This window comes from Pteropus medius, unplaced genomic scaffold (genome assembly GCF_902729225.1).
Source record: "Pteropus medius unplaced genomic scaffold, Ma_sr-lr_union100, whole genome shotgun sequence".
Lineage (NCBI taxonomy): Eukaryota > Metazoa > Chordata > Mammalia > Chiroptera > Pteropodidae > Pteropus > Pteropus medius.
The window spans coordinates 195,906-315,200 of NW_024345916.1; the positions used below are offsets into that span (position 1 = coordinate 195,906).

Here is a 119,295-nt window from a genome sequence, read left to right on the forward strand (position 1 = left end):
AAATGTAAAATAGAAATAATAATAATTTCATAAAATTCTTTCAGAAAATTAAAGAGGAGGAGATGCTTCTTAATTTATTGTATGAGACAACATGAACCTGGTACCAAAACTAGACAAAAATTATAAAAGAAAATAAAACTAAAGAGGGTGGAAGTAGGACAAAATGGGTAAAAGAGGTCAACTGTACGATGATGGTTGGAAACTAGACTTTTGGTAGTGAGGATAATGTCGTGTATACAGATTCAAATTATAATGTTGCATACTTGACTTAGAAAATGTTATAAACCAATAATACCTCAATAAAAATAAATAAAAATTAAGTTTAAAAAATAAAGTTGCATACTTGACTTAGAAAATGTTATAAACCAATAATACCTCAATAAAAATAAATAAAAATTAAATTTAAAAAATAAATAAAATTAAATTTAAAAAATAAAACATGCCAATATTCCTCTTGAACATAAAGGCGAAACTTCTTAAAATTTTAGAAAAATAAATCCAATAATGTATACAAACATTATTGGATTTATTTTTCCAATAATGATACATTGTGACTAAAGTAGTTTATCCCAGGAATGCAATATAATTTACCAAATTCACACTCATACACACACACACACACAAATTCATCTCAATACATGCAGGGAAAACATTTGAGAATTCTTATATTTATCCCAATGAAAACTTTCAGCAAAATATAAATGGAGAAGCATTTCCTCAATCTGACAAAGACCATATATAAAAATGTACAGCTAAACTCATAAGTGATCATAAAAGATTAAATGCTTCTCACCTAGATTCCAAACAAGGCAAAAAATGTCCATGTTCATCTCTTTCATTCAATATTGTATTAAGGCTATAAAAAGAAACAAAAAACATAGATCATAGAAGAAAGAAAACTCTTGATTGTAGACATCATAATCATCTATGTAGAAAATCCTTAAGAAGCTGTAATAAAAGCTACTATAAGTAGGAAGTGAATTATCCTTATCGAAGAATACAAGGTTAACATAGAGAAAGTATGAAAATACTAGCCACAAAAAAGAATCAAAATTTAGAAATCTATATCTGTTTTACTAGCATTGAAAATATGAAATACTTAGGAATAAATTTGAAAAAAGATGTTAAAACCTATACACTGATAAAGACAATACATTGCTGAGAGAAATTAAGGAAGATCTAAATAATCAAAGATATAGCATATTCATGGTTCATAAGATTCAATATTGTTAAGATGTCAATTTCCCCCCAAAGATTCGATACAATCTCAATTAAAAAAAAAAACAATAAATTTTTTTTAGAAATTGAAAAGCTGATTATAAAATGTATATGAAAATGAAAAGAATCTAAAACAGTCAAAACAAGTTTGAAAAGAATAAAGTTGGAACACTTATACTATTTGATTTCAAGATTTATAAAGCTACAGTAATTAAAGCAGTATGGTATTGGTATAAAGATAGATAATCAAAGAGAGAATTTGGAATTAGAACTATACATATATGGTCAATTAATTACTCATAACTAGAGAAATAGTGCAAATCAATAGGGAAAGGACAATCTTCAACAAATGATGCTGAAACAATTGGATAGAGCTGCAGGTGACAAAATAAACCACACTATACATTTCCCATATACCCTTACCTCACACTGTATACAAAAATTAACTCAAAATGGATCATAGACTTAAATCTAAGAGCTAACACTTTACAATTTCTAGAAGAAAATGGAAGAAAATCTTTATGACCTTGGGTTTGGCAAAGATTCCTTAAATAAGACACGAAAAGCATGAAAGAAAAAAATCTATTGTATTTATTATCTACTGTTTTGTAAGAAATTACTTCAAATCTTTGTGGCTTAACATTATAGCCATTATAACCTTTGTGGGTCAGGAATCTGGACATGACTTAGCTGGACCCTCTGCTTTAGAGTGTCTCACAAGGCTACAATCAAGTTGTTACTGAGGCTGTGGTCTCATCTAAAGTCTCTGCTGGGATCTACTTTCAAGCTCACTCATGTGACTGTTGGCAGGATTCAGTTTCTCAAGTGTTGTTGAGAGGGCCTTAGTTCCTTGCTGACTACGGGCCAGAAGCCATCCTTGGTTTTGCCATGTGGGCCTTACAATAGGGCAGCTCACAATGGGGCTTGCTTCATTAGAAGAAGTATGAAAGAAGAGTCAGAGAGAGGGTATAAGAAGGAAGTCACAGACTTTTGCAGTGTAATCTTAGAAGTGACATTACATCACTTTTGCCACAAATGTTTCATTAGATATCAAATCACTAGGTCCGGTTCACACTCAAGGGGAGGAGTTTATGCAAAGATGCAAAGGCCAGAAGGTGGGCATCATTGAACGGCATTTCAGAAGCTGCTTACCACAAATAACAAATTGGACTTCATAAAAATTAAAAACTTTTGCTCTTCAAAAGATTGTGTTACTATTGGCTTTCCTGGGTCTCCAGCTTGCCGATGGCAGATTGTGGGACTTGTTGGCCTCTGTAATCATACAAGGAAAACAAATCAGATGGATAAAACTCAAGAAATATTAAGGATAGATAGTCAATGCATCGCTAACCTATGAGACATATTAAACAAAGATAAAATAAATGAACATTTGGTTTGGAGTGCATGGCTGAGTGAGAGACGTCCCCAGATCCCTCCCCTTGAAACAACAATAAACTGAACATCTAAAACTCAACAAAAACACCCAAACTGCACACCAGCATGTCTGAGTGTGGGATCTGCGCATAAGAGATACCACAAGTCAGAACCCCAGGTGTCGGATGGTAGACTGGGAGAAACAAAGAAGCTACCTCTCCTGCCAGAGCTCCCTGTGGGAGGAGGGGGTGGGGAGAAGGTGCAGTGAGTTCCCTGAACACCCCTGCCTGGGGTAGCTGTGAGCTCCATGTGGTCTGCGGCAGGGCCCAAATAATAGGCAGCAGCAGAGAAAGGGGGGGGGGCAGAGAAGTGAGGACAGAGAAACAACGGTTGATTTCTACCAGCCATAGGTGTAAAACCGAGGCTGAGCCGCAGCTCCCAAACCCCAACCCAGATAGCCCCTTCCCCCATATCTTCTGAGACCGAACATCACAGAGCCCCAGGGGAATCTGTGCGAATGCTACCGAAACTGTCACTGACACTGACAGGGATTGAGACTGAGGGTACTGAGCGTGATTAAACATCTATAAGAAAAAAAAGGCATTATTAAGGCTTTATATAAAGCAGGGATCCAAGAGGCTTAGACACCACCTACTGGAAACCAAAAGAAAAGTGCCTTCTTCGTGACAGGATAAAGAGAGATCTTTATATAATAAATCTGGGGAAAAAAACAATGCACTTCCATTCATGCCCAGACAGAGAAACAGTCCATTAAACACCATGAACAACCAAGGTGATAAGGCATCTCAGAAAGAAAGAGAAAAATCTCCAGAAATAAGCTTACAGACATAGAAATATGTGACTTAAATGACGGAGAATTCAAAATGGTACTTCTGAAAAAACTCAATGAGTTCCGAAACGAATCATATCAACAAAATTTCAGGAACTGAAAACACAACTAGATGAGCGGAGCAAGGAGACGGAAACTCTCAAGAAGAACAGAAGAGATCTTATGGAGATGAAAAAACACACTGCAAGAGTTGAAAAATGAAATAGCAAGCTTGGGAAATACCAAATGGAGGAAAGGATCAGTGATATCAGAGACAGAAATCTAGAAATAAATGAGAAGGAAGAAGAGAGAAACTGAAGAATGAAAAATAATGAAAGAGAAATACAACAACTAGCTGATACTATCAGGAAAGGAAACATGAGAATAATGGGCATTATTGAAGGTGAGGAAAAGGAGCAGGGACTAGAAAGCATTTTCAGGCAAATAGTTGACGAGAATTTCCCAAATCTAAGGAATGAGCTGGAGCTTGGAATTCAAGAAGTCAACAGAATATCCAATTATCTCAATCCCAAAAGCCCTTCACCAAGACACATTGTATTAAAATTACCAACAATCAATGACAAAAATAGAATTATTAGGGCAGCCAGGGAGAAGAAAACAGTAACTTATAAGGGAAAACCCATTAGATAATCATCAGACTTCTCAGCACAGACCTTACAAGCCAGAAAGAAATGGAATCAAATATTTAAACTATTAAGTGAAAGGAACTACCAGCCTAGAATAATGTATCCAGCTAAACTCTCCTTTAGATATGAAGCAGAAATTAAGACCTTTTCAGACATACAAAAATTGAGGGAATTCTCCACTACAAGGCCTGCACTACAGGAAATACTGAAAGGGGTCAGTTCACCTAAAACAAATTGACAAAAATAAAATACATAATTAGGAGTAAAGTGACTATCAGGCAAATAGAAGCAGAGGAGTGCAACCCTTACTAACAACAGGGCATTATAAGCTTAAATAATAAGAAGAGAATTGCTATAGCAAGATAGTAATGAACATTCAGCATACACAGAGACAAATTGAAATAACAATGACTGAAAAGGGGAGGATTCAAAGATCCAAATTCACAAAGGGGAATGGAGATAAGGCACGCGCAGAAGAAAAATATAACTACCCTTCACATATTACATACTCAACACACCAAAGATTCAGAACTGAAATATATAACGTAAAACAAGAAGAAACAGAGGCAAAACACACAAAAGCCAACCAAAACAAAGAAAACAGAAACACATGGACAAGGAAGCAATTGAAACACCAAGCTACCAGAAAGCAAAAAATAAAATGGCTATAAGAAGACCTCATGTTTCAATAATCATCCTAAATGTAAATGGACTGAACTCATCAATAAAAAGGCACAGAGTTGCAGAATGGATCAAAAAACAAAACCCAACCATATGCTGCCTCCAGGAGACACATCTCAGCTCCAAAGACAAATATAGACTCAAAGTGAAAGAGTGGAAAATGACATTTCAAGCAAATGGCATTCAGAGAAAAGCGGGAGTAACAGTACTAATAGGGGACAAAATAGACTTCAAAATTAAAAAGATAAAGAAAGACACTGAGGGACACTTCATAATAATAAAGAGACTCATGTACCAAGAAGACATAATACTTATTAATATCTATGTTCCCAATCAGGGAGCCCCGAAATATATAAAGCAATTACTAACAGAACTAAAGGGAGAAACAGACCAAAACACCATTGTAGTAGGGGACCTAAATACCCCACTGTCGGATATGGACAAATCATCCAAACAGAAAATCAATAAGGAAATAACGTCCTTAAAAGATACATTAGACCAAGTGGACATAATTGACTTATACAGAGCCTTCCATCCCAAAACAGCTGCTTATACATTCTTTTCTAGTGCACATGAAACATTCTCAAGAATCAACCACATACTGGGACACAGAGATAGCTTCAAAAAATATAAAAGATGGTGTTATGGACTGGATAAAATATTTGCAAAACATATATCCAGGAGGGACTGGTATCTAAAATACATAAAGAAGTTACACAGCTCAAAAATAAGAAGACAATTCAGTTTTCTAAATCGATAAAAGATTTAAATGGTCACTTCACCAAAGAAGATATATAGGAATGGCAATAAATACATGACCTGATGCTGAACATCATTATTCATTAGAGAAATGCAAATTCAAACCCTGATGAGATACTACCATATAGTCAATAGAATGTTAAAAATAAAAAGACTGATAATACTAAGTATGGTGAGCATGTGAAGCAACTGGAACTCTCATTCATTACTAGTGGAAATGTAAAATGGTGCATTTTCTTTTGAAAATAATGTGAAGAATCTTAAAAAGCTGAACAGAAACTTACTATATAACCTACTCATTACATTCTATTACATAATTTCTATTGCTGCTGTAACAAATTATCACAAACCTATGACTTAAAACAACATAAATTTATTATCTTGTAGTTTTGGAGGTCAAAAGTCCAAAAAGAAATCTCACCAGGTGTTGGCAGGGCTGGTTTCTTTTGGAGGCTCCAGGTGAGAATTAATTTCTTTGCCCCTAGCTTCTTGAGGCTGCCTACATTCCTTGCCTATGTGGTCCCGTCCTCCATCTTCAAAGCCAGTAGCATAACATCTTCCAGTCTCTCTGCTCCATCATCACTTCATTTTCTGTCTAACTTTACTGCCTCCATCTTATAAGAATGCTTGTGATACAATAGGCCCACTTGGATAATTAGGATAATCTACCACATCTGCAAAGTACATTCATATAAGGTAACATATTCACAGGTTCTGGGCATCTTCGGTGGGTCATTATTCAGTCTGGCAAACACTTTTAAATAATCATTCCCCCAAATGAAAGCATAGATTCACACAAATACTTTTACACATATGTTCATGGTAGCTTTATTTGTAATATTTACAAGTAGTTTATTTGTAAAACAAAAATAACCTAAATGTCCATCAACAAGTAAATAAACAAATTGTGCTATATCCACGCAATGGAACACTACTCAAGAATAAAAAGGAATTAACTATTTATACAGCAACAACAAAGATGATTTCAAATAATTGCACTGAGTAAAAAGAGCCAGACAATAAAGAGTACATACATCATGATTCCATTTATATAAAATTCAAGAACACAGATTTATCTAGAATAAACAAAAGCAAATCAATAACTGCCTAGGGACAAAGCAGGATAGGGAGAGGAAGGTTTGAGTTGCAAAGGGTCACATGACCACCTTTTGGGGTGACATATATTCATAATCTTGATTGTCGTGATGGTTTAATAAGTATATATATATATATATATATATATATATATATATACTGGTACATACGTACAGTTTATTATGTCAATTATGCCTCAATAAAGCTATTAATAAAACAAAACGATTCGTTCTGTTTGGATTAAATGTAAAGGGTTGGGGCATTTTGCTGGAGGATGAAACCATATTCATCTTGACTACTTGATAATCAAACTGGTTGTAATAAGAAGTAGAATGTCAGAAGAAATATAACCAAAACTTCCTCTTTTCCAATTTTCTCTCTCTCTCTCTTTTTTATTTTCCATAGAAATTGTTGAAACCCACCAAAAATGTTGCTAGTTATCTTAAAAAATTCTTTTAGAGGTTCTGCCCAGGAAATTGTTCTTCACTTTCAAAAATATCTAGTTAATACCTGAGGCTCAAAAGTGCTTATTCTCATTTACAATTCTCACCTTGGATTTCTCTACCTTTCTCTTTTAATTGTAGATTTTATCGCAGTACATGTTCCTTCTAGGTTAGACTATAGTACCATGCCACATAGACCCTACTCTTAAAATCCCACTAAAAATCTGCAGTTCAAGTAGACTGCTTTAAGCAGGACATTAATCTAATGCTTTGTACTAAGCACTGTTTATACTGTATTCAAGGCATTGAATTACACATACTAAGTCTATCTCTCATTTTAGATTTTCATGGTAACAAGAATTGTGTTGTTGTCTGATATTTGCTGTACTAAGTGGGCTATAATCTGTAAGGATTGTAAAGTCTGGTCAAGAGAAAGGATAAAAATTCTAATTGGGTCATGAACTTCTTTCACAAAGAAATGGAAAATTCTGTTTCAGATTTAATAATCCTAAATGAATATCATAATATTTGCATCATATCCTAATGTTTTCATGTCCTAACATTACACTTAATACTTACATCACATTCAAATATTTACCTAATATTTGCAGATGATAAATTCTACCGAAAAGCAGTCCTGCAAATTGTAGCCAAAGTCAATGAATGTTCTTTTGCTCACTGCAGGAACAGGTTGTTTGCTTCTGTAAATGTAGCATTCTTGCCATTAGATGGCAGTCAAAACTAATGCAATGATTAAACTCCCTTCCTTTATGTTTAATAATGGTTTGCATAGATGCAACTTGTTATTCAGTAGACATGTTTCTGAAAAGTTCTGTGCATATCGAAACACATTGTAAATAATCCAACATTCCTTTTGGAAACCAGAGTTATTTTACAAGATAAATAAGAACCCTGAAGAGATGTTTTTTAAATAAACTTTCTAAAAATTTAATTATAACATATATACAAAATGGACAAATCTACAACCAGTTTGAAGTATCATTAAAAAGTGAAAACACCTGTTTCAGCCTCATCCAGATAAAATGAAAGAACATTACCAGTATCTCAGAAGACCCCTCTTGTGCTCCATCCCAATCATTACCCACTCCTTTCTCCTAAGAATTAAACATTATCCTCACTTCTAACATTATAATTTAGGTTTTTATGTTTTGAGAAATTTTATAAATGTAATTATGTATTTTTGTGTCTGACTTCTTTTGTTGAATATTTTTTGTTCTTTTGCCTGTAGACATATTTTATTCTTTTTCTTTATGGTAACTTATTATATGAATGTACCCTTATTTATTCTTTCTACTGCTGAAGGAAATTTGGGTTGTTTCCAGTATTTAGCTATTACAAATAATTGTTGCTACAAATATCCTTTTAGATGCCTTTTGGTGTACATATGAATGTATTGCTTTTGAGTATATATCTAGGAGTAGAATTCTTGGGTCATATAGTGTGTGATATTGCCAAATAGTTCAAAGTTGTAGTAACTGACACTTCCACTAGCAACATGTGAGAATTTCCATTGTTCCATATTTTCACAAACACTTGGTATTGTCAGTCTTGTAAATTTTAGCCATTGTTAGAGACATATAGCAATATTTCACTGAGGGCTTTAATGTGCATTTCTCTGATATCTAATAAGGTTAAGTATTTTTCAATATATTTGTAAACTATATAAATGTTATGTGAAGTGCTGGTTCTTGTATTTTGCCAATTTTCTATCACGTGATCTATCTTATTGTTTTATAGGAGTTCTTTACATATACTAGATATGAGTCCTTTGTTGGGTGTATGTATTGCTATATATTCTCCCATTCTGACTCTGTCTTTACAGTCTCGTAAAAGTATTTTTCGATAAACTTTAATGTCCTCTAATTTGTCATTTTTCTTTTATGGTTAGTGCTTATTGTATCTTGTTTAAAAAATTTCTGCCTCCAGCAAGTAATGAAGATAATCTCATACAGTTTGTTCTAGAAACTTCACTATATTAATTTTCACAGTTAGATCTAAAATCTACCTGGAATTGAATTTTAGGGGTCGATTCATTTTTTTCCATGTGGGTATCTAGTTGATTCAGCATTATTTGTTAAAGAGGCTACAGCTTTATTACTCTGCGATACTAACATGGGTGTTTTATGTTCAGATATTAAATAGCTGTATAAGGTTCATGTAAATTAGAGTGTAAATTAGAGCACATCCATAATTAGCAAAGTTCATCATTTGGTAGAACTTTTCTGGGGAAAAAATGCCATTAAAAACTCCCATTAAAATCCTTTAATATGTAGATAGTTGCATAGTCTTGACAAAACCCGAACACATTTGATTATAATAGGGGATAGTTTCATCATTACCCAAAATGTATTGCATTTTCTGGGGAGTTTCAAACTCTCCTTTCTTGGGAGAATTTAAGGTAAGGATAAACAAACAATTTGCTTGAAGCGAAGCAAATTAATGGATTTAGACATGATCCTGCTGACGTTTTAAAATCAATTAATCGACTTCGAAGCTTGTATTAATCTGCCTTGTGACTGACCTAATCTAAACCTTTGAAGATGTTACCATCAAGCTAGGGAAACACGAACACATTCAACCTTTAGAAAACAATAATATAAAATTAAGTGTTCTCATTCCCACCTCTGTATAGTTTGCTTGGTAAAAGGTGAAAAAAAACCCACAAAAAATATGCATCTTTGTCCTCATATATTTAAAAAACAAGATTTGTGATTATAAACATCTAATTATGTGGTTTTAAACAAGAAGTGTTGTATTCTAAAATTATTTCTGTACTTTATAACTCCTATGCTTGAATGTAGATTAACTTGTTTACTATTTCTTGAAGTTTATGATTATATATTTTCACATACGGCCTTATCTGGCTATCTTTCTATGTAAGCCTTGCCAAATTATCTCTTATACTTAAATACATTTAAATGTATTATTTTGATTAATTATATATTTGCAAGTATAATTCCTTAGGAAAGCAATAGCAAAAGATAACATGTTTAGATTAGAAGTTTTGGAGTCAGAGTTGAATTGACTTTCTCCATACTTTAAAAAAATCAGCCTTAAGCGTGCTTCTTTTTGGGGGATTATTCACTATTTAATAAGCACTTGACTCATCTCTGAAGATCTTTTGCCAAGTATAGAGAAGTCATGCTTGCTTTGGTCTTCCTGATTTCTTTTATTAATTTTTAAAGAGTTTCTTTTAGCCTAGATTTCTGAACAATTTAAAAAATGGTAACTGAGGTCATTTTATTTTTAACCGATGCCATTTTTATGTACAATTTCAAAAAATTAAGTTTGAGAGGATTTATTTTAAAAAATCTACAAAAATTTCTGTGCATTTTACACAGCTAAAATAATTAGCTCTTACCAATGCTTTTCCTGTATAAAAAAGAGTACAGTTAAGAACATTATTTCATAAATAATTTTCATTTTAAGATTTTTTGACTCATATTTAAATCTTGTTTATTGGTAATTTGAAAGCAAATAAATAAGAATGGGAAAGTAGGTGTTTGAGGTAAAAGAATCTGAAAATCAATCCCAGAAATATGACTTACTTATATCTATAGTTAAACACTTTAATGTTATGTAGAATGTAAATTTTGATTTATTATTTGGAGAACTTTCGATATTCACTTATTAAATATTAATCAAGTACCTATTCGGTGCTAGGAATAGTCCTGTCCTCAAAAGAGACACACAAGTTAAAAGACTATTTGAATTGTTATCTGCTCAGGGCTGGGTACCAAGAATAATACTAAGAACATACAAAGGAGCACCAAGTTCAAATTCAGGAGAGGAAAGAAGAAGGAAAAGAAGATTCATGGACGATGTCTCAGACTCATCACATGTGAGCTGAGTCTTTGAGAATGGGTAAGAGTTAACCGGATGGAGAAGAACACATGCACAGAGATGTGACAGAGTACTCAGGCAGTCATGGAACTAAGTGCAGTTGTGTACGGCTGGAGCATAGGAACAATGGCAGGGAGTGGTAGGAGGTATGTGGAGAGTTTAGAAGCCATATTGTGAAGGTTCTTGAATATCAATATTCTAGAGAAAATACAAAATTCTCAGTTCTGTATTATTTCTTTTTTCTAAACATACCAACTTAAGGATTTTAGGGTGACTATCCTGTATCCTTTTAACCAAGAAAATATTTAGCATTATCAAGGGAAATTTTAGACTACTGTCTTCCAAAGAATAAGTGAACTACCCATGATAACTGCAGAAATTACCCAATTTGGAGGCTGAGGAAGGATCTCTAAGAAAACCCTTAGGACTACTATCAATAAAAGAATACCAGACACTACTTTTAGGGCACAGGTTCATAATAACATTCAGAGGTTTTTGTGAGTGAAATCAAATGAATTGCATAAGTTGGGGTGCAGTCATGTAACTTGTGGTATTCCTTTTCTTTGGACAAAATGGACCAGAAATAGAACCCTAAGAAAAGGGAATAAAATTTTATTTTTTTTCTCAGCTATAAGTTGTCTATGAAGAAATTCTTTCCTGCCAATTTTGCTGAAATGAACGGAAGTATAGATAAAGAAGAGACACTTTTTTCAGGCCGACTTCAGGAGAATGATGCAGGTAGTGCTTTAGCACACCCAGCTGGATGCATGTTTCCTCTTTGCAGGTTTAATCCTGAAGAATTGCAGTCATTCCTTGAACACTGAATGACATATGCTGGGCAGTGGGTAGGATAGGTAAATTGTTAACAAGTAGGGCTGTCTCTTTGAACCAGGCTGGGCAAATTTCTATGATGTCGGGACATAAGAAGAGTTGCTAGGAATGGCAGGCCCTTACTAACCCTGGCCCCACCCATGAGAAATGCAGAAAAGGCAGGTTAATTAATAGAGGGAATAAGCAACTATGTACTCAGTTAGTCCATAATGTAATCTAGTGACTAAAAACATAATTAGAAGTTCGCTCTCCTGAGCCTTCAACTTAAAACATTGAGCAGTTTCTTGTTTCACTACCTCTGAATGTGGAATGGTATGACTCACCCCCTGTCAGCTCTACGCGGAACTTTTCCAGTTGTGCTGAAGTGAGTCATTCATTTTCTGGGTCTTCCCTAGGAAATACAGAGAACGGTATGTGCGTGAGTATGGAGTGTATGTATTTGTTTTGTTGTTTTTGTGGCAAATGCCACAGAACAGCGAGTGAGTGATTTCAATGTATAATCAAAATACTCTGTGGAGTTAAAAACAAAAACAAAAACAAAAAAGCTCAGAAACGTACACAAATATTATGGCCCAACCACTAAAATTTTAGAAATTCTGACTTAAGAAGCCTAGAGAGAGGCATAGGCACTGTTGTTTTTGTATTTCCAAATAGATAAGATGTGGACAATGTGATAAAATTAAATGGTACAAAAGAGTAATCGTGAAAAGTAAGACTTCTTCTTACCCCAGTCTTCTCGTTCTCTTCTCCAGAGGTAACCACTACTTCCAGTTCCTTGTGTATCTTTCTAGAAGCATTCCGTGCATATAAATGCATAGTAAAAAGTTCCTCCCTCTATTAAACAAAAGTGATAGCATCACCTACCCACTGTCCTCAACTTTGTCAGGCACAAATTTTTTTACAAGCTCTCTGAGAGATTTTAAAGCAAACTCTTCATTAAGAACCACTGATAAAAGCTATGTTTTTGTTCCCCAGAAAAAGCTACAGACTAATTAAAAATATTTTACATCCAATTTCAGGTGTTCACCAACTCCATCAAACCTATGGTCTAAATTCATCTGGTTAAGTAAGAGTCCTTGACCTCAGGTGTTTAAGATCACACTGAGTACTTAGTGTTGCCAGATAAAAACAAGATGCCCTTTTGAATTTGAATTTCAGATAGACAACAAAACATTTTTAGTATAAGTACATCTCATGTAATATTTTCAATATCTGAAATTCAAATGTAACTGGGAGTCCCCTATTTTTATTTGCTAAATATGGCAACCGCACAGAAAATTTTGATCCATCGGAAGCTATTTAAACTAATTCTCTTTAGAATGTCCTATTTTGAGATGATCTAAATTATAGTTACAGGACCAGGCTCTTCAGGTTCAAGCCAAATAATCAGAGTTTAACCAGAAACTGGATATCTGTTGGCTTATTTCAAAATAAGTGGCTTTAACTTACTTTATCTAATGGGCTATTTCATCTAATGTTACCATGAAGTGGTCACCGAAATAAAAAAATAGCTCGAATTTATATGTAGTAAATTATCTTACTTTCAAAAAACTTAAAATATCTAAAGTCTGAGGTATTTGGTCTTTAAAATGAGCATTAAAATCTTAGTTAACTGAGTTTGGATAAGGATAAGAGAACTAGCATAGAGGGAAGTTTTCATTTTGATTATTTAAATCATCTGTATTATTAAGAAAAATAGTGTTATGCATTGACTCTTAGGTAGTGTAAAGTCCATACATGGAGGATGCAAAATTGTGATATATGACTGTTTAAGTAAATCAGTAAGGTATTATAATAAATATCCAGTGACAAAGACTTACAAACATTGGAATCTAATGTTGACAGTAGAAACAAGAATTACCATAATGGGTAATTCTGTTACATAGGAAATGAAGAAAAAATTATGATCCTATTAGACCTTGAATATCCCAAATACATCTGAATGAATGCAATAAAATTAATTTTTATCATTTCATTTTGGAATTGTTCTTACTTAGCAGCTAAAGGTTTATTTTCATTTCCTTCACTGTTAATCTGCATAGGATTTAGACAGTGCTGGTGTTTAACAATTAGTTGTCCAAGGGAAAAAACAACCCTGATCTGTAGCATTTATCAGGTTCCATGGTAAAAAATACTCTCACCATGACTGATATAAAGCTAACATTTTTAGCAACTTGTTTGCAAAATTCTTGAAAATGTAACAATTGTGAGCCTGTGGAAGCTGGTTTTATTTCTATAAGTGCATATGAAATCTGATTGAATTTCATAGAAAGAAAAGAAAGAACTAGGTGTTCTTTCTGTTAATTGATGTGCATATCCTGAAATTTTTCAGCAGAGGCCAAAACCCCACAAAACAATCAAACAAACGAAAGGAACACTTAATTTAATTAGAGGAAATTCGAATGGGTTTGGGAAAGTGTAATAAACACCTGTAGAAATCTGTAACTTTTGTTTTACCAGATTTCCTGGCTCTAAAGAGAATTTAACCTAAATAAATACCTAAATGCTTTTAAAGTTGCAGGGTTCTATAATAACCAGTGGGAGGGAACTTATCATCATAGAAAAGTGAAAATGAGTTACCTCTTTAAACAGATCTATTATATTCATACAGAATTTTCTTTTACTTTTTGCCAAGTTTCATTAGAACAATTATTTAAAAATGCTTTAACTGGATTTAGTAACAGAGAGAAGAATTCCTCAAAACAAAATGGTAGGTTGTTTCCTTCCTTCCTTCCTTCCTTCCTTCCTTCCTTCCTTCCTTCCTTCCTTCCTTCCTTCTTCCTTCCTTCCTTCCTTCCTTCCTTCCTTCCTTTTTTTCTCTTTTCTTTCTTCCTTTTTCTTCAGTGAGCCACCTTCGACTATGCTCCTGAAATCTTGGATTTCTTCCAATTCTCGGTAGGAAAACTGCCGGCAATACAGAAAGTAGCGATGACTGTTAACTAGCCGGTGTCATTCTTCATTTGGCTAGCATGGATTAAGATTCTACTATCATCCTGTTTTAGGTGTGGTGCTCCATTCGAAGCATTAAAATGAAGGTGACAAGTGCATTGTTTTAATATTCTTAAAATTGTTTTAACTTGATCTGGCCTACCTATGTAGATAGTAATTCTATTTGTGGACACTGCTGTTATAGTTTTAATTTTAATAGTCCTAAGATAAATGAATGATAAGAAAGAAATTGCTATTGTTTAGAGATTGTTTCCTTTCAATAGTGGAAATTCTACATGATCGGTAACCATTTATGGATGAGATATTGATACATATATGCTAAGAAAATCTTTCTATACTCCAAATATCAAATTGATATAAAGCTTTATTTTTCTTTGAAAACACCTTTTAAAAAAGTGCTTAAGACATAGGGAATAAAATTTAACTTTACATAGGGAATAAAATTTTGCAAAAATTTAATTTTAAGAGATTGATTTATGGTTAGAGGTTGATGAATTGGACTACTAAATTATTCTACATTCCAGAATGTAGCAGCAAACAACTATGTTTCACAATATGACTTAAAGGGAATTCACACAGGGAAAAATTGAAACTGGAAAGGGCATTAGCTAAATGTTTCTAACATAAAAAAATTTATAAAAGGAACTTATGTTTGAATTAATATATGATAAAAGATAACACTGCAATGGCTTATCATAGAGCAGAGTTCAAACATGTGCTTAAAGAGAAAATGCATTCAGTAAAAGTTTATTTTCCATAATTAATAAAAAGATAATTTAATAATTTTAAAAATTGCTAATGAACCTGTATGCTTTGAGCTCTTTTAAGTTTACTCAGTAGAGTGCCTCCATTGTCAAAATATTTGGAGAAAGCTAGAATAACATTATTTCCTCAATTCCTTCTTATCGTTGATTACCCTATAAAATATGTAATATGAAATAGAAACTATGTGGTAATAAATTGCCAAAATAGGTCAAATAGCAAAAAGGTGTAAGATAATTGGCTGACAGAATTTTGTATCATTTAATGATGCAAAATGTGATGGGGAGGTGGCATCTGGAATACATTAATAATAGATTAATGTTGTACTAAAGAAATTTTACTTTCAAGATGCTAACTTATGTTTTACCTTTTTTTAGGAATAAAAATCATGTGTTTAAATAGCTCACAAAATGCCTTGTCAGGGTCCATATAGAATACGTCTTACATATAAAAATAATTTAATACCCAACAGATTCTGATCATGTAAAAAATCAACAGCTTTATAAACTGCCATACTGATCATATATATTTGTGTATGAGACTATATACGTGTGTGTAAAACATTTCTGGATGTTTGTTAACCAAAATGCCCATATATTATTTTAGAGAATTTTTATAAGAAGGAATACTTTGAACTCTAATTAATCTTTATTATTTTTGTGACAAAGTATAACACAAAACAATTTATTCTTTTGTCGTAATAGTTTTCACTTTTTAATCATTTTGCTTAAAGACTTTGTTGAAGTAAATAGTGAATTTTAAAATCATGAAAGAATTTTGTAAGTTACAAATAATTATGTCAAAGAGATGATCAATTTAAATCGGTCATATGTATTATATTTAAATGTTATAATTATGTAGGATAACAAATTTTATCTGAATTTGATGCCCCCAAACCTAACTTTTTGAAGAGAAATTAATTGTTCCATGTGTGGAGTTCTGTTTGGAAATTTTGGAAGAAAAATGTTCATCCCAGGAGATAATCTTTAATGTGAATCATAGATTATTTTACTTTTTTAAGGGAAAGTATGTAAATTATGCTCTATATGGCTTAAATTTTATGACAATACTTAGATAAAAATAAATCTTAGTGACAAGAAAAAAAATATCTGAGATGTCCTAAAATTAAACTACAGCAGGCCAGAGGGTGGGAGGAAGAGTCAGGAAAGTTAATGAGTTAGCAGCCTGCAGGCCAAAACTAACAAAAAACTGCTCATATTACTGAATGTATGTTGAAACTTTGAATCAACTTTCAGGCAGTTATTTCAGCACTTCTTTAGAAAGCATAGTGGACCACCAGCTGTCAAGCCATGGTGCTTGACATGAATTTTCCAGACTGTTGCCCACAACCAGTCCAGAAGCAACAAATGCTTCTTCCTTTTGGACTAGTCACCTATCCTAGAACTTTCCTGGCTTTACCGTTTCCCTTCTCCTTTTATCTCTAGCCACTGTACATTATTTCAAAACAACTTAACATCATTCTTTTCCAAACTTATTGTATGAAAAGACCCTGTCAATCTCAGAACTTTGGACATGTTTGTCTTCTCCATCTAGTCCAGCTGCCGATGGTTTAGACTGCATGCTTCAGGGCCTGGTCCTTTCTCTGGCTAGCCATATGGCTCAATAAACCCTCTTTCAGGAAAACTCGTGGTCTCCAAAGTTTTTGTTTCACATTAGTATTGGAATGGTTCTAAATAATGAGACCTTCGTTTAATAAATTTATTTTCCATTACTAGTAAATATTACTTGTAATTAAATTGCTAAATATATTTATGATGTCTAGGCAGTGAGAGGAAGGGAGAAGAGAGGTGGAAAGCAGTATTAGGTGATATAAATCACCTTAAAGAAATTTTAGTTGAAATAGAAACCGCGTATAAAAATATTGAAAAGAGAAAGTGTTCTATCAGTGCTTCGCAGCCTTTTCACTCCACAGCATACTTAAGCATTTATAATTTGGCCATTTAGAAGAGGGTGTTTGTCCAGCTCAAGCTGGACTCAGAGAAGGGCAGCAAAGAATTTAGCAAGAGTTATGGCTGGACTGTCAAGAGGCCTCAGGCTATTTGCCTCAACCCCCAAGAGGGAGCACAGCTATGCAGGGATAAGGATTGAAGCAAAAGAAATTGGGGCACCTGAGCAGGCCCTATAGGGGAAGAGTTTCAGATGCATTGGTAGGGAGAACTTCTTTTTATTTTTATTATTTATTTTAATATTTTACTTTTGAAAATTAAATTTATTGAGGTGACTGGTTAATAACATTATATTAAGTTTCAACTGTACAATTCTATAATACATCATCTGTATATTGCATTGTGCGTTCACCACCCAAAGTCTAGTCTCCCTCTGTCACCATATATTTGACTCCTTTACCCTCTTCATCCTACCCTCACCCCCCTTTGCCTCTGGTAATCTTCCTACTGTTGTCTGTGTATATAAGTTCGTTGATTTTGTTTATTGCTTTCTGTTTTATATCCAACATCTGAGTGAAATCATATTCTTGTCCTTTTCTGTCTTATTTCCCTTAGCACGACAGTCTCAGGATCCATCCATGTTGTCTCAAATGGCACTATTTCAACCTTCTTATGGCTGAGTAGTATTCCATTGTATATATGTGCCACATTTTCTTTAACTAATCATCCATCAAAGGACACTTGGCTACAGTGACTAATGCTGCAGTGAGGAATACATATAACTTTCTGAATAAATGTTTTTAAAAGTTTCGGGTAGCTACCTATAAGAAAGTTTGCTGGGTCATATGGTAGCTCAATTCTTAATTTTTTGAGAGGAACCTCCATACTGTTTTCCGCAGTGGCTCTACCAGTTTACATTCCCACTAGCAGTGTATGAGAGAGAGAGTTCCTTTTTTAGGGAGAATTTTTAAGACACTCAACTGTCATGACACACTGAGGAGTACTCTACTAGTGATTAGAGTGAGTGTGTGTGTGTGTGTGTGTGTGTGTGTGTGTGTTTAGAAGGCGAGCAATTAATGCTAAAGCATATGTCAGGGAGTCGTTAAGTGTACTTTATATCTAATAGCTGCAGCCAAACTTGCTGACTGCAGTTAATGATTGCTCAGAAAGGCTAGGCAGTAATTCCACAGAGGAAAAAGGAAATGGTGGACCTGCCTCCAAGATTCCGACATACTGAATGAGAGATATTTGCAGTTCCGAATGAGTTCTTTGCACTATCGAGGAGGAATCTGGCTACCGGTGCAGCCCCATACACAAAGTGCACATTACAGATAAAGGGCAAACTCCCTTCTCATTTCCTGCAGGTGATGAGACATATTTGTCCATGTCCTCCATCTCGTGTCATGGCAACATCCCCAAACGAATGCTGAAAGATCTGACTCTTTATATAATTTCCTGACAAAACTTATAAAATTAAAATGTTTTATTAAAAATAGAATCAGGGGCAAGTTGCATTCACATTTGACATTCAACCTCTACACATTTCAGTGATTGCCAAGATCACCTTAACCATCAAGGCTTTTTTCTTATAAATAAAACACAACTCTCCACAATCTAAAAGCAAGGATTTGAATGAGGTTTCCTTGTAAGGGTTTCTCTCAAGTGGAGGAGGCGAGGAGAAAGGGAGGGTGACTGGAATTGCCTCATCGAAGGGGGCTAAAGGCAGAGAAGGGCGGTGGGCGTCTCTTCCTTCTCCCTTTCTATCTTGGAAACAGAGATCCGAGCGTGGGCGGCAGTGGGACTGTCCCAGACTCGAGAGGCGGGTGGGAGGGAAGAGACACGGCGGTGAGCCGGGTGGGGTGGGAGACTTTCCTGCGAGGGTATCCTGCTCGCAGGGGCTGGGAAGCCGCGAGTCCGCCCCGATCCCAGGGTGCACCGCGCCCCGCCCCCTCCCCTCCCCAGGTCCCGCCTCCCCTCGCCCTGGCCCCCTCCCTGCTGGCTCTGGGAGGCGGGGACGCGGCGGCGGCGGCGGCGGCTTGTCCAGTCGACTCTTTCTCGCTCACTGGGGAGTCCTGAGGTGGCGGCACCTTCGGAGGCTGAGGAGCAGAGCCGCGAGCCCGCCGGCTAGCCAGTGGGAGGTCGGGCAGACTGACGGCAGAGCCGACGGACGGACAGCGGGGCAGCTAGACGGCCCGAGTCGCTTCGAGTTCCGCCATGAGCTGGGGCACGGAGCTGTGGGTGAGTCCGGGAGAGGGGCGCTCCGCGCGGACCCCGGCCCCTGAGGGACGTGGGCTGGGCCGGCGCCGCTGACCGTCGGCCGCAGGAGCGCGTCGGGCCGTCCTCGCCCCGGGCGGAGGTTGGGGGTCCCGCTCCTCTTTGTGTGGAGACCCTCTCGGCCGCGGGTTGAAAGGCTGCTGGTCTGCGTTCCCGCCTCTGCCGCCGCTGTGGGGCCGAGGGCAGCGCCCGGACGCCGGGGGCACGGCCCGCGGGCTCCCGCGCCCGCCGCCATCCTCTCCCGTGCCTTCTCCCTCCTCCGCCTTTACTTTCCCGACGCCTGGCTCCGTGCCGGGCCGCGCTTCTCTGCCTTTGTATCTCCCCGCCTGGAGGCGGGGGAGGGAGCCCCATTGTCCCGAAGGGGCGCTGTTCGCGGGCGTGGGGGTGCCGTGGGACCCCGCCCGGGCGAGGGTCCCCGGGGCGAGGGCGTCGCCGGGTCGGGGCTGCTCTGGGATCCGCGAGGCGCCGCCCGCCGTTCTAGCTCCAGGTAGGGGGAGCCGGCGGCTTTGTTCGAGCCCGGCCTCCGGCCAGTCAGGCCCAGCCCACACGCCCATTTTCTCCCTGTCTCCGTGGTTCCGACCCGCGTAACTTCGGGAGCTCCCGCTTGGCCACCCCGGCTGCTACCTTGGGCCGTGGGGGTTGCCTTTTGGGATGAGTTAAATTGAGTGATGGATGGAAGCCAATTTTCCCAAAAGAAGCGTACGGCTTTCCAATTGCTTTACTTCCCCTTTCGTTCTTTATTCTCACTCGTTTTCCATCTTTTTCTTTCTTCCTCGCCTTTCTTGGGCGCTGGAGGCTCCAGACAATGCCCAGTGTCTGGCCAAGGTGCTTGCTCGCGACGCCTCCACGGAAGGGTGGAGGTGTGGAGAGCAGAGATTTCTCAGGTGCCGCGGAGGGACAGTGACATGGGGGCGCTGTCCCGAGAGCGGCCTGGCCTCAGCCACTCCCCTTATTATCCCACCTGTGCATATTTTACGTACCTTTTGTTAACGAGGATCTCGTGAAATCACTGCAGAGAAAGGGGAGGAAGAACTTTTTGGTCTCCATACTGGCAGTTAGAACGGGAATGAAAGGAGATCGGTTAATTGAAGGGCAAAATGTTTTCTTATTTTTTCCACATTTTACTCACAGATTGGGAATTTTAGAATTGAAGAGACTTTAGAGTTCATCTGGTTGAACATCTATGTAGCCAGTCCAGGAATCTCCTGTTACATTCCAGATAAGTGTTTCCTTAGTCTGTAAACACCACCCAAGGAAAAAAAACCTCAGGAGCCTCTCCGGGAGATTTCGTTTCTTAGATAACATTAATTGTTCTTATATTGGGTAGGATTATGTAGTAAATGAATTATGTAAAATTAACCTTTTACTTAGGTTAGATTCTCAGGCATTAATTGTCTTTTCCCTTTGGTTTTGTACATTCTATAGTTGATTATATTATTTGGTTTTGTAATTCTAGAGTTGCTTGTAGCGTGTCATCAATTAAAGGAGATGAGTATAGTCTTATTTTCCGTTTTTATTTTTACATGCTTAAATGACCCACGTTTCAGAGGAAGCAAAAAATGTAAGCAATACTTTTTAAGAGTATACATTAGAAAACCGTGGAGGAATATTATTTAGATTTAACTTTTAACTTAGATTAAAAAACACTTTGTTCACACTTTAGAAAAACAATTTTAAAGAGAAACGATATACTATTAGTGAAGACTAAAATGCAATTTTTAAAGTTAAAAAATTTTTAATTTTAGGATATACTATATTCAGAAGCGATGACCAGTCCCCCACTGTATCCTGTAATTTGGTTATTTACTTTCAGCATTTGAATAGTTTCTCAGCAATTTGGAAAGGTAAACTGTAGAAAAGATGAGAGTTTCCATTTTAACTAAAAATTGTTTTGTGTCTTTTAGAAAAATTTGAAAATGATTTTGAATTATTTTTCTTTTAAAATTTAATCTTCATGTTTTAAATTTTTTTAGTGGTTTGAGAGCTTGAGTGAAAAATTTTTAGGAACTAAATAATGTAGACATAACTAATATCAACTGGATATTTAAACCTTAGATTCTCATATTTTTTTCATGTTTAGGATCACATTATTGTCCCAAAGTTTTAATTATTGAGACCATGTTGTTACAAAAAATGATAATATGCAGTTATGCACTCAGGTTTATTTCTCATAATATTCATTGGAGTTGCTGTCTTAACGCTTCTTAAGTCTCATGTTAAATTTGAGAACAAAGTAATAAATTAGAGAACCACTTTAATACTGATTCTGGGGGAGAGAACTAATAGTGATAGGCCAGTTGGGTTTTGTCTGATGTGTAGTTTCACGTGATGGGATAGGAGGTAACTGGTAATAAATTTGAGCTATTTTAAGGGATTTCTAGTGTTCCAAATGAGAATTTATGTAAGGTAGTGCCAGAGACTTGATTTTTTTGTTCTGGATAATATCCAAGAGTGGACAGTGTCTTCATTTCTTCAAGGTGCAATGTAATTCTAAGGTAGCATCTTAGGCATTGTTCATTGTGTTGATTTTTTTATTATTACAGAAAGAGTGGCTGAATCAAAAATAGTTCAAGTATGAATTGATTTCACAAAGCACAGATTTTGTTATTAGCTCTTTTTCAAGTGAGGAAATTGGACCTTGTAGAAGTCCTGTGTTTAGTTAATAAGCTTTATTTATTAAGAGATAGCTTTTTAGTTTTTTGAGGATCCAATTAAAATTTAGCAGAAAAAAATATTGTGTATGGGTTGTGAGTGTGTGTATAGATATGGAAAAAATATGGCTGAGTACGTTGCATTCATATCATGATTTATTCAAAAATTGGCTCCTCACGGAAAATGAGACTAGTCTGGAAGTTAGAAGGTAGGTTTAAATATCTGACTTAATTTATAGGGGATTATAAACCTATTTTATGCCATAGTTTCCTGGTTTGTGTGATTTTTAGCCTTTAGTTTTAAGAGTGTGATATTTGTTATTTTTGTCATATTATTAGCTAAGTGCATTTGACAAAGCTTTTATCTTTTTGGAAGAAATTGAAAAAATGTATATTGGATGATAGATTCAGTGGATTCTTTATGTAACACCTCCAGTCTTAACCCTTTAATTCTTCCTTATCTTTGTCCTCATAGCACTTTATGTAGCTATTTTAACACTTCTGTTTTAAGTGTACTAGATTTTTGAGTCCTTGAGTATAGGGACTGAGTTAATTTTTTCATTGTTTTCATTGACTAAAACAATACCTGTAGGTGATCATGCATGTTTTGCCTGATTAATATAAATAGTTCATTAAATTACACAGAATGTTGGTTATTGATTAATAAGTACATTCTGGAGGACATTTTTATGGTTCTGAGGGCCTTTGTAGGTGATGGTAGATTAGGTGGTCTGGATAACAGTTCAAGGAGGTCTAAACAAGCTGAAACCAAAATGATAAAGTTAAAATTTAGTACTCGGGTTAAAAATTTTATACAGATTGTGGTTCTTTTGAACTTATCTGACTGATAACTTGGTGACTGGACTGCTAAAATAGTTGGTGAAATATCAGGCCACATTAATGTATTTGTCTAGAACAAAGGAATTTGGTCCCATTGTAGTCTATAATGGTTAGACTATGTCTGTACTATTGACTTCAGTATTATTTCAAAATTTTTAGAAGGCATTCTCTAGATGAGGTTGACAAAGAAAACTTTATCAATATGAAATGAACTATATTGCTTTTTCAAAGGCCATGAAACTGCTGTAGGAATTTAGTTTAAAAAATAAAATAATTATTGTGGCTGTTATAGGGAAGCAGGCACTGTGCAATGTATGGTGAGATTTATGAAAACTTATAACAACCCTTTCTAAGGAAACCTAGAGTCATTTTGAGGTAATATTACCGTCTTAACTCTAAATTCTGTGCTACATTGATATCATTGTCTAGCCTGCCTTTTGTTGACTAGTTCCTATCAATCTCCTCCCTCCATACTACACATGCTAGATACTATCTTTCTTGTGGGACTACTACCTTATAGTTAGTTATTCCTTGTACATTCAAATCTTTGGAAAATAGTCATGTTATAATATTTATAGCTTACGTTCCCTTTTGTTGGTAGAAATTGTTATATTATTATTCGTTTAGGAAGGGAAGAGTTAATCAAGACACTTGTTCGTGCCATCATTTTGTCATGACTATAATAAGATGGGAGCTGGAAAGCTGCCTCTAACCAGTATCTCCTCTGCATTGCCACTTCCTTAAATCACTTGCTTCCATTTCCCTTCCCTGTCTTTATCTTAAAACATTCACTCTTTCTCCTTCCCCAATCTATGTGGGTTTGACTGGAAACTGAAAAACCTATTTTACCTACTTTTTCCTATAAATCAACCCATGTTTGCAGGCAGAAAATAGGACAAGAGAATAGTAGTGGCTTATAATTATGGAGCACCTTCTATGTATACCTACAAGTGGCATCTTATTTAATAATCTAGAGTCTTTAAACATTTTCAGCTTGATAGCAAAAAAGGAAAAATTCACTTCTGGGGAGCATATTCATACCTGCAGGAAGAAAAGATTATATAAAAGCTTTGTTTTATAGGAACTAAACACTGTTTCATATATTAGTTCAGGCTATGTACATTATATCAGACATACCGAAAAGATAATTGGAATAAGGAGAGGTTTGCATATGGGGGGTTCCTGAGAAGTTCCTAGAGGGCAGAGACCATGTCTTATTCATTGCTTGTTCATGGTGTGATTCATTGCTATATCTTCAGATCAGTACACTGCCTGGCATGGAGCCTGACACTACCATGATCTTTAGTAAATGTTTGCTGGACTGACCTGGGGGTAGTGGTTAGATTTGGCTTGAATTTGAGTATAGGATGCCTGAAAATACTGATGAACGGTAGGCCAGGCTAAGAGGTCCATCTGGCTGAAAGAATGCTTGATTCAGATTCATAAATGGAGGAGAAGGTGGGTGGGGTGGGAAAAGGAAAATCGATAATGTGCAGTAGGTATGTGTGTGTGTGTGTGTGTGAGAAAAGAGAAAAGAGAGCCTTATACATGAGAGAAAGCCTTAGCGAAGAGAGACAGCAGCTTGAAATGCGCGTGCGTGCCCGAACGCGCAGTTATGCATTAGCATATAACTCAATTTTTAGAGCATTTAAAATCCACAGATAGAAATCTTAGTTTGTGTCAGTGGAAGGGATTATCTCTTTCTTCTGAATCTTTTGGTGGTTCTAAGAGGAACCCCTCTGGGTTTTAGAAGATGAAAGTTGTATTGATTTTATCACTTCTGCAAGAATATTTGAAGGATGTTGGTTCCTTTAATAATATGTTCTTGGTTCTGAAATCAGCTGTATTTTTTTAAACATGTTATTCCTGTAATTTGTTTATACTGTTTTTCCCTCTCTTATTATCTATGACAATATTTTTACTTTTATATGGGTTTATTTCTAGTGTTTTTTCTGAGTGTGAGAGAGGTGTTCATTGGAAAAATGCAGTACGTTTTTATCTCCCCAGTTTTGCTTTAATTACTAGCTTCATGAGTTGATTTATGGATTAAGTTTCTCATAACAAAAATAGGTTAGACTATTTAGAGATATTCTTAATTAATGATAGAATGATAGATGCTTTAAAATGCCAAATTGTGCTTAAATAATATGGTTAATTTTAATATTGCCATATGTGCTTTTCAGCATTTCTTTTTTTCCTACAATAAGTAATGTTAATTCTTTGCTTACTTATACAGAATTTTCATTGACTAGTTCATTGAAACCACTTCGTAAAATATCTGACTGCTTTTTGTAATGTGAGATTCAGCATTTCGAATTTGTATGGAGCCCAAGAGAAAGAAGTCTAGAATAATAAGAATAAAGGTTTTTGTAAAATGTCCCTATTGAATCTAAATTAGTCATTAATAATTGAGACTTAGGAGCAATTTTTTCTTAAGTTCGCGATAGAGAACTAATAATCATCAGACTTTAACGATACCTCATGAAATATGTGAAATAGTACTATTATATATTTATAGTTTGAAAAAGCATAAATGTATAGAGTCATTTTCCTATTTTTGGCATATCATTATTTTTCTGGAGAGTGAAAGCCATCTGTTCCTGCTGTATCCCTAATTTGTAGAGCAGGAATAGGAATATAATAAGCACTGAAATATTGGTTGAATGAGGGCATCAATGTATTGCTGTCACTATCATCAAATTATGTTTTGAACACTAAAAATTTTTCCCTTCTGGTGTATATTTCTCATATCTTTGTTTTAATTTGAGGATCCTTTCTGTTAACTGAAAATAAAACTAGTTGCGTCTGTTCATATGAAATTTATTTCAATTTATTCAGGTCTTGAATTCTCGTTTCCTTGATTATTTTAGTACAAATGATTGGTGATATGGCTTTGAATTCTAAAATGAGAATAGTGAATGTTCTGTTATATGCTTTGAGTATTAATGGATGGTCATATGTAAGAATAATGTAAATTGTCTGAGACTTAATGAATTGGGAAAATATAAAAGATTGATTTCAGAGAGTACGAGTGTCAAGGTGATTCTGAGAGATTTTTGACAAATATTAATGGTGGTTAATTGAGATTTTTTTCAACATAAATTATAAAACTCAAGATAATTGAAACCATTATGGTAAATAGCTTTTAAATAAAAACAGAAACATTATTTTTGAATCAACCTTCTGGATTTAAGACTGTTTGCCAAGGCTGATTATAAGTCATATTTGTTAACTTTTTAATCTGAAAATTTCCTATTTTACCTTCATTTAAAAAAAGTTGCATTAAGATACAACATTCATATGTTAAAGTGTTCAAATCTTACATATACAACTTTAAGAGGTTTTTTTTTTTAATGAATACATTCATGTAATCCCACCATGATCAAGATACAGGATCTCTTATGTTGTCCCCAGTAAACAACTCCTCCCCCAAAGTAATCACTGTTCTGACTTACATTAACATTGTTTATGCAGGTTTTTTTTTAACTTCACATCAATTGATACCACATCATATGTCCTCTTTTGCCTCTGACTTCCTTCATTTAACAAGATGTCTGTGAGAATTATCCTTTATGGTTAGTTTGTAGTATTCCATTGTATATATAGGATTTGTATTTTCTTTTGCTATGTAACTGGGGTCACTCCTAGTCTGGGACCACGTTAAACCCAGTTCAAGACTTGAAATTCCATTGTGTGCTTGTTGGATTTTGATTTCTGTCTCCATAACACCTGCTGTGTTATTAAAACAAAGATCCCATTTTTAGGATTGGCAAACATCTCAGGGAAAAAGTAGCTTGTGTGCCCTTTTTCCTTTCTGGTTTCTAATTTTTACTTCATTTGTAACTTTTTAATTTCTAAGCTGTTTTTGTTTTCCGAATGTGCTTTTATTTATTTTTTATTTCTTAACCTTTTTCACCCAGCCCTCCAACCCCACTCCCATGAATGTACTTTTAAAATAGCATTTTTCTACTTGCATCTTGGAGCAATATCTTTCTAAAATTTTTATGTATATCAAAGATAGGTTTTTGTTTTGTAGTGTTTAAAGTTTTCTTATCCTTGCATACTATTTGTTGCCTCCAAATTGCTTCTTTTCTTTTTGTGAGACCTTCCTTAAATATTTTGTGATCCCCGGACTCTGAGAAGATGTCTATGAAGATTAGGGCCCATTGAGCTCTGATATGCCCTAAGTTTAGGGTTTGGGTGTTTGAAATTTTTGATCCCCTTAAGGGATTTTGCTTGATAGTTTGACCTGGAATTGTTCAGATCCTCTACCTCATTTCCAAGCCTACTGTGAAAGCCTAGGAGGTGTACATTTCTTTCTGTTCTTTCTGAGGTGTATTATAGTCTGTCTTTTGAAGTTATATTTATCATGGCTGTTAATGGTGTTGGGAGCCATGCTTGATTTTTTTTTGAAACAGATACTTAAACATAGTTTATTTGTTTTATATAATAAGAAATTTGGAGGTAGGCGTTCACTGGCTTGAGTTCATGAATTCAACACTATCAGGGTCAGCATCTGAGCAGCTGTTTTAGACTTTCCCTCAGGGTTTCAAGGTGGTGGTTGCAACTCCAATCATTATGTCTGTATTTAAGGCAAAAACATAAAAACAAACAAAAAAAATGAGAGGGACGTGGTTCCATAGTGTTAGCAGTTAGCACGTCTGCTTTACATGCAGAAGATCCTGGGTTCGTGTCCAATAGAGCCACGGTTCATGGTCTACGGCCATGCCACCCTGAACAAGCCCAGTGTCTGATCTCAGAAGCTAAACAGAGTCGGGCCTGGTTAGTACTTGGATGGGAGACCACCTAGGAAAACCAGGTGCTGTAGGCATAAATAATAAAAACTAAACAAAATAAAACAAAAAAACCGAGAGGACTACATCAGCTATATCTGCTGGTTTATCAGGAAGGCAAAAGCTTTCTTAGATGTCCCCACAATGGACTTCCCTTTAGGTCTCACTGTCCAAAGTTGGGCACATTGCCACTTGAACAAAATTAGGGTTCCATTAGAAAGGAAGAAAAGGGATAGATATAAGCATCCTAAAACATAGCATTTATGGTCTCTGTCCCCAGTGAGTTAATGTTGGCCTTGTACAGTGTGTGTATGTGTGTGAGTGAATAATAGCGCAGGAAGTAAGAAAAAGCAATAATATAAATATGACAGAACAAATATTTTAGAGATGAGGTCTTTAGGGGTCTAACACAGACCATAACCGTTTTAAGAGGCCTGGTGGTGAAAGGCTTATGTGTCTTAGCTGGAATCTATGGGTTGCTTCTTGCTTGCCAAACCGTGCCATTGTAATATCACCTGCCAGAATAGGTGGGTGTTTTGAGCAAGTGTCTAGAATTGATAGGTTGTGGCATAGTTGACCTGACCCCAGACTGAGTGAAGGCACTGCAGGGACTGAGGAAATAAGGCCAGAAGTTTATTCTGTGAGTAGAAAGTTTTCCTGAATGTTGGAAACAATAAAAATATCCTGTAATTACCCAGGTCTCTTAGTCACCTAAATGTAATACCAAGATATAAAATTGTCTCCAGAGAGTAAGGGGCCATCAGCTTAGGGTTACTGGCATTTGCTCTTTTTTTTTTTTTCTTTAAATTGCTACATTAGATGGTACATTTGTTAAAATTAATGAGCCAATATTGATACATTATTACTAACTAAAGTCCATAGTTTATTCAAGTTTCTTTAGTCTTTAATGTCTTTCTGTTCCACATCGCATTTAGTTTTCATGTTTCCTTAGGCACTTATTGTCTGTGCCATTTTCTCGGACTTTCCTTGCGTTTGATGACCTTGAGAGTTTAGAGGACTACTGGTCAGATATATGATGCTTCTATAATGGAATTTGTCTGTTTTTGTGATCAGACTGGGATTATGGATTTTTGGGAGAAAGAACATTCGTCATTTTCATCACATTTCAATACAATTTATCACTGTTATTAATCTTGGTTATCTGGCTGAAATAGTGGTTTGTCAGGTTATTCCACTGTAAAGTTATTTTTTCCTCTTTTTCCATACTGTCTTTGGAAGGAAGTCACTGTGTGCAACTCACACTTAGAGAGGTTATGTTTTTTTCTTTTAGGATGGAGTATCTACATAATTTATTTGGAATTCTTCTGCATGGGCTATTTGTCTCCCTATCCCATTTATTTATTCAGTATTTATTTATATCAGTATGGACGCAAAGATATTTATAGTTTAGGTTATAATCCAATACTATTTCACTTATTTTGCTCGGATTCTTCCAGTGTTGGCCATTGGATGCTCTTTCAGTTGGCTACTGGGCTTCTGTAACTCATCTCCACCAAATATGACTTTTTAAGTACTTCCTTATTTTCTGGGACAAGAGGATTTAGACTCACCTTGCATATTTCCTGCCCCAGTCCTAGAATCAGGAATTTTCCCCAAGAGCCCAGGTTTATTTTATTGGGGAATGATATTAGAAACCAAAATATGGGTGCTAAATGTGCTTGTTGTGACTGGGATTTCATCTGTTTTAGTCTTTCTCAGATGATAAAACAAAGAAATATATGTGTATATACTAACCTGAGTATATACACACATCTATAAGTATTTCTATGTGTAGCCATCTATATTAAATGTGAGTTCTTACTGATGTCTCCAACTCAAATCCATTACTATGTGTATCCTTCTAGTCTCTTCCACTTGCCTATCTGTAAATTCCCATTTTAACAACTCCCTTCACCTGCCATCCTTTGCTTAATTGTTCTTTTCAGTAAATAAATATAGAAATATCAGAGTTGTTAACCTACAACCCTCTGGGGAACAACATTACCAACTAGGGTATGGTACTTATGTATAGTTCCTTTTCCCTTAAGTCTTACATATTCTTCATTTTCAAATTTACTTAGGTCAGCACCATTCTCCCCATCCTCTTAAATTAGGTGGTTTTCATACATTTGTAATACAGTTATATTTCGTTTTCACAGTTTGCATTCTTTCCTGGGACTCTTCTGACTTTCTCAGTGATTTTTTTTTAAAAATTGCGTAAAGATTTATTCTTAGTGCTGTGAAGTTCTGTAGGTTTTGACAAGTGTATAATGTCATGTATCCACTATTCCAAGTTTATGTAGAGTAGCTTCATCTCTTAAAAATCCTCTGTGGCCTATCTCACACCCATTAGAATGTTACTATCAAAACAATGGAAAATAAATGTTAATAAGGATATGAAGAAATTAGAACCTTTGGGCACTGTTGGTGGGAATGTAAAATCGTGCAATGAAAAACAGTATGGCAGTTCCTCAAAAATTAACTATAGAATTACCTTATGATTCAACAATTCCATTTCTGAGTATACCCAGAAGAATTGAAAGCAGGGTCTTGAAGAAATATTTATACATTAGTGCTCATAACATTCACAGTAGCCAGAAGCTAGAAGGAACCCAAGTATTCATCAGTAGATACATACATAAGCAAAATTGTGTATAGATACAAAGGAATATTATTAAGCCTTGAAAATCAAGGAAGGAAATACTGGCATATGCTACAGAACATAGATGAACTGTGAGGACATTATGTTAAATGAAATTAAACCAGTCACAAAAAGACAAATACTCTATGATTACACTTATAGGAGGTACTTAGAGTAGTCAAATGTGTAGACACAAAGTAAAGTGTTAATTGCTGAGGAAGGGGAAATGAGTTACTCTTTAATGGGTATAGAATTTCACTTTTGAAGATGAAAAGAATTCTGGTGATGGATGGGGGTGATGGTTGCACAACAATATGATTGTGCTTAATATCACTGAATTGTGCACTTAAAATAGTTAAGATAGTAAATTTTGTGTTATGATTTTACTGCAATAAAAAAATTACTCCTCGCCAAAAAAACCACCCTCCCCCCCAAAAACCAAAAAACGCTGTGCTGGAGCTGTTCACCACCCCAGCCACTGATTTTTTTGCCAAACTGAGCAGAAGGTAGAGATTTCCCATATACATCCTGTGCCCACATATGCATAGTCCCACCTTCCATTATTGACATTCTCCACCAGAGTGGTTCATTTATAACAATTGATGAACCTACATTGACACATCATAATCACCCAAAGTCCAGAGTTTACATTAGGGTTCACTCTTGGTGTTGAACGTTCTGTTGGTTTAGACAAATGTATGACACGTAGCCACCATTGTATCTTGCAGAGTAGCTTATCACTGCCATAAAAATCTTCTGTGCTCTACCTATTCATCCTTCCCTCCTCCCTAACCTTTCTGACCATTGATCTTTTTTCTATGAATTTTTATTGCTCTAAAAAGAAAGCTAGTACCTATTAGAAGTCACTCTCTATTTCTCCCTCTCCCCCAGCCCTAGCTTTAGAAAACCACTATTTTTTCTCTAAAGTTTGCTTATTCTGGACATTTCATATAAATGTAGTATGTGGTAATTTATGGCAGGCATTTTTCAATAAGCATAATGTTTTCAAGGTTTGTCCATGTTATGGCGTATCAGTAATTCATTCTTTTTTATTACTGAATACAATTTCATTGTATGCATATACTGCATTTTATTAACCCATTCATCAGTCAGTGGATAATGTAGATTGCTTTTGGCTGTTGTGAATAATGCTGCTGTGAACATTTATGGATAAGTTTTTGTGTGGGCATAAGTTTTTATTTCTCTTGGTCATATACTTAAGAGTTGAATTGCTGGGTCATATGGTAACTATATTTAACTGTTTGAGGAACTCCTAAAGTGTTTTCCATTTTATATTCCCACTAGAAATATATGAGGGTTCTGATTTCTTCACATCCTTGCCAGACTTGGTATCATCTGACTTTTTAGTTATAGCCATTATAGTGGGTGTAAGGTGGTATTTCATTGTGATTTTGAGTTACATTTACCTATGACAGATGATCTTGAGTATCTTGTTTTGTGTTTTTTGTGTATTTGTATATCTTTGGAGAAATGTCTGTTCACTTCAGTTAACTTTTAAATGTAAATAGGCACCTTACTTTGCCTTGGTAGTATGTATTAGTAAAATATAAATAAAAACCAATATTGATGGCAGTGGTACTGTATTGAGAAAAGGGGAAATTTAATTGTGATGCTAAGAGATACTGTATTTATAGTTGATATTTCTCCTTGAACGTGTCAGCCACTCTTTTAAACTAAGAGGAGTTTGGTTTTGGCATTTAATTTGAGAAACTTAAAATTCAAGTGTAAATATTAGACTATGCTATCTTTTACTTTTGTTAAGAAGCTTTACAGCCAGCTGGCCTCCCATGGCTTGCTTCCCTTATCTCTGATTATGATGGCAGCGCTCTTCATTGGCTAGGTAGAAAGCTTTCTTATGTTATTAGAGCTCAGTAGTTTCAGCTATGAAAGGCCAGGAAAGTTAGAGTTTAGGAGATATTTTAAAATAATGAAAGTCTTCTGCATGATTCATACATGGCCTTTTGAATCTGAATTTTATTACATAATTCAGTTAGTGTTCATAACTAAGATATTTTGGTTCTTTAGTTCTAAGAGTAATGACTAGTCTTTTCAGTTCTTTTTTTCAAAAAATTTTATTATTATTAGTTTCAAGTATACAGTACATTGGTTAGACATTTATATAGTTTATAAAACAATCCCCCTAATTGCTCTTACAATATTTTTAGTGATGCAAGATTACAAATGCCACAGTGGTAATTAATTACTTATTTATAGTGTAGATAGAAGATTAGTTGTTAATCGACGCCACATTCTTGTTTTCTCTTAATATTTTGACTGTATTATCTAGATCAAGAACCTAGTTCTTTTTTATCTATCCCAGTTGTTTCTTGGTTAAGTAAAATGCCGATCGTTCCCATATTCAGCTTCTGTAGTCCAGATGTTACTGATTTATTTTGTAGATTTTTATGCCTTTAAATTGAATAGCAATAACAACTCCTCCTCTCTTATTTCAGTCAACTTTTGGTCAATTGGCCAGTTTGACCTGGAGATTCTGATTTATTAAGTTCTGGGGCTGTTGGATGGTTGGCCATCTGGAGTTTTATAAGACTCCTTTGGTGATTGTAGTTCTTACCCCTGGCTGAGAAACACTGCTGTTAATTAGCAGTTTTTAAATTTGGATGATCACTAGAATCATCTCAGAAATTGAAAGACAGTAACAAGACAAACTCCCAAGCCCTACTCTAACCTCCTGAATCAGAATCTCTGGGAATGAGGCTCAGGAATTTGTATTTTTGAAAAATGCCCCCAGATGATTTTGATAATACCAAGGTTTGAGTACTACTGCTTTCTATGCTCTAAAATCTATACTTATGTTAAGTCAGGACATTAGAAACTCTTTGTACTTGGAGTGCATCATATTCTTTCCACTCCCATTGAATTGCTTTTAGTAATACCACTAGGAGTAATCTAATGATTATTGAATACTTACTGTATTTGAGGCAGTGTATCTTATTTTTGAAGGCTCAGAGAGGTTGTTAAGAGTCTTGTCCAAAACTACTTCGTGGAAAGTGGTAGAACTAGGATATAAATTCAGGTCTTTCTGTATTCAGAGCCTTCATTCTTTACCATGAATGTTATACTACTTCATTGAATTGCTTTTGTTGAGAAGCCAGCCATTAGTATGTGTGCAGAGAGGTTATTTTTTGAAGGTTCTAACAATTGGTCAGTTTACTGTAAGGACTTTGTTTAGAATATCGTCCACTGCATTATAGTGTAATCTTTGTGTGGCTCATGGGAGAAATTTTTCTTAAGTTTTTTTATTGTGTAGAAACTGTTTGCTGTGACTTTGTATTTCCCATTTTGAACTTGCTGCTAGAGAACTTAGTCAGATTTCTGGTTCACTATTAGCAGATGTTTAGGATTTTTTGTCTGCATTTTGTTTGCATATTCGTTCTTGTTATCATTTTATTTCCATTTCTTTTTTCATTTTTCTAATCTCTTTAAAAATTTATTTTATCTTGCTGTGTAATGAGTCATTTTAAAGAAAAGCGTTAATTAGCAAGTAATTTTGAGCCATTTTATATAATTCTGGCCAGTGTCTTTGAAAGAATAGAATTTGGGAAAGGGAGGAATTTGGAATTTGTAATGTATCTGTGTGCCAGGCACTCTGGTAGATGTTATTTTATTTTCATGGCAACTCAGTAAAATAAGTGGTGATAGTTTCATTTTATAGAAGACGAAACTAATAAGACAGGTTAACTTTTGCCGCGCAGAGCTAAACTTGAACCAAGGTTTTTTTTGTGCCAAACTTTTTTTTTTTTTTTTTTAAGTGCCTCTAATGCAGGGATCCTCTGGGCTATGGACCAGTACTAGTCTGTGGCCTGTTAGGAACTGGGCCACACAGCAGATGGTGAGAGGCAGGCAAGGGAAACTTTATTTGCAGCCACTCCCAAGCACTAGCATCACCGCCTTAGCTCTACCTCAGGCATTAGATTCTCATAGGAGCACCATCCCTAGTGCCAAAAAGATTGGGGACCGCTGCTCTAATGGATCTAATTCACTCAACAATTTCTAAACTCTTCATTGGAGGTCATTCATATCCAACAAACATTTATGGATGACTTGCTTTGTAGGCGGGACTATGTCTAGTATTGCCTTGTAGAAGTTGCTACACTGATAAGAAGGTCTTATCTTCAGCTTAGCATGTCTTTGAATAGACATTGGATTAATCAGAGTTCTGGTAGGAAATAGCACACTCAGGTTAACTGAGGAGAGTTTAATAAAGATATAATTTATAAAGGTGAAGTCTACAGAGAAGTATAGATACAAGGTGGAGAATGATTCTGGAGGGAGAAACAGTAAGAAAAATGGGTGTAGTCTCTGCTCTGAAGAATACCATCCTGCTGCGAAGATAGATATTGAGCAAATTATTATGTTATGAGTGCTAAGTACAGTGTGCTGTAGAAACGTATAATAGATGTACCTAGTCAAGAATCTGAGAAGGCTTCTTTGTGGAAGGTTCTTCATACACCCTAGTTCTTTTAAAGCACAGCAAAGCAAAATAGATTTTTGGTCCCCTGCTCCAGAGATTCTGATTTACTAGGTCTGGAGTGAGGTTAGGGGATATGTTTAAAAAAAAAAAAAAAATCTTACCCAAGTGATTCCATCAATAATTTCTTAGACACCAGTATGCCTTGGGCTTAGAGGTTATGGGGTCATGGTGGTGGTGTGCAATGAAGCTATACAGAGCCTTGTAGGCCATTCTTAAAGTTTTTGAACCTTATTCTAAAGTAGTAGGTAGACACTGGCTATTCCCTTCCACCCCAAGTTACCTTGCTAATGCAGAAATTCCAATTGGTAGTTGTAAATATTAAAGTAACTGCTTTCTCCATATTAATTCTGCACCTTGCTAGCCTAATGAATTCTAATTTTTTTTAGTAGCTTTTTCAGTCATTTTCTTGAGTTTTTCAGGTACTGTGGGTATCAGATCTGCAAGTACTGATATTCTGCCTTCTTTTTGCAATGTTTATACGTCTAAATTCTTTCTTGTTTAATTTTATTAGTCTATTAGTGCATTAAAACATCACATGACATATTAGACCAACCACCAGCATTGCAATGCTAATGCACAAATAGTATGTAACTTACTCTATGTTCACTTAAAGCATTTATTCAGATCTTAGCAAACTATAAATTCTTAATGCAGGATTTACTTTTAAATGCTTTGTATTTCCCACCTAGCCCAGTGTCATTTACTAGCTCCTAAACCTTGAGCCTTACTTTTCACATTTGTAAAATAGGAGTAATTACACCTACTATCAGATGAGATTAAATGAGATGACATTAAATGAGATGACATATCAAGCATTTAGCACAGTGCCTGGCACAACTGACAGTTATTATTCATTCATTTAATTCAGTAAATGAGTGTTAAGCTAAGCACTAAGCAAAAACAAGCATAGTATAAAGGAGAGCAAAAAACCACAAATAAGTGCTATGAAGGAAAGGAACAAAATTCTTTAAGATGATATCAACATAAAAACCAAGCCCACCACTAGGTTCAGGGAGGCTCTCCCTGTGGAAAGGATGTTAACAGAAATCTGAATATTGATTAGGCAGGCAGTAATAGGCAAAAGGTGTGTGTGAGAGGGCAGAAGGGTGAGTTCAAATAGAGGATATATCATGTGCAAAGGCCCTCAAATGTTAGTGTGTGTGGCTCTTTCTCAAATGAGAAAGACAAAATAGAGCAAAAAACTCACCAGTATGAGTGGAACGATACACATACAGAAAAAAGATGATAAAGATGTGTTGATTGAGGTTGATGAGGCAGACTGCCAATCACAGAGCACTTCGTTAGATTATTTAATTTTTAAAACCACTCAACAGACACCTATTGGCACATCCATTTTACAGATGATGAAACTGAGGTTGAGAGGTTAAGTGGCTTTTCCAAGGTGACACAGCTAATAAATGGCAGTCTGGATTTGAATACAGGAAGTCTGGCTCCAGAATGAATGTTCTTAATAATTGTACTGTATTTCCTGACATCACTTTTGCATTTTGAAAAATTCACTGTAGCTACAATGAAAAATGGATTAGAGGATGACTAGAAAGGAACAGACCAGTTAAGAAGCTACTACAGTGGTCCAAGAAAGGTTATTATAGCTTGGAGTGGTGACGGGGGAGATACAGAGAAGTAGTTTGGTTTCTGTTATATAGGATGAGTCTGTCTTGGGTGAATAAATGAAAATGAGTCTGAAACAGATGTATGGGTATGGTAATATGCTGTCTCATTGTACAGTATTTGTAAGCCAACTGATGAATTATCTGTTGGAGAAAGCTGAGGTATATATAAACTCATTTAGATTTATTTATGTTTCGACCAACCATGATTTTTATCTTAAATACATGATAGAAAAAGATATTAACATAAAAAATAATAGGTTGTATATGTTCATTCTACAGACTTCTTGCTGCACTTGATGCTATAAAGCTCTTCCAATTTTTAGACCTTTAAATACTCTTTAACAAAAATAAATTACAGTACAAAGCTTCTCAGATATGGGAGTAAAGCAAAAGAGAAATGCTTTTTAAATATAAGTGAATTTAAAGGAAGTGATCATGCACTGCAAAACTGAGAATCATAGCCTTTCTGAGCAATAAAGGCAGATGGACAGAGAAATACTTGGGTTTAATTAGAAAAATCCATATTTCTATTTCAGATGTCTTACTGTAACTATATCCTACATTGATGCATTTGTGGTTAAAACATTTTTATTCTAGAAAGCCAAAAGATGTAATAAGGCATTAACATCTATTTTTAATATTCTACCTTTTGTTTCTTTAATCAGTTCTAATCCTTCTTATAATTCTAACTACCATTGATAGACACAGACTGCCTAATTATTTAATTGTGAGAAACTTAATTTTTAAAAAAAGTCTAGAACACAAACAAATTCACTTTGGTTCTAAAATAAGCAAACTATATGAATTAAGAATCCTTCCAGTTAAGAAATGGAAGTTGGGGGTTATAAAACAATCTAAAGTAAATGGCAGGATCTTTTCTTTCTCCCTTTTTAAACAATTTAGATGAGGCTAAGCAAGGTTGGTTTCATCACAGGGTTGGAATCTGTGATGGTCTGGAGCAGAGTATCAGAACCTGAGTCTTAAGGAGGGCTTGTGTGCGGGAGGGTGACCTGTAATGTTAAGTCAAAGCCTAAGTGGGGTGAGGACAGTCTCCACATGACGGGATGGCATGCTCAGTGTATGGGGTGTCAGAGCATGAGTAGGAATAGGAAGATGGCTATGTGGAAGGGCAAGAAGAGTGGCAGCTATAACTCATTGCAGTGTATTGATGCTCAAGTGAATTGATGAGGCAGGCATGCTGGAGGGCAGTAAGGTTCCAGGTGGAGTGAAGGGAAATCCATGCGGATGGTTGAGCAGTGTCATCAGCCCAATGCAAGAGTATCAGGGAGGGGGGCAGTGACAGCAGTCTAAGTGATGTGAAAGCTGAGTGCAGCCAGGAAGGTACCTAGGTGGGGAGTAGCAATGGGAGATTGGTTGCATTTTGAGGATTGTTTGGATGAATAAATAAATATATTAAAGCTAAAGGAAGCCAGGTTTTTACTTTGGAAAAAGGAATTAGAAATATCAAAAGGATTTTGGTGGTGTTAGATTAAAATTAGATACATTGGTGTGAACTCTTCTGGTTTTCAATATATACAGATATAAAATAAAGGTAAATGAATAAGTCTGTCTATCTGTATGTCATGTGTGTGTGCGTGTGTGTGTGTATGTGTGTGTGTGTATACACATATACTCTGTTCTTTAAGAGGGCCAGTAGTAGCGATACACCAATAGCAGCGATCATACCTAGTATCCAAATCTAGGGTTCTGAATCTCTTTCTCCGCTAAAAGGAACCAGAGTTCCTCAAAAATCACTAATTTTAGGGCTGTGGCAATGAAATACAAGGTGAGCTTGAAATATCTTGTGCCATAAAGTAAGGAAGTGCTCACAGAATGATGAGAACATGTCAAAAACACCAGTGTAAAGGGGCTCCCACTAGCCAAATGTGAGATAATTTGAACATAAAAATAAGTAATGATAGTTATGAATGATAATCCATGGAATAAAATAGGAACCCATGAGTCCATACTGATAGAAATAAGTAAATGAATAAGTGGAAAGTTTGATGAGGAAAGAAATATTTCATAATCATTACAAAGGGAAAAAGAATAACTTTACAGTTATCTTAAGTGATCAGTTAGCATCATCAGTAATGGGACTAATTGAAGTCATGTGCCACCTGATTGGATGTAATGAGGACAATGTGTCATTTCCTGCCAGAGATGCTAGAAATCATGCATCTGAGTCATGAGGAAAGGATAAGACAAACTCAAATTGATCATGAATCTGAATCGGGGAAAGATTAGACAAACTCAAATTGATGGTCATTCTATAAAACAACTGGCTTGAAGCCTTCAAACGTGTCAAAGTCATGAAAGACAAGGAAAGACTGAGGAACTGTTGTAGATTGAAGGAGACTAAAGAAACTTGACAATAATTGTAACATATTATACACCTGGTCTTGTAAAGGTTATTTTTGGATCAATTGACCAAACTTGAATGAGGTCTGAGAATTAGATGGTAGTGTTGTATCATGTTAATTTCTCGATTTGGTGGTAGTTATGTAGGAGAATGTCTTTGTAGAAAATAGACCCTAGAGCATTTGGAGGTGAGAAAAAGAGTAAATGGGAAGTATGAGAAGTAGAAACAGCTAGTACACAGACAGAACTCTGGAGGAATTTGCTAAGAAAGGAAGCAGAGAAAAGGGCTAGATGGGGGCATGGAGTAAGGGACTTCTTTGGTTTTGTCTTTTAACATTGATGATAGTACAGTATGTATGTTTATGAATAAAAAAGATCTAGAGGAAAGGGAAAACAACAGTGCAAGAGAGGGTACAATTTTAGAAGCAATATACTTAAGAGACAGCATAGGATCAGTGCACATATGAAGAAATTGATCTTAGGAACACGGACCAGTGGAACAGAGAAATCAGAGTACAGGTTGATGGTTTAGTAAAGTAAAGATGTAATTATCTATAGATTGCTTCAGTTTTCCCAGTGAATTAGAACCTAAATGAACAACTGAGAATGAGGAAAGATGGTATTGGAGGTTTCATAAGAAAGAGGAAGTGGCAAATAGTCATGAAGAGTAGAAGAGTGAACAGACTAGAAAAATGTAATAGGATTGAGGTGCAACTCTGAAAGGCCTCATGAGATTTGTGGTCAAAATTTAAAAGTGAGATCAAGCAGTATGAATGGCTGTTTTTCTCCAGCACCTTCAGCTGACTAAATTATGGGCATATAAAGGAAGGAGGTATAGACAACTGGATATAACCAGGGTTGGGATTTATTAGATGAACAGCAAACCAAGAGAAGGGCAAACGATTTGAGGATGCTTCTAAGGGAATGATTATTATAGACTAAATGAGACTACTCAACACTGACCTTCTCACTCTTGATGTATCAGAAATGGAGACTAATTTCTCATTGCTTATTTTTATTTCTAAGACTCATGAAAAGAAGTAACTAGTTTGGCTCTTCCTAAGCAGTAACTAATCAGACTTCCTACAGAATACAAACTGTATTAAGATTACTTTTATTCAGTACATTAAAGAATGCCTAGGAAGCCAGAGAATTCTTTTTCTTGTTAAAAAAAGAAATTAAATAAATTTTAAAGACTTTATTGGCTTCATTCAATGAATCTTGAATTGGGCAGCATCCAGTGTAGCAGAGAGAAAGGAGCTCCAAGACAAAATGCGATGTTTATAGGCAGAAGGGAGTAGGAACGAATAAGTTATACTAAGCAAAAAAGCGGATTGGTTATTGCAAGGCTACTGTCTTTTAGGGGACGGCTGGCATCTTTCAGGCAGATTATTTAACTAGTGCTGATCAGGCAATTTCTGATTGACTGGTTTAAGATTTCATTTCTGGGAGAGCCGAAAGTCTCAGTTTGGTGACCTGGGGTTTAGCGTAGGTGACTCCATTTTGGGCCTGTTGTCTTGTTTTTAACACCCCTCTTCCCCCATAGCTTTTATCCTGAGGCAGAAACATTAAACATTATCTGGACATATTACAATTTTGAAATTGTTAAATTCTCATATTTTGTTTCCTTGTACCAAAAATAATGTTCATCATGGAGGTCAAGAGTCTCTCTCAGTAATGGTTCTCAACATTCAATGCTTATTTTCAATTTGAAGTTTTGGCTTCTGCCATCCCTTTAGCATGTTACCCAGAATGTCATCACTCTCAGTTTTCCATCCCTTATAGTTTAACTTAAAACGCTTTTGGCTTCATCTTGACTATGTGTCTTTTAAACCTGTGAGGGCTCTTAGAGGACACTCTGCTTCTTTCACCTAAGTGCTCCCCACCCCTCCCCCCACCCCAATCAGTTCTTCAGAGCATTCCTGTCTAAGTGATTTTCAAATAATTTCTGGGCTTCCAGTTTTGGGATTACCAGTGTGTCTTCTAGAGGAAGCATAGACCAGGGTTTCTTAAGCCTTAGCTCTTCTGACATTTGGGCTAGTTCTTTGTTGAGGCAGAGGGAGAGCTGACCTGTGCATTGTAAAAGGTTTAGCAGCATCCCTGGCCTCTATCCACTAAATATCAGCAGTAGTCCCCACTCCCTCCCTAACTGTTGTGACATCCAAAAATGTCTCCAGACATTGCCAAATGTTTCTTGGGTGGGGAGGGGTCAGAATCAACCCTGGTGGAGAACTATCTTGTAGACCAATTGTTTTTTAACTAGTGAGGATTGTATATCTGTTTTCAAGTCTGCCATATATCTACATGTATTTAAACAGATTTTTCTTTAAATCTTCATGAAAGTTGGGTACAAGCTTAATTTTTGTAAACTTAAAAGCGTTTTAAGTGATCTGAATACCTCTAAGATATAGCAGCAGGCCTTTGATAGATTTTTACTGAGTTAAAATGAAGACAGCTTATTCTCAAGGAAATCTGCTAGTGAGTTCCTTAAAGCAATTAACTCATCTATTTAGTTTTAGTAATTTTTAAAAATCTGAATTTTTTCAAAGAAAATTGCATGGAAGTACATATATAATGACTGAGCAACAGTATTTCTTAACTATCTGGAATGCATTTTTCTATGTTCAAGTAAGCCAAAGATTGTTCAGCATCCAGTATTAACTCATAATTGATATTAGGAGATACAGTTTCTGTGTAGTCTGTATTTAATTTTTATAGCTTCTGTATTCTTCCTTGACATTATTAGCAAGAACAAAAGTAAGAAAATAGAACTCAATTTGCTTTTAATTAAAAAATTTGACTATATTCAAATACTAGTCTGCAAAGAGAAACTTCTATTTTTACAGGAACATTAAATTTAAAAAATCTGATATTTGTATAGCCACAAAAATTAAAATCACTGAAAGATCTAATCTATAATCTGCATCTGTAATCTCAAGGAAGGACAGTCATTCCTCCTTAAAAATTTGTATCATGCTGGCAACACAAAGCTCCTTTGAAAAGTTAAAAAGTCATTAGGTTCTCAGGTAAAGGAAGAGCAGTCGAGGCTTTGCATTTTTGGCATATCCAATAAGAACATGTGCAGATGTTTTAGGGCTGTGGCAGCTTGCTTTTCCCACTATTAATCTCATCTGGTAGCATGTTTAAATTGATTTAAAAGTTAGGGCACATGCCACCTTTGAAAAAAAACTTTCAGAGTTTGTTTAAAATAAGATCAAGATTTTTGATATATTGAATGTTTGCTATAACTTGTTATATCATTGTATATGTGATGTCTTCATGAGAATTAGAAAAATATTCAGTTAAAAAAACTAAAAGGTTCTGTAAAACTACAGTCAGTACTTAGTTGTTCCAAATTAATAAAAGTAATATATTAAACACTTACCACGTATGCTTTATACATATTCATTTACTTTTAATAAAAACCCTACGAGGTAGTAGTATTATTTCCTACTTTATAGATGAGGAAAGTGGGACACAGATTAAGAAGTTTGGGCAAGGCCTAAGAGCCAGTGGGAGGTGGGATTGGGATTCAAACCCATATAGTTCGGTTTCAAGATCTGACTCTAGACTGCTGTTCTGTCTCCTGTAGACACTGCTAGTGGCAAATGTTCAGTCTTTGATTACTCTTCATCTGCCAGCCAGTTCTCTCAAAATGAACAGATATAAAACGAAAAAATGCACATTAATATCGATACCAGCTGAAGGAAAACATTTGGAAAGTAAATCTATGAAAACAATGTCACCTGTGTTCTAGAGTCAAATTTAGGGACTTAAATCATACACAATACTGTTCTCTTCTATAACTTGATAACTGAGAAAGAGCTGTATATTATCTACGTTGTTTTGAGTATTTCAACAAGGAAAAGGTTCCTTTGTTGAAATCACGAGTGTGATATTTTAAACCTCTTAACCCTATCCTGTGTTCAGTTGTGTACATTTCTTAGAACCTCAAAACCTGTTCCAAGACTGGAAGAATAGTTTTAAAAAATGTTTTAAAGTAAAAATTGACGTTATTCACACATTCACTGAGCATTTACTATGCACAAACACCGTGCTAAGCAGTTTCTTAGCTTATTCTTATAGAACTTTAAAAATCACAGGGCTTAAAATACATCACATTCTCCAGACTTGTGCTATGATAGTAACTCTAAGTAATAATACCTTATATACTATGGTGATCCCTGGTAAAAACTTAAGTTTTAGCCTTAGTTTCTTATTGGTTATCTCGCCTCTGTTAAATCCGATATTTGTATAGCCACAGTTTCCCCCTGGAAAACTGTGGCTTTAAGACTGCTTCCTAGTTCCGGCCAACACTACAGATCCTGGCATACTACTTTTCTTAGTACATTTCACCTATTGAGGTGAGATGTACCATTCTTAGCACATCTGCAAAATAGATAATCTGAATCCCGAGCACATATCGTGCATATTTTCTGAATATTCCTGATTTGAATCTTAGAGACTCTTCTGATCGATGTGCAATACTTCTCTATCTGCCATATAAAAATTTACTTTAATACTAACATTATAGTTTTTAATTCTAAATATTAAGACTTTCCAGTACCACTCTGAAAATAAACCATGAAATTTATCTGTACCACTTCTGCTTCTTCCAAAATGTGACAGAGCATCTACAGATATAGTTAAATTATCTCAGTATTTAAAACATAAATAAATGCTAAAAGTAGTATGAGGTCACTCTTGGGAATTATTCTCATGAATATACCAACAACTAAGTATCTCTTCAGATTAGATTACAGCCAGGAACCCCATTTGCTCTCTTTAATAATACAGTCTGAGAGCATTTACTTAACTAAGTGAACTGATTTGAAGGCGCAAAACAGGAAAAACCAATTAAGACATCTGGATCCTTGCTTCAGCTCTGTTACTCAGCTCTGTTACCTTGGGCAAATAGTTTAATCTCTAGGCTTCAGTTTCCTCATCTGTAAATAGGCTGATCTTTGAAGTCTCTTCTAGCCATTAAGGCCTATGATTAGATTTCATACTTAAACTTGTACTTATGGAGTAGATTGAGTCTAAAACAGGGGAAAAGGAAAGAGACTAGAGTATTTGGAAAAATGAGCTCAGCAGAAAAAAGCCAATAAATCAGACTACGTAAAGGGATGCTTTGCACTGTTTTAGATAATTTTCATGTTAAAATATGAATGCATATACATAAAAATTGGCTCTGTTCTTCACTCTCCTTTTTGCTAATCATGTTCTCTGGTCTCAGGACAAAGAATAAAATGTCAACTCCACAAATATGTATTGTGTTGTTGCTGTGAGGACAGAGGAACAGTGGTAGAATAGTAGGTAGCAAGGACAATGATGAGAGCAGAATGACCAGGGGATCCAAACCAGGGCAAAAGAGTATAATATAAAGAAAATTAGATTTAGGGTAGTTAACTGTAGTCCTGGCTTTACCCTTAAGTAACCACTAAATGACCCTGGGTTCAAGTTCTAGATTTGTCTGATAGTATGTAAATTTATTTTAGATCAATAAAATCATTTTAATTGTGCTAAGAATGCATAATATTTTAAAGGACTCCTGCAGAGAACAATCATCCTTTAATTTTTTTTTGTAACTACAACATTTGTATATTGAGCTCCCTTGAAGACATGAAACCTGAATGTTAATTCAGTTTCACATATATGAATCTGACCACTAAAAATTGTTAACTATCATTACTGTACTTAATTATTATTCTGGGAGTACTAGCCAATGAAATTAAGGAGAAATTGTGATTATTTGATTAATACACATTGTATCTCAAGTGTCAAGCTCAACATTCATTCACTTGTTGAATTAAATGAATGAATAATAATAGCCACCAATGCTAAAGCACTGTGTTGAATGCTTTATTTAAATTTCACTTAATGTTCTCACTTTAGAATCTAGTTCTAGAACTGTGGAGCCTGAGGCCCAGAGATCAAGAGCTAGTCAATGATAGTGAGGTAGGTGTGCGATGCAAAGAATTATAAATAGATCCTATACTTAAAGCTTTTAGTTTACTGAAAGCTGAATAGATCTTTTAAGTGAACACAGAAAACATTAACATACTATTTGTGCATAGTTGCAGTATTGATGTTTGGTCTGATATACCAAGTGCTATTTTAATGTATTGATGTTGCCACTATTTTTATGGGTGTAATGTAGTTATTTTGGAATTTCAAAAATCTGAATCATTTGCATTTTGAGATGTGCCCAGATTAGAATTTTAAACAAAGGTCACTGTTCTATAACCCCATACATTTCAAGAGGAAGAAACTATAGCTCTGTAGCAGGAATAATTGTAATTTAATTCACAGACTTTCTGAATAAGTAGAATATGAGCCTGAAAGTACGGAAAATGATATAGGTCACCGTGTTGGAACCTCTGTCTCTCTACATGATGAAATTAAAGGAGATAAAGACCAAACCAAAAATGTTAGTTTGAAGTAATAGCTATAGCTCTCTATCAGTAAAAAAGTTCCTGTTAAGAAAACAAAAGATTGTTAAAAGATTTTCTCAGAAGTTTGCAAGACATGAGATTACTTGAAGGCTAAATCGCCAGAGGAAAATATGTAGTGTTAGCTTGTAGCTGTGTCCTCACTGCTCTCTTCAGAGAGTGTATCAGCACATACTGGAAAACTTTGCGTGAGAATATGCATAGTAAAAATGATCTATTGGCTCTTGCAGTGGAAGATTACTTTAAAAAAGGTCAGATGAAATTTTATTTTGAGGTTTTGTCATTAAATGGTCACCAGTGTGTATGTACAGTATAGTTCATTTTAGAATGCGTTGTTACATGTTAGTTTATGTTAAAATAACCATGTATGTTTCACATTCATATTTTTTAAATTTATATTTATATTTGCCATTTTGTAATATATTTAATTTTATATTTATAAAATGTATTTATAATCTGTATTTTAAATGCTTTAGTTTCACTGGTTTTTTAAAAGGAGCTACTGAATTCTGAATACTTTAAAGTACTGGTACTAAAACTGATATTTTAATATTAAATGAAGTAAATGCCAAAATAAGTAATACTTATATTAAAATTAGTATTTTAGTATTAAATGAAATAAATACAGAAAATATATGGTTTTGTTAGTAGAAACTGTACATATTCATTGCATATACTCTTACAGGTTTGATACATTTTGCAATAAAAAGAAAATTATATAATTTTTAAAAGCACTGCATAAACTTTTACATTTGAATATTCATAAAAAAGAACTTTAGTGAATTTAATTACTTTAGAAGCATACAGAATAAGAGTTTTAAAAATTTGTTGCCTTTCTGAAAGTATTTTATATCAAGCTTTATACATGATCTGTTCTTTAGAAATTTGTAGCTTAAGAAAAACCTTCAAGTGTGACTAACCAAAGAACTACGTAGTGAAATTCAGAAATTAGCCTGATGTTTTTCTTTCTAAAAAGATGGCCACTTTTAAAAAAAGATAGTCTCTATATTGAACTCAGAAAGACATTTTCCAAATGCAAGAGGAATTTATGCTGTTGCATTTCACAGGGTTTTATTACTAGTTAGTAATATACATCTTGCTCAGTAGAATTTGTAGATTGGCAACACACAGGGATTTCTGTATCTTGTGTATCATATGATTTGATTGATTGACAAGGATAGAGAGAATTTGTCCTTTTTGATCTCAGCTGATTTTAACAGAAGTGTTAAAAAATTACTTTCTTTTCTCTCATCCTGCTTTTGATTATGTAGTTCTTTCCTCTTGAAATGCATTTCTTCTAGGTGTCCATAATCTACCTATCTTTCAGGACCCAGTTTAAGATTTATCTGCTTACCCATAGCTAACAGATTTAGTGGTGAAAGATCGAAAACTTTCCCTCTAAGAGCAATAGGATGCCTGCTTTTGCCACTTCTAATTCAACATTGTGTTGGGAGTTCTAGCCAGAGCAATTATGCGGAAAAAGATACCCAAACCTGAAAGTGTCTACTGAGCACAGAAGAGTCAGGAAGCTTTGGATAGAAATAAATGACAGAGATTTATTTAAGGGTCATTGAATTTATAAATCAAGATGGCAACTAGGCAATACCTAATACCTAGCGTGTTCCAAAGAAGAAAGGAAAGATGAGAGTTTTTATAATAAAAGTCACATTCTTGAGAAGAAATCAATCCTGCATTCTAAACCCTTGGATTAGTTCAAAATGGTCATCAGCTAGATGTCACACAGTCTGGATAATCGGTGCCAGGTAGTCTGGCCACATAAACATACTTTTCTGAGTTCTTCAGAGGATTATGAGAGGGTTATCTGTAGGATTAATATATCTAGATATCTCCAGGCACAATTAAAAAATTAAAAAGTTTAAGTTCTTAGGTAAAAGCAAGAATTGTTTCCTCATAGCTCATCCTACTTAATTTTAAAAATTTAGCGGCTTGACCATAGTGACTCCATTTTATTTCTTCACTCTTTCCTCATGTGGAAGAAGTAAAATTATCTCTGGTTGCAGGTGATGTGATCTTATAGATAAGGAATACTAAAGGTTCCACAAAAAACTTTTACAACTAATACATTCATTGAAATTGTAGGGTACAAAATCAACATGCAGAAATCAATTGGATTTTTATACACTAACAATGAACAATCTGAGGAAATTAAGAAAACAATTCTATTTATAATAGCATCAAAAAGAATAAAAAATTTGGGAATAAATGATCAAGGAGATGAAAGACTTATCCATCAAAAACTACAAAATGCTGCTGAAGAATTGAGACAAAGACATCCATGTTCATGGATTGGAAGACTTAATATTTTTAAGGTTTTACTACTACTCAAAGTGACCTACAGATTCAGTGTAATTCAAAATCACAGTGAAATTTTTTGCAGAATAGAAAAATCAATTCCAAAATTGATATGGGTCCTCAGGGGAATAGCCAACCAAATAGCCAGCATAATCTTCAAAAAGAAGAACATGCTTGAGGAGGTTACTCTTCCTGATTTCAAACTTGTTACACAGCTATAGTATGGTAAACAATAGAAAGTCCAGAATAAATCTTCACATATATGATCAAGTGACTTTCAGCAAAGGCACCAAGACCATTTAATGGGATCTTTTCAACTAATGGTTCTGGGAAAGCTGGAGGGTCACACGTAAAAGAATGAAGATGAACCTTTACCTTCAACATGTAAAAAATTAACTCAAAATGAATAATGAATGAAAGATCTAAATGTGAAAGCTAAAATTATAAAATTCTTAGAAGAAAACATAGAGGAAAGTTTCATGACATTAGATTTGGTAGTGATTTCTTGTATATGACGCCAAAAGTACGGACCACAAAACAAAGATAAATCGGACTTCATCGAAATTTAAAACTTTCATGCATTAAAGAACAATATGATATAGTGAAAAAGCAACCCACAGACTAGGAGAATATGTTTGCAAATGACATATCTGAATAGGAATTAGCATTCAGAATATATAAATAATTCCTACAACTCAACAACAACAAAGAACCCTATTAAGAAGTGGGCAAAGGACTTGCGGAGACATTTATTTAAAGAAGATCTACAGATGGCTAGTAAGCACATGAAAAGATGTTCAAGATCACTAATCATTACAGAAATGCAAATCAAAACTACAGTGAGACACCAGTTCATACCTATTACGATGGCTGTATCAGAAAAATCAGAAAATAACAAGTGTTGGCAAGAATGTGGAGAAATTGGAACGCTTGTGCACTGTTGGTGGGAATGTAAAATGGTACAGCCACTGTAAAACCAGTATGGCAGTTCCTCAAAAATTAACCACAGAATTACCGTATGATTCAGCAATTCCACTTCTGGTTGTATACCCAAAAGAATTTAAAGCAGGGTTTTAACCCTTTTTGTGTTTGCCATGAGAATACTCGCTGGCGGCACTTGTGGCTGCAGCATTTGCCCCAAGATAACTCACAGATTACAGTCCTAACTTTACTCTCAAAGTTTGCCATGAAATATCTCGCTTTTATTATTTTTGCATCGGTCTAGTATATTGATAGTCTTTGGAAACAAATGACATCATTCTATTGATAGCATTTCAGTAGTGCTATCTCTGAAAGTGTCAAATCGTAGAAAACATAGCATTCCTATGTGTGATACTAAATGGATGCTGCCAGCAAGCTGCACTTTTTTTTTCTAAGTGAGAAGAGGATTAAAGAGATATTTGTACATCTACGTTCATAGCATTTTTCATAATAGACAGAAGGTAGAAGCAACCCAAGTGTCTATTGACAGATGAATTGGATAAGCAAAATGGTATGCACATACAACAGAATATTATTTAGCTTTAAAAAGGAAGGAAACTGACATATGCTACAATATGGAAGAACCTTGCAAACATTATGCTAAGTGAAATAACCCAGTAACAAGACAAATAAAATACTGTATGATTCCACTTATATATGAGACATTCAAAGTAGTCATGTGCCACATAATGATGTTTCAGTCAACTATGGACTACATTTTTAATGATTTTTCTGTAAGGTTATAATGGAGCTGAATTTCCTGTAAGAAATAGAGTATATGGTTCAGGAGGAATTTCTTTCTTTCTTTCTTTCTTTTTTTATCTCTGACAGTAGCACTATCTTTGGTGCTTGGGAATGGATTCCCTCTCACAGCACCTCAATTTTGAGTGCATAGATCACATCCCAATCAGCCACTGACCTGTTTCAGCACAGGGGAGCCTGTTTCCCTACCATTATGTATTTAGAGGGCACTACAGTCCTTCCAGATCTAGCTTGATGATCTTCAGAGAACATTGCTATAAATTTTTCATTGAGGACCTAAGGTTCTGTACAAGGGCACAGGTCTGTAGAAACTACCTTAATGAGTACTATGTGCCACGGCCACTGTAGTAAAAGCTTTCTGTGGTAGTGTGGAGCTTGTCTGTCCCTGCTTGGGAAATACTTTCAGGTTGTAATGATGTAAAACATAGATAAGTTTTATGTTTTCCATCAGTTTAATGCCAGAGAGAGCCCTTTCTGCCAGATAGGGTCAGCGGAACCAGAAACAAATTTCCAGTCAGAATGCTGACTATGCAGTTCTATACCCTCTTCATGTTAAACACCCTCTCTCTCTGACTTTTTAATGGATACCACGAAGTTTCTTAATCTGATCACTGCTCCAGCATGCAGTAGCCAAAATGACATTATTATGATAATCCCTTATGTCCATTATATCTCCATCTTTATTTTGTATTCCTACTGATACTCAGGCTGACTTTCCCTCCTGACAGTCACTATTACGGTGATCTACACCAGCGGTCTCCAGCCTTCTTGGCACTAGGGACCGTGCTTCTATAAGAATCTAATCCCTGATGATCTGAAGTGGATCTGAGGTGGAGCTGAGGCAGTGATGCTATGGCACTGGGGAGTGGCTGCAAATACAGATGAAGCTTCACTTGCTGGCCTGCCATTTAACTCCTGCTGATTGGCCTGGTTCCAACCCCAGTTCCAGGTGTTGGGGACCCGACCCCTGCTCTATACCTCACCTAGCCAGTTTCTGCTTGATATTTTCAGTCATTCCATCCCATATTCCTGTTCATGGAGCAGCATTGACAGCTTTGATGTTCTGTTTCTAACCCTGTTAGAAGGAAGCAAGGGGGAGGGCTTGTGGGACAGTGTTTTTATGGTCTGCAACAGGGATCTCACTCATGGTTCAAGCTAAGCCCCTACAGTGGAAGATAAAGCACAGGCGATCCACACCTCCATTTCAACTTCTGCTACTCTTCTCTCTGTTCATTCAGCTGTGAGTTTGCTTCTTCCTGGAATATGTCAAGCATATACAGGCTTAGGGTCTTAAACATTTTAACAGCTAAACTTGAAACAGCACTAGTTCTTCAAGTGAGCAGAAGCACTAGGGTTGTGGACAGTTTACCCAAAGCGATAGGCAGGAAAGCAGAATAAAAGCATGTAGGTGTTTGTGGTAAAACTAGAGTTGGAGAGTGAGAAATTCTGATTGCTTCTTTACTGAAGGAGGAAAGTTAAGAGTACTGGCTGAGAGTGAGATGGATAGGAGGTGGTTTAAGTTTAAGTTGAAAGAAGGTATGAGATAGTTGGCTAGGATAATGGGATAGATAGCAAATAGGTTAGGCATTAAAGCCTATTAGGTTAATAGGCATAAGCTTCAAAGTGTGAGCAGTCAGTGTAGTTTGTCCATCCATCTTCTCTTCTGTCTTTCCTTCCTCCCACCCACCCTACCTCCATGCATTTTAATTAATTATTTATTTTTCTTTTCATCTTTCTTCAACAGGATGGAAAGGGGTGTGGGGTGAAGAGTTGAATATAAAACTAGGGTTGAAATTTGGCAAAGCAAGAGAGGGCAAGGGGAGTGAGGCCATTTGCAAGAAGTGATTATAAAGATGCCTCATTATTCAAGCTGTGTAAAGGTGGAAATGAAGACAGGAGAGGAGTGAGAGATAGTAATAATAATGTGTCAGGATCAGTGGATCGAGGTCTCTATGGGGTCAAAAAAAATTTTGGCCTTAGGGTACTAGAGTGAGTTGACAGGCAGGGCTAGCTACCTGAAAATGAGATTCTTGAAATTTATTGGGAGGAAGTGGGGGGTGTTCAGTTATTGCTAATGACAATGGAAATGACCATTGGAGCAAGTTGCTGAGGTAGAGCAGAGGAGAAAGTCATAGGAGGAGAAGTAAAAACTGTAGGGTATTGGAAGGATCATCCGGATAGATTTTTGAAGTCACTAAGAACTTAATTTAAAATTTACTTAAAATTTTTAATTAAAAACAAAAAAATGTCAGGCGAGTTTACATATTCAAATTTGCATCTATCTTTTAAAAACAGAACCATGAGGAAACAAATCCAAAAAATTAAGTTGATTTTTTAAAACTTAAAATATTCCTCAACTTACTTTGGGGGTAGATGTTGTTGACCCTGAAATTTAAATTTATTTCTTAGCTCCATGAGACTTAAACAAAAAGAAAAGTTTCTACAGCCCTATATGAATCAAAGAATGAGAAAAGTCATTTGTGTAAGATCTTAAAAATGTTTTTGGCAGTACTTTGGTATTCAGAAGTGCTAGAGAAACTTTGGCAGAAAATCAGAGTCAAAGAGTAAGCCCAAACTAGGACAGCAAAGTCATTATTCTGCTTTTTAGAGAAGAAAGTCTTTTAAAACAATTGTGACCCTTGTGATTTACCAGAAGTACTTTATTGGGACTTCATTTGGATGCAAGTCTGTGTCAAAGTAATTAGAAAAACAAGAATTGAATATTAAATAGTGACTTCTAAAAAAATTATAACATTTTATGATACATAAAGTAGTTTTTAAAATTGAACTACATTGAAGATGTCATAAAAGATAAAAGTAAGAAGATTGAGTAAATATAGTATTTATTAACATTATTATACAGTAGACCCTTGGAGCAGCATATAATTCATTTGATTTATACTGATTAGTGTGGACTTAAGTTGGTGTTGTTGTCAGCTTTAATTTAAAATGTTTTCTTTGTGTTCCCAAATGAATAAGGTAAAGTAACTCTAAACACTTTATAAATTAAAAAAAAAAAAAACATTTAAAGGAAGGAAAAATGAGAGCTTTCTTTAATTTAAATATGAGATAATGAAATGGGAGATGCATTGCACAGAAACTGTGGTAAAAACGAATTGGTTGGAAAACGAGATGGGGGATGGATAATTAAGGCAAAGAGATGGAAGAAGTTAGACTCAGCTAGCAATCTATAATAAATCCATAGAAATAAGAGCAATGCTACAGTGCTACAGGTAGAATAGTGAAATGAAGATAAGTTTCCTATTTTGATGACTTAATCTCATTTATTTCTAATTCATAATTTTAGAGTACTGCTTAGATTCTTTCACTTTAGTTTGTCTTGGGCCTTTCCTCAACATTTTCCATAGTCCAAGGTGGAATAGATTAGGGAGAAGTGTGATCTCAGGCTTTGAACCTAAAGAGATTGGAGAGTATTACCTTTGAAGACCTAAGGCTTTTATGATTTTGATTCTTATTTGAATTAAGAGCTTTCTACTTTATTTTGTGGTAGTAAAAACCGTTTATCAGACTCCAGCCATCTTCTCATGCTTCTAGAGTTTTTGTTTTGATCACTAATGGTATGGTCACTAAAGAAAGGCTGTGTGACTTACCAAGAATGTTGTAAACAGAATTTAAGTATTCGGTGTGTGTTTGTATTAGGTAATTTCTGACTCTGAGATTTTTGATTTGTTCCTTTCATCAAAACTCTCCAGTGACCGACAGTCTTTTTAGCCTTATCTTTCTCTCTTGGTAGAAGAGGTACACCATTTTTAATAACTATTCACAACAATTATTCATTTGGATTCTAAAAATATAAAACTGACAGTAATTTTAAGAGAGACTCTATCTAGCCCCCATCCAGTTTTGGTTGCTAGCCAGCTATGGGCACATCACTTAAGCATTCTGGCTATCAGCTTCCATATTTACAAAATGAAGGGTCTGGAACCATTATTTACTAATAAACATTAATTACTAAGCTTTTTTTTTTTTTAAACCAAATAATAGTGTATTGTAGTAGTAAAAAAATGAGGTTTAGAGTCAAAACATTGGTTGAATTTCATAATGTCAGAAACTTGGTTTTCTCATTTGTAAAATGCCTAATCAGTAGAGTTTTGTAGGTGACATCTGCTAAGATACATGAAAATACTTGGTAAATATAGAAGTACTATACAGATAGAATGATTATTCAATCAGCAAATAAGTGCCTTGTATTTGCTAGGCTGTGTGATGAAGTTTTAACATTTAAGTCATTGCATCTTATAAAAATACTAAAATCATTGTGAGCAAATGAAGGAAGGTATTTGATTAATTGTTTGGAAACTGGTATATAAAAATGAAAAACTTTTATTTTGTTATCTAATGTTTCTTGGATTCAGAGTAATGAGACCAAGACCAATTTTATGGTGAAGTTTTCTTGCAGTTTTAAAATTGATCTGTTTTTGTCAAGTTCTGCTTAGAGAAAAAGTAAAATATCTAGTAAAATTACAGAATTAAAACATTTGTTCACTGACTGTTTTAACATTTCAAGTATGAATCTTGTTTGTATCTTTTACTATATACTTTGCCTTTTTATTTGTAGAAATATTGCTAAATTAGTTCCTGTGCTCACTTCTTTTCAATCTTTAAATCACTCACTTTTGAATGTTTAGAGTTTGTAATTTTTACAGTCTTTCTTAATGTATTAATGTAATTTCTTAATGTAATATATTAATGTAATTAGTATGTCTAGTTGAAAACCTAGGTAATGTTATTCAGTGGATTAAATATATCTTAAAAAATATTTCTTCTGGTTTTCCTTGCCAGTAGCACTCTCACAAACATGGTGAATGTTCCTAAAACCTGCCGAACTTTCTATAAGAAGTGTGGCAAACACCAACCCCACAAAGTGACACAATACAAGAAGAGCAAGGATTTTTTGTATGCGCAGGGAAAGTGGCATTTTTTGTATGGCAGGAAGCAGAGTGGTTATGGTGGGCGGACTAAGCTGATTTTCTACAAAAAGGCTAAAATTACAAAGCTTGTCTTGAAGCTTGAATGCATTGAGCCCAACTGCAGATCTAAGAGAAAGCTTGCTATTAAAAGAGATGCAAGCATTTTGAACTGGGCCAAGCTTCATGTTTTGTTTTATTATGAAGATGTAAAATCTTGAGGATATATTCACTTCAAAAAGTTTATTTTGTATTTTAAATGTCATAACATTAAGTCCGTGCAACATAAATCCTTATTTGTAATTTTATTTGTGGATTTACTGTTTGAGGCAAAAATTAATTTATAATATGGCTATATAATGATAATATTTAAAGTTTTCTGTTTCAAGACTTCTGTCTTTTAGAGGTACTTTTTTTTCAAGTCAAATATTTTTTTTCTCTAAATGGTTACAAAGCCGAGAACTTTGCTTCACTTGTAGTCAAATGTGTATATCTGCCTTTAAATGCTGATTACTGTATTTTTTAGTTGGCTTTTATTTGGAATCTGTTTACTTAAAAAGTGTGTTAAAACTGTAGTCAAATATAAATATCTCAGTTATTGGGCTTCTCCAATGTTTTCAGCTTGTACAGCTTCCATTGATATTTTTGAATATTTTAGAAATCAACATTAAAAATTAAAATTGTATCCAAGGAGATTTTATAGTTTGTAACTTAACCTTCAGTAACTGAAAAATAAAATTTGACCATACTTTTTCAGTATTCCAATTAGTTGAGCTTTTATATATTTGTTATGGTGACCAACTCGAAGTGTACTTTTTGGAGAGTTCATATATAGATATAGTCTAAGGTTCTGTCCAGTGAAATTACAGAATGAATAATTTTGAGTATCGGAGAATATAGGAATGATATTTAATTTCTTAAAACAGTCTGACACAGGTCTTAGATACCAAATTCTTTAGATGATTTAATTGTTTCTGGGAATCCTGAAAGTGCTTGAAATAGACCAAGGGGAATATGTAAATTTGGAGCCATGTATTTTTAATTTACTTTAGAGGGCGATTAACTTAAGTAGAAAACTGGAATTTTATATGGATACAAGAGAAGGTAAAGATAACGAAAAATAGCAAGAACATATCAGTAGGGTAGGGAGGACTTGATATAGATCAGATAAAGGATAACTTATAATTTAAAGCAGGATTCTTTAAAGTTAGAGCACACAGGATGATCCACTGAGATAAGGAGAAAAGAGCCTAGAACTTCTATAAGTTATCTAAAAATAAGAAATGTGACACTTTACTAGTCCCCAGCTGTGACAGCCACTAAAAACAATGTCACAGTTTAAGAACCAAGGCCTTCAGATTATTTTGCCTCTAAGAATTAACCAAGATCTTAGAAATAATGAAACATATAATGAAGCATAGTCAAGTCATTGTACCCACTAAAATTGTTAATATTTTAAAAAGTCATGGCTCAAAGGCTTTTGTTTGTTAAATAAGTAACTATTTTAAAATAATGCTTATTTCGTTTTCATTTCTTCTAAAATTTCTATTTTTGTGGATTTCATAATTACATAATTTAATAGTGAAGCATATATAATTTATAAATAAATATACATAGAATAGAGGTATGTGTTCAGATTTTTTACTGATGTGAGAGGAGTTTGTAATAAAAATTTGGAGATTTCATTTAGAAGATAAAGTATAATGTAAAATTTGATGAAGATGGAAGAAACTTTTGAAGTATTTTAGAAAAATGAAGGATGATTGTTTCAGCTTCAGACTGTTCTTTTTTTCAAATATTTTATTGAAAGTTTTTTGATTTAAAAGAGAATTCCAATTTATAATAGGAAGTAGTATCAATATTTCAATTAAGTTTACTGAGTAGTTCATTCTCTTGCTGTTTTCAAGTCTACTTTGGAAGCCAAATGATGAAAAGTGCATGAAACAGTAGAATTAGAATACTAATACCAAACTGTGAAAGCCAGATGAAATTCTGTCTCTGCTGTTTGGAGAGAATTTGCCTTTACCAGTAGAATTTTTAAATGACTTAAGAAAATATAGACAGGAAGAGAGATTAAAAGCAAATACTTGAAAATAATTCATTTGTAAATAAAAATGTGATCAAACCATGGGTTATTTAGGAAAGAAAAACAGCTGGAGATGTAGAAAGGGCTATTTGAATATTTTGTCAGCATTATAGACTTTCAGTATGGGAGAGGGAGAGAATACCAAGTTATTAGTCAATTTGGAGATTACTTTTAAGGGATAGGGAATGAAGGTTTCTCAGGCAACAGGTGGAAGGGAATATTTTTCGAGGATTGAAACAGGCTTGTGGGACAACGATACTTTATTATGTGTTAATATTGTGTTTACTGCATTGCAGGACACTTAATGACACCAACCTAATCCTATTGAGGTGGGTGATGGGACTCCCATTTTAAGGGGGGAAAAGTTCAAAGAGCCTTATTAGTAACTTACTTGCCCAACATCAGACGTCTGCTAAATGCAGAACCCAGAATTTGAACCTAGTTATATTTGACTCTGTTCAGCTGAACAGATCTTCATTGAGTGCTTGTCGTGGTGCCAGGCAGGATGCTTATGCCTTGGGAGTTCAGAGTTGAATAATACATGGTTCCTGCTGTCAGCGTAGTAGTGTAAGTAAATACGAGTAATTTTTAGGGAGCCTTGGGGACCCAGACAAAGACCACTTACCCAATCTGAGAGTTTAGGGCCATTTTCTGGAGGACATAGTACTTCAATTGAATCTCAAAGGAGGAATAAGAGTTAATTGCGAAAAGTTGACAGGAGAGGGTGTTGCAGCCAGGGGAAACCTCAGGTGTAATAGCATCCAGGCATATAGTAGTATGATTTATGCTGATGAACCTACTTCTCTCTAGGTCTTAAAGGATGAGATGGGTAGAGAACAGCAGAAGAGCCTAGGTCTTTCCTTTTGTACCTCTTTGACTCTCTGGACAAATATCAGAAGCTGGTTAAAACATTTGTGGATAAAATTTTAGACTTTTCAGTGTGCTTTTATTTTCTTTTTCTAGGATCAGTTCGACAGCTTAGACAAGCATACCCAATGGGGAATTGACTTCTTGGAAAGATATGCCAAATTTGTTAAAGAGAGGATAGAAATTGAACAGAACTATGCAAAACAATTGAGGTAAGTTAAAATTTTTTTCGATTCTCAGAAGTGAAATTACATGAGTAAAAAGTTGGATGTTAGGTAAATGTGCTATACCAGAGGCTAAATTCTGTTTTTCATCAGAATTAGATTGAATTATGTAACTAGCTTGTTTTAATGATCGATTTAATTAAATCGTTGCCTGGTACCACAAGGAATATTGGCTAACTAGATTACGAGTAGCTTTCATTCCAGAAAGATAATCAAAACCCTAGAATCAGAAAGCAAAATGCCAGGAAAAAGAAATAACCCAGATAGAAATTCTGTACTTCATGGTTTTTTGTTTTTTGTTTTTTTGCTTTAGTAATCTTCCCAAAACATTGAAGATTTCTTCAGTTTCTAAGACTTGGAAATTGAATGTGCTGTGCTGAGTTTCTTTCTGTTAAAAATCATATATATTGTTGATGAAAGTAATTTTGGAAAATGTGTTAGAAGATAAAAGTTTTAAAGGGATGGTTTTAGTCTTAAAATAAATGGAATTGATCTTAAGATTTTTTTCAAGCAGAAAATCATTGTTAGACCACAACTTGACAAGTAGTTTTGTTGAAATTATTCAATAAAAATGATACTTGGAGTCCAAAGACTAGATATCAATATAAAATTCTAACAATAGGCGTTAGGATTCTTCATATTCCACATGATGGAAAATCCAACCTGAACAGGCACACATAACTAAAAAATCTAGGCATATTTTGATTCTGGAGTCAAATGTGTCCAGCCATCCATTTTTGGGCTCTGTTTTCCCTTGTTGCCATTGTCCTCAGGTTCCATTCAGTACCATCCTTTCTGTTCCCCCTTAGTTCTATATTTCATATCTTCATACCCTCACATCCCGGGGAAGAATGATGGTCTTCTCTGTTATTCATTTGGGGGAGGTGAGAGGAAAGGAAAAGGGGAAGAAAGGAAGTAAAGGAAGGGAGAGGAAGGGGATAGAGGGAAAGCAGAGTACAAGCTCGTACCAGCTTCCTTTCTCTAGAAATTCCAGCAAAGGTCTCCTTTTGTCATGCTGACCCTGGTTAGGTTATATGCTTATCCTGAACAGTTCACCAAGATGAGAAAATGAGAATGACTTTTATAGCTAATGATGGGGGAGGAATAGTTGCACACAAAAAAATTACGGTAGTGGCTCACAGAAGGAAGGGGGTATTTGAGTTATTAAACCACACGTGTCCATTCAATATAATATTGAAAGTCCTAGTGAGAGCAGTCAGACAAGAAAAAGAAATAAAAGGCATCCAAATAGGGAAAGAAGTCAAATTATCACTTTTTGCAGATGACATGATTCTCTCTATAAAAAACCATAAAGACTCCACTAAAGCACTTTTAGAAATAACAAAAAAATACAGTAAGGTTTCAAGATAAAAAAATCAGTGCTCAAAAATCCATAGCATTTTTTATTCTAATAATGAATTTTCAGAAAAATAAATGAAAGAAAATAATTCCTTTTGCAATTGCAACAAAAAGAATAAAATCCCTAGGAATAAACCTAACGAAATACATGAAGGACCTATACACTGAAAACTATAAGACACTATTGTAAGAAATTGAAGAAGATACAAAGAAATTGAAAGACCCTGAATACCCAGAGCAATCCTGGGGGACGGGGGGAATGCCTGGAGGTATCACTGTGCTTGACTTCAAATTATACTACAAAGTGACAATAATCAAAACAGCATGGTATTGGCAGAAAAACACATGGAATTGAGAGTCCAGAAGTAAATTCCCATATATATGGACACATAATTTTCAACAAAGGAGCCCAGATCATACAATGAAGAAAGGAAAGCCTCTTCAGTAAATGATGCTGGGATAACTGGAAAGCCACATGCAAAAGAATGAAACTAAACTGTTGTCTGTCACCATACCCCAAAATTAAAATGGATCAAGGATTTGAATATAAGACCTGAAAATAAATTTCACAGAAGAAAATGTAGATACTAAATTCATGGACCTTGGATTTAGAGAGAGTTTTATGAATTTGATCTCAAGGCAAGGGAAATAAAAACAAGAATAAATGAGTGGGACTGTAACTAAAATGCTGTCAACAAGGCAAAGAGGCAGCCATCCAAATGGGAGAATATATTTGCAAACACCACCTCTGGCAAGAACCTAATAACCAAAGTATACAAAGAACTCATACAACTCAACAGTAAAAAAATCCAGTTAAAAAATGATCAGAGAACCTGAACAGACACTTCTCCGAAGAAGGCATACAAATGGCCAACAGACACATGAAAAGATGCTCAACTTCACTAGCTATTAGTGAAATACAAATCAGAACCACAATGTGACACCATCTCTCACCTGTTAGAATGGCTATCGTCAAGTAATAACAAGTGTTAGAGAGGTTGTGAGGAAAAAGGAACCCTTATGCACTGCTGGTGAGAATATAAATTGGTACAGCCACTATGGAAAGCAGTGTGGAAGTTCCTCAAAAAACTAAGAATTGAATTACCATATGATCCAGCAATCCCTCTCTGGGTATTTACTCAAAAAATCTGAAAACATTTATCCACAAAGATACATGCACCCCAGTGTTCATAGTAGCAGTATTCACAGTGGCCAGAACATGGAAAGAACCAAAGTATCCTAGAATAGATGATTGAATAAAGAATCTGTGGTACATATGTACAATGGAATATTACTCAGCCATAAGAAGAGATAAAATGCCATTTGTGACAACATGGATAGATCTTGAGATAATCATGTTAAGCGAAATAAGTCAAACAAAAAATTGAAAACCATATGATGTCATTCACATGTAGGATATAAAACTGAAAGCAACAAACAAACATGACAAACAAACAGAGACTCATGGCCATGGACAATGGATTAGTGGTTACCAGAGGGAAGAGGGGCTGGGGTGAGATAGAGGTAAAAGGGGTCAAATATTTGGTGACAGAAGGAAATCTAACTAGATGGTGAAAACACAGTGCAATATATATACAACTTATTGTTGAATGTTGATTTTGTTAATCAGTGTCACCCCAGTAGTTTTTCATTAAAACAAAAACCACAAGCATCTACTATAGTAGTAGCGGTTTATGTAATCAACTGACTGAGTATAGGGATGGAATTAGACAAGTGCGATGGATAGATTATAATATTTTTGTAATGATGCACATACTATTATGACATTTACTGAAATAATGGCATCATGCTAATTTCCTGATTCATTTGCTTCCTCTGGTTTTTTTTTAAATAAAGTATTTTCCATTTGAGAATATAAACAGAACCTATTAGTATATTAGTAATAATAGTGATATTTCACCTGTGATCTGGGAGCTTTACCCCTCAAGAATCTAGAAGCATTAAAGACCTCTGAGAAGTTAAAATAGCAATCAAAATTATATTCATATGTGAGCAGTGAAAACTTTCCTCATTTAATTTTTAATTTGATCTCAATTCTAGCATAGTAAGTTCTCTGGTTTCCAAGTTTTCCAATAGAAGTGAGGAGAAGAAATGCTGTTGGTGATACAGTAATGGCAGTGTGAAATGACAATAAAAGAAAAGATAAAAATGTTACAAAAAACAGGTAAAATAGTTTCCAGCCTAAAAGTACCTGTCAATAAGGAAATGTTGAAAAAATACTGTGGAATATGCTGTTGAAATAAGTCAGGTATACCAGGATATTTAAACTTAAAAGACTATTTAGTCTATTAGTGTAAAAAGCAAGTTGCAGAACTGAATGTACCGCAAGATCTCTCTTGTTTACTCCAGTTTGTGCGTACAGTTATGCGTAAAATTTTTAGGTGTTCTGAAGAGATCTAGAAGGATACACCCCAAGTTGTTTTATAGTGGTTACCTCCTGGGAAATAGGAGTGGGGAATGGTAAGGGAAGGAACTCGTTAACTTATATTTTGGGTTATTGAAGTCTTTTCAACAACTGTGTATTATTTTATAGTTTAAAACACTGTTCTTAAGCAAAGAAGATGGTATACTTCAAAAAATCTTACAACAAATTATAAAATAAAAATTGGTAATTTATAAGGTAATACTTCTGCAATCTGGAATATTTAACTGTCCAGAATAACTCAGGCCTGAAGGATTTCAGGATCGCCAAGGTTTTACCAGAATAATAGGACACTAATCAAACAGCAGACTTGTTTACTTTTCTGTTTTGTGCCTAATAATAATCATTATAATTTCCACTTACTTGCAAAGAGAGATTTGAACACCACTTCATTGAAGCAAGGGTGACTAGAACCCACAATTACATGATATGAAAAATATAATTTTGTAGTGAGAAAGAGATTATTATGTACAGATGCTCTAAATCAATGATTTGCATCTTTTTTTCTGTCCCATCACACTAAAGAAATTTGACACATTTTCATCCTAACAGTGCCTCTCATTTGCAGTGATTCTCAACACGAGCAGGGGTATTGGCCTTCCAATAAGGACTAGATGGGAAGAGGCATCTTGAAACCACCTACTCCCTCCTATCCCTCTACATTGAGATTTGCTACTTTGGATGAAAACTTAGTAAATGATTTTATTATCAGCTGCTCTTTATAGTGTCTGTTTTATCCAAAGGGAAGAGGTTTCCCTTATTTAATTCCTCTTCTTTAATGGAAAAGCTTTTTTGGTTAGCTCCCTCCTGTTTATGCTACTGCAGAGGACAATTTCATAGTAGGAAGCTATTTTTCCTCCTAAATAACTATATTCAGAATGTTAAAACTTTACATTTTAAATATATTGCAAGATTAAAATTTCTCAACTTTTGGTATTCCCAGTATATTTTCTTTTTTTTCTATTTGTCTGTTTTGATGGCTTTGGTTTAATTTTGATTTTTGATATTGGTTGACTTTTGGTAGTGATTTGGGGATGGGAGTAAATAGAAAATAAAGCAACCGATTATGTATGGAGACATAGTTAGAGACAATTGAATAATGTCTATTTTGATTGATGGTAAACAGTGACTTCAAATAACTTGGTAGAGTGTCTTTTTTGTTTGCAGTCATAAAGTTGAAATCAGTCATTTTTTTCTGATATCTTAACATTCTTTTAATAAATTTATACTGTTGTATTTGTATGGCAAAGATTAACTAAAATTTCTATGTAAAAAAAAAACACCTCTGTATCCATGATACATGTATCGTTTTATTTTTTCTAGTAAAAATAATTACAGCATTAGTTCTGTCTTAGAGACTGCTGTATGAAATTGTATTATCCTACTTCCACCATTTCATTTTGGTTCACATGTTGCAAGAGAAATAGATTGGATGACAGAAGCCTAAAAGCTACTCTTACCTTAACCAGAGCAGAAATCTCCGCAAATTCTTTTTGGTCTTATGTTCATTTCTGTACCCTTACCAAGCTTGGCAACATAGCTGATACCTCTAGAGCTGAGTAAATAATTGAGTGATCTGTGTTTTAGTTTAGTTTAGAAATTAGGATCTCTGACCATATGCTGAACCTTTGACCAAGTACTGCTTTCTATCGGTACTAGCATTTGTGTAATATACAGTTGACCCTCAAATTGCAACGGTATACTCATATGCAGATATTTTTCATTTGACCCTCACAGTTCAAACCCCCATTGTTCAAGGGTCAAATTGTACCTCGTTGTGATGAGGCTGTTGTTTTACTAAGAGCTGCACCAAATATTTAGGGTAGTCTTGGATATACAATAATCCAAATAATACCAGTCTCTATTTTCTGTTTAGCATCTACTTTCTCATGCCATTTTATTAGAATTTTATTTCTATATCACTCGATTTAGTCTTAGAAGAACCCAGGGAGTTCACCTTTGTACTGACTTTCTGAAATTGGAGATACTTTTGTTCTTTGGTCGGCCATGGTTTAACTCTCAACTGCTTTGGCATACTGAGTTTTTGGTCAGCTGCTTAATGTAGTAAACCCTAATAGTGGCATCTGGATACAAGCAGGAGAAACTGTTTCCCACATTTTGGGGTTTAGATTAATTTTCTTCATAGAATTGGATTCTATGGAAACTCTTTCATCCCTGTCAGTCCCTGTTATGTTGTTACTAAGCCTGCCTGGGTACAAATCTGGGTGTCCAAATCAGGTGATTTATTGGCTAAATAATTTTTGCCTCTTATTTCTAGAATATAATCTCCCTACCAAAATGTCAGCTCCACAGAAGGAAGAGATTTTTGTTTGTTCTGTACACGGTTTATTCCTAGCTTTTAGAACAGTGCCTAGCACAGAGCAAGCACTTTTTTTTTGTATTTTATGTAGCATATAAAGTGTCAGTACTTTTTTGAGTGCTTTTATACATATTAATACATTTCATTTTCATAAAAACCCAATGAGTTGTCAGTATTTTATTTATTAGGAAACTGACTTACAAAGAGGTTGAGAAAGAGCTAGCTGGATTCAAATCTGGCTGCAGAGTCTGGGCTCTTAGTATTACATTATGCCGCCTATCAGCATAGGGAAAATGAATAATTCTCTATTGAGGAGGATTTTTTTCTGTCACTAGTGCCTAGTACCACAGACACATCTTTGGGTCTCTAAAGTATTTTACTACAGGAAATAATAAATTATCTAAAAGCTACATAACATACTCTTTTTAACTAACACGTCTGTTTATAATGTAACAATTATAGAAATTTGATTAAAATATAAATTAAATTTTGTGCTTCATGAATTTAGGTCTAGTATGTTTTTCCATAAAGGTAAAAACAGGTACAAAAAAAGGTTAATACTTTAGAAGTTTTTCTTTTTAAGAAAATGTTTATCTCATTAGAGAAGGTAAGAAAGAACCTTTTAAGAAGCCCTGTTTATATTCATTTCCTTCTTAAGAGACATTAAGATGGTTTCTGGGTGTTTGTAAAAACTCTTTTAGAAAGTGTTCATTTTTTTAATCATGAGAATTTAAGATTAATATTTTTACTCTTATTATTTCTATAACCTGTTATAAATTGGAGTTAGGGATGGCGTAATGTTATTTTAGTTCCCTCTGATTCTTGCCTTTAATATTCGTCTTAACTCTGTTAGCTATTTTCTCTTGATGATGTATCAGAGGAGAGGCAACATCATGGCAATTAGAGAACCTTAAGTCATATAACTATATTTTCTCAGATTAAATGATGAAACAGAACTTAATAAGTAAAACATAAATCTCTTAAGAAAATAATTTCTAACCGGTTTTCTTAAATATTTCCATAATGAGTTTTTCAGTAAAAAGGACTTAAACGATCTGATTGTTTAAACAACTAAAACATAATAATTTGGTTGTTAATGTTGCTGGCTGTATAGATCACTTAGTTAATTTCTTAGTTCTTTCAATGGTTTTATTTCCAAATAATTTTTTTGTAGCCATTTGAATTGTGTAGCAGTGACTAAACCGAGGTAAAATGTTTATTTCATCATCCTACATGTATACAATATAGGCAAATCAAACAGATTTAACTGCTTATTTGAATCAAGGACTATGAAGGTATTATAATTTTCTTTTAAGAATCTAATATTCAGAAGGAAAACAGAAGTCATCAATTTGCAGAACAGAATTTCTTTGTTTTCTATCTTGAACATACCTGCAAATACTTCTCTGAAAGATCTGCGGTTGCCTAGAAACCGCAATGTTATGCTTGTCACATCCTAAATAGCAATGAATTGTTGCAAGATTCTTTGTGTATAGACCTCAAAGCTGATACTATACATGCATTGTCTTATTTACACTTTAGGTACAGTGGATCTTTAACATGTTAAAGATAAAGTAAAACTAGGAACTGGTATTTAAAAAATGAGAATAGATATTAACTTTGTTTACCTACGCGTTCATTAAAGCTTGTTTGGTTTTCTTCTCCTAGGTTTCTCAGGCATAAATAAATACTTAAGTCCTCTTATTCTTATTATCTATTTCAGCATCTGCCACTGGTAGAGGTATAAAAATTGAGAATGAAGCATATCTCTTTAAAAAAGAAATATAATATTCAGAATTTGTTCTAATATTACTTGTAGTAATCCCTTTTTTTACATTGTGATAAAATGTACCTAACCTTAAATTTACCTAAGACAATTTTTAAGTGTACATTTCAGCAGTGTTAAGCATATTCATACTGCTTTGCAGCCATCTCCAGAATTTATCTTGAAAAACTATAACTCTGTACCTATTAAATAACAGTCCTCATTACCCCCTTCCTCCAGCCCCAGGCAATTCTAATTTATGTTTCTATTAATTTAACTACTCTAAATACCTCATAAATGAAATCATACAGTATTTTTTTGTGTATGTGATTGACTATTTCACTGAGCATAATGTCGTAAGTGTTCATCCATGTTGGGGCATGTGTCGGAATATCTTTTTTAAGGCTGAATGTTCCATCGTATGTATATACCACATTTTGTTTATCCATTTATCTGTTGATGGGCATTTGGTTTGTTTCTGCTTTTTGGCTATTGTGAATAATGATATACTGTGAACAAATACCTGAGATCTTGCTTTCATTTCTTCTGGGTATATACCTAGAAGAAGAATTGCTTGACCAAATGGTAATTCTGTATTTAATTTTTCGAACTGCTATACTGTTTTCTGCAGTTGTTGACACTCTCACCAGCAGTGTACAAGGGTTTCAGTTTTTCCACGTGCCTGTCAATACTTGTTATTTTCTGTGTGTGTGTGTGTGTGTGTAGTAGCCATCCCAATTGGGTGTAAGAGATCTCATTGTGGGTCCGATTTGCATTTCCCTAATGATTAGTGATATTGAGCATTTTTTCATACGCTTGCTGACCATATGTTTATCTTTGGAGAAATGCTATCAAGTTCTTTGCTCATTTTTAAATAGGATTATTTGTTGGGTTTTTTTTGTTGTTATTGAGGTTTAAACGTTTTATATATATTTGGATTTTAACCCCTTACCAGGTGTGTGATTTGCAAATTCTTCTTGCACTCCATAGCTTGCCTTTTCATTCTTAATTGTGGACTGTGCTGCACAGCCTTTTTGAATTTTAATGTCCAGTTAATCTGTTCTTTGTTTTGTTGCCTATACTTTTGGTGTCATATCTAAGAAATTGCCAAATCCAATGTCATGAAGTTTTTGTCCTATGCTTTCTTTGAAGCATTTTATAGTATTAGCTCTTAATTTAGATTTTTAATACATTTTGAGTTATTATTATTATTATTATTATTATTGACATTGGTTAATGAAAGCCAGTGTTTCAGGTATACGGTTCAACAGTAAGTTGCGCACGTGCGTGCGCGCACACACATACACACACACACACACACATTATATTGTGTGTTCACTGCCTATAGTTAGATTTCTTTCTGTCCCCACATTTTTGACTGCTTTTACCCTTTCTGCTCCCCCTTGCTCCTCCCCTACCCTCTGGTAACCACTAGTCTATTGTCCGTGTCCTTGAGTTTCTGTTTGTTTGTCTTGTTTGCTTGTTGCTTTTAGGTTTATATCCCACATATAAGTGATATCATGTGGTTTTCAACTTTTTCTGTCTGCCTTATTTTGCTTAGCATGGTTATCTTGAGGTCCATCCATGTTGTTGCAAAATGGCAGTATATTCATCTCTTTTTATGGCTGAGTAATATTCCATTGTATATATGTACCACAGCTTCATCCAAATCATCTATCGTAGGACACTTCAGTTGCTTGCATGTCCTGGCCACTGTGAATAATGCTGCTATGAACATCCGTGTGCAAATATCTTTTCATATATGTGTTCTCAAGTCTTTAGGGGTAAATACCCAGTAGAGGGATTGCTGGATCATATGGTAGATAAATTCTTAGTTTTTTGAGGAACCTCCATACCATTTTCCATAGTGGCTGTACCAGTTTGCAGTCCCACCAGCAGTGTATGAGGGTTCTTTCTCTCTGCATCCTCTCCAACACTTGTTATTACTTGTCCTGTTGATAACAGCTATTCCAACAGGTGTGAGATGATCTTTGAATGTGGTGTAAGGTAAAGAAGGGTACAGCTTTATTCTTTTGTATGTGGATATCTTTTACATTTTCCTCTGTATGAGAAAAGATTCATGGCTGTAAGTGATGAAAAACCCAGTTTGAGCCCAGTTTGAGCTAGTTTAAATATAATAGGGGAATTCATTGACAAGAGAAATTTATTTGTTGATATTTTTATGAATTTGATTTTTTCGCGTTCAAGAAGTTGAATAGTCAAACTGCTGGAAGATCTGGGATGCAGCTAGGTCACAGGGGAAAAATAGTATTTGAAACATAGCCAAAGCCCTTTGTTGTCATGGTCTTTTTCTTTTTCCTTTCTTTCTTTTTTTTTTTGGCTGCTTCTGGTGGGTTGGTTTATTTATTTATTTATTTTTTCAGTGTAGACTGGCTTTCTCTGTATGGCAGAAAACACAGTCACCAACAGTGGCAGTTTTAGGTCATAGATTCAGCTCTCATTGGCTTCAAAGCTGTATTTGGTCCAAAGACTTAAAAATTCCTGGAAGTTAACTCTTTGGCCCAGATAGATATAGTTTTCTATCTCTGGATCACTTAACTGAGGCCCACAAATAGGGCCATTTGTATTTATCTGGCAGTTTCTTTCTTTTTTCAATTTGAAACAGGCACTGTTTAATAACTAATCAGACTACAAAAATAAGCACCTTAGTTCATCCTTCTAATAAACCTCTTGATCTGGTCTTTCCTGTTGCCAGTGTCTTTACCTTCTACAAAATGAGTGGTCTTTTTCTTCATTCTCCCTCATGGAGAAGACAACTTGAAGGGCCATAGGAAGTTGTTTGCTTTGAAGCGTTTTCCAGCAGTGTAGATCTCATGATTCAGCATCTCCATGCAGATGATGCCATATTTACTAAGAGAACTAGCAGTCAGTGTGTTATGATTTTGCCATAACCATGCTTGTAGATCAGTTCATTGACTGACTTCAGGTTTCGGTACCCCCACACAATGTACAGCTTCATGAGCTTCAGCATGTTAATCGAAGCTTTGTTGAGCTTAACAAAGGTGCCATTAAAGGTCTGGCAAAGCCGAAGAAGCTGCAACACCTTTCGTACCTTGGGGCTCACACCATTGATGCCTATGATCTTGATGACGAATGCCAATTTGGGTTCTGCAGGTACATAGAAGTTGCCAGCTTTTCTTGCCATCCTGGCCATCTGAATCTCAGTTCTGTACATCTGCCTATGTTCTTCATGATAGTGCTTAGCTTTTTCATAGATAAGCTTCCTCCTTAATCTGGCAATTTCTAAGCATATTAACTTTTAGATAGAGGTAAGGCAGTTAAGAAAAGGGATACCAGTCAGTCTCAGGTATCTTAATACTACCCTTCTGCCAGAAGAAATAGTATGATTTGTGTCATGTTTTATGGATAAATATATTGATCACTTGTTAAACAGTAATTAGAACTCATATCCTCTCAAACGTTTAATTTTTTTGAGATATCTTATACTCTGTCATTTAATTGTAAAAATGTAGTTTTAATAAAAATGAATTTAAGTTTTGAGAAATTCTTTGGAATATTTTATAATTTTTACTTAAACCAAAAATAAATATAAACATGACAAAACTATAATGGATAAAAATTAAAATTAGTAATTTAAATGTAAATTAAGTAGTATGATATATTTAATATCACACTTATAACTAGTACAGATAAATAGATAGATAGATAGATATAGATATAGATATAGATATAGATAGATTGATAGACTGTTGTAACCTTTGGAGAAGTCTATTAAATTTAGAAGCCTTCTCAGACCACTGAAGGAATGTGTTAATTCCTCTCCAGCGTGCACGATACTAAGGTACTGAGAAAACATGGATGAAATACACACATCAAAATAAAGTACCACCATGTCTATGACATCTGTTATAATGTCTATAATAAATATTGCATATTGGATAAAACTTGGTGTTTCAATTAATTCCTGATTAATAACACCCTATTCAAAAAACATGTCGTCTATATAAACTGCTATCATAATTGGTTACTTGGAGAATCTCTGGACTTAAAATAGAAGAAAAGCATAGCCTAGGGGAACTGATACTAAGGGCACATTTCTTGAGAGAGATTAATTGCCTAACATATTTTTAGTTTAGGAACAACTGAATGCTTTATACTTACATATTTAAGACTAGTCTGAGATTTATTTGACCTAATAAGCATATTATGTTAAAAATGCAAAGCAAGGATTTTGGGACTTATTAACCATTCAAACCTTTGTATGAATTTTTGCTGACTTAAGACTATTTTTCTTAGATGGACGGACTGAGATCAGCTGCTTTGAGAGGATAAATTCTTTTTATATGTTACTATCATTAATTAAACAAACAGACACAAAAAACTACAAAAACAGCATATGATCATTGTAGCACATTTAAATTTGAGTCCCTTCCCATATCCTCTCCCTAGAAATGAGTATTATTATTAATACTTTGTTGTGTCTTCTTTCAGAACATATATTTTCCTATGATAGAAGTTTTGATTTGGTGGAATACAATAACATTTTGGACCATGCTGTAGTTTTTCTAGTGATGTGGTTGGCTTGGATGGTTTTTTTTAGTGGCTTGTGTATGGTTTCTGAGGGCTCTGGAAACTTGGGGTTTAGGAAGACTTGCTTATAGATGGGCAACTTTTACATAAAGGAGAGGCAAGAGTGATTTTAAAAATTGCTGAGGACTAACCCTGCATGCTTTAAAGTAAAGGTAAAGTACTTTCTTTTTCTTCTCTCCCTCTTGTGATATATGTTCTTCCTCCCAGAAGCTAGAGTTGAAATAAGTGGTGTTTATACCGTGTTTAAGCTATTATAACTTTTGGTTAACCTCTATGATAGTCATAATTCTTTCAAGTCTCAGAAGCCCCACTCAGATTGGTTTAAGCAAAGAAAGACCTTTATTGGCTTGTGTGAAAAGTTCAGAGATCCAGGTACTCAGAAAAGTGTTAAGAATTTCTCTTCTCTTGGTTTTGCTTTCCTTTTGGTTCAATTCCTGAGTAGGCGTTTCCCACATGGTAGCTCTAGGTTTATGCCCTAGCAATTTAACTTCATTAGAAAGAGGACATGTCTTTCCAAGCATTACAACACAAATTTTAGAATTGACTTTCATTGACCTGGAATAATGGACCTGGATCAAATACATATTTCTGGACCTTAATATGTGGCCAGCTCCACCCACAACTACATAGATATGACAATGGAGGATTTCCATCTTCACCTCAACATGAAGCCTCTACAGTTCAGCAGAGAATGAGGGAACTCAGTTACACATAAGCTCTAAATGCTTTAGAAGGTAGTTAACATAGCCCATTTTACAGAACTAGCCATATGGTCCTGCCTAACTACAGAGGGGCTGGGAAATCTGTAAAATAACAGGGTTTTTCTGATAAGCAGAAATGTGTCTGCCAGAAGCTGTTACAAAAGAAAAAAAGGTAGAGAGTTATATGCAGGTGGATAAAACAGCAAATGTCCACTACAGCCTGGAACTCTGAACAATGCTTTAAATTGTTGATATACAAAAATACGTTCCGAGTTTGAAGCTGCTTGCTCTTTGAAATATTTTTTTTTTGTCCTTGTTTTTATTTTAAGTAATGCATGACTTCATGCGTGAAAACCATTGACTTTAAAGTGCTTTCTATAATACAACCAACTTATAGTTTGGAGATTGGTTACTATAACCATGTTGCTGATAAGTTAATCAGCTATAATTGCTAAATTCTGTGGATATTTTTGTTATCAGTTTTATTTATATATACCTTTGATGAGTTGACTATTTCTGCCTTCTTAGAACATAAAAGTAAAAATCCCTTGTCATCAGTGATATGCTTTCTTGGGTTTTCTGAATTATCTATCTTAGGGGTGGCAGACTTTTTTTTAATGTAGTGTCAGATAGATATTTTTGGCCTTTTGGGCCGTATGTCACAAATACTCAACTCTGCTGTTGTTCATCTCTATTGTTGTAGTGCAAAAACAGCCATAGACAATACATAGATGAATGATGTGGCATGTTCCCATAAAACTTTATTTATAAAAATAGGCCTCTAGGCTAGCCATAGTTTGTTTTCCTCTAATCTACTTGGCTGCTCATTTTTATTCTTCATAATCAGCTCTTCTTTCTTCCCTATTAAATGTGTATTCCTAGATTGTCTTTAGCCTGCCTTCTCATTTAACACTTCTTGGGTAGCCTCATTCTCATTTATTATTTTAACTATCTCAGGTGTTGAAATCAGGGTTTAGGTAGGTTTTGGCTTTGTCCTTTACTAGCTATTTTACTGTGGACAAGTTACTTAATGTGTCTGCGTCCTGTAAATAGGGTTAATAATATCTGCTTACAGGTTCATTGTAAGCATAAGATTACATATAAAGTGCTTAGCATAGAGATTGGCAAGTAATATATGGTTGACAAATGGTAGTGTCAACCAAACGTCATTGTTACCTATTCAACGCCAGTAGAAGTCCCCGATTTGGGATATTGTGAAGCAGGAGAGAAACTTTATTCTGTGCCAACAACTCAGTCGTGAAACAGCTTGGATGTGGAACAGCCCAGGTGAGGCAGCCCTGGTATTAAGCTCTGCCCCACTCCAGTGAGATCGCTCTGAAGCTGCTGCTTCAGCTGGAGGAAACACAGTCTTCACTGGAAACTGAAATTTGTGTTCCCTGAGCCAAAGGGGAGCTGACTTATATAGAGAGAATCTCTGCCCCTAGTCTCTGATTGGTGCACCTTTATGCAAATGAAGACTCTAAATTCTCACAGTTTGGTTCAAAAAGCACTTCCCTAATTGGTTGGAATGGAGCCATTCTAATTGGTTGGTGAAGATGCGCTAATGAGGATATAGCTACACAGCTTCAACTGGACAGGGAAAGTCTCAGTCCCCTTGGTTGAAATGTGATTCTAGGAACAGCTTTATAAGGGTTGGCTCAGATTACAGGAGCACAATACAGGCAGGCGATTCAGTGCAGGCTTCTCCCCGAAGCATGGCTTCCATGAGAGGTCCCTGTTTAGCAATTTCCTCTAGGCTCTGTTTTTAAATTTGAGCCCAGTCAGCCACCAGAAGCATTTCTTAACAGGTACATTCATTCAGAGTTAACAGTCGCTTTTTTATTTTTTAATTATCCTCACATATGTTGACTCCCGCATCTGTATCTTGATATCTTGATCCCAGCAGTTTCTTTTTAATTCCAGTTTTTGCTACACTTCTCTATTGAATATTTTTATTTAGCTGTTCTATAGTGTCAGTTAAGGAGCTTTCAGCTTCAAATAAGAATCCTCTCACATAACAAAAAGTTTGGAAACAGGATTCTAGAGCTTAGTGATTGTCAGGGCATTCTTGTAAACTTCTTGGTCTTCTTGCTCATAGTTGGAAGATGTTTCATTAGCTTCATTCATCCTGTCCTCACACATCTGTATTCAAAGCAATTAAAAAAGGTGAAGAAGGGTCTGCTTCTTGTGTAATATTTTTCCTCTTTTTATTATAAAAATTGTCACCAAAAATTTTAAGAGTTAATTAGGAAATAGAATCTATATGACTTGAATACCTTAAGGTGGGAGAAACTTGATAAAATATAGAATGATTGCCAAATTTTTGTGAATGTGAGGGTAATGTTTACTTGAATATGCTGTATATGTTCAATTCTGGAAAACTGTTAGAAAGGCAGGGGTAATTTTTCTTTATTTCCTCTTTGCCCCCAATGCAAGTGTGTTTACATCTTCTTTTAAGCAGGAAAAAAAAGATCATCTCTTTTCTTATTTGATAGTATAATCAACCAAATTGTTACGATTACATTCCTATAAACACATAAATAACTTTTTATAGGTATCAGTATTTTAAGAAGAAAATATGAGTAATGATCATATGTTAATCGTAGATGATCTTGTCGCTGTCTTATTTTATATCATTAAATTCGTGAATTAATGAAATTGGAAATAGCATATTTCCTTTTCAACAACAGTATTTTAAATAATTTTTTACAAATCTTTTTTTATAGAAATCTGGTTAAGAAGTACTGTCCCAAACGTTCCTCCAAAGATGAAGAGCCAAGGTACAGTAAATATACTGTTAGCTTTTCTTAAAGATTTTTTTAAAAGTTTATTTTAATAAAAAATCAATGTTTATGAAAAAGGGAATTGGTATTATAAGAATGAATACTTTATTATTCTAATTTGAAAATAGTTTTCTAGAGTAGTTGAATTGTGAGTTTCCAAGTAAGATGTGGATTAGGACTCCACTTGAGTGTTTTAGTTTCTAGAACAAAGAGTATTTTTTTATACTTCAGTTTGTAGTTGTCAGCTTGTTCTTGCTTTTAGTCTCATGTAGTAAAATGATTTGGCTGGCTGGTTTAACGGGATGATGAAAAGGAGGGTAATTTTGGAATCTTGAATATGTGAAAAGTTAGGAATTGCCTGTGAACTTTATGGCAGAAACAAAAAGAGACTAGACTTAAAAACAAACAACTTTGTGTATCATTGTCAGTTGTTAGGATTCTCAGATTTAGTGTTAATGCAGTCTTGAGTTGTCCAGCTTCAATTGTATGTGTTCTGGCAGTATAGTAATTCAACATAGATCTGTACATTTTAATACAGTGATTCTCTTTGTTTCTCTCCTTCCCTCCACACACATTTTTTTACCCTTATTTTTGCTCCTTCTTACCCCCCTTTGGTGCCCACCATAATGGTACTTCACTTCCATTCAGGATGTGGGCAGGCATACAGGCAGCTGTGTCCAGAGCTGATAGCAAAGTTGTTCTGTAGATCAGCCATCGAGATGCATTTGAGTGGTATGATTGGCAGGTTCTGTCCTCGAGAACAAGCACATCATCTCTGCAACAGGTTCAGCTGCCAAGCCTAGGAATCCAACCAAGTCCATTCCCAAGCTCAGGCCAGTCAGTTGGCAACTTAAGAGATTCCAGTATGCCAAAAGAGCCTGCAGGTAGTATTCTTATTATTTTTTGATCCCAAATATCCCTTTGTTTATAAATTAAGACTACTTGAAGATATACAAACATGTACAACTTGAACTTAATGCAGGATTCTTTTCATAGAAAGTTAATTTAGAGCTTAGTAGCTAAGATTTAGGTTACATAAGTTAAAATTTGTCAAGTGTCAGGCTCAATCCATACCTCACAAAGAACATTTGTAATGAAAACAAAAATAAACTTCACCATTTTTTTAATATGTTTTTGTCAGGTTTACCTCGTGTATAGCCTTTTTTAACATCCTTAATGAGTTAAATGACTATGCAGGACAACGAGAAGTAGTAGCAGAAGAAATGGCACACAGAGTTTATGGTGAATTAATGAGATATGCCCATGATCTGAAAACTGAAAGAAAAATGGTAATTATCATTTTTATACAGTTATAATAGTATATGAAATATTTCCCAAATAAAGTAATTGCTTTGCTCTTTAAAATAATGTATATTCAGAATAAACTGGTTTTCTATTTCATTAAATTTCTTCTAGCTAAAATTATCTCAAGATATTCTTGCTAATTAGTGATCCTTTTGGATTTAAGACTAAAGTTTGATTTAAAGTTTGGTAACCTATAGGCCATAGGTTAAATGTAGCCTACTCCCTGTTTTTGTTTCCTAGTTCCCCTGAGTTAAGAATGATTTTTAAATTTTTAGATAGTAGAGAAGAAAGTCAAAATAATAATATTTTATAACATGTGAAATGTGAATTTCAAATTTCAGCAACTATAAAGTTTTTTTTGGAAAAGGCCCACACCTCTTCACTTAGGTTTTGCCTGTAGCTGCTTTTGCATTATATCAGCGGAGTTGAATATTTGTAACAGAGACCATGTGGCTTGTAAAGCCTAAAAATACTTATCCTATATAGAAAACACTTGTCAAACCCTATTCAAGATAGTCATGTATATTCTTAGAGATTATATGTGTCTTAAATGTTATATTTAAAGTATTCAAATAATATCATATATTTAAAATGCATTTTAGAATTTTGCTTTACTAATAATCTCTTCCTAAGTTTTGATAATGTTACATAATTAGTACCTGGAAAAAATAAAGTGAAAAATCTTTTTGAGATTTTAGACTTTATTTAGTATTTAGATGTAATTTTTGTTTCATTTGTTTGTTTTGGTTGTTATGATCTACAGCACCTTCAGGAGGGACGAAAAGCTCAACAGTATCTTGACATGTGCTGGAAACAGATGGATAATGTGAGTTATAATGTTTCATGGTTAACATAAAATGTTGTAGACTTGTTGAGCCCTAAATTTTCTTATGCTTCACATCTATTTGAGTTTAATATTTTTCAGTGTATTATTCATAATTTGACATTGGTATAAATAGGGAATGAGATCATTTTGTTATTTTTTTCTATATGATTCTCTACTTATGCCAACTCTCTAATAGTCAGATAATTGTAAACATTTAGACTATTTTTGATTTTGTAGTAGTTACTGTAAAATATTGATAGAGGATAGAAGTGATAGAGAAATGATGATATATCTTAGAAGACTATTTGACTGAGACTGAGAGGACGTAGATTCTAGTTCTGTATTTTACTTAGTACCTGATTTTTGTTGACTTCATTTTAGCATATGAAAAATGAAGAATGGACTATATTATATGAAATGTTTCTTCTAGCTCAGTGACTCTTTAATAACGTAAATGTTCCTTGTAGTGGGCTGCTTTCATATACCATCCCATTGTAGGAAAGAAAATACTTCATAGGGAGGGAAAATTATAAAAGCATAATAACTATTTAAAAACTTTCCAAGAGTACTTGCAGTGTGTGTGTGTTTAATATTCTAGCTTACAGTCATTTGAAAAAACAAGATGTTTACATGGAACATTGTTGTCTCCTTTACTTAAAATGCTCTACCAAATACTATTCTGCAGTACAAATTTAATAGTCTTTTTGTACCCTCAGGTTAGCAGTTTACTCTTTACCTGCGTATTTTTATAATGGACGCTGTATTTCTTGAAAATTATGCTGGAGGGAGTTTTTCATGTTAATTAATTTGGTTTGTGGTTGGAAAAAGGGCTTTTAAATTTGGAGTTAAAAATAACTCATGCATGTATATGCATTATTTTGAGCCTTTTCCTTCCTTTTAAAAAATTTATGCTATAAAATTTTTAAATTTCTAAAAATTTCTATGTAACTGTCTTTGGTGTAAGATTCTAATCGCCAGTGCTGATTGAGAATTCTTAGGCATATTAATAGTCTGTTTTTGTTTTTGTTTTGATCTTCTTTTTAATTAGGTTTAACAAGACTTTTAGGGAGTGTTTACATTTATTAAATTTTAAATTGCCTTAACTAACATCCTTAGTATCTTCCACTTGATAAGTGTATGTGTGCGTGCGTACACGTGCATGTTTTCATTTGTACAAAATAATAGACTCCTACACTTATGAGTTATTGGTTCCTTTAAAAACTGGTGTTGACTCATATCAGTTCAGTTAATATGTGCTGACTTGCATTTAGAACAATTGGCAGTTATTATGTAGAAATAAGTGCAAGATCCCATTTCATAGTTCTATGTCTTACTGTTTGATCAGAAAATGAAATTATGAAATTTCTAACATGTTTGAAATACTTGAAAGGAGATTTAAATAACTGGGAGAGACAAGTTAAATTTGTGACAGTGTTGAAATTAGAAAAAAAATTTAAACGACAGCCATTAATCTCAGGATAAACAAAACAGGTAGTACTGATGTGTAAGATAAAGGCAGAAGAGATTAGTGTGTGAAGACCTTGAAGGAATAGTTGGAGATTAAGAAGATAGAAACATCAGAGATGCCAGGTCTATCAGTTTAGGCAGTTCTAAGTAACAGATATACAAGTTTATAAGAGTTCCAGAGTTGGTCAGTGGTTCAGTGATGTCACCAAGGCTGCCTCTCCTTTCTTTACTTTGCCATTTTGGCCATGTTGGCTTTCTTCCTCGGGCTCATCTTCTATGGTCAACAGTTGACTTAAGTAGCCATGTACTACATTCAGCTGCATGCAGAAGCATGATAAAGGGAGCATACCTCTTCCAACTCTTCCTTTTTTTTTTTATCAAGGAAGGAAAACTTTCCCAGAAAACCCCCAGCAGATTTCCTCATGGGTGCCTTTGACAGGAATAGATTACTCAACCATACCCTAGCCATGGGGAGGCTGGTAAAGCAAGCATCAGCTACTTTTAGCCTCTGTACTGGGAGGTGGGCTTTTCTAAGAAAGGATGGGAGAGTAAAAGTGGCATCAATTAGTCTGCCATACAAAGAATAAAGTATGGAAACTGTTTTCTGGGGTGTTTGCCTATATTGTGTGAAGATATATCTTTCAGGGAAGTTTTTTTAGTGTTATGGTACTAGTGGTTCTTCTGCTGTAGCCAGGAAATTATTAGGTAGTTTTTTCCCAAATAATAAAATACTTAATATAAAAATACTTTAGTATATAAATAACCTCACATTGCACCAGAATTAGTAGCCTGTAGGTACTAAATTTGAAAACACAACTCTGAACTGAGTTTCAGAGAATTAAATGTGGAAATTTAATCTTGTCACAGGAAAGTGACATCCTGTATATTCGTATATATTTATGTGCTTTGAATAAATTGTATCTTATTTGATAGCTCCTATTAATCAAAGTACATTCAAAGGATTTTATAAAAAGTTTCTGAGCATATTTACGTGAATTAAGGTATGTCCGGTTTTATGTATATAGTAAACGGAGCTAACTCAGAAGCCTTTTGACTACAGAAGCTGACATCAGAGAAACTTGTCTGAAGGTCAAAGGAGGGCAGGTATCCTGTGAGAAATTCAAACCTTTTGACCTTGTAGTGGAGGTTTAGCATCCAAATTTGGACTGTCTATATAGTTTTGTAGTCCCTAAGATGAGAAATTGACATTGTAAGGGGGTTAGGTGAATAGAAAATGTTGACATCCTCTGCATTCTTCTAAGCAATTCACAGAATATAGGTAGCAAGGCATGTATTTTCCAGGCAGGAATTGGAACAGTCTCCTCTGGGGGAATCTAACCAGCTCGAGAGGAAAGAATTATAGATACTGGTATGAGGGTTTCTTCCAGAAAGCTGCCTGGGCATATAACCCTAGAGGAAGAGACCATGATCCACAAACCCCACTTGTAGAGCTTTCAGTTGGCTTTTTAAATAAGAGAACGTAGACAAGGATCCCCAAACATTTAAAGAAGATATCTAATGTAAACACCAGAGACTAAAACTAATATGCAGATAAAAAAGCAACTTTGAAACAGTGACTATGAAAGAGAATGGGTATTAAAAAGCAAAAATAAATAAGCAAAATATTCAAAACTATTATTAATATTCCCAAAAGGAATAGAGACGATATTACATTCATGAAATAGGAACAAGATACTATTAAAAAAGAACATATAAAGAAAAAAATAACTTTATGAAAAACTCAATAGAAACAATGTAATTGAAGAAATCTCAGAACGTAGAGCAAAATGACAGATCGAAAATATGAGAGAAAATACATGAAAATTAAGAGGGCTCATCCTTTAGGTTCATTTTTAAAATAAGAAACATGTTTAAAAAGAGAAAATATAGAACATGGACAGATAAAACCAATTCCAGAAAATTTCCCCAGAACAGAAACACGTGAGTTTCCGGATGAAAAGAACTTTTCAGGTTCCTAGCACAGTGGACTCGTGGCAAGATATAACTTCATGAAATTTTAGAACAGTTATGAGAGAGAGAAGATCCTACCAGCCTCCAGAGAGGAAAACCAAAACAAAATAAACATGTTTTATGCAAAGAATAAGGAAGCTAGAAGACGGTGGAGTCATGCTTTTACATTTTTGAAGGAAGATAATTTTATCAATTAAAAGTGATGGCAAAGACATTTTCAGCCATGGAGACTTAAAAAACTATTTCCCGCAGACCTTCTTTTAGGAAACTACTGCTGGATGTGTTTCAGCAAAATAAAGATATGAACCAGAAAAGGGGAAGGCTTAGAATTCGGAAATAGGAGATTGGAATCAAGGGAGAGGTGAAGGGAAATCCCAAGGTAACAGCTGTGCAGTAGGCCTAGTTTGGTAACTTGTCCAAATTTCAGCAGGTCAAAAGCCTTTGGGAGAGATTTCAAGAAAATAATAGAATTTCCAATGTGTTTGAGTTAACTGAGGAGAGATTTAAAGAACTTTGGAAACTTTAGCATTGAATTAGAGAAAAGTGCATTGAAAACAAAGCAAATTAAAAAAAAAAAAAAAGGACGTTAGCTCCAGGATACAAAAAGTATGCAGGAAAAGAAATAGGCTATATAGTAATATGGCTTAGTTGTAAATAGCTTATACAAAGTCATAGTAGTTTGAATTAAGTAAAAAAATGTTTAAAAGGCTTGGGTTCTGGGCTACTGGTGTTCCTGGGATACCTGGAATAAGCAACATAAAGCCACATCCCAAGCTACATTGGGATCCCACCAAAAAAAATAAAAACAAGCAAATGCTGAAACCAACCAGCTAATCAAATAAACATAACAAAATAAGCAAAAAACACCAAACAAACCTAAAAAGTCCTGCTGAAGATGAGCTTTTAATAAAAAATTATAAAATATATGTGATTGTTTTTTTCTTAACTGAGAAGAGATGAGATACATAATAAACATTAATTCAGTCATCCTTGTGATTTTTTTTCTTCACAGTCTATAATGTCTGATATCTAAGGCACCTGGAATGATTGTAATAGTAAAATTTCTTCTTTAGAAAAGTTTTACTTTTAGTGTGCAATTCTACACAGTGGCAATGTTTTAAAGTTTTTTTAATGAGATAAATCTAATTTTATTTCTCATTGTGATGTTTTAATAGAGTAAAAAGAAATTTGAAAGAGAATGTAGAGAGGCAGAAAAGGCACAACAGAGTTATGAAAGATTGGATAATGATACTAATGCAACCAAGGCAGATGTTGAAAAGGTAAGAAATAATCCAAACTGACTTTGGTATGAAAATATTATTACTTGCATATGGAAAGTAGTTGTAATGTTTGTATCCCCAAGAGATACACTGTATCTAAATCTAAAATATACAAATATTTGCATGCTTTACCTTACACATATTGGTCTGAGAAAGTAATTAATATATGTTAATTTATTTACTGTAATGTTTTAATTTCATTCAAAATGCATAGGAAAGACCTTGTCGCTGTTGAGAATGCGCTTCTATCCTATTCCAAAATAGGATATAAAGGCTAAGTTGTGTTAATGGATTATGCAAATGGGGATTGGGTGTGCTTCCCCAACTTTACAGAAGGAAAATATGATAAAACTGTCAGATGTCATATTAGCTGTTTGTTTGTTCATTCATTCATTAATTTTGGAAAACCGAACCCTCTTGTCACTTATTAACAGATTTCGGGCCAGATTCTACAACATAACACTTGGTAGGATCATCTCTATAACTTAGGCTGCTGCTTAATTAGCTTTTCCTTCTGCCCTGCCATATGCTCTTTATCTTGGAACATTTGGTAAAGTGATACTGCTGAAATGTTGGAGTTTTGAAATATAGGTGACACTTACTCTGCATTTTTGTATATACAAAGGCCCACCATTAGTGTATTTTCTCCTTAGGATTTTGAATTCTCTGTAGGATCAGAACAAGAAAATGTAAGAAGGAAGAGAAGAATACAGTTGACCCTTGAACAACTCGCAGTTGGGGGAGCCAACTTCCACACAGTCAGAAGTCTGCATATAATTTTTGCCGTCCCCAAAATTTAACTACTAATAGCCTGCTGTTGACTGGGAGCTTACTGATAACATAAGTTGTTGATTTTTGTATGTTCTGTATGCCAGTAAAGTAAGTTAGAGAAAAGGAAATGTGAAAGAAATCTTTAGGAAAATACATTTACAGTATTTATTGGCAAAAAAAAAAAAAAAACACATGTAAGTGGACCTGTGTTGTTCAAGGGATGACTGTAATTTATTTTCTGTCTTCCATTTACATTAAAAACAATAGTGACCCTAAAATCATTTAAATTTCAGGTTACAATTAAAGCTCTTCTGGTAAAACTTGTAATGTTTATATATTGTCTACCCTAGTTTTAGTGATTTATGCCTCTATATGGTCTTCATATAGTCTGTTCTTTTTTTTTTTTATCAACTTTAAAATTTCTATGTACTGACTCCATTCCTTTTTGTGTTCAGTTTTAAGTTTCTTTGAGGTATCAGAAAAATATTAAATTTATTTTTTCTTATAATAGCTTTTTAGATATTTGTAGCAGATTATATACTCCTAGATGAAATACTGTGTTTCTTCAACTATTCCGCATATGAAATAGCTTCAAAGTTATCTTTCATTATGACTACTTTCCTTTTGATGCCCTTTAATTCATAAATATTCCACTTAGACAGTGTTAGCTCAAGTTGGATATAATCCATGTATAATCTGATCAATCCTAAATGTGATTACCTCTCTTGTTTTGAACACTATATTTATGATAGTGTTATGATATAGCCTAAATGTATATTAACGTTTTGGGCAACCACATTATTTGGATTGACTCCTATTGAGTTCATGGTTAAATGAAATCCCCATGTCTTACCATACATGTTGTGGTATGAGAATGTGTGTCTGAGACAGAATTTGTACTGTTGTTATTTTAAACGCATATGTACACCTGTATCAATTATTAGATTTAATCCTACTGTTAAGATTGTTGGATCCTGATTTTGGTCATCTATATTAATTTCCTTCCTAATATGTCATCATACACATAATGTGTTATTACTTGACATACACATAATGTGTTATTACTTGATGGAAACGTGGACCACAATGAGGATCAAAACAAGAAAACAGCACTATTTTGTACATGGAAAGCTCCTTGCTGGTTGCCTTGGTTCCTAAAGAACTCCTTGACTTATCAAACACTGATTAGATACAAAATTTATGTTCTAGGCACAGTTTATTACTAGGCAAGTTAAGGAAATTCTAGCTGGACTTTTATTTAACTTGTTTTTTCATTTTGTCTACAGAGGTTTCTTTAGAGACTAGTCAGACATCTTGAAATCTAGATATATAACGCCTTATAGTTAGTGTAACCTAACTTGTTCAGAATTTTAATGTTTACAGCTTTCTTTTTATGTTTATTTGTTTGCAACCCTGTTAGAAGAGAATTAGGGAGACTTTGAAGATTTGCTTTTAGGAATGGGAGAGTTGAGGAATTCTGTTGTAAGTAAGTAGGGAGGGAAGAGAAAATAGTTTCAAGTAACTACTGATAAAAGCTTAAAAAAGGTGAAGAGGGAGCAGGTCAGTTACTAATTTTTCCTAAAGAAATGGAAGACAGCTGCACAACAGTGTGAATATACATAATATTACTGAACTATACACTTAAAAATAATTAACATGATACATTTTATATGTTATATGTATATATTACCGCAACTAAAAATATTTTAAATTTAATACATTATTTAAAGAAAGTAAAGGAAAGTAGTAAATGTGAAGCCCAGAATATGCCAGGGGAGGCTTCCATTATTTTAGCTTCTAGCTTTATACTCCTACATACCATGCTAGAACCTTTGCCCCAGACTTTGAAAATCATAGCCAGTGACTTGGAACAATAGGAGTTTCTCCTGACAGAATCATTGTAGATAGGGAATCATTTGGAATCCTCTATTTCATCATAGTTTATAGGAGGAGAGAGAAAAGGGGAAGGAGTGAGTGAATGTGTATTTAGGGTCCCAGGTTAGAACTTCAAATGTATTTTTCTATAGAAGTACTTGGGGCTATGGTGTTTAGTTTCCATAGTGATTATTGTAAGCTTCAAGTACACTATGGATTTTTGTGGGCTTATGTGAGATCTTGGCTTCTATGTATTTTCATAGGGCATGTTCCTGAGTTCAGAGGAACTAATCTGTGGACCTACTGTTAGAAGGTCAGGAACATTTGTGGAACCTGGAATTGGAATAATGAAGTGTATTCACAATGTGCTTTACAATTTTCAGAGCACTCTCATATAACATGATTTATTTTTTGGAACACTGAAAAATTGAGCTCAATTTTTATTTTATTTTATTTTTTTCCTGTTACTTTAGAACAATTGAGAAATTTTTTAGATTCCCCTCCAATAAATCTAAAATTAACGATTTGTTTGTATTCTAATATCATTTACCAATGTAAATGATACTAATATGACTCATTTAAAAAGCATTTCCACAAGAGCTCGAGATGAACAGAACTGTATTCTAAATAAGCATTGCTTAAAGTACCTGTGGTTTTGTATAGAGATAAAAATCATTGCAGTAGGCCACACACGTATGATGCCAACCACTAGCAGGGTGATGTAGATGCCAGTGATGGTCAGCACCCTCTTCTGATAGAGCTCTTCTGCTACTGGAAAGGAATGAGAGCAGATGTCACTAAAGGCCCCTTCGACCTATCAGGACTTAAAACTGAGTAGTTGGCATGCTGCATGGCATCGTCCATGTGCATAAGAAAATAAATGCATGACAATTCATTACTTTTTGCGGATACACTTAACATACAGCAAATAATAATAATTGGCAAATAATAATTGGCAAATATTAGACATTGACTATAAAATTTAAAAAAATCATATTTTTATCTTTATTTGATTTTATAGTAGTTCTAAGTTGGATATAAGTGTATCAAACTTAAAGAAGTGTTTTACTACTAACTTTTTAAGTGTTTAAAATATTCCTGATGTTGTTTTTCTATTCTGATTAAGGCATAATGTATTTATTTAATTTTTTAATTACAATAATTTAACAATTTGGAGATCACCTTTTTGTGTTCTCGGACTTGCTCCTTTTCTTTGGATCTTGCTATGGAGCAGGAGCAGTTTTGCTATTGTATGATGCTGGAAACAGTTCTTTTCTGAAATTGCAGATCTCAAAATAAATTAATTTGATAAGGAGAAACTTTATTTAAATGGACTATTGCAAAGGGGCGGGGAGGACTATTGTAATAAGAGAAAGGGAATATTGCAGTTCTAGCCATAAGATCTGCATACATATTCTTAAATTTTAAATGATATCAATAGTTAGAAAATGACTAATTTTAGTATAACTTTTAGAAGAGTGAATCAGCTATGATTTTGTTTTCCTTGTTGATAATGATTTGGACCAATTTGCCTCTAGGCTAAACAGCAGTTGAATCTGCGTACTCATATGGCTGATGAAAATAAAAATGAATATGCTGCACAATTACAAAACTTTAATGGAGAGCAACACAAACATTTCTACGTAGTGATTCCTCAGATTTACAAGGTAAATTTAAATATATAAAATTAATCTAGTTTTAGAGTTGGAAGAGCTAATCTTTAAATGTAAAACTTAAATTTCAGGCATCAATCAGAGTGTTTCTAGATTCACTAGTCATCAAGATTAGTGATAAGGAATTTCTTCGATTATAGATTTGAAAACTAAATTTTTCCTAACTTTGAAATCACATATTTTCCTACAGATTTATTATTAGCGTAATAAATAGTCCAGTATTTATGACATCTAGATAAATTTTAATGCTGTAGCTATCATTAATTATTATGACATAGAGGGAAGTTCATTGAAATTAGATATTGTAATTGGCTCACCTAGAATTAGGATGTAGCTTTTTGACATTGTACCAGAATCGTTGGCATTAGTCCAGGTGTTATACATAAATCTTATAAAATGTATTTGCTCTCCCAGTTTTTTCCTCCTTGTCTTTCTAGCTGCCAAATCATAAATGTAATCTAGAGTATGAGCTTTCTTATAAATCCCATCCGTCATCACTTGATGATGGCAAGTGCCAAAAACCTCAGGTAAAGACCCCAGAATTTCCATGAAGGTTATATTATGTTACTGCCTGTTGTAGAAAGAAGAGAAATTAGAGAAAAGAGATTTAGTGAAACAGTGTTGAAAGAAATAGTATCTGGGAGAGCAGAACAGATCTGGAAAGAGTGTCAACCCCAAAATACTTTATTTTCTTTGTAAGGCAAGTTAGTACAAAGGAAGCATAGTGAGAAATGGTGAACTAAAGTAGGTATCAGATTCTGGTCATTTAATCCAGGGTGTCTAGACTGTCACTCCTTACTCTGCTGCTTTTCTAGGCTTACTAGCTAAACCTTCATATTCTTGGGAGACCTTAACTTGGATTCAAGTGTTGGCAAATAGCAAGTGTCAAAGGTGTTTTTAAGTTATTTGGCTTCCTATGTGTCCCATCATACTTCTTAGTGGCATATGCCAATGAATTTTTGAACTGTGGGAACTCCATATGTGTATCACTTTGACCTTGTGGCTTTCTGTTTTTCCTCTTGTGCCTCAACCCTCAGAGTGACTACAGTCTGAGCTGTAGACTGTAATAGGTCTGGATACCCGTTGGTATGCAGTCAACTATGGATTCTTAGTCCAGCCAGATCTTCCCAAAGTATTCTGAGCTAATTAAATGGGCTTAGAAGTCTCAGACTTGTTTATGTTATAGGTTAATTGCTTAAAAAGGAAAAAAAATCATCAAAATTCTATCTTCAAATAGAATTTTGAATATTAATAAATAGAATATTAATAGCAACAACTGCTCTGGCTGAAGAATGAAAGAAAGGTGGAGGTGGTATGAGGCAGGGAGTGGGAGCCTGTATGGGGTCCCTTTAGAAGGTATGAAAACCAGTGATAACCTGGTTTTTTTTTTCTTTTATTTAACAGGCCTGTAAGTATTATAAGTCTATAGCACTTGTTAAAAGGTTTTAATAATAGTGTAACTATTAGGGTAGAACTTGAATTTTTTTTTTTTTTTTGGTTGGGTTGCTTCAGGATGAAAAACATTAGTTTTCCTTTTTTTAAAATTTCTAATTAGCAACTACAAGAAATGGATGAACGAAGGACTATTAAACTCAGTGAGTGTTACAGAGGATTTGCAGACTCAGAACGCAAAGTTATTCCTATCATTTCAAAATGTTTGGAAGGAATGATTCTTGCAGCAAAATCAGTTGATGAAAGAAGAGTAAGTACTATATAATTATATTTGAATAAATGTATTTGGTTCAGATGTGCAATTTAAGTTAGTGAAATGATTTAGAAAAAGGGTGAAGTAAATGATGTGAGTTGATTTTAAATTATATTCTATAAAAGAAAGTCTGGTAATAGATTGGACTCCTTTGGGCTCTGAGGATCATTCTAAATATTAAATTCTAATTGTTTGAAAGAAAAGAGTTCTAACCCTTTCCTCACCCCACCCTAATTTTTCAGTTTACTCCAAGAGTATAACTAACCTGTGACCTATATGTTACAAATTCTATTATTCTGTTACTCTAAAGTTTAGGGAAGGAAATGGTCAGATCTAGAGTTCTAAGAGTTGCTTTTAACACAAGAGTTGGCACTTGAACTGGATTTTGAAGCATGGATAATATATGGAATGAGATAGAGGAAGGAGGATGGCATTATGAGTAGAAGGAACAACACAGCCCTGTTCCCTTTGAGGAAATATCTCTAATCACATTATATCTTGATTAAGGTCTAGCAATCTTGTACCTGGTCATTGCTCGCTAAATGTTGATTGAAAAGATACTTGGCAGAAACTGAAGATACGAGGGAAGAGCAAGAGAAGAGAACCAGTGTTTGGGGAGTGTCAAATATGTACCGCATATTTTAGTCTTCACAGAAAGTTGGTATTATATTAGTGAGGATCCTTCCTATAACAAATAGAATTCTGACTTAAGTTTTAAAAAGGAAAGAGGATGTGGAGGTTCTTTAACTGGGAACTCAAAGGTACATTTGTATTTTGGTATGGCTGGGTCCAAAGTTACAAACATAGCTAAGTTCCTCTTCCTCTCTCACTTGTCTTACCCTTTAGCAAATGATTGTTAGGGGTGGCAGTGAATAAAGCAAGGTATCACTTGATGATGACTTTTGACTACATTTCAGGCAAAATGTACTGTTAACAGAGATAGGGAATATAAGAGGAAAGGTGGTTAGAGGTGGGGAGGAGTTTATAGGAATGAGTATGAAAATTTTGTTTGAAAGTAATGAGTTTAAGGTGTCATTAGGACATTCAGATAGAGTATATATGTCCAAAAATACTGTATAATACTTATATGAATTTTAAAGTTTCAGGTAAATATATTGAACTTTATATTTTCAAAGTTGCTTTTTGCACTCAGTACTTTTTGTGAGATCTTGCTCCATTGCTTCGTTAACATTCCCAAGTATGTATTTAATATATTTCATTTATCCTTTCCCCATTGGATGAATGAAAGACTCTCTACTTGTCTCTTAACTCTTTTATGATTAGCAGCCCTTTCATCTGTTCCAAAGGTCAACTTCTTTGTAGACATTCTGTAAAACAAAAAAGCTTTTTTCCTTTGAAACTTCTTAGCGTTTCTACTTGAGTATAACCTCTTTATATATTCCTTTTGGCAGTCAGACCTTATCTGCCAACTAGTCCTCTGATGAATTTCAGTGGGTTAAAGCAGTGGAGTAAAAACATTCATGAATATTACAAATTAATAAAGTGGTAATTTGTAAATTAGTGGTTTTTTTCCTATTGGGATTAAAATAGGGTTTTTACAAAGTCGCAGGAAGAAATTATTCATTTTAACCCTTACATGATTACTGTGCTATATTTCTTTAAATTTTTATTTGTTGTTTTCTTTCACTGATTAAAGTTTTGAAAGTTAATGTGGTATTATGAGCAGGTGGAATGGTTTTTTAAACATATTTCTTGTGTATAGGACTCTCAAATGGTAGTAGACTCCTTCAAGTCTGGATTCGAGCCTCCAGGAGACTTTCCATTTGAAGATTACAGTCAGCATATTTATAGAACAGTTTCTGATGGGACTATCAGTGCATCCAAACAGGAAAGTGGGAAGGTGGATGCCAAAACCACAGTAGGAAAGGCCAAGGGCAAGTTGTGGCTCTTTGGAAAGAAACCAAAGGTAAGAGTAATAAAATTTCTGTGTGCCAATAATTTGTTTTAGTTTGTTATTTAAATCAGTATAGGTATTGAATGGATAATGTTTATTATTAGAGAGTATTTTGATTTGAATGATTGAGTGAACTTTTCACTTTTAGAAACATAGAGTTTTATACCTTAATAGCAAAAATTATTACTAGATTTAACATTTGACCATTCCTTAATAATGAATAGAATAAGTTGTTAATACCTCTTAAATTATATGCTTTTGGAATTTCATTTGTATATAGTTTCAGTCAGAATTTCTAAGGAAACATCATGATTAACTATATGACCGCTAAAATTGCAATTCTCAGTTAGAATGAATGATTGGCCACAGCAGTAATAAAATATCAAATTAGGTCTTATAGATTATACTAATGAAGTTATTTTTATCCATATGAATATTTAATGGAAGGGCTCAATGTTTTTGGTTATTTGAAGTTTTAAAAATTTCTAGTTTACTAAGAAAATCTCACTCTTAACTTCTTGTTGGAACCTACCTTTTGATGTGCTGTTTATTTTAGATAAATCTAGCTTACCAGATGAGCAGATGGAATAGATGAGTGCTTAATCTTTCTTATCAATTTAGTGATTATAATAGTATAACAGTAGGAAAATAGATAAGAACTTTTAATCTGATGTGCTGTATTAAAGCACACATGATCCTTTTAATTCATTTTTCTGATCTTGACATGAATGTAGGTAAAACTTAGCTCAAATTATAATATACCTATAATTATAGTTAACCCAAGCTTTATTCATGCTTTTAATAATATTGTCTAGTCAAGAAGCTGAGAGATGAGACTTTTTAAAGGTCAGATCAGAGTAACTAGGAGAGCTTAGAAAAACAAGGTGTACTGATTAAAAAAAAGAGAATACAAAAAAAAAGAGGTGCAATAAGGATAAAATAGAAACAGTCTGAGAGGAAAACCACAAATGTAATGAAATTTTTTGTCTATTTGTGGTAATCAATTTTAATAATTTATTTTCATAGACATTACCTATTTAGATAACTTTAACTGTAGCTGCTGCCTTTATCTCTTGACAGGTAAAGATTAGGTATAACTAGGTGATGCTAGTTAATATTCTAGAAACCAGAAGAGAAATCAGAAGGTCATACTGCTCTCTCTACCATTATAATTTGTGTACTCTATATTTCTAATCTGTCAGTTTGTAAAAATGATCAAGTGATGAAATGGTACATTATTAAAAGTAAGTTTGACTTTTTAAAATGCCAGTGTTGGCCAACTATGTTAACTTTCTTATAATATTTTTATAGAAAATTTTATTTGAGATATATTTTGTGAAAAGTATGTTGCCAAAAATAGAAATTTCATTTAGGAAAAAACTATGCACATTTGGCTTATTGATTCCTTTCTTTATTTCCATATTAGCCACAGTCCCCACCCTTAACCCCTACTAGTTTATTCACATCCAGTACTCCTAATGGGTCCCAGTTTCTCACATTCTCCATTGAGCCTGTGCATTATTGTATGAATGAAATAAAAACAGGGAAGCCCAGAATTCCTTCTTTCAGAAGCCTCAAAAGAGGGGTAAGTTTAAAAATGGGTTAAAATGCATGATGGCCTATTGTGTGTGTAGTGTGGCTTTTAATACTCTCCACCCTCATTATAAGGCTCTCCTATAAATACGTAGTTTAAATACACCACAGAATTAAGTATAGCTGCCCTCAAGTTAAAATCAACTCCTCTTTATAACATTTGAAATGCTCAACCATAAAAGAATGGTATTATAAAGAGGGTGCTGGGTACAATCATATTAGCTATTTTTTTTTGTTTGTGAAATCATGTCCACCATTGTCTTGTAATGTATTTACATTTTTAAGACTTTCAGTAATTTGTCACTGGAGTTACTCATGTAATTGTCACTGATGATGACTTCTGCCAGTTTATAAAGTATTTTGTTGACAAAAAATTAAGTTCAATTTTAATTGCCCTACTTTTAGAAGCATAAAGCACAGTTTTCAATAATTAAATACAGAATTAAAGATAGGCGTATTAAATATTAAGATTGTAGATCAAACTGATAATAGATGATAGTTTGTAAATTGTAAAGCCTATTAAAATACTAGATATTATTGAGTAATATTTACATGGAATTGGTTTTCTTGACTTAAAAGTATTTTTTTCTTTTTTAAAATTTACTTATAACTAAAGATAATCTGCATATGAAAAAATCTAGAAAAGTGAAAAGCAAATATTAAACTTAGCAACATCTGTTATACTCCTGATAAATTAGCATTATTTCATTGTATTAGTGAGGCTGTTTTCTTGTTTATGTTTGGTTTTAAGAGAGTGTTTGTAATCGTCATAGCTCATAATTTAGATAGATTTATGAGATTTGTTTGAACATAGAAAACCATAGGTATGATAATCTATGGATAAGAACTCAAAATCTGTGTCATATGAGGTCTAATCATTAACAGTAATATACATAATTGGGTTCCCTCTTGGTGGTGTGCTCTCTTTTCCCGCCCTCCTTCTTCTTTGCCTTTCTTCTTTCTATTTTCTTTCTTTCTTTCTTTTTCCTTTTCTGCTTAGCCTGTCTGTTTTTACTTTTCGTAGCCCTTCCTATCTTCAAATTGCTTTAGTTGAGTTTCTCTTTTGGCCACATGTAGAACAATATATGTTAATCTAGAGCAAGATTACATTATTATCTGTGTTCCCAGTAAAACAATATGATACACTTAACTGATGTCAGTAGTGGAGCAGAAATGTCTTAGTGTATTCTGTCTCTTTTTGGACTCCCTTTTTCCTACAATGACATGAACTTCTTTGCGTCTACCTTACCTACTTCTGTATGTAGATAATATTATACATGACATTTTGAAAAGTCCCTGTGAATGAGTGTGCATTATACTTATGGGCAATAGGTAATAGGCAATAGAAATCATATTTCGGGTTTCTGTTGCTTGAATTTGAGGGTAAAATTAATTCCCATCTTTGTATGATGATTGAAAGTACATTAAATATTATGTTGTTAAATAAATCATGAGAAATTACTGTTAATCATATTTTTGTAACCATTTGTATATCTACGCATTGAGTCTACTGGGCCCAGTTACAATATTCTGCACAGTATATTTGTAAAGATACGAAGTAAATATAATTCTGTAAAAAACGATTGAAGCAGTTCGAACTGTGAGCCCTAGAAAGAGAAACTTAAAAATGTGACATATTCATTATCGCAAAAATTTATAGGTAGAATTTTATTACTGTAGAACTTAAAAGTATTTGCTTGGTCATTATTTGTCTTATTTTCACATATTGCTTTAATTTTAAATATTAGTACGTTGGTTTTATGGAGGTCTTAACTTCTAGAAAGCCAGAATCCTCCCTTTAAAAATTAGCTATCATGCCAAAGAAAAGAGGCAGTATACAAGATAGAAAATATGACAGAAAACCAAGTAGGCATTTGGATGATAGAGCAAGAAGGAAAGTTTATTATAACCTTGGTATTGAAAAATTTCTTTCTATTTTGATTGGTATTTGGTAGTTTACTAGATACATTTCAAAATTAACCCCTAGAGATATTTTTCTTCCACTTAAGAATTATATGTTCTTACATGGATTTACATTTAAGTGTATTAAGCTGACAAAGTTAAGTCTTAAAGTTTCTTTTTCTCTCCAGTTTTATTGAGAAATAATTGACATATATCACTATATAAGTTTAAGATGTACAGCATGATGGTTTGATTTACATATATTGCCATAATAAGTTTAGTTAATATTCATCATCTTATATAGATACAATAAAAAGAAAAAAGTTTTGTGATGAGAACTCTTAGGATCTACTCTCTTAACATCTTCCCTGTATATCATACAGCAGAGAATTCACTACACTTATACTAAATCACTTCTAAGCACTTTTTACATTTCCACTGAAATAGCCAGCCAGGTAAATTTCCTAAAAAAAAAAAATTCAATCCCCAGGTATTTTTGTAAAAATAGAATATTTTCTTAGTCATTTCTCCCAGTTTTATTGAGAAATAATTGATATATATCACTGTGTAAGTTTTAAGATGTTCAGCAGAATAGTTCAAGCTACATATATTGTGAAATTATTTTAACATTTCTTAAAGCCGATGAATGTACCATTCAGATCAGAAACTATATATTTGTTACATCATTTTTCCTAAATACATGCTTTTTGGCTTTTCTAAAAATTGATAATTTTTTAAAAAGAAAACCTAGTGTATACAGTTCCCAGTACCTTTAAGGATATGAGAAATGTTATATTGGACTAATGATTTTTAATTTGACAGTGTTATCAGTAGGCCTTTTCTGAGGGATAAAGGTCTATAAATTCCTTCTGTGACATCAAGATTATCCGTTAATGAGTATTTGGTGCACACCCAAACTTAACTACTTAATATGGAAATGAATAATTTTTACCCTTTAACTACTTTTACTGGGTATCCTTTTTTTTTTTTTAGAAGTAGATTTATGTAGCAATAGCAAGTCCATGTTTTCTGTCTATATTATTCAGAATCTTATAGACTTCTAGTCATTTTTCTAAGATTTTATCTGTCCAGAGTACAGTTTTCAGAATTTTTCCGTCTTTAAATGAAATATACTTAATAATGTTAATATCCTAATTTCTTTTTTAGCTCCCTTGCATATTTATTAAGATATAGTGAGTATGTGAGATTTTCTAGTTGTAAGTATAGGATAATTGCATATAAGAGTAAGGTATTTCTGTATTGAACATGAATTACTTAAAAAAAGAAAAAATATATTTCTAATATTTTGAGAACTTGAGTTTTTTGTATCCCCGAATATGATGTTAATGAACTGTAAATTTATTTTCTAATTGATGGTAAAATTTGATTAAAAACAGCTGATATTTTAGTTACAATTATCTTAATGTTTTCTCTAAAACATTAATATAAAAACTGGAAAAATAATTTGTATCACTTAGAAATTTAGCTGGTAAAAATTATAAAAGATAAATCAAATTCAGATACCTTAGATATTTTGCTTCTTGTCCTATGTATAATTTGTTTTGGTAACAAAGAAGACCATGAATAACTTTAAAATTTAAACCCTTTTATCTCATCAGGAATTTTGTCACAGCAAAATAAGTTGTGGTTTTTGTTCCCCAAAACTACTGACAGTCTAAAGAATGTTAAGCTTAATTTGGAAAGATAATGGATAGCATATGTCATCTTTTCCTATCATTATAACCATTAATATATATGGCCAATTCATCAGAGATAAGGGGTAGATATTTTTGTTAGCTATTGAAATTCATATTTTTATGTGAAATTCTACCTGACATTCCCCAAACTTTAAAATATTATGATTTGGAAAACAGGGAAAGAAAAATTTTAGAGGATGCTAATCAAATGAAGTGAATGTGAAGATTAACATTGTAAAGCTCTCCTGTATCTTCAGAGTCACGAGATTGTGTGTGTGTGTGTGTATGTGTGTGTGTGTGCGCGCGCGTGCGCATGTGCACGTGTACACACAAGCACGTGTCTTACACGTTTTGTTGGGATGCCAGTTGCAGAACCCTGCTAACCCATAGAACGTGGGTTATGTATACATATGAGTATATATAACTATACGAGTATTCTGGCTATGTCATTTTATTTTCAGAAAGCATAAATTTTAACTAGTTTTCTAAAAATTGAAATTATATTTTTAGTGTTGCTTTTTGAGCATATGGATTTCAGAATAAAAAATGAAAAATAGAAGCTATATATTCAAAGCAAAATTCAATCCATATACTTGTGTCTATTAGGAAGTACATATGGGAAATTTGAGTCTGGGTGACTCATTTCTTATTTTGATAATATGTCTGTACATTTTTAAAAAGCACCTTAAAACTAGAGTAGAAATGTTACCCTCACTTACCCATGATATATTTAAATTCAAAGCAGTATTTTGAACTATAAAAATTCAGATAATGGTGTTATGTTTAATGCATTGGGAAGAACATTCCGTTCTTTAATACTTCATGTGAGATTTCTTTTAAAATGGCTAATTTTCAGTCTTTTATATTGGACTCTTCAAATATTAGCATTCTGAGAATGAAGAGCTATATAAGTGAAATCCACATGCATAAAAATTTTTTAAAGAAAATAACATGATTACTGATAGAATGATTACTATTTACTTTTGAGTTTTATTTGCACCTAGAAAATATCTGCCCATTATCATCACTGTATGTTTATTTTATTTTATTTTTTTTGCAATAATTTACTTTCCAAAACATGTACTTAAAATTGTCTTTCTGGCATAATTGTTTGGATTGTGAAATGTACATGAGTTATTTTAATACTATGAAAATATATGGGTTATTGCATCTTCTGTATTAAAGGTTTCATATGAATAATTTACCATTTCTTTCTGTTTTCATTGAACTATTCAGTGGTCGGTGAAGATGGTAAGCCTTATGTGCTGATTTATATACTGTGCCAACATTCAGTAATCTCAAAACATTGTTTTGTTTAAGTAAAACAAGTGGCGAGATACATCCCTACATTTCACCTTGTACATGTCTTTTTATAATTTAATTCATAGTCCAACATATGCCAGTACCTCTTAATGTCATAAAAATTCAAAAATAATTTGTTTAACCTGTAATCAACCCATTAAATTCTTAAATGTTATTGGGTGTAGTCCTTGTCATGTTACAGAGAATAAAATTATAGTTAAACATTATTTTGGAAGTTACATGGTAGAACAAAGTTTATGTTTTTATAGAAGGAAAATTAAACAAAAATGATTTTTCTTAACACCCTTTAAAATAAATTTGATTTGTAGTTTATCATAAGAATCATTGGATTTTCCAAACACCAAAAATGAAAATTTTTCTACTGATTTAATTATAGAGTCTAGTGCTTTCTTCTGTACTGTGAACAGGAGTAAAAGCACAAATAAACTAAATATTGTGTGTATGTGTGTGTGTGCTTGTTGCTCCTTTACACATTTATTTCAGACAAATTAATGGAAGTACATTGTGAAGACCTAACCAAAAAATTATTGAATGTTTACATAGTTTCTCATTTTTAGAAAATAAACCACTCTTTTTCAGACTCCTGCAGTTTGGCCTTTTATGAATTCCCTTGTAGGAGAGGTGGTTAAATGCATCAGTGGTCTTCTTTATACCTACAGGAAATAGAGTGGGTTTAGTTCTCATATTTTATAATAGAATAGGTTATAATAGGATATTAGACATGCAAGTGCCTAGGTACATACTGTTCATAAGTTGACAAGGTTTGTTTAGGCATAGTGGAAATTTGGTGGATTTACTTACAGGTAGTTTTGAGTTTATTATAATATTATCAAATAAATCACATTGGAATATGTTTCTTCACTTCATTAGTTTTTCAGAATTTTAAGAAATATTTGAAAATATGTAGATTAGTTTACAGCCATGCTACCCTGAACAAGCCCAACCCTGTCTGATCTCGAAAGCTAAGCAGGGTTTGGCCTGGTTAGTACTTGGATGGGAGACCACCTAGGAAGACCAGGTGCTGTAGGTGTAAAAAAAAAAGGAATTGTAAGCTGACAAGGTCCTTGCAATCTCTGCAGTCTGTGAGGTTAACCAAGGGTTGCCTCGCCTAAAAAAAATAAATAAAAAATAAAAATAAAAATATAGATTAGAAAGTTTTATTTTTGGCACACATATAATAGTTTTTAAAACCTGTGCCATAAGTTAGAGTAAAACTGAGAACTTATCTTGATAATTGACCGCTAAATTTAAAGGCATCTTGGATGGGAAATTTTACCATTTATTTAGGTCAAATTTGGTTGATTGACAGATTTTTATGTGTAGATTAAAAAACAAAAGCAACTTAGATAAGATGTCCTACTTCTTTATAAGCAAGCTTGTTGAAAAACAAAAGCAACTTAGATAAGATGTCCTACTTCTTTATAAGCAAGCTTGTTGAATGTCCATAATATGTAGGCCTCTTGAGAAAAATTCTAGAGATTCTATTATTCATTAGATGTTACATATGATCATGGCTCATCCTAAAAGTGAGTTTTCTCTTTTTTAAAAGCAATAGTAACATTCTATTAATTAGATTATCTTATAGATGGCAAAATAAATCATTTAGCATATATGTTATAGGAATAAGTGGCCCAAAGAGCAAGAATGAATTTATTTTGGAAGCTCATTTCAACAGCACTTTAAAAATTGACCCTTGTGTATTCTTAACATTATCAGTTTAAAAAGAAAAATGAAGAATGAGATAGGTGTCATCAGTTTTTGGACTGTACAAAAACTCTATGTAAATATGGGTTTATATGAAATGGAATCAATAGTTGCTAATATTGGTTCTGTTTTATAATCTCTGATAAGATAACTAAAGTTAAGAGTGGCGTGATTAACATTTATGAGGAAAAGACATCTTTTGAATCAGAGATTTACATCTAAATACTTGCACTTTTTCTTAAATGATATAGTTGCTTGAATATCAAAGCAACTATATTAAATATTAAAAAGAATTTTAAACATCAAGTGTACTTCCACTTCCTAAAGAAGGATTATTTCTCTCTGGATTGTATCATTCTTTCAGGAACAAAAGAGGTATGTTATTTGGTTATACAAAAGGATAACTGAAAATAGACTCCTTATTGGAATTTAATTTCTACTTAAACTTTACTCAGTGGATAGTTCTAGCTTCTGTTTTTTAATGATCAAGTATGTTTTGTTTCTAAAGAATAGAATGGTTTAAAAAATGTAATCATTCAAAGACTATATGCAATAGTAACATTTTATTAATTAGATTGTCTTTATGAGGTAAGTTGCTTACTTAATTCAGTTATATAAACTTCAAATTTTCAATCTGAACATTTGTATTTTCTGTCATGGCAGTGAGTGTGATTTGGGAATGTAATATGTTATATATAAATAATTTGTATAGATGAGAAATGTTATGTGTTTTCATTTTGTTGTTGCTGTGAGAAGATTCGTATGTATTTTAACTCTGCCAAGACCTAGGAATAATGTTATATTGGTCATTACCAATTATCTGTATCTGGTGATATTTTTACCGTTCTCTTAAATGATTTTATAAACTGATTGGAATTTGAACCATTTTATTAATATAGTTGTTTTAATTAATACACACATATCTATGTAAATTTCTTTTTCTTAAAAGGGGTTGTTTGGGCTACTTTGAAATTAAACTTAAAATTAACATGTATTTTTATTTTATAATGGGTATTTGTTAAAATAACATTTCTTGAAAATACCTTTTGTAATGATTTAGATTCTCTTTTCAGGGCCCAGCACTAGAAGATTTCAGTCATCTGCCACCAGAACAAAGGCGTAAAAAACTACAGCAGCGCATCGATGAACTTAACAGAGAACTACAAAAAGAATCAGACCAAAAGTATTTTTCCATTAACTCCTCTCTATCATTATTATTCCTTTCAGGGTCTACTCTGAATGATGTGTTTAAATGTGATGTATAAAAAGTTTAAAAATCATACATCCTAATTGAAATATCTTTTGAGGGGAAAAAATACACTCCTAAACTTTGGAAAATTTTATGGTTGCCATATTGCAAGTGAAAATGAAATGTTAGAGAATTTCTTAGGTCGCAGATTACTTATCGGATGCTAACATATATTTATGCCTTTCATACATTTACAAAATTGCTTGATGACTCATTATCAAGAACAGTTGGGTAAATTTTCATTTTGCTTTGGTATATAGATTGAGTTCAATAGAAACCTGAAGTGGTAAATATTTTGTTTGTATCAAAATATGTTGACAGTGCTTGATTACTTATGGCTTCATATTCATTCACTCACAGCTTTAATTACTTGTGGCTTCAGATTCATTCACTCACAGCTTTAATTTTTAATTTTATAAAGTTTTCTTTAGTTTTGTTTTAATGAACATAGATAGTTAAGATGAATGAAGGGTTATTACATGGATTGTTGACTTTTTGCTTTTACATTGAAGATAAAATTGGAGCTTAAACTTAACATGAGTGATTAAATTTTCGATGTTAAGAATTGTACATTAGCTGTGATTGGATGCTTAATCATAAATGAAATACAGCATTACAGTCAATTCTCATTACTTGTGGCAGTGATGCTCTATAAAGTCACTTATGAACATTTGAATTAGTGAATCCTGAAACAGAAAGTATTGGGTTGGGTTCCAGTTAGCTTCTGGCCACAACGTTTTTATCAACTGATATGTACATAACCTTGTATTATGTGTATTCCTTTTTAAAGACAACATTATTTAATAATATGTTGATTGATTAGCTTTGAACTCAGGGCCAGCAGCACTGTAGCTGACGTCTGAACAGACCTTATATAACATACATACATACATACATACATACATACATACATACATATATATCACATGTATTTTCTGAATAAGGCACCTCAGCCTTCTTGCACTTAGGAACACTAGATAGCACTTCAACATTATTCTTAGGGGCCATTTAAACAGAAAAATTCACCAACAAAGAACACAATAATGCAAAAAAAAAAAAAAGGGACACCAGACCACAAAAAGGACATTTGTTCAGAGTATCAGAGCAGAAACAAGAAGTTAGAGCATCTCCTTGTTTGACCTCAGCTGAGAATGTACATGTGCATCAAATGACTCAAGTTTTTCACAACTCTGTGTATGTCTAATGACTATGAAAGTGCCATGAGTATTCCTTTTGGGATTACAAATAAATTTTAGCAAGTGGGCAATTCATAAAAATCAGTCTGTAGAAAATGAGGATCAAAATCAAAATATAATTTTTTTTTTTTAAATTGAGGTATAACTGACATATAACATCATTTAGTTTCAGGTATACAGGGTAATGATTCGATATTCGTATATATTGCAAAATGATCACCACAAAAAGTCTATTTAATATTAATCACCATATATAGTTACAAAAGAAATTTTTTGTGTGTGATGAGGATCTACTGTCTTAGGAACTTTCAAATATACAATATTATTATAAACTATACTCACCATGGTGTACATTATATCCCCATGAAATAATTTTTAAATGTTAAAGTATTTCTTACTAGAGCAACATGCAAATGGTCTCTGGAAAATTGTAACTTAGAATGTAATATTTAGGGCTAACCATATGTAATAGATTGCCAGGACTGTAGAAGATATGAAAAGGAATAAAACAGTCCTTGATCATAAGAGGCTCACATTCTGATTGAGAAAGATATAAGACTCAAACAATTCAATTTCTGTACAAACTAGATTATGATAGCTGCTAATAGAGATATAAATAAAATTCTGGGAGAACCTAGAGGAAAAATAATAAATTCTTACTGGGATAATTAAAAACTTCACTGGGGAGATGTTGGGGGAAGAGGAAGGGCGATAGTGTAGGAAACTAATGTTTATTGATGGATTTACTATATACTAGGAAGTGAGCTATGCCTTCTACATGGAGTTATGTCATTAAACTCCTTAAAATAGCTCTCTGAGATTATTGTTCTTGTTATATAGATGGAGAAATCGAGTATCGAATAAATTCATAATGTGTCTAAGATTAGGTAGCTAGTAAATGTCAGAGTTGGCATCCAAACAGTAGCCTGTTGTTTCCAGAACACTGGAGTTAGACCTTGTTGAGAGAGTAGGGTTTTGTCAGTTAGATAAGAAGTTAGACAGTAAGAGGAGAGTGGGAGCATTCAAGGAAGAAGGGAAAACAAGAATAAAGGCATAGAATTCATTGCATGGCCTGGAATTAATTGGTTGTAGGCCAGGGAGACTTGATTAGAAATTGTGTGGACTGTAATAGCAGAAGATAACGATGAAAAGGCATAGGATGAATTATGAAAAGTCTTGAATGCTTTTTTTTGTGGCATTCTGTAGGGATTAGAGAGTCACCAGAAGTTGTTGAGAGAAGAGGTGATATTATCACCTCTGTACTCTAAAGAAAGATAATTAAAAACTGTATGAAGAGTAGATTGTATAGGAAAGACATTGGCAGCAAGGAGACCAATTAGAAGGCTTTATAATCAGGTGAGAGATGCTGAGGGCCTAAAATAAGACATCTCTTGGGAATAGAAAGGAGGCGTAGATATGAGTCATTTCAAAGGCACAGTAGGTCAGTCTTTTCACCTTATTGGAAGTCGAAGAACAGAAAAATGGAGGCATTAAAAAAAGACTTTTTAGCTCAAGATTACAGATGAAGACTTAATTGAAACAGTAAGAAAAAATAAATTTGGAGCAAAGATAGTGGTTTTGTTTATGTTGAGTTTTGAAATATGTTGAAAAATCCATCTGAAGGAATCTAGTTGGGTTTGGAAATTAAGTCTAGAGCTTAAAGAGGACTGGCGATACATATTTGAGAGTCATCTGAAGATAGGTGATATTAAAACAATAAGAGTTGATTATATCTCAGTGAAACTGGGGAAAAAAAACATTAAGACCATTCTGAAGAAGGAGGAATGTATGATGAGATTAGAAGAAACCTATGTCATTTTATATAACACACATTTGAAAGATGAACAGAGGAAGAGAAGGAGCCAGTAAGAGAGATTATGAGACAGTAGAGGAGAGAAGGGAAAAGAAAGGTATTTTCCAGGAGATCAAGAAGAAAAGAGTATTAAGGAATGTTAGTCAATAATATCAGATTTAGAGTCAAGGAGAGCTGATTGAGGCATAACCTATTATGATGCCTTAGCGAAGAGGAGGTGAATAACTGAATTTAAAGGGAGGGGCAAGTTAAAGATGGCATTCCTATTTTTAGCATAAACGAGTGGGAAGACAGCGATTCTGTGAACTGAGAAAAGGTGGAATAATGTGTCTTTTTATAGTGAGTTTGAGTTTAGGAACATTAAGGAATATCTTCCAGCCTTTGATTAAACGTGTGTGTGTGTGCGTGTGTGTGTTCTTTCACTTAAGAAATAAGAAATGAGAAATGAAATCTATTTTGTTTTTGATATTCCAAATGTTTTAAAAGACTGTCTCCATAAATTACAGACTCTATATACATTATCAGCTTTATGCATATTATCTTTAATCAGGTAATATTTGACCAGACTTAAATAGATATATGACTCTTTTCAGATTAGGCTGCGTGTGGGTCCCTCACATCAAATGAAACTTTTATCTGGGAACATATAGAGTGAATATTTAATTCTCTGGCTTCCTTTTTGTTTTTAGAGAAGCACTCAACAAAATGAAAGATGTGTATGAGAAAAATCCACAAATGGGGGATCCAGGAAGTTTACAGCCTAAATTAGCAGAGACCATGAATAATATTGACCGTCTGCGAATGGAAATCCACAAGAATGAGGTAGATTTGTTATTTAGCGGTTATCTAAGATGAATTCATTTGTATAAACTTCATTATGATAGATTGGTTTTTGCTATAATTATCTTCAAATATTTTTTTAATTTTAGGGTTTATAATCTAAAAGTAAAGTATTATGGTTTATAATGTTTAGTTCCTCACTGAAGTCTTTTTTAATTAAAACTATATAAATATGAACTAAACATTTAGAATAGTTTTTATTAGCTATAAAGTTGACCACTGACCAAATTGGAATAAAGGTTTCTTTTATTTAAGAATTACATAATCATAAAAACTCAAAGCAGATTTTAAATGTAGAATTTCTTATACGCTCTTAAAAATATTTATTTTCAGTTTTATTTATTTTTTCCTAAGGCTTGGCTCTCTGAAGTTGAAGGCAAAACAGGTGGGAGAGGAGACAGAAGACATAGCAGTGACATAAATCATCTTGTAACACAGGGACGAGAAAGGTCATTTTTTTTTTTTGTATTGTATTTCTTCTCTTCTCTCAAACTTTTCTTTTTTGTCCTAAATTTCATGTATGTTTTTTTCAGAGCTACAATCTGGAGGTTTAGGTGCCTTAGGCTGGGAAGATTCCCTTAAAGTTTAGGTGGAATTGGGTATCTAATGCCAAAGAAAAATTTTGGTTAAAGGTTTGCGAAGGGAAAAAAATGTATTTTGTTAGTTTGGACCAGAGCTTCTAAAAGGCATTTTGCTAAGTTTCCTTTCATACTATTTGTGGCATTTTCCCCCTCTGTATAATATGTCTTTTTCTTTTTTATAATAAAGCCCAACAAATTAGGATTCACCTTAGAAAGAATTTGAGAAATCTTGGTTTACTGCTTAATTACAGTGTAATTTAAGCAAGCTCCTTTTTAATGCTCTCTGAGTCTCAGTTTTCTAGAATACAAAATAGAGATTTAAATACCTATCATACAGGGTTATTAATAATAAACGAAGTAATGTACATAAAGCACCCAGTAGTAAAATATCTAGTAATAGGATGTTCTTGACAAATGTTAGTTCATCCTCCTCCTCTTCTGTTATCACTTTTTGAAAGCGTACCTAGCTTTAGTATATCAAGAGAGATCCAAAAATATTATAGTTTTTGTTATTAGGTAAAACCCAGATTAAAATAATCTGATCTCTTAGCTCGTGTTATTTAAAGACATGGCTTCCAGGCATACTGAAAGTGATGCTAAATCTAATTATGTAGATTTTTAAAATTATTATAATCTTATTCATTTGATTCTTTAGAAAAATTAACATTTTTCTCTCTTTGATTTAAAAAAGTTTTAAGAAAAAAGTGCCTTTGGATTACCTACATTTTTTAGATTTTCTAGTTACTAACTTCCTTGTTAACATGATTAATTGGAAATTGACTTTACTAGGAGTCTTGGATTTCAGTGACAGAATGAATTGTTCTACCCATAGTGGCTTAAACTAAAAAGTGATTTTAATGGCTGGCTTCAGGGGAGAGCTTGATCTAGGAGCTCAGATGATATCCTCAGGACTCAGTTTCTCTCCACCTCTAGTTCTGCCTTCCACTGTGTTGGCTTCATTTTAAGGCTAAAAATGATGATCTTAAAATTTGGTGATCTTTCAAAGGTCTAGGCTCATTTCTCCAGGTTAAAGTCCCGTGGAAAAGGAAGGGAGCTTCTCTTTCAACAGTCTTAAGCTAAGGTCTCTGTGCATCCAGAGACCTTATATCCAGCTGGGTTACAGATCTACTCATGAACTCTTCACTCTGGCCATACAAGTGCTGTGCTAAGATGGGCCCTCTGGAGCCAGGACAGAACAACTTCATCTGAAGCCTGTGAACTAAACATGGGTCTGGCTGGGTCCCCTAAGGAATTTTAGAGTTATCTTGCCAAAAGAGAGGGCGATGAATCCAGAATGATGAAAGACAAACATTCACTACATCTTTACATTTTCTCTCTGGACTTGGTGATAGTGAGACATATTTACTGAATACATGTTATGTGTCTAGAACATTGTAGTCTTCTAATTTTTTAATTTCAGGAAATTCAACAAAGCATTTTGTTTTAGAAGTAATTTATATATATATATAGTCGGCGTTTAAGAAAATAAAAGCCTAATTGCAACTGTGTCATTAATATTTGATTCTTTGAATTGATCCTGAGATCAACTTGTAGATAATATAAAACGTTCCCATGTTTGTGATACTTGATCAGAGATCATTTTATGTTTTATAGCCCTGAGGGAAGTTATACTGATGATGCAAACCAAGAAGTTCGTGGGCCACCCCAACAGCATGGACACCACAATGAGTTCGATGATGAATTTGAAGATGACGACCCTTTGCCTGCTATTGGACACTGCAAAGCTATTTACCCTTTTGATGGTATGATTTTTGTAATATATTTGCTAAAATTGGTTCTTTAGAGTCTACATACAAGAGTCATGCATTTTAGAGTCCTCAGCTAAATAATACATTGTCAGAAAATTATAATCCTAGTTCTTTAGTATGACTGATTTTGTTTAACTGTATTATAGACATAGAGATTTTCCTTCCATACATGAAATTGAAAGAAAACTACCTATGTTATCAGCATCCTAATACAGATTATTATTTAATTATCAACTTTGGTCAATATAGAATTTCCCCCAGAGGTCTAACTAATGCTACACATACTCATCAAAGTTGAAGCAGCTTGAGCATGTAGCCCAACCCAGGAAGTGGAAGGCTGGTAGATGTCACTTAATGCTTTCCTTTGTAACTTGCTAACATTGGGAGACAGGAACAAGGCAAATGGCATATCTGAATGCCATCATCATATACTGATGCTGTAGGCCACATTTTCAGGTGAGGGAAGGAAAAAATGTGGTAGTGTCTGACTGTGCCCACCTTTTCCTCTGTGATTGTTGGATGACAAACTTTTTGAGGGGAGGAAATCATTGTGGCCCTCTCCTGCTGATTTTTAGTTACCCTTCTCTCTCTTGAACTGTGAAAAATCCTTTTCCTCACAGAGGAACTCATAGAGGAACATCGTAACACCTTTACAAATAAGTTGTTGTAAGATGGTATTTGACTTAAGGTTCTTCCCTACACATTCATTGTATTAGTTTTAAAATTGAGTAAAATCTTTAGTTAAATAAGATCTTGCTATAGTGTACTCTAGAGAGTAATCTAGGGAAGGAATTCAGCATATGTTCAATGAAGATTCATTTGTGAAAAATTGTTAATGCTAAGCAGATTGAGAGTGGTTGGGGATTGAAAAGAAAGAGAGCCCTGAAGCTAATGAGGTTTTGAAGGAAGTTTGTGCTTTGTAGCTATGACCATTTTTCTTCTACCATCACCAGAGTTGAACTTGTATTTTGCTCTCTGTCTTTCTTCAAACTACATTCTTATCGTCTGTCTCTTCACCCTCTCACTGCTCACTGTCTTCTTACTATTTTTCTGATCCATATCTCTTGAATTTTGTAGTCAAATTTAGGAAAGGAGTTGGAATAGTGAAATAAGAGTTAGAGTATCCTTTTAAATTATATAATGTCATTGTGGTTCAGGTCCTTCATCTGTTACATGGAGTGCGGGGAGAATGTTAATGCCAGCCTCACAGGGTTATTGCAGCTTAAATGGGATAATGTATATGAAAGTATTGGGTAAACTACAAAGTGTCATTGAAATGTTGCTAACAAGAATCATTGGGCCCATAGTTCTAGGTGCATTGAAATCTAGTTGGGTTTCATGTTGTTTTGTGTGTTGTATTTGTAACTTTTACTTGAAATTATTGCTGTGCTTAATTATACTTGTACTATGAAAACTCTTATCTAGGACATAATGAAGGTACTCTGGCAATGAAAGAAGGTGAAGTTCTATACATTATTGAGGAGGACAAAGGTGATGGATGGACAAGAGCTCGGAGACAGAATGGTGAAGAAGGCTACGTTCCCACATCATACATAGATGTAACTCTAGAGAAAAACAGTAAAGGTGCAGTAACTTACATCTGAACTAACCAGGCAGCTTTGTGATATGTATGACATAGGAACGATAAAATAAAATGAAAACACATTCAGTGGGTGGGAAAACATAAGAAAACTTAAAGGGCATCCAAGATTTATTGTTCACTATGTGAGCTGAATGTAGGCTCGATCTTGGAGATGTGAATATTACCACAAGAAACTGCTCTCGTTGACGCTTTACCATTTGAGTGATGTTGGTGTGAAGCTTAATTGATGCCTTTTGCTTTATGTCCTGCTTAAGTCTGTTTGAAGGATTTGTGTTTTCTGCCTTATAAATCATATAATTTGATCTATTAGGCAGGAATCCATAGATAAAACTTCTCAGCCCCCAACCCCCCTCGCCCCCACACACACTCTTACACTTGGTTTCAGAAAACACAGTGACTGTAGTGAATTCAAATAAACAAAACTGCTATGAGATGCTATAGAAAGCTGACTCCCAAAGGAGAGGTTTGGCATAGGAGTTTGAATTTAGCTAGTTTCCAGGAATAAAAGTAATAGCTGGCTAATTGGATAAAGTAAGAATATAACCATTTTCATTTTTCTCCCTGTTCTTAACTGATTTTCCTAAAAGGAAGAAAATAAGTATGTAGCACAAAATCTATTTTAGTAGTAGGTAAATCAAAAAACCTGCAAAATAAATCAACCTGGTGTAGCTCTTATGTGAATAATATGGCTTTCTTTTGAGACCCGAAAATATTTTCAGGCTTACTAGTAATTTTTAATAATGTACAGGCTTCCTTCCAAATTAATCTAATGTTTATATTTTTCATCCTGAAAATACTTTTGGGAATATCACTTTAGTGATTATTTATTATTTAGTGGTTATACATATGAAAATAGGTTCTACATAAACTTAGAAAGGTAATCTTGAATGGAGGAGAAGTACTGGCATATTTTACTTTGAAAAGAAAGACAACTTTTTTAACTAACTAGGTTGGAAGAAGATATCTGTGCCACAATTTAGGGCATTGCCTCATTTTAGCTGAATCATCAATTATTAAAATAGATTTTTTTCCCCCCAATTAAATTCAACAAGCATTTGCTGGATTGTGCAGGGCTAGTTATGTGAAGTGAAGTGAGGAAGTAGACCAGTCTTTAGTTTTGCTCATGTTCCAAATTTTTCTGGTGTTTCAAAAGCTGACTATAAAATGATTTTAGAGACATTTGGGATGGACACTTTAAACTGAACACCCCTTTTGGTCTTACCATAGGTCTTCAGTAATTGTTCTTTTCTTTTTCCTCCTGGACTGCAGGTTCCTGAAGAGGGTTTCAGAGGAAATGGGCAAGATGTTGAAGGAGGTTACATGCAGCTGCTTTTGGGGGGAGGGTATTAGAGTTGTCAGGCTCAAAGAGAAAGTGAGAGAAGCAAGTTGCATGAGTGCATGCAGACATTATTTTCTACTAACTTCATTAGTATTTCCATACGTTATTTTAAAAAATCATTGTAATACCAATTCTTAAATTCCTCATTCACAGTTACCTCACACGAAGAGGGAAAAGCCAACAATTGGTTAACTTTTTCCATTTATTTTACTGATTTCTAAATCAGAGCGCAGCGCTGTCATTAAATTTTTCTTATATTTGGCTGTCCCACTAGGGCCATCTCCATCCCAGCTCTGTTTTAATTGGCTCTTAGACCCATTGTCTATTAGAATCCGTCCCATTTGTCAGTGTCTGCCTGCGCCACCTCTGCTTGCTTAACATCCTGTTGCACGTCTAGAGTGATCGGGCTAGATTTTTCAGGCATGTCTTTTTAATCTCTTGTTCTTGTCAAAGCCTTTGTTTTGTTTTACATTTGTAGTGCACATCACTTTGTCAAACATCTCCAGCACTAATGTTTCCATCCTAGTGTTTGTGTATGCTGCTGTAACTTCCCCACTGCAAAACATTCCAGTTTTGGCATTATGAAGAAGTAGTTTGTGAACCTGAAGTATTTATGATAAGAAAAAGAAAACATCTCTGCTCTAGCCTACAGCCCAGTTGAAAGAACTCTTTGAAACATGATACATCTTCAGCACCCCAGTCTGGGAAGAATCTATAGTCAGCACTGAAATCCTGGCATAATAAACACAGAAGATACTCACCACCTCAAGACAAAGGACTATTGTCAGAAGTCAGCTGCTTCCATTCAAATGCTGCCTTAAACTAGAGTGCCTAAATCTGTTGATTGCCAACACTACCACTACAGTATCCCACAAGGGCTTTATGTGTCAGCTCAGTGCGACCTCCTTTAACTCGGCAGGGCTGCTGCAGCTGCCGATGTAGCCTCGGTAGGTGGCTTTTAGAGCTCTGCCATGTTTGATGGTGCATCTTCAAATTTCTGCATCAAACTAAAGACATGTTTGAGTCCATTTTACTTAGTGTTTTTATGAGAAGTTTTATGGACCTCTCCCCCCCCATTGTCTTTTAATTGGGGTTACCATGTTCTCATTTTATTTTTACAATTATAATCTGTTTCCAAGTGAGACTTTTATTTGAACCAGATAAAATTTAGTGGAACTTTGTAATGATCTATGTGCACTTTTACTTGTAAAATGGAAATTTCTGTATGTTTATACTTGTAAATATAATTGTTGTTAGTGCCCTGTTGCTCATGTCGTCCTGCCTCGCATTTGTGGTTCTGTTAATGACTTGTATCTTAACTAATTTCTTAGTGGTGTTTAATAGGGAGATGGGCGGGGGTGGGGGGCCGTTTGTACCAATGGAAGCTTCATTAATTTGATTCATTACTGTTTTGAGGGAAGAAAGAGAACGTGAAATGGTCTGTGTATTGTTGGATTTTAAGCAATATTTTAGAAGCTGTGTGATTTAATTTTTTCCCAGTGTTGTTTGAATCGTACTACCAGTTATACTAAAGCTGAATGACAATTTTAAAGTTAATGGCTTCATAAGATCAAGTGTGCTCCTGTTACACAGCTGACATATAGTGTATTACTTTTGAGGCTAGTAAACTATAAAGTTTAGATTTTGAATCTCGTTACAGGGTTATTTATATAATGTGACATTATTCAATACTGACAGACTACATAAAGTAGTTTTAAATCCTAGTGCTGTTTGTATTTTAAAGGTTAGCAGTGAGGAGGAAATGTGATCTGGCTGTGTTTGTCTTCTGTACAAAGCCTGAAGTGCTTGTGTTTTTTTGGCTAGCAGCCACAGAGGGCAAAGTTTAAGGTTTTCTTGTAAGGACTAACTGTTCTTTTCAAGCTACTGTTTGTTTTTCTAAAAGCAGGATTTGCTTCCGTAGGAGGCAAGTTCCTTCACATGGAATAGTGCAACCTGTATATGGGTTATTACAATAGGAAAGACATTTGTACTTGCACAGTTTAAATCATTCTTAAATTTTGAACATGTGACTTGTCCAAAAAAAATCTTTAATTTTTCAGTAATTTTTACTCTTTTTGTGCACATGTTGATTTCTTAATGGTAAATTGCTTTGTTTAAGATAGTGTTCTCTGTTGAGAATATTTTCATGGAATAAAACAATCTTTTCATGGTCAGTTAAGGTGTATAGTGTGTTATATCTCATTGCTATGTGAACTAGAGAAATGTAATGATTTTGTTCTTGAATGTGCTAAATTCCAGATAATACAAAGTAGATGACAAGTTACGTAAGTGGAAACAGCTGTATTGGGCGACCTTTTTTACAAAGCAGGTTTGGAAATTTTTTTCTAGTTTTAGTTTCACTCAAGCTTTCCTAAAAAAAAAAAAGTTAATTCTTTCTTTGGCGTGAATTTGAGTGTAATAATTTGCATTTTTTACCTTTGTTCTACAATAGTTGTGTTGCACAGACTTTCTTTTTACTCTGTCTTATCCTCTGCATCCATGAGAACTGTCTCAACACCACACATAGCTCAATCTAGCCACACATTGCTCAGCATTTCCTGTGCTTCTGCTTGAATTTCTGATCAGTCAGAAAAAGCACCCTTGTCTTCTTGGCATTTCGAAGCATGGAAAGAGAGAATGTTTGCTATAATTAGTGTCATATCTGTCATTTTAGGAAGTTTTAATTTCAGAACATTCAGCTTTTTAAAAGGGCAAATATGAAGCTATGACTAGTTACTTCTGGAAACTCCAAAAGAGAATAAAACTCAGGGTTGCTCTTGAACAATGAGGGATTGTAATTGTTGGGAATAAAATTTAGAGATCCATGCCAAGCTTGGAAATCGGGACACACACAAAACAAAATAGCAGGAAAACAGTGTCAACAAGAACACTCAAAACAATGAAAATGGCTTTTACTATCTGAACTAAGATCAGGGAAGTCAAATTCTACTTGCTAGGGAAAGATAACATCCTTATAACAATATTAACAAAGGAAAAGTATCTCCAGACTTATTGAAACAGATTTTGTGAGGAAAGTATTAGTTTAGGTGAAAAATGCTAAAGAAACACCAAAGCTATTTCAATGAGCTCATATATCTGGGACCAAATATATTCCTGAGTATAGTCACTGTCAGTAATCTAGAAAACTACAGAAATTATGAGATACCAAAAGATTGGGGGATGGGAAAATAAAAATTTTCAAGATTGAAGTCTGAGAAGTTTGAAAACTCTTAAAAGTACTAGATAATTTTGTCAGCATTTAGGGGAAAATGTAAAGGACCTAGGTCCTTAAGAATTTAAGTCACATCAAGTTAGCTTTATTCCTTTCTTTATATACAAATGGGGAACTCTATAGGCATAATTCTTTTGATTTTGGCACAATTTTAGTATTTGACAAGATTTCTTACTTGTTTTTATAAGATGGCAATAGCATTGTAGAGAATGGGAGCTAGCAACAAGTCGATTTGGTAAACCCAGAATGTCAACCCTGAGGAGAACTTACTGTGTTAAGAACTATAATAAAATGAACGTGTCACCTAACTTAAGAAAAAGAAAATTACCATCTCTTTCTCTTTCAAGGATAACCATTAAACTGAATTTTGTCTTTATTTTGCTTTTCTTAGTTTTACCATGTATTTTTTCCTAAACCTGATTAACGTTACGTGTTAAATATTTGAACTCTGTAAAGATGGTCTTACACTCTGTAAGAGCAGGGCTTATACTCAGTTAGTGCATGCTGATATAGCCATAGTTAATGCTGAATATTAGAAATATTTCCATAGTGGTTGTTAAAAAATACTGAAAAGTTGTAAACTGGTCAGTCATGTAAGTTCGGGTAAAAATGATTTATCTCAGAAACCACACATGACACCCCGTTTCTTGTTTGAGCACTAGGGACAAAGCTGAAGATTTATTATTTCAGGTGTTAGAGAATCTTCTCTGGTTTCCTAAGTTCTTGAGTGGGAGAGAGACATGAGCAACCAAGCTGAGGAAAACCTATTTATCCTCCAAAGAAACGCCTCATCCTGCTCTGACACATCTAAGCTCTGATAGCAGCTGGGAAACTGGAAGGGAGCGTGGACTGGTGTTTGGGGACATAGCTCCTTGCAGCGTAGTAATGGCCTTTTAGCTGGTTTTTTAATGTTTGTTTTGCAGCTTAGTTGGTGGTGGAGGTGGCCTGTCTTGTGCATTAAAGAGGTGTGAGGAGAGGGACTCAGAAGGGTGTGCTTTCTAGCAAGTAACGGGACAACTCCTACATTGTTGTCTCCCATCTTCCCTTGGCTGGTCTCCAGATGGGAGTATCAAATTTGTCCTCTCCACCTCCACAAGTCCATCTGTCCCCTCACTTGCCTGGGCAGACCAAGGCGCTTGTTCTTAGGACCAGCAGAAGCCGTGGTAGACTTGACCAGTTCTTATTTTTCTCACTTTCCCATTCTGTCTTTGTCCTACATCATAACTGGCATTCAGCTAGTCATTGGTTGTTTCCTGGTTGGCTGATATGGGGAACACAGTCTTGGATGTGGAATGAGAAAGACTTAAAACACAAGCTTCCAGTTCCCAATTTGCTCCCCCCGCCCCACCCCCTTTCTACACTTTTTTCTCTAGCTGGGAGCTTCTACCACTGGCTCTTGGCATATAGCTAGCACTCAGATATCCTGTTTAGTGAGGTGAGATGGAGATCAGCTGCATGTCTCTTCTTTTCAGGTGCCAGACAGCATATTAGTAAATTAATGACTATCAGAGAAATGGGGGTAAGTCACTGGAAGACTGTGCACTCCTACGTCAAATCATGAGGCCATCATTTAACTGGTTACAGCCATATTAAAAAATTGTACCAACCCAATTATTTAAACAAATGATTTGGAAGTTGTTAGTATTTGATGAATGATTTGTGCTACTTTCATCACTTGATAGTTTTATGTAGTTTATATTGATTTGTATATTAATTTACATATTAATAGTTCATATGTGATTTATATATTAACTTAATGTTCCACTTGTTAAAAATGTTTAATATTACATATCTTCTGAGATTTGCTTTTTCACTCAACATTGTTCTAAGATTTATCCATATTTATGCATAATTTATTTTACTGTGTTTAGTATTCCATTATATAAATACATACAATTTATCCTCCTATTGGACAAATTTAGTTATTTCTTGAATTTTGCTAGTATAGTTGATTCTTGAACAATGGGCTTTAACAACCTGGGTCCATTTATACTTGGATTATTTTCATTAACTATACTGGAAAATATTTGGGGATGTGCTACAATTTGAAAAACTTGCAGATAAACTGCATAGTCTAGAACTATCAAAAGTTAAGAAAAAGGTGGATGATGAATACATAAAATGTGTGTAGATACTAGTCTATTATTTACTACCATAAAATATACATAAATCTATTATAAAGTTAAAATTTATCAAAACTTATGCATGATCGTGCTGACTGCATGTCACCATGTGCAGTCAAGAGTAATGAAACAAATGTAAAGATGTATTAAACCATAACTACATAAAATTAACTGTAGTACATATTATATACTACTGTAATAATTTCATAGCCACCTCTTGCTTTTGTGGTGAGCTCACGTGTATCTGCTTAGGATGCCATAAGACACTAATCCATCTCCACATGAGCAGTTCATCTCCAGGAAATTTTCTCAGTAAAAAGTGATCTCACAGTTCGTGTGTGTGTGTGTGTGTGTGTGTATTTTATGTTTAATGCAATAATGTATAGATATATATGTATATATATATTTCATCATGTTTAATGCAGTAATGTAAACCTTGACTAACAGCTCCATGGGACTCATTTAAAGTGCTACTAGTGATACTGGAAGTCCTCCCAAGAAGCAGAGAAAAGTGATGACATTATAAGAAAAAGTTGAGTTGCTTGATATGTACTGTTGATTGTGGTCTGCAGCCATGGTTGCCCGCCATTTCAGGGTAGAAGAGTCCAGGAATAGTACCATCGTAAAGCAAGAAGGAAATCCATGAAGTCATCACTGCAGCTGCACCATCAGGAGTGAAAGCCTTGCACTTTTTACAAAATAGTTTGTTATATTGAAAATGCAGCTTTTATGTGAGTACAGGATTGCTAAAAGAAAGGCATACCTATAGACACTAACATATATTAGGGAAAAAGTGAAGTCATTGTATGACAACTTGAAGCTTAAGGAAGGTGATGAATTTAAGACTGGAGAATTTGATGCCAACAAAGGATGGTTTGATCATTTTGGAAAGAGGTTTGGCTTTAAAAATGTCACGATAACAGGAGAAACAACTTTTGTTGGTGAAGAGGCAGCAAAGTTCCCAGATACCATTAAGAAAATTATTAAGGAGAAAGGATATCTGCTTGAACAGATTTTTAATGCCGTTGAAAGTGCCCTATTCAGGGGGTGAGGGGAAGCCACAAAGGACATTTATTAGTAAGTAAAAGACGCAAGCACCAGTATTTAAGAGCAGAAAGGGTTAGGCTAACTGGTTTTGTGCAAATGCAGTTGGTTTATGATCTGGACTACCCTTATCTATAAAGCTGGTAAACCCTGAACTTGGAAGGGGAAAAATAAGCACCAGCTGCCAGTCTTTTGATTGTACAAGAAGGCCTGGATGAGAACCCCTTTTCTGAATTGGTTCCATCAATGCTTTGTCCCTTCCTAGCAAGGGACTGCCTTTTAAAATTCTCTTGATTGGACAGTGCACCTGCCGATCAGAACTCCATGAATTCAACACCAAAGGTGTCAAAATGGTCTACTGGCCCCTAAACACAAAGTCTCTATTCAGCCTATAGATCAGGGAGTCAGAAGGACCTTTAAGGTTCATTATACATGGTACTCTACGGAAAGGATTGTTAATGCTATGGAAGAGAACCCCGACAGAACATGAAAGTCTGGAAAGATTACACCTTTGGCAATGTCATCAGTTACAGAGAAAGCTGTGAAAGCCATCAAGCCCAAAATCCCTGCTGGAGAAAACACCAGATGTGCATGACCACAGGATTTATGACAGAGCCAATTAAGGAATCCATGAAAGAGATTGTGGATATCCCCCCCACCCCCTCAAAAAAAGTGTGTGTGGGTGGGAGTTCAAGATAAGGATCTTGGCAAAGTTCAAGAGCTAATAGATACCACGACAGAGAAATTAACAATTAAATTGACGAAGGTGAGTGCTTCCAGTTCAGTGCTGATGATGAGGAAGAAGACAGAAGCAGCAGCACCAGAAAACAAATTGTCATTGGACAGTCGCAGAAGTGTTCCTTCCAGTTATTCAAGACTACTTTTGACTTCTCTTACGACATGGACCCTTCCATGACACGGGCACTGAAACTAAAACAAATGGTGGAAAAAGGATTGGTACTGTACAGAAACATTGCTAGAGAAAGGAAAAAGCAAAAAATCAAATTATAATGTATATCCGTAAAGTTACACCGAGTGTGCCTGCCTCTTCTGCTTCCCCTTCTATCTCCTCCATCTTTTCCCTTTGTACCTCTGAGACAGCAAGATCAACCCTTCCCCTTTTTCTTTGGCCTACTCAATGTGAAGATGATGAGGATTAAGACCTTTATGATGACCCACTTCCACTTAATGAATAGTAAATAATCATGCGGTACATTAATAAAATTCTGTGTATGTTCATCAGAAAATCTAATAACTACTGCAAGAAATGTATATGTTTTTGTGTCATTATCATTGCCTAAGTATTCCTCATGTAGAACATCATGCGCAATACATTTATGGAAATAGCTTATCTCTAAGCATAAGGTGAGTGATATTTAATATAGAATTAATAATGTATTAGATTTCTTACTGTTTTATTATAAGTTTGCTTTCAAAGAATTACAGTATGCTTCTCTCATAATTGGAGATACTGTGTATCGGCCTATCATTACAGATAAGTGTTTTTAAAATAATGATGTTTCTATTACTGTATTATGAATATGACTAATACTATATACCATGAAAATTTTATAATGACTCGTTCATTAGTGTATAGGCTAGGCTACTGTGAAGCAATAGTATTGATTACACTGGGCTACCAGAAAGCAATTATATTGCTGCAGTTTCATTATCAGTGCATGAATCATTATATCCATAAATATGAATTTCTTTTTCACATCTTTTTGTTTTTGATGTCTAGTGTTAATAATACATATAACATCTACAGTGTTTTCTATCATATAAGACTTGATTTAGGGACTGGTAGACGATTCATCTTGTAAACATGATGTAAACTTAGTTATCGATACAGTACTGTAAATGTATTTTATTTTTCATAATTGCCTCTAGCTTATTTTAAGAATACAGTATAATATACCAAACGTGTTAATCAAATATGTTATTGATAAGGCTTCTGGTCAACAGCAAGTTATTAGTAAAGTTTATGGGGAGTCAAAAGTTATACTTTTCAGCTGCGGGGACATGGGGGTTTAGTGTCCCTTACTCTTCATCGTTCAAGAGTCAACTGTATAAACAGTGCTGCTCTGTACAACCATGTTCATGTTTATGGATATAGAGTTTCTCTATATCTCTACCCAGAAGTGGAATTGCTAGGTTGTGGGTTATGTTTATCTTCAATCTAAAAAGATAATGCCACATTTTCCCTTCAAAGTGATTGTAACATTTTTCCATACCTACAAGTTCAATCAAGGGTTACTTAGGCTCCATATCTTGGCCAACATGAGTGAGACCTTTCAGGTTTTGTCAATTCAGTGGATGTAAAATAGCATTTCACCTTGGTCTTAATGTGCTTTTCCCTGATTATTGATGAAATTGAACATCTTTTCATGTATACCATTTGTGTTTCCTCTTCTGTAAAAAGCCTGTATCTTTTGTGCATTTTTTCCCTTTGGTTGGTTTTTCCAGTTTATTCATGGAAGTTCTTTATGTACTGAGGATGCTAATTGTATCCATTACCTCTTGCTGTGTAACATTGCTGGTGACTCTGACTCAGAGTTTCTCCAGAGGTTGTAATCAAGATGTTGGCCAAGGTTTCAGGCGTCTCAAGGCTTTGACTAGAGCTGTAGAGTCCCTTTTCAAGATCATTCACATGATTGTTGGAAGGCCTGTTTCTTGTCATATGTACTACTTCATTGGGATGCTCTCACAATGTTTTAGGGAAAGCTTATCAAGCTAGCTTGAAAAATCCCATTGGATTTTGATTAGTACTGCATTGAGCTTATATATCACTTTAAGAACTAACATATCTGATACTGAATTTCTAATCAATGAATATGGTGCCTAGTTTTGTTTCCTTTTCTCTAGTGTTTTTCAGACAGATTTTTAAAGTTTAAAAATTTCTTCAAGTTCTTGTACATCTTTTGTTAGGGATATTTTGTAGAATCGCATTTAAAAAAATGTTTTAGCACTTTATTATAAAATATAAATTCAAAATACATAAAAGTAATGTATAGGTTATTAAAAAATCCACATTTCCTAGTCAGGAAATAAAGCATTACCAGCATTCCAGTAATCTACCACATCCTCCTTACATAGTATACACTGTACCCTCTTACATAATTATCCTGACCTTTTTAATGGACGTTCTATTTTTATGCAACTTTATGCTTCGTTTCTTGTTGGCAGCATATGTAAGGGTCTTGTTTTCTTATCCATTCAGCCACGCTATCTTTTGATTGGAACATTAAACCCATTTACATTTAAAATAATAGATATGTAGTTAATTGCCATTTGATTATTCATATTTTTAATATTTTCTTCTTAAAGAAGTCGCTGCAATGTTTCCTGTAATGCTGATTTGGTGTTGATTAATTTTTTTAGCTTTTTCTTGTCTGGGAAGATCTTTATCTTTCCTTCAATTCTAAATTATAGCGTTGCTGGGAATTATAATCTTGATTGTTAGTCCTTGTTTTCATCGTTTAAATATTTCATGCCAACCTCCTCTGGCCTGCAAAGTTTCTGTTGAGAAATCGGCTGACAGTCTTATGGGAGCTCCCTTGTAGGTAACTAATTGCTTTTCTCTTGCTGCTTTTAAGATTCTCTCTTTGTCTTTAACCTTTGACATTTTAATTATGATATATCTTTGTATTGACCTGTTTAGGTTCATCTTGTTTGGAACTCTGCGCTTCCTGGGCTCGTATGTCTATTTCCTTAGCCAGGTTAGGAGAAAGTTTTATGACATTATTTCCTGAAATAGGTTTTCAATTCATTGCTCTTTCTCTTCTGGCATCCTTATATTGTGAATGTTGGTACACTCAATGTTGTCCTAGAGTATCCTTAAACTATTGTCATTGTTTTTGATCCATTTTTCTTGTTGCTGGTCTGATTGGGTGTTTTCTGCTACCTTATCTTCCAAGTCACTGATTCAATCCTCTCCTTCATCTAATCTGTTGATTCCTCCTAAGGTATTCTTCATTTGTTGTTGTAGTCTTCATTTCTGAGTGGTTCTTTCTTTTCTCTCTCCATTTTCATGTTTTTCATCTCTTTGTTAAAGTTCTCACCGAGGTCATCTACTCTTCCCTTAAGTTCATTGAGTATCCTTGTAACCAGTGTTTTGAACCCTGCATTTGGTAGATTGCTTGTCTCCATTTTATTTAGTTCTTTTTCTGGAGCTTTGTGTTGTTTTGTTTTGTTTTTTCATTTGGGACTTGTTTCTTTGACTCTCCATTTGGGCTGACTCCCTGTGTTTGTTTCTATATATTAGGTAGAGCTGCTATGTCTCCCCATCTTAGTGGAGTGACCTTATGTAGTAAGTTTATTAAAGCTTCAGTTGGATCTAATTTTCTGTTTAATATTAGCATCCATTGAGGTTTTAGTTTCATTATTATACATTTCTAAAGGTTCTATTTAGTTTCTCTTAAAACCTAATTATTTTTTAATACTCATTTCCTGTTTGAGGTTTTTTTTTCTTTATATATATCCGTATATGATTTTTTTGCATTCAAAATACAATTCCAGTATCTAAAGGCATTGGGGTTCTAAATTTTTTCCCAGCATTTATGATGGCATTGCCTCTGTTGGTGTTTATGTGTGTGTATATTATATGTATATATGTATGTATACACACATACACATATATACTATATATTGAGTTGAATATGTATGTGTGTGGGAATACTGGATGCTTTCCTTCTGAGAGGATGGGTTTATGTCTGCCAGGTCCAAGGGATGCTACCACCCTGGGCCATTGTAAATCAATTTCTTGGTTTTGGGTTTTGTAAATTTTACTCTAGACCTATTTGAAGACAGGCTTAGAGTTGCTAATCTTCACCAAAGATCATCATTACAATTATTTTTCTTCTTGTAGTTATGTGTTAAAGACAGGTCTAGTTCCTGGTAACCTCTCTTTGCTAGCAGTTGGATATTTTTCCAGCTTATTAACAGAGACCCTGTAAAGATCTCTACTAATGGAGGCAGTTCATATTTAGCTCTCCCAAGACACTGTCTCCCATTTGCTGGGTTGATGTCTGATTTACTTCTAAGGCCACTCAGGTTTTTAAGTTCTCTTACAGAGTTGATTTAAATTTGCTGTTCCTCTTGGTGGGTGAAGTGGGAGGGGAGGATTGTTCTTTAGAGATTTCCCTTTCATTCTGTCAAGATTAACAGCATTAAAAGGTATGTTTATTAAAACTTAGTGATTTAATTACAGTGAGAGGGCTTTCTAAAGGCATCTAAACCCCATATTGCCAGAAGTAGCAGTGTGCTTTTTTTTTTCCCCAGCAAATAAAAAATAAGTGTGATTGTTGCCTTCTTTTTAAAATGGGAGAGGGGCCTCATGATTCTAGACCACATGAATGAAAACCGAGTCTAGGATTTCAAACTAATATTTCCACTGACCACAATGAGAGGCTCATACTTGGATCTAGTAGGTAATTTAAGCTGACCAATAACAGGGTAATGATTAAGTTATAGTGTAACTTCTGTAACCAATTAACTATATTTTTTCAAAGCCTATTTAGCATAATGGAGAAGTCTTCACACTTGTTTGAGAAAAGTTGGATATAAAACTATTTCCTATGGTCCCCAAAGTTTGAAGATAGAAAAAGCAAATTGGTAAGTGTTTGACAATTGGTGGCAGAATGATGTAAAGTTTATTATTTTATTTTAAAATCTTGTATTCCAAATTTCCTACAATAGAAAAAAACCAAGAGGGCTACTGCTAAACTAGAAAGTATCCCCTTAGTAAAGTAAAAAACTCATACTCATCAGCTAAAGGAAAAGATAGCAGTTGATTATTTTGAGATATGCGATGTCATGAACTATACTAATATCTGGGTGCTCACCTTGTACCGTGCACAAGACTTGATGAGGTTAACT

The 119,295-nt window shown here is 34.3% G+C and overlaps 1 protein-coding gene and 3 pseudogenes across 3 annotated transcripts; 3 read left to right on the top strand and 1 right to left on the bottom strand.

Annotated features, from left to right (window-relative positions):
* Positions 1–19,345: 19,345 nt before the first annotated feature.
* FNBP1L (formin binding protein 1 like) lies at positions 19,346–109,193 on the top strand. 3 transcript variants are annotated; one of them, XM_039874783.1, is made up of 16 exons: positions 19,346–19,597; positions 57,552–57,667; positions 73,566–73,619; positions 74,764–74,911; positions 75,691–75,753; positions 80,367–80,471; positions 84,656–84,784; positions 86,346–86,492; positions 88,219–88,422; positions 89,837–89,995; positions 94,839–94,853; positions 97,703–97,812; positions 101,577–101,709; positions 102,082–102,176; positions 103,923–104,071; positions 105,503–109,193. In XM_039874783.1, the coding sequence occupies exons 1-16, from the start codon at positions 19,574–19,576 to the stop codon at positions 105,679–105,681; spliced, it is 1,830 nt and encodes a 609-aa protein (XP_039730717.1). In that variant the 5' UTR covers positions 19,346–19,573; the 3' UTR covers positions 105,682–109,193. The 3 variants fall into 3 exon arrangements, with proteins under 3 accessions (XP_039730717.1, XP_039730715.1, XP_039730716.1); XM_039874782.1 differs by lacking the exons at positions 89,837–89,995; positions 94,839–94,853 and having other exon boundaries at positions 19,402–19,597; positions 105,503–105,661; positions 106,950–109,193; XM_039874781.1 differs by lacking the exons at positions 89,837–89,995; positions 94,839–94,853 and having other exon boundaries at positions 19,349–19,597.
* On the top strand, positions 27,840–27,955 carry LOC120612382 (uncharacterized; annotated as a pseudogene).
* On the bottom strand, positions 68,067–69,440 carry LOC120612366 (60S ribosomal protein L7-like; annotated as a pseudogene).
* On the top strand, positions 95,837–95,955 carry LOC120612378 (uncharacterized; annotated as a pseudogene).
* Positions 109,194–119,295: the final 10,102 nt, after the last annotated feature.

Coding starts and splice junctions, on each gene's coding strand:
- FNBP1L (XM_039874783.1), top strand. CDS start 19,574: ATGAGCTGGGGCACGGAGCTGTGG. Junction 86,493..88,218: donor AATCAGTTGATGAAAGAAGA/GTAAGTACTATA, acceptor TCTTGTGTATAG/GACTCTCAAATGGTAGTAGA. Junction 102,177..103,922: donor GTAACACAGGGACGAGAAAG/GTCATTTTTTTT, acceptor TATGTTTTATAG/CCCTGAGGGAAGTTATACTG.